The sequence below is a fragment of the Peromyscus leucopus genome, chromosome 1, assembly GCF_004664715.2.
Source record: "Peromyscus leucopus breed LL Stock chromosome 1, UCI_PerLeu_2.1, whole genome shotgun sequence".
NCBI classification, from domain to species: domain Eukaryota; kingdom Metazoa; phylum Chordata; class Mammalia; order Rodentia; family Cricetidae; genus Peromyscus; species Peromyscus leucopus.
In genome coordinates this window covers 57895278-58037804 of record NC_051063.1, presented here as the reverse complement: position 1 = coordinate 58037804, position 142527 = coordinate 57895278, and the positions used below count along the sequence as shown (strand labels likewise).

General features: G+C 46.4%; 4 protein-coding genes across 9 annotated transcripts in view; all 4 read right to left on the bottom strand.

Moving 5' to 3' along the window:
* Ssh3 (slingshot protein phosphatase 3) overlaps nucleotides 1-7421 on the bottom strand; it is a 7925-nt gene extending 504 nt beyond the window's left edge. The window contains exons 1-14 of one of the 2 annotated variants that reach the window (XM_028860650.2): nucleotides 7140-7421; nucleotides 6682-6722; nucleotides 5906-6137; nucleotides 4310-4425; nucleotides 4164-4235; nucleotides 3896-3961; nucleotides 3593-3781; nucleotides 3419-3512; nucleotides 3145-3273; nucleotides 2981-3027; nucleotides 2204-2350; nucleotides 1773-1973; nucleotides 1419-1683; nucleotides 1-432 (exon numbers count right to left, since the gene is read on the bottom strand). The exon at nucleotides 1-432 is cut by the window's left edge and continues 504 nt beyond it. In XM_028860650.2, the coding sequence (XP_028716483.1) occupies nucleotides 160-432; nucleotides 1419-1683; nucleotides 1773-1973; nucleotides 2204-2350; nucleotides 2981-3027; nucleotides 3145-3273; nucleotides 3419-3512; nucleotides 3593-3781; nucleotides 3896-3961; nucleotides 4164-4235; nucleotides 4310-4425; nucleotides 5906-6137; nucleotides 6682-6722; nucleotides 7140-7205 (1938 nt within the window). In that variant the 5' untranslated portion in view covers nucleotides 7206-7421 and the 3' untranslated portion in view covers nucleotides 1-159. The remainder of the gene's footprint in view (nucleotides 433-1418; nucleotides 1684-1772; nucleotides 1974-2203; nucleotides 2351-2980; nucleotides 3028-3144; nucleotides 3274-3418; nucleotides 3513-3592; nucleotides 3782-3895; nucleotides 3962-4163; nucleotides 4236-4309; nucleotides 4426-5905; nucleotides 6138-6681; nucleotides 6723-7139) is intronic. The other variant, XM_028860651.2, reaches the window with a different exon arrangement.
* Nucleotides 7422-8362: 941 nt separating this feature from the next.
* Nucleotides 8363-17196, bottom strand: Ankrd13d (ankyrin repeat domain 13D). Of its 2 annotated transcripts, XM_028860645.2 has the most exons (15): nucleotides 16945-17196; nucleotides 16283-16418; nucleotides 16070-16194; nucleotides 15318-15363; nucleotides 15093-15236; nucleotides 14681-14870; nucleotides 11722-11788; nucleotides 11239-11320; nucleotides 10966-11027; nucleotides 10739-10869; nucleotides 9602-9759; nucleotides 9391-9507; nucleotides 9138-9301; nucleotides 8966-9057; nucleotides 8363-8732 (listed from the first exon to the last, which is right to left on the bottom strand). In XM_028860645.2, the coding sequence occupies exons 1-15, from the start codon at nucleotides 17032-17034 to the stop codon at nucleotides 8519-8521; spliced, it is 1818 nt and encodes a 605-aa protein (XP_028716478.1). In that variant the 5' UTR covers nucleotides 17035-17196; the 3' UTR covers nucleotides 8363-8518. The 2 variants fall into 2 exon arrangements, with proteins under 2 accessions (XP_028716478.1, XP_037064272.1); XM_037208377.1 differs by lacking the exon at nucleotides 8966-9057.
* Nucleotides 17197-20366: 3170 nt separating this feature from the next.
* Nucleotides 20367-42006, bottom strand: Grk2 (G protein-coupled receptor kinase 2). Its single transcript, XM_028860633.1, has 21 exons — nucleotides 41662-42006; nucleotides 29176-29252; nucleotides 27131-27204; nucleotides 26912-27013; nucleotides 26714-26788; nucleotides 26499-26560; nucleotides 25931-25982; nucleotides 25579-25670; nucleotides 25097-25196; nucleotides 24933-25011; nucleotides 24717-24847; nucleotides 24394-24488; nucleotides 24217-24324; nucleotides 23933-23999; nucleotides 23591-23691; nucleotides 22794-22860; nucleotides 22620-22715; nucleotides 22207-22369; nucleotides 21932-22068; nucleotides 21723-21836; nucleotides 20367-21642 (listed from the first exon to the last, which is right to left on the bottom strand). The coding sequence occupies exons 1-21, from the start codon at nucleotides 41772-41774 to the stop codon at nucleotides 21478-21480; spliced, it is 2070 nt and encodes a 689-aa protein (XP_028716466.1). The 5' UTR covers nucleotides 41775-42006; the 3' UTR covers nucleotides 20367-21477.
* An 11742-nt stretch (nucleotides 42007-53748) lies between these two features.
* Kdm2a (lysine demethylase 2A) lies at nucleotides 53749-142001 on the bottom strand. Of its 4 annotated transcripts, none has more exons than XM_037208367.1 (21): nucleotides 141915-142001; nucleotides 138865-138981; nucleotides 103428-103566; nucleotides 102471-102549; nucleotides 102026-102072; nucleotides 96669-96847; nucleotides 93607-93713; nucleotides 93021-93114; nucleotides 91609-91762; nucleotides 90451-90566; nucleotides 86391-86517; nucleotides 83955-84349; nucleotides 69169-69252; nucleotides 67165-67434; nucleotides 66625-66756; nucleotides 64501-64590; nucleotides 61736-62442; nucleotides 59785-59948; nucleotides 58387-58545; nucleotides 57565-57780; nucleotides 53749-56382 (listed from the first exon to the last, which is right to left on the bottom strand). In XM_037208367.1, the coding sequence occupies exons 2-21, from the start codon at nucleotides 138904-138906 to the stop codon at nucleotides 56201-56203; spliced, it is 3483 nt and encodes a 1160-aa protein (XP_037064262.1). In that variant the 5' UTR covers nucleotides 138907-138981; nucleotides 141915-142001; the 3' UTR covers nucleotides 53749-56200. The 4 variants fall into 4 exon arrangements, with proteins under 4 accessions (XP_037064262.1, XP_037064260.1, XP_028716487.1 ...); XM_037208365.1 differs by lacking the exon at nucleotides 141915-142001 and adding an exon at nucleotides 141099-141147; XM_028860654.2 differs by lacking the exon at nucleotides 141915-142001 and adding an exon at nucleotides 140218-140306.
* Nucleotides 142002-142527: the final 526 nt, after the last annotated feature.

Here is a 142527-nt window from a genome sequence, read left to right as displayed (position 1 = left end):
GTAGACCTGGGTCTGAGACCTAAGGCTGCAGGAAGGGACAAAGGTCTGGGAATCGCTGGGGAGGAGCTATATGGAGTGTTCGGGTCATAGGTGCAAAGGGCGCCCATCTAGGGAGCTGTGACCAGTCTCGTTAGTGTCTAGGGGGACAGAGTCGGAGGCCTAGGCCCCGCCGTCCTCTCTGCTCTCGTCTACACTGGCCTGCCTCACCACTTTCCGGAGCCTCGGTGCGGAGGACACCCCGGCCTCCCCCTGCTCTTGGAAGGCCCGGGTCCTGCTGGCCACCAGGGCAGCACTGTGAAGGGCAACCACAGACTGGCGGGACTTCAGGGCAGGCCAAGGGCCCCTGCGAACTCGTTGGCCACCTTTGGCTGTTGCGAGCTGAGAGATGGGGTGAAGAGGCTCTTCATCTGAAGACTCATGGGAAGAGAAAACCTGGGGGGCGGGGAGGAAGAAGAGCCGCAGGGAGCTCAGAGCCAGGAAAGGGGTGGCCACACTTCCCAGGGGAGACAGCACCCAGCTGGTCCTTGGCCCGCCCCCACCCCTGAGCTTTCTTCTGGTCCCTAGCAGCCTCCTTAGCCCACCGAATCTGACTTCCACCACCTTCTCCTCCCACCCCTCTGCCTGTGTACATTCAATCCAGCGGGCCAGAGCGGAACCCTGACAGGGGCCAGGCCCTGAAAAGAGCTCTGTGGGTACCAGTGTCTTGGTGCCTCCTAGGACAATAACCCAGCATCAGTCCCATGCCTCCCTACTGGTCCATACCCAGCACCTAGACACTGTGCCTGCGGGTTCCTTCTGAGTCAGCCGTGTGACCTCATGTCACACGTGGGGTCTGGCTTCCTCAGGCAAGGGCCAGCTTCCTGTCCCAGCCTGCGCTCAGCAACTCTCGGCACACGACATGCTTGTCCTCCTAACCCACCGGGTGAGTACAAAGGCCCTTCTCTGCACTTGGCTGTGTGGCTCCTCGGCTTTCGGAGGGCATCGGGAATGCTCTTCTTACCTACCCTCTCTAGTGCAGGAAGACCTGCCAGCCAGCAGCTCGCAGTGGAGCTCACGGCTTGAGGAAGATGCCCACTCCAAAGCTAGGAGCCAAGCCCCTTGGGAAATGGGCCAGTTTGTCAGGCTGGGACGGGACTGTTCTTGTTCCCAGTCAGACCTGCAGCTGCTTAGACCCTGGGACCACCGCTCTTCCCTGGCCTGGCATAAAAGGAGGAGCCCAAAGGGGGTCCCCACCGTTAGGTACTCAGGACAGTCCTGAGTTGCCTGGCGCAGGAAGGTGTGAGGCGGTCAGTATGGAGGAGGCGAGGACAACACCCTACTGTGAGGACCTACCGGAGCCTCAAGTCAAACTCTGGACTCTGCTCCCACATTCTCTTTGGCAAGGCCGCTGCAGGCCGAGCTCTCCAGCCCAGACTCACCTCTGGCAGGTCTCCAGCCTCTGGGGTATTCTCTGGCTCTGAGGAGGGCTCCAGGAGACTGATGGAGCGCATGACTCCTCGGAGGTTGATGCGGGGCCTCAGTCCAAGCTCTTCTTTTGGGGTCTCCTCTAAACTCATAACCATTACCTCCCCACTGCCCCCTGGCTCTGGTGGAAGAGGTGGCAATGGTGTAGAAACTTCGGGTGCCAGGGGCTCCTCGGGGGAGACCACACCCACTTTCTGCTCCCAGACATGGCTCTGCCGGCTGTGAGGAGGTGGCTCTGAGTCAGCTTTGAGTGACACAGCAGCCACCCCCCAGTATACACATCACCTCCCTCGTCCCTTCCCCCACACCTGGCAGTCAGAATGCCCTGGTAGGTCTGTAGCTGGCGCAGGAAGCCAGGGTTGGGGCGCACGATGGGCCGGAGCTCCTGCACGTGGATCAGGGCTTGCTCCAGGCCCCAGCCATACTGTTTCATGGCGTAGGCCAGCACCGTGGCGGCAGAGCGGCTGACGCCCATCTTACAGTGGACCAGCACCCGAGTGCCCTGTGCTCTAGGGAGGCGGGACAGGGTCAGTCCACTCTCCCTCAACCCCAGTGGCCTGCAGACTGGGAAGGGGTGGGTAAGGGCCGGGGACCCAGCAGAGAAAGGCAGTGAGGCCAGAGAGAGCAGTGAAGGAATCGAACCAGAGGCAGCAGGGCAGGAGGGCAGGAGGGGGGCAGGAGGAGGGCACCAGTCTCCGCTGGGAGCTGGGGCTGGGCCAGCAGACTGGGAGGAGCCCACCTGGCATCCTCAATGAAGCGGTGCGTCTCCTTCCAGTGCGGCAGCAGCTGGGCCGATTCCTCATCCCAGACACGCACGTTGTGATAGGTGAAGCGCTCAGGGAAGAAGTTGTCGATCTCTCGGGCCATGTTCAGGATGTGGCTCACCCTGTACCAGAGGGTCCAAACCAGACTGACTGGGGCAGAGGAACCAGGCTCACTGGCCATTTCTGTTGGGTTCTTGGTTCTGAGTCAGGGGATGGGAACACTTGGAGTAGGAAGAGAACCGAGCCAGCCATCTGCCACCTGGCCTTGGGTAGGTACACTTTCACTCTGTGGATTGAGTTTCCGTGTTGAGTCAACACTAACCCTCTTCCGTGACTCTGACTGCAGTTAGCTTTCGAGCTTAGCTGGGATGAGGGGGGTCCCAGCAACAGGTGATAAGGGCTTCAGCAGCTCTCCCAGAAGCCCACGGTGGGGATGGCAGGTTCCTTTCCGAAGTGGCAACCACATCCCTACTAGAAGGCATTTTCTTCTGCCGGAAGAGGTGGCCAGGTGGGCAGGAACCTCCTCTGCTGGCACGTGCCCACCAGCACCCCCGGTCTCAGCACAGACAGACCTCATTTCTGCACTGCCCTGTGTGCTTACCGGGGGGCAGATGGCAGGCTGCTGCGGCCTCAGAGCCCACGAGAGTGCAGCCTCCCCACACTGGGTTAAAAGCAAAACCAGCAGTGTGGGGGGTGACCTACCGTTCCAGAAACTGGCCAGGCTACCCCACAGGAAGACCGGGGAAATCTACCTGTTTCTCTGAAGTTCCTCCAGATTGGCAGCATTCCACTCAGAGCCCTGTGGAACGGGAGTGGAAGAAGAGGCCTGGGCTCCTGTGGCTGGCCTCTAGCTCCAGGACCTGTCATGGTAGCTGCAGGGGTGACCTGGTCCCCACCTCCAACAGCCCGCACTCACCAAGTAGAGGTGGGGGAAGATGCGGGAGGCCCGATCTTGCTGGGCCATGAGCAGCAACATCTGGTTGTCGATAAAATCGCGATACTGCTGGAGAGGGCATCCCAGGCGCAGCTCCAGGGCCTGGCGGATCTACGGGGTGGTGCACCGGTGAGGCCTCTGAGGATGGTACCCTGTCCCCTCACACAGCTGAAGTGAGGGACTGGGGCAAGGCCTCAGGACAAGGTGAGAAAGTCCCCAAAGAAAGCTGAGTCGCAGGCCCGGCCACGCTGCCCACCTCTTTGGAAGTGACGCTCTCTAGGTCACTGGTGTCCAGCACCTGCCACAACTCAGCCAGGATCGCCTGCTCCATCTGCTCCTGTTCTGAGGCCCTGGTAGTGATCCTTCAGTAAGAGGCCACCCCTTCATGGTGGCACCGCCCCTCCACCTTTCCCCGCCCCCCAGCACTGACTGTCCAGGCTCAGCAACAGGTGGTCGCAGGGACTCCAGGTCAGACATGGCCATCCACTCGTTGAGGCACCCCTGGTCAGAGTTCAGCTTCTCCTGGTAGTGAGCGGCCCAGACAAGGGCACTGCCACCAGGCACAAGGCCACTGCCTAGAGCCGCCTCACAGGCCTGGTGCAGTACCTGCAGCGTGGCCCTGGGACGAGAAAGCGAGGCTGGGATACACAGTCTTACTTGGTTCCCTCTCCTGGGCCTGGAGGCCATCTCCCAAGAAGAGGCTGGCCTAAGGCTGGGCTACTGCCGCACTTACCACATGGTCTGGATGGAGACTGGCTTGAAGATTCGGCTCTGACCACCAGATGTCACACTGAAGCCCCTGCAGAAGACCCAGGGAGGGTAGAACCAAATACCAGGCCCTCAGAGAACCTGTTCACTTGTCAGGTGGGGGAGGCTGAGGCGCACAGTTAGGTGACTTTCCCATGATCGTACGTAAGATAGAGTGGGTCCCAGCCCTAGTCCCACTGTTCTCAATGCCTGCCTCCCCTTCCTCCTCTTTCCCTCCCGTTACCACCTCTTACCCATCACCGTCCAGGTACACCTGGGTATCACTCCAGAGGGGCAAGACCAGGCCCAGGGTGCAGCTGTGGGAGCTGACAGGAGACAGGAGAGCCATTGTTCCTCAGCACTCACAGCTCTGCCCCAACCCTCCTCTCCCGACTCCTACCTGCTGTCAGGAAAGTCCACCCCCAGAAGAATGGTCTCCTGACTCAGACACTCTCCTGTGGACACTACCAGCAGGTAGCGGAGTCGTGGGGGCCGGGCTGCCTCCAGCTGGGCTGCCTGGGAAAATGGAAGAAGCTGGGAATCGCAGGGGCTCCCGGCTCCTTCACTCCCACACAGACACACCTTGTGCCTTGCTGGCCCCTGTTCCCAACTCCCAGACAGAAGATCAGGGGCTACTTGAGAACACAGTGATACTCAAATTTTGCAATTTACGGCTCAGCAAACTGTCTTTAAAAGCCTTAAATGAGGAGTGTAAGAAAAGGAGGGAAGCCGGGCAGTGGTGGCGCACGACTTTAATCCCAGCACTAGGGAGGCAGAGGCAGGTGGATCTCCATGAGTTTGAGGCCAGTCTGGTCTGTAGAGTGAGTTCCAGGACAGTCAGGACTACACAGAGAAACTGTGTCTTGGAACACCACCTTCCTCATCCCCAAAAGGGGGTGGGCGGGGAGGATAGCGTTGATAGAGACAGCCTCATTCTTGTTTCTGCCTAGCAAAGAGGTTTTATCTCTTTAAAAATTATTTTATTTGTAAGGATGTTTTGTCTGCGTGTATGTCTGCACCACATGCATGCCTGGCACCCAGAGAGATGGACCAGAAGCATGTCAGCTATCTTAGGATTGGAGTTAGAGATGGTTGTGAGTTACCATGTGGGTGCTGGGAATTGAACTGAGGGTCCTCTGGAAGAGCAATCAGAGCTCTTAAGCCCTGTCTGGATCATCTCTCCAGCCCTGCAAGGAGATTTTTTTTTTTTTTAAAAACCCTGACACTCGTCAATATTTTATTTGAGAAATGCCTTCTACTAAAGGAATGATGTAGGGCCTCATACATGCTAGAAGGATTTCATCTTATAATGGATTCCAACAGCACTCCAGGGGCTGGAGAGATGGCTTAGTGGTTAAGAGCACTGGTTGCTCTTCCAGAGGACCCGGGTTCAATTCCTAGCATCCACACGGCAGCTCACACTTGTCTGTAACTCCAGTTCCAGGGCTTCTGACACCCTCACACAGACATACATGCAGGCAAAACACCAAATAACATTAAAAAAAAAAATTAAATTTTAAAAATTCCTGTTGTAAAGCCTGCTTTACCGGAGTCCTACATCTTGTTTTTCCTACTTTGATGCCAACAGCGAATGTCTGCCTCCACACACTTCCAGGAGCTGGCTCTTAGGTTCCAGTAGACCCCAGTCTTCTGTGGGTGCTCTGTTTGCCTGGCTGGCACACCGGCTGCCAAGGCATGCTTCACAAACCCTGGGAGTATGAGTCCATCTCTGGGCAACTCACTAGTACCAACAGGGGCCTCCTGTGGATCAACAGAACCCTCCCTCAAGCAACCCCCACCTCTTGGCTCACACAGGACAAACCTCCCTTGTCTTCACACAGCCCTCTGGAGACAGACATGACCTTGCCCTGCTAAGATGCCTCTGGCTGAAGTGGCAGAGTTCCTGGGGTTTGGGTAATCCTCCCCCCAACTGCCTGGGTGCCCCCTAACTCACAGCATTGCTCCTCAATAGACACCCGCTCTGCACGGCCCCTACCAGGCGGATGTCGTCCTGTGGCCTCAGCAGCCCCACCATGAGGTGTAGATGCTTCCTCTGCACTTGTTTCCAAGGACTCTGGAATTCTTGCCCATTGTCGGTCTGGTCCTCAGTGAGCTGCTTCTCACCCAAGGGTTCCTCTGTTGGCTCAGAGCCAGCCTCGGCTGCATCGTTACTGTCTCCTCCATCCTGAAGTCCCAGGACAGCCCCTCGGAGCACCGCAAAACTCTGCCTGGCAGAGCGATAGGGAAATGGTTCTGGCCATAGGTTTTCAAACTTTAGCAAGGGTGAGTCCCCCTAGGGGATTGCTGAAATGGAGTGCTAGCCTGCTCTCCTGAGTCAGCTCTCCGGGAGTGAGGCACAGTTTGCAGTTTTAACCAGGACCCGGATAGTGGTCAGTACCCAGAGGGCCAGCCTTGAGCTCACATTGGGTCCCTTTCCTGGGTGGGCTCAGATGCTCTAAACTTGTCTGGGCACCTATACATCTTCAGGTCCTATCCTGCCCTCGGGCCTGTGATCACTGGCCTGAGCCAAGGTCCAGGGAATGTGTGAAATCATCCACTGACCAGGGCCAAGGTAGGCCCGCTGGCTGGTTCTTCCACAAGCCAGGAATGTGACGCTTGCCAGTTCCTCCCACAGCACCTGGCTCCCACCTAAGCAGGAGTTTATCGGAATACTTCAGTGAGTCGTTGGTCCAAGCAAGACACCTGGATTCCACAATGGCAGCGGCCAGGGCACAGGCTATAAGGAAGCATATGTCTGGAGAAGGGGCTCACCTGCGTTGGAGCCGGCCTCTGCGCCTGGTCACTCGGTCCTGCTGAGAAAGCAGCCCGGGGACAGAGTGAGAGCAGCCCCCAGGACAGGAAGTACCCAAAACCTCTCCTCTCCCCCAGGGGAATCCTAGGTGCGGGGGATAAATCTCCCTCTGAAGCCGCTCCCCTCCCCAGGCCCCAGGGGAACCCGGCACCGTGGGGCTGCAAGGACAGGGGATTGCAGAATGTGGGGGGGATCTGAGAGGATCTGGGCCCCCGCAGACTGGGCTGGCTCTCAGGACTTCGCAGCTACCTCGGTCGAGCTCTTGGGAGCTTCAGGACCTCCCGAGTGCCCTGGAACCTGAGACTCAAGTCCCTCTCCGCCTACTCCGAGGCGTGAGGCCGTCTGCCAGGGGCAGGACGTGCTCCCTCAGGCCCGGCTGGCAGCCAACTGCGAAAGGGTAAGACCAAGCTCAACTCACCGTGGGTCCCACAGGCGTGGAGTGGCCACTAGCCGGCGGCGAGCGACTCACTGTGACCAGCGCCATAAGGCCAGGCCCGGGTCACCTGGGCGAACCCGGCACGTCCCCTCCCACAGCCCTACGGTCAGTCCCTGCCTTCGCACGACCAGGAAGAAGAGATTGGAGCCACTAGGGCCTGGCACCTCCTCGGGAGCGGCCCTTAAAGGGCCCGACTCATGCCCAGTCCGGCCTCACGGAGCGAGCACCGAGCGGCCGCGGCCCCTCCCCTCCAGTCTCGGCTCAGCTCGCCCCGCCCCGTCCACGCTGGAGGCGGGGCTGAGGGTGGGGTCAAGGGCGGGGCGCAGGTGAGGAGCCTGGACCTCGCTTTCTCCTTGGGCTGGTCCCGCAGGAGGCGCCAGCCCTCCTTGCTACACCTAGGAAAGTCAAGTGAGTAGCTTTGGACCTCCCTCTACTGTGTGGTTTATGCTCTGACTCCGGGGAAGAAAGGAGCAAGGACAATAAGTTTTTGTTTTTTTGAGACGGGGTCTCACGATGTAGCTCTGACCTGCCTGAAACTCACTATGTGGGCCAGGCTGGCCTGGAACTCACAGAGATCCACCTGCCTCTGCCTCCCAAGTGCTGGGATTAAAGACTTCGCCACCATGCCTGGGGGGACTGGGTCTCAAATCTACCATCCCATCCAAACTTGTTCTCCTTTTCACTTCTTCCCTCTACTCTGCGGAAATTTGGAGACCAGCAAGCTTGTGAGGAAATGAGTTTGAGTCTTAGCAATAGTCCACAAAGTCCATGGGCACTTCAGAAGGTCCACTCGAGCGGTGAACAGGACAGGGCTGAGTCCCTTCCCCAGTTCCTGCGTGCAAAGGGTGGGGTGTGCCTGGCTTAAAGTCACTCTGGTAGAAGATATTGAATCTGGGTAGGAACCTGTGCCTAGGCTGCAGGGGTGAGGGAGGGAGCTTTCCCCAGTGGGTACAATCGGAAGCCCCAGCCTTTTTCTCTCCCCCGCAGGAATGTGGGCCATGTTCTGGGGAGACGAGGTCTGGTGGCATTGGGGTAGGCGAGGTAGCACCCAGGGGAACCTCAGACTCCCGTGGAACACCTGTGAGGAGATGGCCTTATTTTACAGCTGTAGAAACAGAGGTTCCAAAGCTCGAGATGAGGTCACCATCCTTCAGTAGTCCCCATCCCGTGTCCCCTTGGTTCCAGCCCATGGAGCACAGCAAGGCTACTGCTGACGGTCTCTTTATTTCCACCTTGGCCTCACTGCCAAGCCTACCTCCGGGACCCCAGACCCCAAGCTCAGCAGCAGACAGTTTATAAATAAATAAATACAAAACAGGCAGAAGGAATGACCCTGGAGAGCCATTCCAGGGCCGGGCAGCTCAGTGCTCTGTGAGCGACAGCTGCAGGATTCGCTGCAAGTCTTCTTCCTCCTGCTGACCTCGTCGTTCCCGCTCTTCCTGTTCCCTTGAAGACAACTCCAGAGCCAGGCGAAGCTGCTCCTCAAAGCTTGGGGGTGCAGGGGATGGAGGTGTCCTCTGAGGAGATTCTGGGCCCCTGGACTCTGTGGACAGCTGTAGGCTTTCCTGGAGGGCCCTTCAGGGCCAGGGTTGGAGGAGAAGAGACCAATGAGAGGGCTTGGGGAGAAGCCAAGAGCATGAAATTGTGAGGGACGCGATGTCAGGGAGAGAGACAAGCAGGACTCTTGTGGCCCTTCCTGCTCCTGGCGGTGAGCAGCGTTTTGTCTTGTGACGGTATGGAGGCCTCGATCAGACCTGCCTTGCTTCCCACCCTCCCCACCAGTCAGGACCAGTTCGTGGGGGACTCACTGCTCCAGCTGAAGCTGCTCTTCAAACACTGTGACTTGGGGAGGAGGGAGAATGCCAGGCCGTGTGTTGGTCAGGGCTTCCCACACAGTCACCTGCAGCAGTCAGAGCCCAGAACTGTCACCCCAGGCCTGTGGCTGGGGAGGTCATGACCCACCTTCCACCGGCACCCCACCTGCTCTGCCTCTGTGCCCGCCTCGAGCAGGCTCTGCTGGATGGCAAACTGAAGCAGGTCATCGTCCTCGTCCCGAAGGGGTTCACTGCGTTCAGCACCCAGCACACTGTACCCCTCCGGCACCTCGAACACAGAGGGGTCCACCTCACATGGAAAAGGGTTTCCTGGGCAGGGTAACAGAGGAGTCGCGTTCAGTTCAGCCCCAAGGCTGATCGGGGAGCCGCACAGCCACCTAGCTCTCCTGCAGCCATACCTGAAGCAGAGTTGGCAGAACCGGGGGCGGGGACCCACACGGAGCTCACAGGCTCATCACAGCCACACAGGTTACTGAAGGTGATTCGGGCATTGAGCACGTGGAAGAGGGGAATCTCTGAGAGGAGAGAGCCAGGTTTGAGCTGCTTGCCCCTTGCAGTAACCCCAAACCTGAGGAGGGTGTCATGCCCGAGTCCTGGCTGCCTTCTCACCAATCTTGACCGGGAAGCCTGGCGGGAGGCGGAGAGTGATGAAGTCCCGCAGCTTGGCAAAGTGAGCATTGCTGATGGCCATCAGGTCGATGATGGGCGTCACCTGGTCACCCAAGGACAGTGGGTGCTCCTCACTCAGCCACAGTGTCGCCTTGAACCTATCCAGCCAACCAGAGAAAGTGGGTCAGGGACCCTGGTGCCTCACCCTTTCTGGTCGCCGGCCCGTGGTGCTGCCCTTTTCCCTGTCCGGCTCCTATGGACGCTGCCCCAGGAACTCAGCACTGGCTCTGAAGCCTGTAGGTCTCAGCTCCTGGCCCATTCTGGTGCTGATGGCTCTTTTGGTCTGCATGCGGAGAGGCAGGAGGCAGCCTGTGGGCTTATCTGGGCCTTATCTACAGCCTGGTCTTTGTCCGAAGCTAGTCAGCACTATACACTTGACTGTGTTGGACACAAACACCAAAGCGCCGTGCTTGGGGGTTGAGCCCAGCCCAGAGGCCAGCACTTTGGGGTTGAAATCTCATCTCCAATCAATGTCTGAGGAGAGACACGTGAGGCTGCGTGACATCTGTGGGACCCGCTCTAAAGCATCTTCACCGTGACTACATCCATGTGACCATGGACATCTGGTTGACTTTTTGTTTTTCTGAAAAAAACAGACTCCCAGAAGGGAAGATTATTTCCTTGTGATATAAGCCACTGGACGGCAGAGCTGTGGGCCCTTCCCACTCTGTCATGCTCTGGTCCTAGGCACATGCTCACTGAGTTGAACAGAAAAACAAGCCAGGAATGGTGGAATCCCGCCACTTGGACTGTTTTGAGTTGGAGGCCAGCCTGAGCTACATAATGAGCTACAAGCCAGGGCTACAAAGTGGGACCCTGTATCATAAAGCCCAAAACAAACAACAAACAAACAAACAAGCAAGCAAATACATCGGTGACGTCACCCAAATATGTCCAGGTGCATGCTGGGTGTCCAAACCACGGCAAAGACAGACATGGCTCCCACCCTCTGGAGCTGGTCAGGGAGAAATCTACTAGGTGAGCAGATCCCTCACTGTGACGCACTCCATGCATGACAGGACCCTGCGGATGCTCACAGTCTTCGGTGGGACTCCCCAACCTGCCCCCAGACCTCACCTCTGTACTTTGCTGGACATCTCAATGGGGCGGCCAATGTTTCTCGATTCCAGGCTGAAGCTGGGGTCAAAGTACTCCTCGGGGGAAATTGCTGAGGGGTTGGTGGGGCTGGCGGCCTGCTGCACGGGAGCCTGAGTGGACCCCAGGGTGGGACTTAGCCCTCAGTAGGACCAGGAACGAGCCCCACCCACCCAGGCTTGGCCCGGCCCTTCCCCAGGCAAGCTCACCCCACTGTGGGAAGAGTGCTGCTGGGCCATCCCCAGGAAGGACTGGAACGGGGTCTTCCCCCCTGAGAAGAGGTAGTCAGTAGTTGGAACCATGAGGGAACTCTGGGCAATTCCCCAGCCTGTGTTCTGCCGTTCTCTGCCTGGGAGCCTCCCGCTGGGTGGGAGAGGGTTCCGGGCCGGAAGAAGGAGTGCCCCCCACCCTGCCTGGGGTTGTGGAGCCCTGGCCCCACACCACTGGATGACTGGGCAGCAGGCAGTCGCACCTGGGTTTACCTTTGTTCCTTAACTTGTCCTGATCGGAGAGGTGCTCTGTTCGTGTGCGCGTCACCAGCTCCACATTGGTGGCGCTGTACACCTGTGGATAGATCGAGGGGAGACACAGGGAACTCAGGGTTCAGAGCCTGTTCTTCATCAGCCCAGGATCCAAGTCCTCTGTTCCCAGAGACACACAAAATTTCCCCGCAGGAGAGCAAGTGGCAGCGTCTGAACCCCAGGAGTCACTAACAGGGACATGTAGTCAGAGAGCCAAGAAAAACAAAAGACAACAAAAAAGCACCCATGACTTCATCTCAGAGCCCAGGGAGGGGTGAGCAGGGGCTGGGTCTCTGGGCCACAGGAAGTCACTTTGGTTGATTAGGCTTCTGGGGTCAAAAAACCTATTCCCCCTCCCCCTCCACAGCATGAGGGGTGAAGCAGCTTAGCCTCCAGGTCCCACAAGGCTATCCCCAAGTCCCCTAGCCCAGCAGCCCCTCCTGCCTTGGCCTCGTAGCCACTAACAGTCTCCATCTTCTCAGACCGCCATCCCCAGATACCACATTTGTTCCTGTAACAGACCAGACAGGAGAGGTGAGGACACGCCCCCTCCCCGGTCCACCCAGCTGGGGGCCCTGAGCACTCAACTGCCGAGGTCCTTGCCCACAGTGACACACGGAGGGGCCTGGACTAGAAGGACTGGACAAGGCCAAGGACTAGAGGCACAAGAGCAGTTCTTTTATTAGGTATGATAATGGTGTTGGGGCTCAGTTAAAAACTCTGCATGAATGCAGAAACATTTATTATTGAGATGACAAGATAGCTGGGATGACTGGTTCTTGTTACTGTTGTTTGAGATCTCACTCTGTAGACCAGGCTGATCTTGAACTCACAGAGAATCATCTGCCTCTAGCTCCTGAGTGTGCACACATACATACAACAATATAATAGTAACCTAGATGAAATGGACGAACTACTGAAGCTGACATAGGAAGAAATCATCTAAACAAGGTCTACAGCAAGTGAGCAGATGGTTCTCTTTCTCTTCACCATCGTCTACCCGGAGAGAAAAGCACAGGACTGAAGGCTTTACCATGGAATTCTATCAACAGTTTAAAGAATTAGTGCCAGGTATTTGCCAACTCTTCTATAAAATGGATGATGAGGTCATACTTTTCAACTCCTGCTATTAAATTTTGCCCACATATCAAAACCAGACAAAGAGCCGGGCGGTGGTGGCGCACGCCTTTAATCCAGCACTCGGGAGCAGAGCCAGGCGGATCTCTGTGAGTTCGAGCCAGCCTGTCTACCAAGTGAGTTCCAGGAAAGGCGCAAAGCTACACAGAGAAACCCTGTCTCGAAAAACCAAAAAAAAAAAAATAAAAAAAAAATAAAAATAAAAAAAAAAAAAAAAGAAAAAAAAAAAAAAAAAAAAGAAAAAAAAAAAAAAAAAAAAAAGACAAAGATATGAAAAGGAAACTGCCAGCTCTGGTATAACTCAGGGTGCTTGCCTGGCACTCATGGACCACCAGCACAGAAAGATAGAGAGAAGAAGTAAGGGAGGCACGTAGATTGGCTACAGACCAATATTTCTTATGAATATATAGACAAAGTCCTTATCAAATCATTAGCCAACAAAATCTAACAAGCCGGGCAGTGGTGGCGCACGTCTTCGATCCCAGCACTCAGGAGGCAGAGGCAGGTGGATCTCCGTGAGTTTGAGGCCATCCTGGTCTACAGAGTGAGTCCCAGGACAGCCAGGGTACACAGAGAAACCTTGGAAGAAAAAAACAAAAAAAGCTGACAAAATGGCTCACTGCCACCAAACGTAATGACCTGAGCTAGGTCCCCAGGACCCAACTGGTAGAAGGACAGAACCAATTCCCTAAGGCTATCCTCTGACTTCCATATGTGCATCTCGGCATGCATGTGTGCATGTGACACACACGCATACACACACACACACACACACACAGAGGCACACACGCAATAAATAAATATTTTAAAAGGTACAAAAAATTATTACAAAGCAACAGTCATTACAATAGCGAAGGTGCACGCCTTTAATCCCTGCACTTGGGAGGCAGAGGCAGGGGGATTCTGTGAGTTTGAGGCCAGCCTGGTGTACAGACTGAGTTCCAGAACGGCCAGGGCTATACAGCGAAAATCTGTCTTGAAAACAAACAAACAAACAAAAATAAAATAAATAAAACAAACTCAATTGGAATAGACATTTGTCAAAAAATAAAAATAAATAAAATGACCCAATTTGCACATAAGAAAATCTTCAGCATCATTAGTCATTAGAGAAAGGCCAATCAAACCCATAGTGAGGTGTCTGTCCTATTCATCAGCCTAGCTGGAATGCCGAAATCAAAGAATGACCAATACGGAACATGGGTGAGAATGTGGAGAACAGACTGTTGGTAGCAATGTAAAATGATTCGGGCCACTTGGTAAAGAGTCTGGCATTTCCTCAAACAAACAAAAAAAAGATTGGGTTGTTATATAACCCAGCAGTTCCACTCCAAGGTTAGTAACATATCTAGGAGAAATGAAAACACACGCACATAAAATTTATATGAAAGTATACAGTTTGATTATTCCTAATAGGCAAACTGCAGGAACAACCCAAATGTGATGGAATTATATAAATAAAGAAATAAAGAATAATTGTCAGGACTGGAGAGATGGTTAGTGCATTTTACCTCTGTTTTTGCAAAGGACTGGTGTCGGTTCCCAGTACTCACATGGTTTACCACCATCTATAACTCCAGTTCCAAGGGCTCTGATGCCCTCTTCTGGTCTCCTTGGGCACTGCATGCACACGGTGCTCAAGATACATGCAGGTAAAACCCTCATACACATAAAATAAAAATAAATCTAAAAAAAAAGTAATTATGGTATGTTCGTACAATGCATTTATCCATAAAAAGGAGTGAAGTGTTACATTCTACAGTTACAGTTTGGATGGACCTTGAAAACATTATAAATTGAAGAAATCAATACACAAAAAGCAACAGATCTTCAGATTCCATTCATGTGCAAATAGCAACAGAGACTAGATCAGCGGTTACTTCGGGCTAGGTAAAAGGAAGACTGGAGCTCAAGAGTTACTTCTTGAGATGATAAAACCTTTAAAAAATTGACCGCAATGATGGCATATATTTGTTAACAAAAACCACAGTAACCCCTGAACCCCAATCTAAGCAGTCTCTAGTGCAGGTGGGCTCAGCCTCCCACAGGTGTCAGGAACCTTAGGGATAGGTCTGCTTTTATTAAGGGTGGTTTACATTGGGTGTGGTGACACACACCTACAATCCCAGTACTCAGGATTTGAGGCAGGAGGGTCTCTAGTTCAAGACCAGCCTGGGCTACACAGTGAGACCCTAACTTTTAAAAACTGTGTGCTTTCCTATCTCTCTTCCATGGCCACCCATGGTGTGCCAGGGCCCCAACCAACCTCTCAAAGGCCACATTGCGAGTGTCCAGGTGGGTGGAGACAATAGGAGACGTGAGGCGACTGGCCACGTGTTCTTCACTGGGCCGCATGGCAGCCAGCAATGCTTCCGGTTCATGCAGAGCTGGACCTAGTGTCTCCGTGTGCACCACCTGCCGGTCATGGTCCACTTCCATCACCAAGGCCCCTGCCTCTGTCAGCCGCAGGGGTGTCACAGGAGGGGAACAGATCAGTGCCAGGCCCACCAATGAGCTATCCTCAGCCACCTGCTGCTAAGTAGGTCCATCCTCAGCCCCTTGGTGCCCCTCCACCCTCAGCTTCCGTCTCCACTCCCAGAAGGGGCAGAGATAGAAGTCACAGGAGAATCTGAGGGTGTCTGCACGCTTGTCCCTGCCACAAGTGCCCCAGAGCTCACCCTGCCCCCTGAAGATGAAGCTCCTCCGGCCACGCTGCCAGGTCATGTGCTCAAAGCCCAAGAGACTAGTGTCCACTCGTAGGCTCTCACCACGCTTCCACACACGGTACACATCGCTCGGGCACATCTTGGACACAAGGGGTACTGCAAGGAGTCTCCGAGTCATCGGGAATCTTCCCCAAATAGCCCGCTCCAAATCTTAGCAGCCCATCGGTCCCCACTCACCCCAGCTGGTGAACTCCCACTTCATTTCCACGTAGAAATCAGGGGCCTAAGAGAGACCAAAGCTACCTGTTAGGGCCTGTGAGTCTGGTGTCATAGCCTAGAAGGCCTTGGGGCTCACAGTCCATCACTGCTCTTTGGGAGCCCACAAATTGTGCTGCAGTGCTGTGGCCCATCTACACTCCCACTCCAAACCAACCCTGCCAAGGAGAGGGCCCAAGCAGGCCCAAAAATGGTCTACAGATAAAGAAGCCATCAGCACTGGATGGCCTGGGGCCAGTCAACATGGCCCACAGGCCACTGTGGGGCCCTCCGAGGGCCTTTGTCTCTTCTGTGTCTCAGAGTCCTGATCTGTAAAGGGGACACAATGACACCTCCAGGAACAACTGTGCTCCTGTCCTCTGCGTGCTTAAGGATGAAGTAGGCATTCCAGGGTCCAGGCCATCTCTACCCAGTCACCCTTCTGGAAATTTACCTTCTCTAGGAGGCTCCAGGCCTACCATTCTGCCCAAGAGATTCCTGGCATCAGGAACCCTTAGTGCTGCTGAACCCTTTCCTTCCAAAGGACCCAGCCCCACGTGCATGGGCCCGGGAGCCTCTATTTCTCACATGACCTTTGGCACAGAGGTAAAGGCGGTGGGAAAGCATACTGCACAGTCCAGGTACTTACTCTTCAAAGGCCAGGCCCAGGGGACCAGGGTGACCCCTTATGATACCCCACTCCCTTACTGACCACATCCTATACCCTACCACACCTGACGGAGTTTGTTGAGCAGTTCTGGAATGCCAGCCAATCTCTGTGTGGCCCTCTGGAAGTCCCGATACTGGAGTACCAACTGCACCATCTCAGGGTCTCCAGTGCTGACTGCCTCCTGCAGGACTGGAGAGAAAGGGCTGCTGGGGAAGTCCTTAGTGACCCCAGGCTTGACCGCTCCCTCCCACCCACCAACCCCTGCCCTGCATAGTACCTGCCCAGCCCTGGTGGCTCTCTTTGCCCACGTTGGCATTATGTCGAAGAAGGACTCTCACAGACTCCAGGTTCCCCAAGGACACAGCCAGCTCCAGAGGGGTCCGCCCTCGGGGATCCTCCTGTTCAATGTCGTGCTGAGGGAGATGGGACACTCAACACAAGGCAAGAGAGAGCCAAAGCAAGGAGGTCACAGGGTTGAAACGGGCTAGAGTTACATGGGAAATAAAGAGAGTAACCGGGTCAGTGGGAAGATAGAGGGTGGCCTATGTGGGCTGGAGGATGTCGGGGTAAGGGAGGCAATGAGAGCCAATGGCAAGGGTCTGCTTATTTCTCCTGCCCGCTGCGACCCATAGAGTTGGGGGGCTAGTGAGGGATGTCAAGAGTCTGGATCAGCTTGAGGACCAAGAGCAAGGTTCTTGTCCTCAATTTAGCTCAGAGGTGGAGGGTGAATCCGAAGCTTAGTGCAATACGAAGTGGGCAGAGAGCAGAGCTAGGCCCAGCGCCCGAAGATGCAGCTAAAGGGCAGGTGACCTGGGCTTCCGACAAGGCTGGAGCTAAGGAGCCAGGATGCGGCTGCGGAGCAGAGCAGGGGCAAGTGGGGTGCAGGATGGATTCCGCACCTCGGCATGGGGACCAGCCGGATCCACCGCAGGGCCTCACCTGGCGGCTGTGCAGCGCGGCCTCCAGTTCGCGGTGCCGGTTCGCCCAGACTAGCCGATGCAGTGGGAAGGTGGGGCCCAAGCCGGCCATAGTGGGCCTCAGCGCCGCATCCCGAGAGGACGGCCCAGCCCTTCTTGGCCTGCGCCTGGCACTGCCCCCGCGCCTCCGCTCCGAGCCGCACCTCAGCTGCGCCGGCCACAGCCCCGCGGACCCCTGGGCTGGAGCCGCGGCAGCAACAGCGAGGGCGGCAGGGAGGGCGGGCCGGGGGGAGCGGGGGCGGGGCCACATGGGGATAGGGCGTGGCTTCGGGCTCCGCGCCCCCTCGCCTCCAGCAGCCATGGCAACCACTGCAGGCCTGCGCGCTGGGGGCGGGCGGGGGGGGGTTTGTCCAGTCTCCAGGGCAACCACACGCGCCCCTGGAACAGCAGGAACCTCGTTTCGAAGCCGCCAGGGTCGGTAGGGGGCGTTCCGGAGGGCGGGGCCTAGCTGCATCTCTACCCGTGCCTGCAGAGGGCGCCCCATGCCCTGCGCAGACCACCTTCCTAGTGGTCTAGAAAGGGAGGGAAGGGCCGGGAGGAGGGCGGAGAGGCTTGGTGGAGCGGGTACTGGGCCCTGAGACCTCCGTGTGCAATAGGCCCTAGTCTGTTGCTCTTACAGACCCTCGCCCACACCGTGTCCTTCCACCCAGCCCACTCCTGGGTTCCACAGACACCGACTGGCCTTTTGTGTGCGGTTGAGATGGAAAATCTTGACCTCATCCCTGCCAGGCAAGGCACTCAGCTTCTGGAGATGAGCACCCAGCAACAGCCCCTAATGCTGACCGATCTAAACCTCTTCCCCAAGGATCTGGCTGGCCCTGATTCCTGGAAGACATCACACCATGAACGGGGAACCCTCCAACAGCACTGGAGTCAGGAATAGGAATACTGGGGTTTGAGAACACAGGCTTTCCTGGTGGGAAATTGGCCGTGGTGCACACTGCCACCACGTGGGTCCCTTTTGCAGAGGCTGCATTTTATTGTCAATAGGGAAGGAAGGAGAGTTTCGAAACAAGGCCGTTACTTCCACCCACACAGGAACTAGGGCGCAGGCAGTCACCTTAGGCCCGGCCCCTGGTTCTCTTCAGCCCTACCATGGGGTCTCTGATCCCGGTCTTGGTGAAGCCGTAAGTAAACCAGACTTTCCAAAACTGATCCACTGGTCTGTTTCTCCATTTTTAAAACTTACATTTGATTAATTATCCATTCATTCTTGTGTGGGGGTGCCCATGAGTGTAGAGGTCAGAAGACAACTTTTGAGTTGGTTCTCTCCCACCCTTGAACTCAGGTTGTCAGGTTTGACAGCATGTGTCTTTATCTGATGAGCCATCTTGCTGGCCCTGTCTCCCTATCTGTAACAGTTAATGGGTGGAGAAAGCCCATTAACTTGAGGCTCCCTTCCTGCCCTAGGATGCCCTCATTTCTGCAGCCTGATTGCCACCTTTACCCCTCTCTCCTTGTGGTCAGGTGGCTGATAGCTCTCCCGCTCCCCACCTTGTGTGGTGCAGTCAGGTCTTCGGTGATAGCTGGACTTAGGAAGGAGTTCAAGGGCTTCTGAATGTCCAGAGCTCCACAGTTAGGGTCTGCTGGCCTCTGCTTTCGTCAGAGACTGTCCTGTCTCCACATCCTCTCCACCCTGAACCTGGAAGGGCTACGAGTTGCTGCAGTCTTGTGATTTCTCCACCAGCTCTTACTTCTCTGCCAGTGAACCTCTTTTCCACACCTGACACTCATGTGAGCCTCTCCTTGCTGAGAGCTTGTCTGCTCCATCCTCCTACCGCCACCCGATGCCACCTCTACAACCATCTCTGGTCTTAGGTACTCCATGTTGCCTCACTAGGGTGTCAAAAGCCATATCCAAACACCCTTACCTTCTTCCTCCCAGGCCAGCTGTGCTCTGGGATGTCTTTCTTACCTCTTTTTGTTGTTATTGGGTTTTTGTGTGTGTGTGTGTTTGTTTGATTGGCTGGATGGTTTTTTAACATAGGGTTTTGAGACAGAGTTTCACTGTTTAGCCTTGGCTGTCCTGGAACTCACTCTGTAGACCAGGCTAGCCTCTAACTCATAGAGTTCCACCTGCCTCTGTGAGCCACTACTGCCCAGCCGTTTGTCTTTTGAGGGTCTCATTATGCATCTTTGGCTGGCCTGTAACTCACTGTATAGACCAGATTGGCGTCAAACTCATACATTCACCTGCCTCTGCCTCCCAAGTACTGGGATTAAAGGTGTGCGCCATGCCCAGCTCTATCTAACCTCTTGAATACTCAGCATCATGGCCTTCCTAATATGCTCCAGGGTTGACCACCTACTTCTCATCCCTAACCTTGGCCTGGCCTACTCCACTGCTCAGCCATTTTCTCCTCTCTGGCCTCTTTCACTTCTTCCTTTACAATTACCATTCCAAGATGGTCTTCCCCAGACAAAAGCAGTGACTCTGTCTTCTTTCTTCTCGCAGTGACCAGCCATTTGTTTTAGAGAACTGAAACTTGAGAACTAAGCCAGACATGGTAGCAAACACTTGTAACCCCAGTACTTGGGAAGTGGAGGCAGGAGGATGAGGAGTTCAAGGCCATCCTTGGCTAGATAATGAGTTCAAGACTAGCCTCTGCTAACCACTCAGAGCCAAGCAAGTTCAACCCCTCAGTCTGTTCATATCTCCAGGCTGCAGTCACTGAGTATTCTGGGCCTGTGCTGAGTTAAGGCTGGCCTTTCAGGGCCCCAATGCCTGGTTCCTTCCTTTGTGTTTTGCTGACTGGGACAACTCATAAGTGCCTGACCCTTCTTGGTCTTAGAAACATCTCCACCAAGGACCACTCCAATGCTGGAGGCCCAGCTCAAATGCCATTTCACCCAAGACCACACAGTATCTGCCTTAGAACTATCTCCTTCTCTGAGCACCCCACCCCTGCACTGGACAGGACGGGCAATGGTGCTTACATGCTCTGTCACCTGTTCCAAAGACCTGGAGCAAGGACACAGGAGAAAGAAGTTCATTCTCAGGAGATAGGCTTGATGTTGGGGCACCCCTTAAGTCCAGTGACCCTGGCAGAGGTTGTACAGTGAGGCCACAAGAGGCCAAGGCCAGCCACAGCCAAAGGGCCAGAAGTTGCAGTGTGGACGAGAAAACTCATGTGCTGAGAGGGAGCGGGGACCAACATATTGCTTGACATGCAGGGGAACGTGATAAGGTCAATATGTCCCCAGCCACTCCAAACATGACATCTGACGTGGACTACAGGCCACTCCTGCTTACTTGGGAGGTGGGCAAAAGAATTCCACTCTTCCAGGGAGGGAAGGATGGGTCACTGAGATCCTCCCCTGTCAGGCCCCAGACGGAAGTGACTGAAAAGTGGTCACCAGGCACAAGAGTGAGGCAGCGAGGAGTCAGGCACCATTTTTTATAAAAACGCATAGTCTCATTTTCCACTCTTTAAAATCACATTCAAAAATCGGCAAAGAGACGCCCCGGGAGTGAGTAGACAGGGGGGGTGCGCTGACCCAGCCCCAGGGGAGAGGGCGCGACACCACACACAGCTGCATGACGGGTACAAGGGGGCATGCGGTGGGCGAGGTGGCCCTGTGGGCGGTGGCACTGACAGGACACGGGCTGGGGGCTGGACAGTGTGGGTGGGGACACACTGACCAGTTAGGACAAGGAGGACTGGCCCAGCCGGGCTCCTGTGCTGTGCCACCCACCTGCCCAGGCTGTCCCACTGTGGTCCTGGGCAGGTGAGCCTCACACAGCCCAGGGTTGGGGACCTGGGTTCAAGCCAGGCCAGTGTGGCCCAATCCACGACTGCCTTTTCTGTGCTCCTGAGTCCGGGCACGCCATGGGAAGAAGAGGGGCTGGCGTGGAGGCCAGCAGCGGCCACTGCCGGCGCCAGCCTTCTGACCCAGCCTTAGCGTCCACGAAGGGGGGGGGGTGACACAGAGGCTTTTCCTGAACAAGGACCTAGGAGCCAGTCACGGGGACCTCCAGGTCTGGGGAGACAGGGCCTTCTCTCACCAGTGGCAAGAGGCCAGAAGAGCAGGGGTCTGTCCCTCTGTGGCACGAGGGCTGTGACAGGAAAGTTCAAGTAGTATCCCTGTGGTGCACGCTCCGTCATGGGGTGCTGGCTGGGCCACAGGCTGAGCACGGCCCACGGAGCCTGACGTGGCCCACCTACCAAGGGTGGCTTCACCCCACGGAGGGGCGAGAGGGCTGCTGAGAGTTGCTCCTCTTCCCTACAGGAAGACACTGGGAGCAGGGACCCTGGGTGGGGGGTGGGGGTCAGGGCAGGGGTCTCAGACAGTGGCTGGGTTGGTGGCAGCAGGAGCCAAGGCAAGCGGGCCCCTCCCTGGGGGCTGGGCCAGGCTGGGGCTACAGGAAATCACAATAATTACAAAATAAAACCTTTTCCGCTTTGCGGGAAAACAAAACAAATAATAAAAATTCGACAAAATAAATTAGAGGTTTATAAAAGGCGGGTGGGCAGGCGGGCAGCGGATGGGCGGGTCAGAGGCCGTTGGCACTGCCACGCTGGATCAGTGGCACTTTACTCAGCTCCACCACAGGTGAACGTGGCTTGTTCTTCATCTTGGGCACTCGCTGCACCAGCTGCTGGGCCTCACGGTAGGCATCCCGCAGCTCTTTCTTCCACTGCACCAGCTCAGGATCACTCTGTACATGGCCAGGCTCTATCAGGCTCTGCTGGCCGGGCTCCCACCCGCCTGCACCCTCACCTCCGGGCCCCCACTTACGTCACACTGAAGGACGAACTGCTTGCCCCCGCGGATCTTAAGCAGGAGACACTTGCGCTCCTTGATCTGCGTCTCTTCCACCGACTGGATCTCTTCCATGGTCAGGAGGCTCTGCTGCAGGGTGGGAAAGGCAGAGCGGGCAGTGGAGGAAGGCCCCGGCCGGGACCCACCCTGCGCCCACACCATGTTCTACCAGCTCCCCTTCTTACCGGAGCCTCGCCTTCGCCCCGCCACTCCAGCCGGTTTGGGAAGAGGTAGAAGTACCGCCGCTGCCACTGGGTCAGGAAGGGGTTGCCCATCTTGGACATGTAGCCGTGCATGATGCAGTCCTTACCCAGGGCGTAGTCTGCACGAGAGAGGGTGTAGGCTCAGCCCCCGCCCCCGCCCCGTCTCTGGCTGTGCTCTTGGTCCGTTTCTTAGCAGAGCCCACTTCTCATCTCTGCGGTGTACAGCAGGCCCGGTGTCCCGAGTCCCGAGTCCTCACCCTCCTCGTGGCCCAGCTGCTTGTTTTTGGCTTTCTTCCTGGCCTCCAGCCGATCTGTCTCAGCGTTGATGGTGTCAAAAACAGTCTCTGCCACCTCCTGCTGCCACCGCTCCGAGATGGTGAGAGGGAAGTTGCGGTACAGTTCCTGGTCGCTGTCCAGTAACTTCACCAGGTGGACATGGCAGGGGACGTGGAGAGACAAAGGATGCCAGGACATGGTCAGCCACAGGCCTGCGTAGGGCCCTAAGTCAGGGACGGTCTCTTGTGACCACCGTCCCCAGGGAGGTTGAGGGATGAGGAAGTAAGGCCCATAGCCCACAGGGCTACCACTGTGTCTCACGGGGTGGAGGAGGGGCAAGGGCCATCCAGAGCAGGCCAGGCTCGGGGTTCAGGGGCCAGGCAAGGTGCAATACCTTGATTCCTTTTGTGTCCTCCTCATCAAAGGAGCCAATGTCAAAAGCATCAGCTGCATTCACCTCCCCACGTGGGGGGATCAGTGGGGGTGGGTACTGCAAAGAGCAGGGGTTGGCATCAGCAGGGGTGAGGGGCCATGGAGTTCCCCGTCCTACCCCTGGACAGACTCTTACCTTCTGTAAGAAGACCATCTGCCAGTCCAGTGAGCGGAAAAAGGGGCTTTCTTTTACCTCCTGAGCTCTGTGGAGAGACACACTCAAGTTGGGCTAGGTCCACACTGTGGGGTCATTAGCTCAGGCTTGCTTCCTGGCTCAGTCACCTTTTGGCTCTATGATCTTAAGTGAGTTCCATACTCTCAGCCTGTTTGTTCATCTCTAAATGGGAGAAGCAGTTCCCACATCCTGGGCTGGTGTGAGTTTTAATACCGCTTTGCTTGGCAATTAACAGATATCCCAGTGGACATAAAAAGCTGCAATTAAGCTGGGTGTGGTGGCATAGACCTCTAATCCCAGCACTTAGGAGGAAGCAGGAAGATGAGTTCAAGGCCAGCCTCAGCTACAGAGTAAGGGTAGTCTAAGCTACGTGAGACCTTGTCTTGAAAAATAACCCCCACCTCATGCAAAATAAATAATAAATAAATAAAAAATAAAACAACAAACCAACCACTGTTATAATTATGGTCATCATCACCTTGCTACAAAGACTCTTCTGGTTCTTTTGAAAGCTGATCCCTAGTTGGTTCCAACAGTGACACATCCAGTCAGCCCTGCCACCTTGAGGACACTGGACAATGTGGGCCATGACTTCTCTTATGAGCCCCTTACAAGGGGGTTGAAACCATGGAAGAGTCCAAATGATGGAAGAGAACCACTGTTCTAACGGGGCACAGGCAGAGGCCCAGGCAGGCTGGCCCAGCGGCCCACAGCAAAGACTGAACATGGCCACATGCTGGAGGGGCTAGGACACTCACCCACGGCCCAGACAGCCTAGCCTCCGATTGACGTCCCTCTGCAGCAAACCTTCCAGCAGGGACCGGAGTTCAGGGGAGAAGGAATCAGGCAGCTCGACAGCCTTTGAGGAAGAGAAGGAGGGAGTCAACGGAACCCCGGAAGAGCCCGTGGCTCTGGGGGAGGGTAGAGGCCAGAGCAGGAGGTGAGGCGCAGCCTCCTGCTGGTCCCCAGCAAATGTAAGCTCTGACAGAGGAGGCAAGAGGCCTGCCTCTCCCTTAGGGCTAGAGAAGGGGTCACTGGCTCAAGAGCTGTGCTGGCTGGAGGGAACCGCTGTGGACCTTACCTTCGACCCTCCCACTCACCATTGTCAAGGTCATGCGATCAATCTCATGCTTGTCTTTGGTCTTGTGCTGCCGAAAGGGGCTGTGTCTGGACAAGAGGTCAAAAAGACCAACGTCAGAGACCAAGAGTGGGAAAACTGAGGCAGACTGCGTGAAGGAGACCTACGAGAAGGGAGGGAGGGAGGGCTCCACCCCTAGTCCCCAGGCCCTGGAGGGCTCCCCCCCTGCTTCCTACTTCCTATCCTGATTGGTGAACAGTGTCTCAGGGACTCACCCCACTTGCCCACCTGGGACAGCCTACTCACCCCCGCAACAACTTGAAGAGCATGCAGCCCAGGGAGAACCAGTCGGCACTGCTGTCATAGGCCACCCCCTTCTGCAGGACTTCGGGGGCCATGTACCCGTGCGTGCCCCTGTGGGAGCACAGATGGTAAGTGAGGTGCAGGAGGTGCGGGAAGGGAAGGGATGGCTTGGGCACTCACACACTGGCATGGGGCTTCTTCTTGGAGAAGTCACAGGCTAGGCCCAGGTCCGAGATTCTCACGTGGCCATGCTCGTCCAGGAGAATGTTGGCTGGCTGTGAAGAAAAGCCCAGTGAGCTGCTGGGCCAGAAGGAGGCCAGCCTGGGCCTTCACTAGAGGAAACTAAGTTTCTGGGACAAGGCCCCAGGTAGGACACCCCTTCCCCCACACCACAGCTGAACTCAGGAAGCGGCTCAGGCAGGGAGGGGAGAAGGGCAAGGCAGGGTGACAAGCTAACCTTGTCTCAGGACTAGAGGGAAGGATGGGTGGCAGCAGCCCCTCACCTTCAGGTCCCTGTAGACTACAAAACGGTTGTGCATGTGTTCAAGACCCAGGATGATCTCGGCTGCGTAGAAGCGCATGTCGGCCTCAGAGAAGACTCCATGCTGAGACAGGTGGTAGTGCAGGTCCCCACCTGAGGGGTGGCCCTCCAGGTGAGACTCAGCTTCCTGCCCAAGTCCAGCCCTGGGTCCACCCCCTAGGGCTGGTCCTGGGCTCACCATTCATGAGATCCAGGATGAAACTGAGCTTGTCTGGTGTGTGGAATGCATATGACATGCACACGATGAAGGGGCAGTCCTAGGAGGGAGGGGAAGGTGAGCAAAGACCAGCTGAGGCTTGGGTCAGAGGTCACTACGGGGGCCCGCTTGGCCTCCCAGCTCACCCCGGTGCTGACAAGGGAAAGCATGATCCGCTCGTTCAGAGCCAGGGTCTCTCCCTGCTTCATCTTGATGCGTTTCTTGTCCAGACACTTCATGGCATACCTGTGATGGAGGAGGAGGTCAGCTGTATCAGCACACCCCTGCAGGGCAGAGCCCCAGGCTGCCTCAGCAGGCTGCTGATGAAGACCAGACGCAGGACAAACACGTGACACAGCCAGGGCTTTAGAGAGGGCAAAAGGTGCTGGCAAGTTAGTCTCTGAGGAGCCTGAAGGAGACAGAACAGCCAAAGCAAGACAGGAAGGAGGGCAGCGGCAGGGACAAGGTATGCTCCTAGGCAGAGACTGAACATTCAGGGACGGCAAGCTTGGGACACCAGTCCCCACAACAGCTCTTCCCTAGAAGGCCCCAGCCCCTCATGATACCTCTAGAGGCCTGACTCCTCCCTCAGGCGCCCCACCCAGTGCCAGCTGATCAGGGTGCTCACATCTTGCCCGTGTCTGCTTTCCGGCACCCGTAGACCTCACCGAAGCCCCCACGCCCGATGATGCGATGCACACTGAAGTCATTCATGGTCAGCTGCGGGGTAACAACAGCTGAGGTCACTGCAGGCCTCCTGGGCCCAGCCCCACAGCACAGGCATTGGGCAGCAGGGACAAGCCCAGGCACCAGGGTCCTCTACGCCTGAGATCTAGCCACACACTTACCTTTCTCAGGCCTCCCCAACTGGGATCCTAGCACCGGCCCCCCTCCCCTCCAGAGCCACCACTGTGAGGCTGCCAGCAGGGCCCTGGCATTTCCCAATGGTCCCCTGGCACGCCAGCGCCCCGCCCACTCACATGGATGTTGAGTTCAACGTTCTTCCACTGGCAAAAGCGTGTGAACTTGTCACTGGGAAAGAGAGAGGGCGCACACTTAGGCAAACTTCAAGCCTACCCCACCCACTGTCCTTCCAGAGTCCTGGCAAGTAGACCCCCGAGCCTGTGGTCAGCTCAGGCCATACACCCTCAGCAGCTGAGCCATGATGTCCTACTGGATCAGAGAGATGGTCTCCAGTCAGACTTCCACCCACCAGGGTATGGCACCTGCTGCGCACACACCTCTAGCCAAGAGTTCATTACCAGGAAGTCATCTTCTCAGCCACCCCACCCCTTCTACGGCTAGGTAGCTAGGACTGAAAATGCTGCTCCTTGCATTCTGCCTAGACTCTGCAGGTTCAAGCCACAGAAGACAGTATGTACTTCAGGCCTAGCCCTGACACTCCACAGCACAGGGAGACCAGCACGGTGACCCCAGAAAGACAGAGTGAGAGAAGAGGACAAAGTCTGTGTGACCTCCCACGAGTAACTTTGATAGGACATGGACAGACCTAGCACCTGCCTACTCAGAATCTCTTTTCCCTCTTACCTCTCAATGAACTTCTGGAACACATCCCCTCGGAGGTTCTGACAAATCTCCTCAATGTATGGCTGTGGGGAGGGAGCTGGGAGTTGGTGACCAAGTCTATTAGCCCCTGGAGACCTGGTCTGCATCCAGCCCCAAGCTCCAGAACTCCAGCTGTCTGAGGCAGGAGGACCTGGTCTGGGGAGGGTGGGCCATGAAGAAAGGAACCCAGCACGCACCTGGAAGAGATCTGGAGGCACCTGCTTCTTCACCAGGTGGCCCTGGACATGCTCGGTAGCATTCTTTGAAAAGGGCTGGAGAAGACAGAAGTGGCTGTGCGTCCCATACAAGGCTCTTTCTTTCTTCCCTTCCAACCCCAGGTTGCTGGGGGCCAGCACATGAGTTGGCACCCAAGGACAGCTGACCGAGACACTCACATGTGAGCAGGCCAGCAGTTCTTTCATGATGTAGGAGTCAAAGATCTCCCGGCTGCGGACCACACGCTCCTCCTCTGTCTCCAGCTTCTCATATTTCTTGATCTGGAAGGCACACCCACAGATGGTCTGTGGCCAGGGCATGGGACTGGATCCCAGGTACCTCACAGACTCAGCACAGGTGCCAAGCACCTTTCTCCCAGTAGACCTTGACCGTCGTACCTCTTCATAGAACTCCACCAAGGGCTTGGCCTCTTCCAGATGGTTCAGGCAGAAGTCTCGGAAAAGCAGGTACCCTGAAAGCAATCAGGCTTGGTCACGCTGAACCATGCACACCCTCCTCTAAGGGGCCTTCCCGTCATCATGGGGAGAGTGAGCTTGGGGGTTCCTAGACAGAACTAGCCAACTCAGCAGGTGTGATGGAAGACTCTAGGCAAGGTGGCCTCTGAGGCTGCCACCAGCTTGGAGTCCCAGATTCCAAGTTAGGGCCTCTGCACTTCTGCCCTGGCCTCAGATCTGCCTCTGCAGATGATGGCTAGAAAACCCTGGTGCTGTGGCCAAGGAGGGAGGGAGTGTGGCTGGCTCTCCGCCAGTGTGCCCTAACCTCCCCTGCACTGGTGATACTGCCTACTGTGTGCTATGGAGACACAGTGAGGCTATTTTTTTTCCCCCAAGACAGAGTTTCTCAGTATAGCCCTGGCTGTCCTATAACTCATTCTGTAGGCTGGCCTCAAACTCAGAGATCCACCTTCTTCTGCCTCCTGAGTGCTGGGATTAAAGGTGTGCACCACCACTGCCCAGCTTATGGTGAGGTTCTTAGTGGAGACATCATGATGTTCTGGTCACCCGGGCCAGGTCAGGCTGTAGCAGGAGGAAGGCGGCAACCAAGAGAGAGTCTCTCTCCCTACCCCTCCCTCACATCTAGACAATTTCTCACATCTCCCTGACCAGAAAGGCAAGACCAAGGCTCAGGGAGACCCGTCATAAGAATTCAGAGCTCCTTAATCCACTGGCAGATCCCTTGGAGAGCCAGGCCACAGGTGGAGATCTCAGAGCAGCTTCTGGACGAGGCACAGGTGAGGGCCGCTCCTTCCCAGCCTCTAGTCTAGCACAGATGCCTGAGCTGCTGGCGTGTTTTGTTTCTCAAGACAGGGTTTCTCTGTGTAGCCCTGGCTAGCCTGGAACTCACTCTGTAGCCCAGGATGGCCTCCAACTCAGAGATCCTCCTGCCTCTGCCTCCTGAGTGCTGGGATTAAAGTCGTGCACCACCACCTCCCAGCTGGGATGCCTGAACTGTGCTTTCCTGTGTGGCTTTCTAGGCATCTTTAAGGCTCATCGTCAGCCTAGTGTTGTTAATGGCCTCTAATCCCAGGTGTCTCTGCTATTGCCCAAAGCCATCATTTCTTCTAAGGATAGCCTGATCTTTCATTGTGGAACCTTCCAGTGACTTGTGCACAAGGCTGTGGGGAAGACGTGTGGGGTGGCAAAGTGCTCTCTTCCTGACGCCACTGGTTCAGGTCCACCCTGTCTACCATGGGCGACTGGGCTCAAGGTCCCATTTCACAGATCTGAACAGCAAGAGGCTCAGAGAAAGGAGAGACAACTTGCCCAAGGCCAAGACAGCACAGACCTGTACCCCGGGCCTACTTCCCAGCCTACTGCTGAGCTGAGGCTGACCCCCAGTGCCTAGTCCTCCCAGCACCCTCAGTTCCATACTGAGGTCCCATTCTCAGGAAACCCAAATCTATGCCCCGTGTGACTACAGTGGCTTCTTGGGACAGGACCCCAAGCTTTCCCTAGGTTGGGACACAGGGTGAGCAACACGAGACTTCCAAGACCCCCACACACACCAGAGGAAGGATGGAGGGCCAGCTCCAAGGCAGGTTGCTCACTTAGGGCCTGGGGGAGTGGGGGTGGGGATGGTTGGGGGGGCGGGGCCAACCACAGCTCTGCAGGCACCACAGGAAGGGCCCCGCCTCTTCCTGTCAGTTCCACCAAAGGCCCAGGGCAGCTGTGGCTGCGCCAAGGGGAAGCTGCAACTCTCAAAAACAAAAACCCCAAAGGAGGAACTTCCCTGGCGCCTGGGGAAGACTGATGGGCCCCCACCCCCACCACAGGGCTCCCTGGGCAGAGGCCAGGGGCTGGGAGGCATAAAGGGTCACCGTTCTTTACTGGGGAGGAGCAGGGGACAAGTAGCTGGGGGAGCAGGGAGCTGACCCTGGAGTCTCCCTGGAGAGACCTCAGGCTGGGAGAGGAGCCGCACTCACCTAACTTCTGTGAGAAGATCTTTTCAAAGGTCACCTCGCCTCGGTCCTCTAGGTACTTCTGCATGACGCTGCGGATGCTGCAGGGGAAGGACACCGTGAGAAGGGCCTCAGAGCTGGGGTTCCAGGCCCTCCCAGGAGCCTGGGTCAAGGAACCGTTTGTTATTTACTGTGTGTGCGAGGGGTGAACGCTCGCCAGCCTGTGCAGGTCAGGGAAGAAGGCATGGGGGTGTCAGGCTTGGCAGCAACACCTTTATCCCCCCCCCAGCCGTCTCCTCTGCGGTCTTTTTTTAAAGACAGGCTCACACTGAAGCCCAGGCTGGCCCGGGGCCCCATGAGGCCCTCTTTCTTCAGTCTCTCTAGTGCTGAAGTACAGGTAAGGCCACCATGTCTCGCTTGGATGGAACCCCCTTCAACTCAGTGTCAGCAAGTCCTCCAGGGAGCTCCCAGACCCCTAGCTAGCCTGCTCGTCCATTCTGTCCACATGGGTCACCTCAGATGAACCCCAGGTTATGGCGGGCAGCCATTCCTCACCTCTGCCTACTGCCTGCAGAAGTGTATGTCACACACACACACACACACACACACACACACACACACACACACACACACCAACACTGACTCTGGTAACTTAGCCCAATGGCAAAGCCAGGACCTGTCCGATGGATAATGGACAAATCTACAAAATGTGTCTGTTATGTCTGGTCATAGGAAGGAACAAAGCACCCACACCCGCTACCACATGGGTGACCCTTGAAGCGCTCACACTCGACCAGCTCAGGAAGAGGACCACGTAAGGGATGGCAGTCACAAGAGGACTCAGATTTGTATGAGCCCATCCCCATGACTCCATGACGGCTTCACTGACAGAAAATCGGATTTGTAGGTGCTAGGGACTTGAGGGGAACTGCCAAAGGGGCCGTGGGTTTTGTTGTTCATTTGGTGTGTGTGTGTGTGGAGATCAGAGGACAGCTTTGGGAGTCAGTTCGCTCCACCCAGCGCGGGTCTCAGGCTGAACTCAGCTTGTTTTAACCAGCCCCGGGGTAACGTTTCCCTCGGAAGAGAGAGGACTGGGATGAAGGCAGTATAATACAGTGAACACATCCAGAAAGCACTGAATTCCGTTTTTACTTTTTGCTTTGTTTTGTGAAACAGTGTCTTGCTGCTGTAGCTGAGGATGGCCTCAAACATGTAGCAATCCTTCTGTGTTGGGCTTATAAGCAGGTGTTACCACACCCAGCTTCCAATTGTATACTTTTTTCTTTAATTTTTTCAGAGACAGATTTCTGTGTCTCTGGCTGTCCTGGAACTCACTCTGTAAACCAGGCTGACCTCAAACTCATAGAAATCTACCTGCCTCTGTCTCCTGAGTGCTGGGATTGAAGGTGTGAGCCGCGACCACACCCACCCAGCCTGAATACTTTAAAGTGATGACTTTATATGGTATCTCATCTTCATCCTAGCATTCAGGCACATCAGGGGTTCAAGCCTCAGTGTGTGTCCCTAACACGTAGATAATAGCATGACCCCTGCCCAGGGCCACAGGGGAAGGACTGTCACCCAAGTTCCTGAGGCAAACTCCACAGTCACCATCTTGCTCTCACTGAACCCCTGCAGCACTGTGCATGGTCCAGGGAGTCTCACTGCGACGCAGTCCATGCTTAGATGCCTTGCTGTCTCCGCCCTCTCCTTCTGGGCCCCTGGCATGCCAGATCTGCCAACCTGCCCTGCAGCCATCTCTGCTCACGCTGGCCTCCACCAGCCTGGCCTCTTCAGAGAACACACAGCTGCCCGACTGAGGGCACCTGAGACGCCAGCGGCTGTGTGAGGCCAAGTCCTGGTGGACATGTGGAGCCCCAGCAGGCAGGTCTCTGCCCAGGAGATTCTGTGTTTGGCACTGGCGCCCATAGAATCCTTGGCAGGTCAAGCATAGGCTGGCCAGGTCACCCAGGCTAGAGTCAAGGCACTGTTCATGGTGTGAGACCTATACTTGCTTCTAGGCAGGTCTGTCCCTGGTACAGACCCCTTCTCTGTGGTATCAGTGGGTGCTGAAGTCTTGGGGGCCTGTGGTCAGATCAGCTCTGGGTGATGGCCAGCTGCTGTGTGGAGATGGTGGACACTTGCTGGCTTCCTGAAGTGCAAACAGGATGTCACCAGGTGGCGATGCTCAGGGCAGGTGGGGGTGGGGTGTTAAGACAGGTGAGGAAAACCCGGCCCAGCACCAAGAGGCCCACAGAGCAGGGAAGAAGGTGCAGCAAAAACTGCAGGAGCTGGGGCGATGGCTCAGCAGTTAAGAGCACTGGCTGCTCTTCCAGAGGTCCTGGGTTCAATTCCCAGCATCCACATGGTGGCTTTCAACCATCTCTAGTGGGAACTGAGGTGTACATGTAAATAGAGCACTCATATACATTAAAAAAAAATAAATCTTGGCGGGGGTGGGGGGTGGGGGGGGGGGTGGGGAGTGGCGCACACCTTTAATCCCAGCCCTTGGGAGGCAGAGGCAGAGGCAGGAGGATCTCTGTGAGTTCCAGGCCAGTCTGGTCTACAAGAGAGAGTTCCAGGAGAGCCAAAGATAACACTGAGAAACCTTGTCTTGAAAACCATTAAACAAACAAACCCACATAAAGGGAGGAGTAGGGTGCTGGGGATTTCAAAGCTAGGGTCCTTAGGAGGCTGGGATCCAGGACAGAGCAGAGCCCTCATTGGGCCACCTTGTAAGGAAGTAAGCACAGGTAGACACTCTGATAAGGTGGGGGGTGGGCTGGGGAGGCACAGGCTCTTGGGCTGTGGGTGTAGGAGGGGTGTCTGCCAGCCCTACCTTGCACTGTGGGTGGGCTTCCAAGTTCTTGGAAAAATGACAGCTCCAGTCAAAAGGAGAACTGGAGGAAGTATTGCCAGGGCACCAGGCTCAAGGCCTAGCCCTCCCAGGACCTAGCTCCATCCGCCTTCCTCAGGAAAGGCCTTTCAAGATAGTGAAGTATGCAGAGCCGCCAGGGCCCAAGCCTGAAACTGTGACACCCTGGCTCCACCAAAAGCTGTCTCTGACCAGAAGCAGGGCTCAGGGGACCAGGTCAGGCCTTGGTGACTTTGGCTTTCCAGTCTGCAACTCCTGCCCAAGCTCAGGGACCCACACTGTCACCTCAATGCTGGTTCCCTCTGGGACAGCAAGACCACTATTCTCTGGTCAGTGGGAGAGGCACCAAGGTTACATATGCCCTTCATCTACACTGGCCCAACCTCTGTTCCTGGGGACCACCCACCACCAACATGCTTCCTCCTCCTTAGAAAACTCAGAGGGACTCAGGGTAGGACAGACTCAAACCTCACAGACATGTACAAACAATAGGAACTTGAAGAAAAGCTGAGCCAGGCGGTGGTGGCGCACGCCTTTAATCCCAGCACTCGGGAGGCAGGCGGATCTCTGTGAGTTCGAGGCCAGCCTGGGCTACAGAGTGAGTTCCAGAAAAGGCGCAAAGCTACACAGAGAAACCCTGTTTCGGAAAAAAAAAAAAAAAAAAAGAAAAGAAAGAAAGAAAGGAAAGAAAAAACCAAACAAGCAAAAAAAAAAAAAAAAAAATCTAAGGAATTTAAGGCTGAAGAGATGGCTTAGTTGGCTTAGTGGTTAATAACACTGACTGCTCTTCCAGAGGACCCAGGTTCAGTTCCCAGCACTCACATGGCAGCTCACTACTGTCTGTAACTCTAGTTCCAAGAGATCTGACACCTTCACACAATACACATAAAATAAATTTAAATAAACTGTTTTAAAAAATGTGAAAAGAAAAGATGTTAGACTCAGATAGACAAGAGTCCAGCTGGGTGGTTCACACCTAAAATCCCAGCACTCAATAGGCAGAGGCAGGAGGTTTGCTGTGAGTTTGAGGCCAGCCTGGGCAACAGAGTGAGCCCCTATCTCAAACAAACAAACCTTAAGTAAGGAAATAAATCAGACACAGCCCATGCTCTGCCTGCAGCTGGCAGCCTGGCCAGGCAGCCCTCCGCACAGCTGAACCCCCAGACCCTGCAGGGCGGTGGCCCTCCTGAAGAACCTGGCAGGAGGGCACAGGAGCATGGGGCTCAGGAACCTGCAGAACCAGGCGCCTGGATCTCACCTGGCAGATGGCCCAGGAGGTGATACTGTCCCCACCCCAAGTCCTGGGAGCTCTGCTCGTCACCTAATCTTTATATTCTGGAACATTCTGGTCCACAGACAGGCCAGGCCGGGAAGCAATAAAGGGAGGAGGAAGATGTGAGCACGTCAATCTTCCGTGCAGCGGAGGGTCAGATGGACATGGTCAGGCAGCCTCCAGTGGGACGTATGGACAGGAGAATGCTGATGACAGGCAGACATCCCAGCTGTTAGGGAGATCTCACCAGGAGCTGGGCAGGGCACTGGGAATGGGGACCCTGGGCATCACTGGGATACCCTCCCAACCTCATACTGGCTTTCTGAGAACTGGTAAAGCAGGTCATCTTGGCGGAAGGCAAGCCCACCCAGGGCCAGGAGGCTGCTGCCACGGTCTCTCACCATGTGGCCCAGAGCAGCCGATACGGGAGTACCAAGGTACCCAGCAGATACAGTGCTTGTAAGAGACCCTGCCTTAGACAGCCAGGGAACCAGGGAACCAACAGGGCAGGGCTTTCTGCCTTTTCACCAGGCCTGGGGCCTGCAGGAAGCAGGACCTCAGGCTGGAGACGGTCCCTCCCATCAAGAGCTACACCTGGGCATGGCCACAGCCTTCTTCCCAGCCCACAGCACTTCATTTTCTTCCTTAAAAAGAAAAAAGGTCTTTTTAAAATAAGATAAATACTATCCCCCGAACCAAACACCCGGCCAGGCCTGAGCAGAGTCCTTGAGTGGAAGGCCCTCTAGGTGGCAAGTTTAGGGTTTCCAGGCTAGCCCCCCAGAGGTGGAGGCTATGGAAGCTGGCAGGTTAGAAAAGGTGCCACCTGGCCAGAAAGCAAGTGCAGGCTTGCCTGGGGAGCAGCAGCAGTCTCCTGGCTGGTCCCCGACGATGACATGTCCCGAGTGGCATCTTTATCCTCGCCCAAGCCAGTAACTCCATCCGTCCAGAGGTACACGGCTCTAAAATTCCCCTCTGGGTCATTAAGAAAATCAAATGTGCCAGGCAGTGGTGGCACATGCCTTTAATCCTAGGGCTTGGGAGGCAGAGGCAGGAGGAGCTCAGTGAGTTTGAGGCCAGCCTGGTCTACAAAGCAATTTCCAGGACAGCCAGGACTACACAGAGAAACCCTGTCAGAGAAAAAAAGAAAAAAGAAAGAAAAAAAAAAAGAAAAAAGAAAAAGAAAGAAAATCAAATGTGCTGGCCATGGTGGCAGATGCTTGTAACTCCAGCACTTGGGAAGCCGAGGCCAGCATGCAGTAAGCTCCAGGTCAGCCTGAGCTACAGAGTGAGGGCAGTAAGTTTACTACTACTACTCTGGGTGGGAGACACTGGAGACCCCTGTACCTTGGCAACTGGAAGGGCACCCTGGCCAGGTTCCAAACAGCTCTCTCCACACTCCCTAGAAGGTCAAGTCATAAGCTGTTTTATTTACTTTTTTTTGGTATATGGACATATGTGTGGTATGTATGCATGTTCACATGAATTTTGACCCAGTGTACACAGAAGCAGGTACCTGTGCTCATGCTTCTAGAAGCCAGAGGTTGCTGTTAGCCGTCTCTCTCAGTAGCTCAGGCAGACTTTTTCAGAAGCCAGAGCTGGCAGTTCATCTGGCCTAGCAGCCACCTTGCCCCAGGGTCCTGCTGTCTCTGCTGTCGCAGTCTGGGATGACAAGTGAGCACAAGCCAGCCCGCCCCTTGTGTAGGTGCCAGGGGTCTAAAGACTGGTCCTGGAGTGTGCTCAGAAGCTCGGTGACCCACTGAGCCGTCCCCCAGGCCTATTTTGGTTTCCTGATATAGGGCCTTGTTATGTAGCCCAGGCTGGCCTTGAACTAGCAATCTTCCTGCCTCGGCCTCCAGAGTGCTAGAGCCACCATGTGCCACCATGCTCACTCAGCCAAATGACAGACTTCACTGCTGGTTTCCTCTTTTGTAAAAAATGTCAAAGCAATGGGATTGTCACTTCTGTACTGCACATCAGAAAGCCTGAAAGATCTAAAAAAAGGGGGGGGGCCTCTCCTGAAGTGTCAGGGTTTCGGTGCCACTGTTGGCCTGTGTCTTCCCTCCTGGACACTAAGACCCGCTGCTTTAAGCCTTATTATCTGGCACTCCACAACCCCTAACTGCCTACACCAGTCCTAGAACACGATCCTATGCCACACTAACTAGTCCACATTTGTCCTGTACTAGAGGAAGGGGCTCTGGCCAGGCAGTCTCCCAGAGGCAGAGCATGGGCCGGGACCAGAGGCCCGTCGGCAGGCAGGAGGTAACCGAACAGTGGCTGTCACCCCTCTGGCCCTGAGAGCAGCTTTAAACACGCCCATGACTCCACCCTAGAGCCCATCGGAGTTCTGCCAGAGGATTGAGGGCACCTAGGCACTGACATGCTTCATGCCAGGGTGGCTTCCGGGTTGTGGAACATCCCTACGCCATCCCCATCCCTAGCACCTCCACCAGCCAGGGTGCCCACATAGTTTGAGGAGCGGGAAGAGGGCACTTCCCTTCTCTGGCAGTGACTAAGGTGAGGGTGCAGCAGGCAGGGAGGGAGCGGCGTCTAAGCACAGCTTCTGCTAAGACAGGCACTGCATGCTTCAGTAGGGGAGCAAGTCCCACACTCTGGCATAGTGGCCTAGCATGGAGACCCCATAGATGGCTCCCACATAGGGCCAGGGAGCTTAGCTGTATGGACTGGGAGGGCCCACAGGAAGGAGTCTGAGCCTAATGTGCCCATTTTGATAGTGAGGAAACTGAGGGTGGGAGAGTCCGCAGGACCACAGAGGGCAACAGTAAGTCTGTGACAAAGGAAATAGCCAAACTGGCTTTGAGGAGTGTGTCTCAATAGGGCCTCCTCCGCCCTCCCTTCAGCCTCCGTGGGGATGCTGGAGGAGGGTCTCCAAGGCCCTGGGCAGTACCCAGCCTCTTCCCTGATGCCCTCCTTCCACCTCTCCAGGGGCTTTAGAATATGGCAGCATAGCCGGGTGGCAGCGGCGCACACCTTTAATCCCAGCGCTCGGGAGGCAGAGCCAGGCGGATCTCTGTGAGTTCAAGGCCAGCCTGGTCTACAGAGCCAGATCCAGGACAGGCACGAAAACTACACAGAGAAACCCTGTCTCAAAAAACCAAAAAGAATATGGCAGCATATATCCCCAAGAGCCTTCCAGAGTGGAAGGAATAGTCTTGGCTGGCACCATGGTTCTGGTATTTGTGTGACAGTGACTGATACTGTGACACCCCAAGAAGCTGGTGCAGAGGCTACAGGCCTCCAGGCTGGCAGGTCTCAGACAGCCACACTGGGAACTGCCACACTCTGGCAGGGGACAGTTAACAAGCCGTGGACACAGCTGAGGCACTCCCTGGCGGCATTTCCAGGAAACCTGGCACAGAGGTGGTAACAGCAGGAGGAAGTCCCCTGGGGCTTCTTATTAATATTTCTTGATGACTCTCCCTGGGGCTTGACAACGTTCTCAGAGCTCACGTATGGGGCCACTACCAAAGAGGAAAGACCAACTGTATGTAGCCAATCATGTCCGTGCAAACCCTTGGCCAATGAAGGACAACAGTGGCTGACCCTGACCCTGGTAGATGTCCAGTGAGCCCCAGACTCCCAGGTTCTCCTGCAGGATGTTCAGGAAGACACTTGAGCCGTCACAAACAAGACATAAACAGACACCCTGCAGCTTACTGCCTACAGTCTACAGGCGTAGACAGATTAGTATGCACTGGAAACACAAATCTAGGGGTCCTTGCCCCACAGTCCTGGAGGGGGGTTTCTCCCCATTCCAGTTCCAAGGCAATTTCCACCCTCAGAGAAGTGACCCCCATTTTACCACCAAACACCCACGTCTGCATCACCAAAACCGCCCTTTTCAGCAAGCAGTGATGCGAGACAAGATGTCGTTACAGAAAAATGCTGCTGCCAAACGCCTTACTTTCAGGATCTCACTTGAAGTGGGCCTGAAATAACCTGAGTGTAACTGTCCAGAAGAGGAAACGGCCTTGGGAGCCAGCGGGGAGTAGGGAAGGGACCCAGGGAGAAACAGCAGGTAGGACGGAGGCTGTGCGTTCCTCAAAACCCGTCACATGCTCTCGGCTTCTGTTGTTTATTCCCTAATATCTTGAGAACAACAGCCATGTGCAGGCAGCTGGAACTCCCTGGGGCTCTCAGCTCCCTACACAGCAGCCTGGGCACAAGAAGCTGCTGCAGAGTGTGTGCCTGCACTTGACGTCACCCAGGATTTACTACTAGCATGGGTTGTACATTAATAGGACACATCATTCCCAGGCTGACAGAGCCCAGATTCCTGTGCTCCGATCCCAACCTCTGACGCTCAAGCTCCCTTCAAACCCATTTACTGAGTGCACGGTGGAGAAGCAAGTAGAGCTGAGCAACTTAATAGCAAATCCATGAGGGCCTTGCTCCAGAGAGGAGGCCAGATGGGAAAAGGCATCTCAGAGAGCCATTCCCAGGGAGCAGCAGCGGCTTCAAAGGCCCGCAGGGATAGACTGCAGAAAAGATAATCTTGTTTTCAGGGGCAGGAGGGGGTGGGTCGCTGCTACTGGAGTGGAATGTTCTGGTAAGGGATAAAGGCTGGCAGCAGCAGGCTTTCTGCTGCTGATGGAGAAGTCGAGGGAGGAAGAAGAGCAAAAGTCTCCTCAGCACTCCTTCCCCCACCAATCCAGGCAGGAAGTCCTGGCTGCAGTGAGTTAAGAGGAGCAAAGACATGGAGAAGGAAGAGTAGCAGGGTCTGAGGAGACCGGGGAAACAAGCAAGGGGCGGGCGGGCGGCAGCGGAGGAAGCTCATGGTGGGGGAGGGACCAGGAAATAGCCCAGAGAACCAGAAGGCTGCAAGAGGCACCCAGCTCCCACATGCTGCTGGGGCTGCCACTGTCACTGGGGAGAGCAGGGACATCTCCTGGGACCGCCCAGGCAGGGCTCCTCACGCAGGAGCCCTGAGATTAATCACACAGGGCCTCAGTGGTCATATTAAGCAAATGATGATAATTACGAGACTGCAGCAGCTGCTGGGAAAGAGGCAACAGCGTCTGCAGGGCGAGGCCCAGACCACACAGTCCCACAGCCCTGGGAGGTCATTGGTGAAGGACCAGCCTCCTGGTTTTACCAAAGCAGATAAACTGAGGCAGACCCAGTCAGGGGTAGTGTGTCCGGGGCCCATGTGAGCCAGTACTGCAGAGGTGAGGAACCAGGACCCCTGTGTTCTAGCCACACAACACTCCCTCCTGGGAGGAGGTCGGGGATGGGTCTGTTTCCCCAGATCCTCTAGGTGACAGAAGGGGAGGTTCCTTTGCCAAGCTACAGTGGCACTATGCCCAACAGTTCCCATTCCCCAGCCCTGGGAAATAAGAGCTGTGATGCCAAGCTCAGCCAAGCCACAACCCTGGGCACCAGGCACAGAGAGGCTGCCAAGATGGCCCACCCTAGAGAAAGAACAAACTCCCACTGGCACAGGAACAAGCCCCCTTGCCTCTCTCCCTAAGCCTGACTCCACAGTGGGGAGGCAGGACCCTGCATGTGATGGCGCCCCCGGCATGAAGCCGTCCTTCCGTACACTAGCTTCGCCAGGGCGCCTGTTTCTGCTTCAGCCAATGGCGAAGGGTTGGGTCTCGTCTGCCATGACAGCTGATGGCCGGACCAGACGCTGCCCTGCTACTTTCCAGCCACCACCTCGGACCCACGGGTACCAAGACAAGCGGTGTCCGCCACCCACAGTCAGTCACATGGGATGGAGACAAGCAATCAGAGAGTGTGCTGTGGCTGGGGCTCCCGATCTGTGACCCAGCCCTAGATCTTTTGTACGACACACCTCAAGACCTCGATCAGTAAGTGAGGCCAACACTACCTGTGAGGCCGGCACAGCAGAGCTGCGAAGACAAGACACTTGGGAAATGGGGACACACTGGGCCAACGGGAGACACAACCATGAACCACCTTCAAGGGCAAGAGGCAGCCGCCCGAGGATGTGCGACACGCACCACAAAGGTGACTGCTTTCCCTCATGGAAGGCTGGCATGCCCACGGCCACTGCGGGGACTCAGGGCCCTTCCCTGGCCCGAGCACCCGAGTGTTCAGAGTCGGAGGCTCCTCACCACTCACAGATGGAACATTGTCTCAGCAGCATGCTACCGAGGGTCCCTCGTACCAACGCCTAGGTGTCGTCATTCCCTAACTCACAGCCTGCCTCAACTCTGCTCACAGATTACCACCCCGTCCTGGTACTGTTGAGCAACTAGTCCATGTAGGCACGGCCTTGCCAACGTCACACGTTGGTTTTTGGACCAACTGAGAGGACAGATGTCAAAACAAATAATGAATTATTAAAATCTCCATTCTTATATCCGTCTCATCACCACTATCACCAAACAAAAGGGACAGGGAAAGAGGGCCGGCTCATGTCACCAGGGTTCTCCAACACCTGCACAGGCGACCCAAGGCGGGGCCCATCAGGAGCAATGCATTCTGGGGGAAGGTTATCCAAATATGGAGAGTTCTAGAGAAGGCACCACTTCAAACTGCAGACCTCACACCTGCGCAGACTCTCATGGCTGTGGCTACCCTGAGAGCTAGAGAGTGCCCTAGATGCTAATTGCACGCCCCACCCTCTTCCCCTGAAGTTTTGTCATTTCTGAACTCATTTCGTCCTAACTGCTGCTGCCCCTAGACAGCCCTGGCTGACACTCAGTCTGGTTCCTGTTTTGAGAAATCTGATTGCAAATGTCTTAGAAAAAAAAAAAGGGGGGGGGGGAGACCAACGGCCTCTTCAAAATGCAGACCAGTTTTTCCTCTACTGGGCTTGATTCTCAGTCAATCCGAAACCCAGTGAGCAGCCACTGGAGGAGAGGCATGGTTGGCTAGGTACGACAGCATCCCTGTAAGCTGCCCACCCCGCTCCAACGACCGGAGCCACCAGAGACCTATTCCACACTGCCCACATTTCACAGATGTAACAATTAGAAAGGAAAAGAACTCGCCCCATGGCCTATGATAAGAGGGTGGCAGTCAAGTCAGGCCCCATTCTTGGCTGCTAAAGAGGCTGGCACGAAACCCTGCTGGGACTGGCCTCACCACCCACCACAAGGCATCCTGATAGGTAGACACATTGGCTCTTCCAGATGCAGGGCATCTAGGCCACCTTTCAGGTCAGGGCAGTGAACAAAACACACAGAGAAGCTGAAAACTCTGCTGTGGAGGCCAGGTCCCATCGTGGATTACCTGGGGGACACTGCACAAGCCATTCAAGTGTGAGCTGTACCCCCTCTCACACACACCCACACCCACACCTTGTTCTATGGGCACAAAACTACACCTGTCTCACTCACTCTCTGGCCTCTGGTGCAGTTCAAACGGGAAGATAAGTCTCTCTGCCACAACATACTGGACAAACCCCGGCGGCACCTCTCACATCCTGCCTGACTCTGCACCCACATCCTGAACAGTTTCAACTTTGATACCAGGTGCGATGTGCGATGACATCAGTTGTCTCGCAGAGAGGTGGCAGCAAGGTCCAGCTGCTGTAGGACGGGTGTCCCTTAGTCAAAAGTACCCACAAGGCACCACACGTGGGGAAAAGGGTGAAGAAGGGACTCCCCTCACCTAAGCGCTGCCCCCGGGGTTGGTACACACATCACTGCACTGTCCCCCCCAAAAAAAACTCTCAAACCCAAGCCAAGGGCAGTGACACACGAGAGGAGAAGGCAAAAAAAGTCTCCAGACTCGTCCCCCCTCTCCACAAACCTCACAAGAGCGTTACCCACTCGGAGGGGAGTGGATAGGGGAGTGAAAGACCGAAGAAGGGGGGGTGCTGGGAGTCGGGGCAACAGACTGGGTAAACGGAGGCAGACGTGGGGAAGGGAACCCCAAGGGGACACAGAGGGTGGAGGGCAGCGCCCAGCACCCAGAGTGGGAAGACGGCTGCAGCCGAACCAGGGGCTGACAGCGACCAGGCCCGGCAGTGAGATACAGGAAGCGGCAGCGCGGCCCGGGGAGCGCGGCTGGGAGCTTGGAGTTGGGGCGCTCTGGGCTCGCGGGCACCGGGCCCTGTGGCGGCCGGGACAGGGCAAGTCCTGGGTCCTGGGGCGGCCCAGAGAGTGAGGTCTCCGGGGCAGAAGGCTCCCGGAGTAGGGGGCTCCCCGGCTCCCGGAGCAGCCGGGATAATGGGGTCCTTGGGGCAGAGGGTCACCGGAGCAACGGGGAGGGGCCCCGGGGTCTGGGGCAACCAGGATGGTGCGGTCCCTGGGGCATAGGGTCCCCGGAGGAGGTGAGTCCCCGGGGCCTGGGGCAGTAGGGAGAGCGGGGTCCCCGGGGCATGGTCCCCGGGGCAGCGCGTGGGGCCCGGCACAGGCGGGCTCACCTGGGCTCTGGAAGCAGGATCTTCTTGCTGGCGCGCGCGGCCGGCGTGGCCTTGCTCTTCTCCATGGCCATCAGGTAGCTCACATCGGCCAGCACCGCCTCCAGGTCGGCCATCTTGGCGGCGGCGGCGCTGTTCCTCCCGCCGCCCGAGGCTCCGCTCCGCTCCCGCTCGCTCGGCCCGGCCTGGCCCGCGCGGCTTGTCGGCCTCGGCGGCGCCGCCGCCGCCCCGTCCGGTCCCCGCTCGTCGCCCGCTCACAGGCGGCGCCGCCCATGGCGCCGGCTCGGGCCCGGCCCGGCTCGCGCTCCGCTCCCGCCGGGACTGCAGTCGGGGCGCCGCCGCCACCACCACCACCCGCCTCCCGCCCGCCCGCGCCCGGAGCTGCCGCCGCCGCCTCCGGCCCCGCCTGCCGCGCACAGCGCCAGCGAGCCGCCGAGGGGCCGAGCCGGGCGGGCGGCGGGCAGGCGGGGCGGCAGCGCCCCCTAGAGGCCGCGCCGCTCGGGTCCGGGACGCGGCCGGCAGTCCGGGGCTGTTACCTGAGTCTTCTTGCCCTCCGGACTCCAGGACCACCCCAGACTCAGATCGCATGTGAGGATGCTAGACTCCACGCTCCCACCAGGGCGATGACCCCAGACCGTGAATCATAACAAGAATCCCGACACCGACCAAGACCCCAGACTCAGATTTCGGAACATTCTCTCAGGATCACACCATCACAACCACTTCTGACCCCAAGACTATCCTGACAACGGAGCCCCAGACTCAAACCTTGGGCCACGCTCCCGAGTATGAACATTTTGTTGTTGTTTTTCTTACTTTAGACAGGGTGTTGCCGTGTAGCCCTGGGTGGCCTGTAACTCACTACGTAGACCAGGCTGGACACTAACTCACAGAGATCTGCCTGCCTCTGCCTCCCAAGTGCTGGGATGGATCAAAGGCGTGCGCCACCGAACCACACTCCGATGAGGGCTGAAATTTTTATTTTATTCCACTATTTACTTATTATGCACACATGGAGATCAGAGGACAGACAATTTGACAATCAGTTCTCTCTTTTTTAACACATGGGTCCCCTGGGATGGAACCCAGGTCCTCAGGCTTGGCCTTCTTCCCTGGCCAATTCCTGCCTACTCTGTCCTCCCAGCACTAAGTGAAAGCATTTTAAACCACATACACCTCTCTAGAGCACCTCTCCAATTTCCAAGCTGCCAGGACACTTCAAACCCAGCCCTGGACACTTAGAAACTGATTCTTGTGCCAGCCCATGGGCCAGCAAAACAGTACCCTATTTATTCCCTTTGCACTTCTTGACCACTTGGGATCAATCAAATCAGACAGAGGGATGGCTCTCAGTGGATGAGATCCCTGGACGTTCAAGTCAAAACCCAGGCTGCTTTTCCCTGACCCCTGCCTCATCCTCCCCTCTCCTCTACTTCATTACTACAGCCTCCTGAGAATCCTTTGACCTGTCCATATCTCAGGATCCCTATAACCACTGCCCTGCTGATGTGGGCTCTGACCACAATGGCTGTTCTCAAATCTAGATGGAATTACTGCCCATTTAATGCCAAACAACAGCGGTCTAGGCCCCCCAGCACTACCAAGAGTGGAAAGTATTGCTTTTGTTTCTGGTAGACCAGAAGACCTTGAACTCAGAGATCTGCCTGCCTCTGCCTCCCTAGAGCTGGGATTAAAGGCACCTGGCTGAGAATGTCGTCTTTTTTTTTTTTTTTAATGTATACATGTTTTGCCTGTATGTAGTCTGTGTACAATGTGTGTGCCTGATGTTCGTGGAGACTAGAAGAGATCATCATCAGATCCCCTGGGACTGGAGTTACAGACAGTTGTGATGTAACATTTGGGTCTGGGAATTGAACCCAGGACCTGGAGAACACTCAGTATTCTAAACTTCTGAGCCATCTCTCCAGCCTGAGTGTCAATCTTAAGGGGGCACTTTGGACCCCAATCTTCTGCTGCCCAAACCAGATTAGGTGCATGAACAGTGTCTTGTTGTTTTTTGTTTGTTTGTTTTGTTTTGTTTTTTGAGACAGAGTTTCTCATGTAACAGCCCTAGCTGTCCTGGAACTCCCTTTGTAGACCAGGCTGGCCTCGAACTCACAGAAATTTGTGTGCCTCTGCCTCCAGAGTGCTGGGATTAAAGGTGTGCACCACCACACCCAGCATATACACACACACACACACACACACACACACACACACACACATACACACACACACTGAAATAAAGTCTCACTAGACGAGGTTGGCATTGAACTCATAGAGATCTGCCTAAGCGAACAGTCTCTTAAACTGCAAGTTGAAGCTTGAATGGTGAAGCCCTGTGACTCTCTCTAGCTCGGTTCCCTCCATCCCCCAGGGAATCCCCTTTCTCATCGTTAGTTCTCTGCTCTGGGCCTCTGCTCTCCCCTGGACTGGAAGCCCTTTTATCTGCCTTCTTCCCTAACCAACTCCCGCTCATCCTTTCAGACTCCCCGCCTTCCCCACCTTCCAGGCCCTAACTGTCCACATGCTCCATTTCACCCTGACCATGACCTCCTTCCTGCAGGAGGCTGCTACCCCGACTTCCAGGCCCTAACTGTAAACATGCTCCATTTCACCCTGATCACTACCAGGCCCTTTTGCTTTAATTTAAAACTATCACCAGTCAAAACATAAATTGCTGTGAGTTTTACGGTGGGGGAGAGCAGACACTATGTTATTACATGTCTGCATTCAAATGTCAGAAATGTTGATCTATGGGGGGGGGAGATACCCACTGTCTTTCACTGTAATTGAAGTTTCATGGTTCATCTCTCTCTTGTGTGTGAACATATATGTTACAAGCATGTGTGCATGTTCATGTGGGTATGAGTGCATGTTATATTCAAGTGTGTGTTTTTGTGGAGGCCAGGTCAAACTTAGATATCATTTTCAGGAGTCATTCATGTATTTATTTTAATTAATTAATTTTAAGACTATTCTTAATTCTTAAAAATTATAAGCCAGGCAGTGGTGGCACATGTCTCTAGTCCCAGCACTAGGAAGGCAGAAGCAGATGGTTCTCTGTGTTCAAGGCCAGCCTGGTCTATAGAGTGAGTTCCAGGACAGCCAGGGCTACACAAAGAAACCCTGCCTTGAAAAAAATAAGCAGTGTGTGTGTGTGTGTGTGTGTGTGTGTGTGTGTGTGTACTACACATGTATATACATGTCTGGGTGTGGGTTTGTGCACATGAGTGTAAGTGCCGGCAGAATTAAGAAGAGGGTGTTGGAGCCCCTGAAGCTGGAGTTACAGGGGGTCGTAAGCTACCTGCTGTGGGTACTGGAAACTGAACTCTGAGTCCTCTGTGAGAGCAGGATATGCTTTAAACCCTTAACCAATGAGCCATCTCTCCAAGCACCTGATTCATTTACTTTGAGACAGGGTCTCTCACATGGGACATGGGCACGCCAATTAGGCTAGTCTGGGTAGCTAGCAAGCCTCATAAATCCACCTGTCTCCACCACCTCAATGCTGGGACCACAAACGTGTGTCACTGTGACAGGCTTTTTATGTGGGTTTGAGGGATTGAAGTAAGCACCTCATCTTTGCATCAAGCACTTTACTGACCAAATCATCTCCCAGTGGCCCTGGTTCATCTCTTGTCCCCCGTGTCCGTCTCAGGACCAGACTGAGACAGGCATCGATGTTTGAAGAATGAGTGAGTGGCTGCAGTCTTGGAGTACAGGAAGGTTGAAGCACACTAGAACTAGATGCTCCAGCAGGACCAGATGCCTGTGACCTTCTCCCAAGCCCTGCCCTGACTCTGTGAGCACAGCCCCACCCTGCCCTGGGTTTTCTGGAACAGCTCCTGTTTAAAAAAAAAAAAAAAAATCGCCTGAAGAACTTGTCAGACCAGAGTCTGAGTGTGGGTTTGGAAATGTCAGCCTTCCCCTCACTACCTGGAAACCCAAATGGGCCATCCCACCCACCAAGCCCCACCCACTGCCCTAGCCAGACCTCCTTCCTGGAGGGGGTCTCCAGATGGGCCATCCCACCCACCAACCCCCACCCACTGCCCTAGCCAGACATCCTTCCTGGAGGGGGTCTCCAGGGCAACCCTCAGGGATTCCTGAGATCTGAGAAAGCAGTTTTAGGAAGCCCCAGGACCCTGAGGACTATGTAAGGAGGCCCGGCCTGGTGAGGCTGGTCTTTGAGATGGTGCTGCCCTCTGGTGGTGTTGGGAAGGTGGATTATCGACTTGACCTTTCAGGCCTGTTTCAATCATTTCCTTCTTCCTACAAACCTTTGTCTGGCATCCAGGGTGTGCTGGACTGAGCCAGGATGCTGGCAGTGCAGAGGGCAGAGGGACATCATTTCTGCTCATCTAGACACAGCGCTGCTTAGATCACCACTGGGTGATCATAAGTGTTGAAAACTCAATCAGCCCACACTGTCCTGCTCCCACATCCCCATGAAGCCTCCATTTCCAAAACCTCATTGAGTCTCCTTCAATTCCTTTCTTCCTTTACCTATCCCTGATCCCCATATACACACCAGCCATCGTCCATGTGACTGGCCTTTTTTCGGGCTCCCTGTGTCTCCATTGCGGCACCACTGGCTGAATCAGACTGTTCTAGGGCCTAGGAAAATGCCCGCCCCCTTCCAGTGGCCTGGAGACCTAACAGCCCTGACCTCTGCATCTCTCAACTTGGCACTCTCCACCCCTCCAGTCTCTAGCCTCTCTGCCCCTTAAACAAATCTGTTATATTGTCCACCCCACCCCTCCCAGCCTAGGCTGGACTGGCCGCTGCTCCTCGCACACAGCGGGCTCTTGCTCAGCCTGCTGTTTCCTGGGCTGAGATGTTGATGCTCAAAGGGCAGAGGACTCGGGCATACTGCTCCTGTGCTTCGTCCCTCAGGGCCAGCATGCAATTCAGACTGGCCTTGAACTTGTGGCCATCTTCCTGGTTCTGCTTCCCCAGAGATGGGAACCAACTACTACCTCCTCCCCTAGTGCAGGGGATAGAATTTAGGACCTTTCGGGGCTGGAGAGATGGCTCAGCGGTTAAGAGCACTGGCTGCTTTTCCAGAGGTCCTGAGTTCAATTCCCAGCAAACACATGGTGGTTCACAACCATCTGTAATGAGATCTGATGCCCTCTTCTGGTGTGCAGGCATACATGCAGGCAGAACACTGTATACATAATAAATAAATAAATTAAAAAAAAAAAAAAAGAATTTAGGACCTTTCAGGGCTGGCTCAGTGGTTAAGAGCACTGGCTGCTGTCTTCTAGAGGACACGAGTTCGATTCCTAGTACCCACATGGCAGTTGATGACAACTTCCTGTAACTCTAGTTCCAGGGAATCCAGTGCCCTCTTCTGACCTCCTCAGGAGCCAGGCACTCACACAGTACACATACATAATGTATCAAGACAAATATTCTCTCTCTCTCTCTCTCTCTCTCTCTCTCTCTCTCTGTGTGTGTGTGTGTGTGTGTGTGTGTGTGTGTGTGTATTTTTTTTAAGAGGGCCTCACTATGTTGCTTCACTGTCTGGCCTGGAACTTACTATGTAGCAGACTAGCCTCATATAGCCTCCTTCTTCTGCCTCCCAAGTAGTACTTGGATAAAAGCCATGCTACCATTGGTGGTGTGCTGGCTGGTCTTATGTTAACTTGACACACATACTAGAGTTATCTGAAAGGAGAGGACCTTACCTGCCTTCATATGATCTGGCTGTGAGGGGGCTGGAGAGACGGCTAAGGGCCATCCATAATGAGATCTGCTGCCCTCTTCTGGCATGCATGCATGTGTGCAGGTGGAACATTGTCTATATAATAAACTAATTAAAAAAAAAATCTGGCCAGGCAGTAGTGGCACATGCCTTTAATCCCAGCACTCAGGAGGCAGAGGCAGGCAGATCTCTGTGAGTTCGAGGCCAGCCTGGGCTACCAAGTGAGTTCCAGGAGAGGCGCAATGCTACACAGAGAAACCCTGTCTCGAAAAACCAAAAAAAAAAAAAAAAAAAAAAAACCAAAAAAAAAACCCCAAAAAACAAAACAAAACAAAAAAAAAAAACCCTAAAGACATGTAGCCTAAAAAATCTGTTTGTTTTTAAGAAGGGGCTTACCATATACCCTTGGCTGTCTTGAAACTTGCTATATAGCCGAGCGGTGGTGGTGCACGCCTTTAATCCCAGCACTCGGGAGGCAGATGCAGATGGATCTCTGTGAGTTTGAGGCCAGCCTGGTCTACAGAGTGAGAACCAGGACAGGCACAAAAACTACACAGAGAAACCCTGTTTGGGGAGGGGGGGGACTTACTATATAGACTAAGGTGATCTTGGATGTTCATTGATTCTCCTGCCTCAGCCTCCGAAGTAACTGAGTTCCAGACATGAGTCACCATACTCTACTCTACCTCCCCCCCCCCTCCCAGGCAGGATTTCTGTGTGTAACAGCCCTAGCTGTCCTGGAACCCACTCTGTAGACCTGGCTGGCCTTGAACTCAGGGATCTGCCTGCCTTGACCTCCCGAGTGCTGGGATTAAAGGTGTGTGCCACAACCACCTGGCTACCATACTCTACTTTTTATATTGTTTTGTTGTTGTTATTGTTATCATTATTATTGTGTATGTGTGCTTGATGTGCATGTGTGTGGGTGCGTGTGCCATAACACAAGTGTGAAGGTGAGCAGACAACTTTGTGAGGTTTGTCCATTCCTGCCACATTTCCATGGGTTCCAGGGACCTAATTTAGCTCCCCAATCTGGCAGGCCCTATTTTTTTTTTTTTTTTTTTTTTTTGAGACAAAGTCAATGTATAGTTCAGGCTGGTCTCAAACTCAAGATTCTCCTGTCTCAGCTATCCAAACGCTGGGATTACAGGTCCCCGCCAACAGGACTGAGGTTCTTGGCTCCGTTGTAGATTCTCACGACTCTCTTCTGAGGAGTAGCACCCTCCCGTGGGACCTTAAAAGTCACGCAGTCCAGTCCTGTCCCGGCCCTAGCCCCAACCTGCTTGAGTTTTTGCAGAGGCCGAGACACCAGCTGCGATCTTCCGGACCTGGGCTATACCCCTAGTTTTGGTTCCGCCCAGCCCCGCCCTTCCAGATCCAACGCGCATGCGTTCCTGCACTCCAAGTCAACCTAGCTGGGTAGTGTTCGTGGCGGTTCCTTCTATGACTGGACACTTGCAACTGGCGTGTGAACGTTCGATTTACCGTCTCTTAGTCCTCTCGCTGGTATTTGCTGTGGTGTGGTGGTGCGGTGGGGGATGGATCCGAGAGCTATCTTCTACTAATTCCGTCCAGTGCTTATCCTTTCTGAGTCAGCATTGGTTAACGGAGATGGTGTGCGAAACTCTGGGGTAGGGGAGCTGACTTGGCCGCCAGTTGGAGTTTTCTGTCTCACTTGTTCTCCAGGCATCCTCTAAAGTCTTTTCTCTCATTTCTCTTCTGCCCTCCACTTCTGTTACTTTTCCTTTTCTGGATCTCTCAGGGTGTGCATTACTGTCTCCCAGCACCCTTCTGACTCATTGGAATCAGCAGCTAGAGATCTCTGCTTTCAACCTCTGGAGAGGGATAGACAGGACAGGGAGAGGCAGGTGACTGGATCAGAACCTGGACAGGGTCAGGCCTAGTGCTGTCTGGCTTTTCCATCTTGATTTGGACTCCTGTATCTGTGGCCTGGAAATATGTACGGGAGAGGTAGGGCCCTGCATCCAGTGGGTATGGAGCGTAAGTTACAGCCAGTACCCAAGCCACACTTAGCAAAGTTGGCCTGGGAGGAATTGGGACCCACCCTCCAACACCAAAGTATTACATCATTTGAAGGGCCCTATGCAAATAAAAATAAGCCTCTAGGCTAGAGAGATAGCTCATTGGTTAAGAGCATTTGCAGCACAAAACAATCATGGGCACTGATTTCAGATTCCAGTGTCTAACAAGCCAAGAGTCTTGCAAATACCTGTAATTCCAGCTCCAAGGGATCTGATGTCCTCTTCTGGCTCCAGAGCACACAGACATATACACCTTCCAGCTGAACATACACATACCCACACACTTTAATACACTCGAATGAACAGATGCATAAACACACATTTTTTCAAATAGCAGGCTCTAGGCTGGAGAGATGGCTCAGTGGTTACGTGTGTATACGACTCACAAACTGCTCTTACAGAGGACTAGCGTTGGATTTCCAGCATCCAAATTCAACAGCTCACAACCTTCCACAACTTCAGCTCCTGGAGATCCAGTGCTTTCTTCTGTCCTCTGAGGGCACTGCACTCGTGAACAAACCCACATTCATCCACACACATATTCACATAAATAAAAAGTAAAAATTGGGTTGGGGATATGGCTCAGCAATTAAGGGCACTGGTTACTCTTCCTGAAGACCTGGGTTTAATTTCTAGCCTCCACATGGTGGCTCACAGTATCTCTAACTCAGTTTCAGGGATCTGATTCTTCTTTGGCCTATACACACACACACACACACACACACACACACACACACACAATTAGAGTGATGCACGACCTTAATCTCAGTGCAGTGCCCTCAGAGGCCAGAGGCATCAGATGCCCTGGAACTGGAGTTACAGATGGCTGTGAGCTGCCTGAAGTGCATATGGGGAACTCAAACGGTTCTCTGGAAGAACAAGTAAGTACTTTTTTTTTTTTTTTTTTTTTTTTTTTTTTTCCGGGACAGGGTTTCTCTGTGTAGCTTTGCACCTTTTCTGGATCTCACTCTGTAGACCAGGCTGGCCTCAAACTCACAGAGATCCGCCTGGCTCTGCCTCCCGAGTGCTGGGATTAAAGGCGTGTGCCACCCGGCCAGAACAAGTACTTTTAACCTCCGTGCTATCTCTGGCCCTCAAATGCATACAACTATGTAATCCCACCTACTCAGGAGGCCAAGACAGGAGGATGACAAGTTCAAGGCCTAACCTGAACTAGTTAAGGCCTGAACAACTTAAGTGAGGCCATCTCAAAATCAACTTAAAAATAGGGGCTGTGGCTAGCCTAGCATGTGCAAAAACCTGAGTTTGACACCCACCTAGTACCATGTAAGTCTAAAAATGCCTACCCACTGAGATATCTTTACATGTTCCAGTCTCTGTTGTACTAACCAAGTCACTTTGGACAAATTTTCTCTTTCTTTTAAAGAAATCTTTTTGAACTTTTTTTTTTATTTCATGTGCATTGTTTTTTTTCCTGCATGTATGTCCATATGAGGGTGGATACCCTAAAACTGGAGTTACAGCTGTGAGCTGCCATGTGGGTGCTGGGAATTGACCCTGAGTCCTCTGGGAGAGCAGCCAGTGCTCTTAACCACTGAGTCATCTTCCCAGCCCATTTTCCATCTTAACTGGGACAGAGTAGGAATATCATAATGTATATAAAGTGCTTGTGGTCTTGGATGTCCATCAATCCTCCTGCCTCAGCCTCTGAAGTTACCGAGTTCCAGACATGAGTCACCATACTTTTTTCCTTCTTCAAGACATGTAGCATGAATCTTAAAAGTTCTTATTAATAAAATCAAACCCGAGGCGAGTTATTGGGGTCCATGCTGGTAGATCAGAGAGACAGAACAAGCCACAGCTATCTCACCTCGCCGGATCCTCAGCTGGTCTTGTCTCCTCAGACTGGAGGCCTCTGAGTACTCATCGGAATGGGCCTCAGCTGAATTACTGCTCAAAAGCCTGAAGCTTAACCAGGCCACAGGTTTAACCAGCCAAAAGCTTCTAGTTTCTGGTCCTCACGCCTTATGTATCTTCCTGCTTTCTACCACCACTCCCTGGGATTAAAGGCTGGCTTTCTGGGATTAAAGGCATATGTCACCATGCTTGGCTATTTCCAATGTGGCCTTGAACTCACAGAGATCCAGAGGGATTTCTATCTCTGGAATGCTAGGATTAAAGGTGAGTGCCACCATTTTCTAGCCTTTGTATCTAGTGGCTGTCTGTTCTCTGACCCCAGATAAATTTATTAGAGTACACAATATTTTGGGGAACACAATACCACCACAAAGACAGGTTTCTGTATAGCCCAGGCTGCTTCTGCTCCCGAGTGCTGGGATTAAAGGGTGGGGCAGCATGCTTAGTCACTTGTTTCTTCAACTTTGTTTTTAATGTGTATTATGTGGGTGTGTACATGGCATAGCCTGTATGTGAAGGTAAAGGACAGCATGCAGGAGTCTCTTCTACAGGGGCTCCAGGGATGGACATCAGGTCAGCTGCAGGGTGCCTCTACCCAGGGAGCCATCTCTCAAACACAAGTTTTAAGTAGAAGTAGTACCTGGGTCAATCACTGAAATGGTCTTGTTACTGAGTTGGACTAGCACAGTGGTTCTCAACCTTTCCAATGCTGTGACCCTTTAATACAGTCTTCATGCTGGTGACCCCCTAACATAACAATTGTTTTTGTTGTTACTTCATAACTGTAATCTTGCTAGTCATGAATCATAATGTAAGTCTCTGTGCTTTCGGATGGTCTTAGGTGACTCCTGTGAAGTTGTCCCAAACCCCAAAGGAATCGCAGCCCATAGGTTGAGAACCTCTGGACTAGGATGAGAACACAAAACAAAGGGTTTGATATAATGGAGGAAAACCCGACAATTCCGTCCTCTGCTAGCGCCCAAACAGCTCATCTTCAGGAAACTTTATTGTCAACTTATCCAATGTCCCATCTGTTTCTGGAGTATACAGCAGACCTAGACAGGCCTTTGCTGTCAGTTTAGGGGAACAGGATTTGTAGGTATCCAACCCTCCTAAGACAGCGATGATTTCTGGCAGCAGGCAGTGCTTGTCTAGAGGTGAGAACTAGCTCTCAACTTACTAAGCAACAGATCTGGTCACATGGTTAAGTTAGAGTGTGGGGGTAAATGCTAATCACAGCCCATCTGGAGGCTTCAGGTTGGCACTAACCTCAAGGAGGTGCCTAGTCTGTGGCGTTAGCAATGTGGAAGTTGGTCTTGGTTATTGGGGCTGAAAGATGAGAAATGTCCAAGCATTATTCCAATACTTTTGGAGATGTTGGATAACCTCAGCACATAAAATACTGATTCATCCATTAAAAAATTTGCTTTGGGTCAGGCGTTGGTGGCGCACACCTTTAATCCCAGCACTCAGGAGGCAGAGGCAGGTGGATCTCTGAGTTTGAGGCCAGCCCGGTCTACAGAGCGAGTTCCAGGACAGCCAGGGAGGTTGAGAAATCCTCAACCCCCCCACACCCACAAAAAGTTTGCTTTTGGCTGGAGAGAGGGCTCAGTGAGTAAAGGCACATGCCACAAAGCCTGACAACCTGAGTTAGAGCCCTGGAACCCACATGGTGACAAGAACAGACTCCTCCAAGCTGTCCTCTGACCTCCACACGCATGCCATGATATATGTACATGTCTGCAATCATACATAAAAAGTTCCAGTTTTCCTTGATGAATGAAGCAAGTGCTGCCTTTTGACATTAAGAAAGCTACTGAGTCCCCTGACCTTACCAGTGTCACAGTGGTTTCTGCCCAGAGTGGTGGGCCAGCAGTCCCTGGTCTTGGCGGAACACATCTTTCTGACCTTCTGACTTATCCTTTCAGACATACACATACACCAAAGGAGAAAAGGGTTAGTTTTTGTTTTTAAAGTCTTTTTATTTAAAAACAAAAACAAAAAAGAAAACCAAATCAAAATATTTCCCATTGGAGGCTATTTCTTTCTTTTTTTGTCTTTTAAAAATTTTATTACACAAATATCTCCCATTCCCAAGTGTCAGAAGAAAGACATCTTTGCTCTTTCTAAAACCAAGTGGGGAACTTTTAGAAAACAAAGTCCAACTAGCTTCCTTCCTTCCCTGACCCAAAATAATGCCAATGTGTCAGCTGGCAGCCTAAGACTCATTCCCTTAATGCTTACATTTAATTTAAAAATCTTAGCACAACATTGGAGATTGACTCTAAATAAGCAACAGAAAAATATATATTTACAATATTTCCCCCCAAAAAACAAACCCTTTAAACATAGTGACTTTAGGAGTTTTATTTATTGAGCAGTTATTTTTTTAATCACCAAGTGATTTTATATTATATATATATAATTATATATATATATATAATTTTCTTCCTTTCCTTTGTGGTTTTTTGCCCCAGTATGTGGAAAGATGAAGGCAGAGGTCTGATCCTACAGTCTGAGGAGGCCAGGCTCTGGCAAGACCACAGCTAAGAGTAGATGCAGGACTATGAACTCACATGTTCTTTGCCCCCAGAGACACTTCTCTCCTTTGCAAGGACCAACCCTCACCTCTAAAAACCATTCTCCCTCACAGTCCTAAGGAAAAGAAAGACCCAGCAAGGGCATCAATCCATCTGCCGCCATCCTGAGCTCCCTTTTCAGCTGACGAATCTGTGTGGTAAAACATTGGCTTTTTCCAAATCCCAGACAAGCCGCCAGCTTAGAAATTTCTGTGGATGAACTGTCCCAAAGGTCAGAGGCACTCTCCCGGCACAATCCCTGCTCTGAAGGGGTCTCTCCACCTCCCCTTTTATAAAAAGACGACAAACAAAACTTAGTAATTTTAGTATTTTCCACAGGAGCAACCAAAAAGAAGAAGAAAAAAAAAAAGGCAGGAAGCTTCTAATTATAGGTCATTAATAATATTAATAAGGTTTTTGCTCAACACCCAGGGTTCTTTACAGAAGTTCCCCTAACTGAGGCACTCTGGAATAAGTCACTGGCATTTCCTCAACATTTCAGCCCCAGAATTCTGGGTCCTGAAGACCAATGGAATGGCAGAGGGTCATGGGAGCAGACTGCTGTTTTTTTAGGTGCAGCCAAGAGAATCAGCAGATTGGAAGAAACAATGCCACCCCTTGCCACAACCCAGTTTTCCTGGAAAAAGTCTGGTTAATGCCAGGGTCAAAGCTGGGCTAGGTGGCAAAGAGGGGACGCTTCTGCCTCTATTGCTTTGGCAGTGGCAAGGGTGCAGTTAGCATCTCTCCTTGGGCTGTTCACACTTCAGACTCATGGTGCCCGGGTTCTGTCCCCTCCTGATGGAGTTTAGGAAAGCCTGAGGCTGGGTCACAGGAAATGGGGTGGGAAGTGGGAAGGGGTACAGCTGGGGAAGAGAAGGCGGGGCAAGGCTGTGCTATCAATCTCCTACAGATGGGGAGCAGAGTGCAAATTTGCATGTATCACTGACAAACTCTGGCCACAGGCCTCTGCTGAGCATCTCCTCACACTCTAAATATTGACCCAGAATAATTCCGACCATTTTTTCTTTCTTTCTTTTAAAGTGCAAAAAGCTCTCTGCTGCCCTAGAGAGAGGATCTTTGGACAGGCCGTTCAATGCAAAGTAAAAGGGGGCAGCTGATGGGGCTTGAAGAAGGGTGGTGGAGCAGGAGGCATCATGCTCCCCTCCTTCCCTGCACACAAGTGCAGCACACTCAGCCAGACACACAGAGGCACATGCACACACACTTCCAAGGCTGCAGGCAGAGGGCAGGTGACTGGCTTCCAATCAGGACTCCCCTTAAAAGGCACCAGGTCAGTGAGCTGCTAGGCTATACACAGGCCTGGGCTCAGAGGGCTACGCTAAACCAGAGGCCTAGAGGAGCCTGGCCTGGAGGCAGGTGGGGACTCAACCAGTCCTCTGTTCCCCCAACCTGAGGAAACAGGCTGCTCCTTCGGAGGACACGCATTCTAGGAAAGCCCTGTTCAGGCAGGAAAGAACACATGGAAAGGGCAGTTGGTGGGAGGCATTGGGGTGGGGAAGGGAGATGATGCCTGTCTTAGAATATGCCTGAGTGGCAATGAAATGGAGCATCTCTGGGGGTACAGTTCCAGCTCCTTGGAAGAGCTTTTAATAACCCCAGTAAGTGCAACAAACAACTCAGAGACTAGTGGAGAGGTTTAGGGGGGGATGGTAGAATGGGGACTGTATTATGTGAATGAGCGTGAGTGTTGGACAGCATCAAGCCCAGGGGAAAGAAAAAGGGCTAGCACAGACATGGAGCAAAGCTTCAGACATCTCACAGCACCATTGAGACCTGCCAGGCCTGGTATTCCTAGGGCTGTTGGCCCCTCCTGCAGAAGCCGGGAGAGTATAACGGAGGAGAGACACGCAACGGACACCATGAGAACCTGGCCAGGAAGGCAAGGCCACCTTCCTCCCTGGAGTTTGCTCAGACCTTCCTCCCTGGAGTTTGCTCAGAACCAGGCACTGCTGGGGGACCATGGATGAGAAGGAAGGGCTCTTGGCCCAGTGCAGGTGAAAGATGCACAAATTCCCCAAAACTGCGAGCCCAGCTTCCCAGCTGGCAGATGAGCAAGCAAGCAGGCACCGGGACAGCACAGCCTGTGCTTTCTCCTTGATCGACCTCTCCTCTCTTTTCCTTGGGAGGGAGAGGAGTAGGCAAGTGACCTTGGTGTCCACCATCCTCTCTGCTCCATCTGTGGGAGAAGGGCTCAGAGAAGAGAGCAGAGAAGGGAGTGTCATTGGCCTCAGAGCCTGCAGCAGGGAGAGACTCTCCTTGGTGGGAAGGCAGGGGAAGATTTTTCCTGTTCAGTCCGGGCTGAGCATGTCTTAGCTAATCTTCTGTATCAGTTTCTCATCAGACAGGCAGTAGAGGCTGTTGATGGACAAGTCTGAGATGAAGTGCTCACAGGCTTTTCTAGTGATCTGTTTGCATCCTCGAAGGTCAATCAAGGTGACATTAGCAATTCGCCTTAGGAAGAACAGGGTCTGGTCTGTCAATTTATTGCAACCTGTGGGCAACATGGCCAAGAGAACAAAGAACATAAACACGCAGCCACAGATGCCCACCTTTGCCTTCAGTTCTATCCTTCTCCAAAATGCTAAATCAAAGCCCATTTTTGTCACACGCTGAGAGACCAGAGGTGCCATATGTACTGTGGCTCTCACTGCCTTCCTCCAAGTACCATGTACAATTCAGCAGCCCGAGGGCCATTGGCAGTCTACAGAAGATGGCAGTCATACATGCAAGCACTTAAGTTTATACCCTGCCTCCTAGATCTTTTTGGTAAAAGAGGAATAGAAATCTCTTGTTCTACTGCAGATGTAAACTTTTTGTTTTTGTCGAGACAGTCTCTCTATGCAGCTCTGGTTGGCCTTGAACTTACAGAGATCTGCCCCCTAAGTGCTCGGATTTAAAAAGGGGTGTGCTGGGGCTGGAGAGATGGCTCAGAGGTTAGGAGCACTGACTGCCCTTCCAGAGGTCCTGAGTTCAATTCCCAGCAACCATATGGTGGCTCACAACCATCTGTGATGAGATCTGGTGCCCTCTTCTGTATACATAATAAATAAATAAATCTTTAAAAAAAAAAGGGGAGGGGGTGTGCCGCCACAACTGGCCAGGCATGTATTTTTGTTTTTTTATTTGTTTTTTGTTTGGAGACAAGGTTTCTCTGTGTAGCCCTGGCTGTCCTGAAGTTCACTCTTTAGACCAGGATGACTTCAAACTCAAGAGATCTGCCTGCCTTTGCCTCCCTTTGCCTCCCAAGTGCTGGGATTAAAGGCATGTGCTATCACGACCTGGCCCATCTGTACATTTTCAAAATTATTCATTTTTTGAGACATGGTCTCACTATGCACACCTTGATGACCTCAAACTCAAGATATCCATCTTCCTCTGCTTCAAAAACACTGGGATTAGATTAAAGGTGTGTGCCACCATGCCTAGCCGTGAATTTTCAAAAAGGATTTATTTTTGTGTGTATGCCAATGTGTGTGTAGGTGCTCAAAGGCTAGAAGATGTCAGATCCCCAGGAGCTAGAGTTACAAGTGGCTGTGAGCTACCAGACTTGGGGGGTGGGGACCACTGAACCAGCTCTCTATCCCCATGCCGATGTGAATCAATAAATAAGCATGGTTTAGTTCAGAAAGCATGGATATCACCTAATATCCCAAGCATAAAGACCGAAGCATACCTGCCATATTGAGCTCTGTGAGGGAGTATCGAGTGGAAGACCCGACAGCAGTGAGTAGGTTGGAGGACTGATCTGTAAGGTGGCTGCAGTGACTGAGGTCGAGTCGAGACAATAGGGGCATATGGCGAATGATGAGTCGGAGAGTGGCATCTGTGATGTCAAGGCCTGCCAGCCGGAAGTCAGTCATGTTCCGGAGCTTGCTTCGATTGTCCTGACCTGCACAGGCAAGAAAAGAACTTACGCCAGGTGGTAGTGGCACATGCCTTTAATCCTAGCACTCGGGAGGCAGAGACAGGTGGATCTCAGTGAGTTCAAGGCCAGCCTGGTTTACATAGTGAATTCCAGGACAGCTAGGCTACATAGTGAAACCCTGTCTTGAAAAGAAAAAAAAAAAAAAAAAAAAAAAAAAAAAAAAAGCTTAGATCAAAACTTTAAATTCTCTACCAAAGCCCCAAGGTGGCAGCAGCTATGTGCTTGCTAGGACGCACTTGGCCCTTCCCATAGGGAGTGCTCATTGTCAGATTGTATGTCCCACTTCCAAGGTGATGTGTGGAGTGAGTCTTCCAAAACTTCTCACAATCCAGTGTGCAAAGAGCCTTTAGAGTCCTGTTCTGACCCAGAAGCCTTCTGAGGTTTATGCTCTCTGGGCCCAAACTAATAGAATGGATTGCCTCCTGTTTGTGGGAGTTATCTGCTTGTACTTTAGCCTTGTACTCTTCTATTCTTCCACAGTTTAATTCTGAGACCTTAGTTTCAAGGTCCATCCAAAAAGAAAGCTACCTCAAAGACAGACACATATAGGCAGGCAGGCCCAGATCATACCTGGTTTATCTGTGGGTGGAGTCAGCAAGTCCCGAATTTGAGGGTCTTTAATTCCTACTGCCCACCGAAGATCAAGTGTCCTGAGAAGGGGGCAGCTGGAGGTGCTGAGGGCAGAGACTGCAGACCAGGAACAGCCTGCTAGGAGGAGGTCTTTTAGTCCTGCAACAAATGAAAACAGACATACAATATTCTCTGCACATACAGAATTCAAAGCTTCTGTTACCAGCTGTTCTGGGCAAATGAAATGAATCTCCAGTCTAGTGAGAGAAGGATTATGTTCTAATCTAGTACCCAAGTCCAAAGATTTGTCATGGTGTCTATGCCTCCAAGTTATAGCTTTTACTTTGGTGTTAAAATCAACTGCTGGAAAACTGGGTGGTGACGGTGCACACTTTAATCCCAGCAGAGGCAGTCAGATCTCTCAGTTCAAGGCCAGTCTGGTCTACAGATTGAGTTCCAGAACAACCAAAGCTAAACAGAGAAACCCTCCCTGTCTTGAAAGAAAAAGCCCTAAAACAAAACAAAACAACTAATTGCTAGAGCTGAGCGTGGTAGCACATGCCTTTAATCCCATCACTTAGAAGGCATAGGCAGGCTGATCTCTGTGAGCTCTGCATAGTTTAAGGGCACCAAGTGAGAGCATCTCAAAATAAAACAAACAAAAAAACCAATTGCTGGGGTGGGATTAGGGAGATGGCTAAGCAGTTAAATGTACTTACCAATGTACTTACTTACTTATGTACTTACTTAACAAGACCAGAATTAATATCCCCAGAAACCACATAAATGCCAGATGGAAATGGCAGCCTGCTAGTAATTACAGCATTGAAGAGATAGGATTTCCACAAACTGAGTATCAAGACTAGCTATATCTTATGCAAGCTCCAGGGTGTGACTGACAGACCCTACCTCAATGTATGAAGTCAAAGAGTGATTCGAGGTTCTTGGTATCAACTTCTAATGCATATGTACACACGAATGTACACTCACCGACATTCATACACATAAAAAAAAAATAAAGACCCAACTGTTTTAGTTCCTACTGGAGCAACAGATGCGGTGTGGCTTCTGTTCTTCTGGGACCTCAAAATGCTGAAGGGTTAATAGGGGGCTGATGGAGGCAAAATCTGACTCAAATTTCCTCTTCTATGCTCAGGAAATGTGCAGAGCTGGCAGCAGCAACCCAATCATTCTCTGCATCTAGTGCAGTCACCAATCTAGCAATGCCTTGGAGACTGGCAGTCACAGTGGCCCTGGATATCTCATTATTTGGAAAGATAGCCACGGTACAAGACTAGTGCCTTAAACCACACTGCATCAGTTCTAAGCAGTGCTGACCATAGTCTAATGTTCCCTGACGGTCCTCTAGGACAGTAGCAGGTCTGGCTGTTCACCTACCTGGCAGCCTATTGACCAGCCACGTCAGCTGCTTTTTGGAGATGTTAGTCCAACTAAGGTCGAGGCTTACTGGCTGCCGCTTGATGATCCCACTGAGCGCTTGGGGTACGATGGCCTTACACCTACTCAAGTCAATTTTTGTCCAAAGTCGTTTATCACAGCACCTGTAAGAGGGAAGAGAATTTAACTAACTTGATATTCCTGTCAAAGGCACTCTGCTAGAAGGCTTCTGGTAAAGGCAGAATACCTGAAGACCATTTCTCTAACTTCTCCTATAGAAAACCAAGGATCACTGTCATTTTGTGTCTCAGAGTTAGGAAAATACTGTGGTATTCTTTACAACAACTAGACATTTTTCAAATCTAGGTTAATCAGGGCATGGTTTTGCCAGTCCACACAACAGTATGCTTATTTTCCCTTCCTTTGCACTAAAACAGTATGGCTTCTGTTGAAAGGTGTACAGGAACATTTAAACAATTAAAAAAATACTTCAATTCTTAACTTGGTGACAAGATAATAAATAAGTTTCCATAGTTTTTGTAATTTTTAAATCCCTTGATTTCTTACTGCCTAGAATTCCTTGGCTTGCTCCTTTCCCTTGTCACTTGCAGCTGAGGAAGATGAAGGATGCTACTGAGTACCACAACACATCTTGCCTTGAGCCTATTACTGTCTCGGGCCAAACAAGGCTCTCTATTAGTCTAGACAGCCCCCTTCCACACTCAGGCATATGCTTCCCTGCTAGCTTGACAACTTCTAGCCAGACCAGTCCAAAATTGAAAGGCAGAGGCCTTTCTACTGCAGTCTACGGATAGCAGCACACCACGCAGCCTTCTATTGAATGTTATAGTCCTTGCCTCTGAGCTCAGCCTGTGTGGCAGGGCACAAGGAGATAGTATGTAACAGGAGCCTTGTGTGCCTTGGCCTGAAAAACCAAGGAGTAGAGCCTGACAGGCCCACTTACTTGACAAAAAGAAATTAAGAGAATTTGAGCAGATCACACATTAATTCTAACTCAAGAAATAGCTTTGTATTGGCAAAGTTATTAGACTGACAAAATCTCATTTATGGCACACCAAATGTCAATGGCAGGTGTTCTAAATAAACAAATACACAACATGCAGCGTACACTGCTAGACCCATCCCGGAGGCTCTGATTCAGCAGGCTTGGGGATCCGCTTTCCTTTCTTCCCCACACCCTCTTTTTGTACTACTGTACTCCAAAAATTTCCCAATATACTGCTGGTCAGAACACCAAATTTTGGGAACAGTAATAGAATGTGACCAAAATAAAAATTATACACCCTTATGGTAAACCTCACAATGCCCCACAGCAATTTCTTCAATCATTAGCTCTAGGGATTGTCCCCACTAAGTCTGTCCAACTGGAGGAGACATGGTCCATTAGGAAGGGTAATTAAGTCTCAGCTTCAGAACTGGGCTGTTGGTTGAAAAAAATGAATGATTCAGGTTTGGGGGATAATTCAAACTGGAAGCAGAACATAGACGATGAGACAAGAGAGTACTAGAACCGGAAGATTTGGAGCACCTTCAAATTCATTTTGGAGAGTCTGCCCATTCCTCCTGGTGCAATCCTGTCATGAACACTGGACCACTACGTAGCTTGTCATACTCTCAAGCAGCACATGGTAAGTTAGGGGAGAGAAGAGAGGCTTACAACCTCTGAAACCCTACATTTCAGAATCATACAAATGCATCCCTTAAATCCCTTTGCCTTTCCCCAGCAAAGAGAGAGGGAAAAAGAGCAGGGAGAGGAGACAAAGGGTCAAATCCTTTGGACTACATCTTCAACAGCACCCACAGACTAGGTCCCTTTACTCTTTAAAAGACCTGACATGCTTACAGATATCAAGGTGCATGCAGCTCTCATACAGAAGACCTGCCACCTATACCCCTGCCCTTATTCCTGACCCCCTGTGTCCCTGCTCACCATTTATACCACGTCTTGCACACTCGCATACATTCACAAAGTTCTCTGCGGCTGAGGTAGCGGAAGACAGACATCCAGACCTCCCGCTGCATCCAGCTCTCGTCTCCATCCTGAGCCCAACTGCCCCGGCCATTCAGCCTGGCCGCACCCCCCTCCTCTGCACTGTCATCTTCCTCCTCCTCCTCTTCCTCCTCCTCTCCTCCCAGCCCCTCCTCATCCCCACGCTGGGGGTTTCGGGCTGGGCAGTGCTGCATCAGTACACGGGGGTTAGGGCGAAGGTTGGCAGAGGAAGCTGTGATGGCCTGCAGCTTGGGCACAATGGAAGTCCCGTGGAGCTCTTTGGTGGGCCTCTGTAGCGTGACAGTGAGGTACGATCCCCGGATCTTGGCTTTCTCAACTTCAGACAGCTCCTTTTTGCCGCTGGGATTGTTCTCCTTTTCCCGTACCATGGTGCGCTCTGTGGCTTGCAGCCGCAGCAACTGCCGCCGTTTGAAGCGCTCATCCCGGCTGGCACTGTGGTGGTCACTGGGGCCAGCCCCAGGGGATGACCGAGTCACCATACCCCGGGGAGAAACCGGGTCGTGGATGAGCTGCAGCATGGAAGTAGGTGAGTGAGGCGGGGGTGTGAGGGGCTCCTCGCAGCTCCTTAGGGGCCGTAGGACTTTGGCTTGCACAGCTTCTTCATCACTCTCTTCTATTTTCCGCTTCTGCAAAATGCCCAGAAAAGAAACAGTAGTGCTTCCCTTTTTCTAAACCTTCTAAAGTAACAAGGGAAACCTGAGAGAAGCCAGGTCACTGCTGCTTAAGGGGGTCATTTTCTCAGAGCCTTGTGATCCAGACTGCCAAGATCAGCAACTGAACTCACACCCAGGCCATAGAATGCTGATTTTAGAACACAAAATCCTTATATTGTCACTTGGGAAACCGGTCTGTGAGAAAAGGTTTGTGTCAAGTATAGAAAAATAAAATCTAGAACATAAGGCTTCTTGATTCTGCACCCTACCTTATTCATTGCACCTCAATTTTTTGAGTATGTCTTTGGGTAAAAATACTATTTTAGCATATACAACTTAACTCTTCATATAACTTATATTTATAAAGTCTCTAATTTAGCTCTTTCACAATCAAGTGATGTATCCATGTTGATGAAAGAAAAGCAGTTCATCTAACCATGGACAAAGAAGCAGGGGAGAGAGTACCAGACTTCATTGCCTCTCAGCTGTCAACTCTACAGTATCTCAATTCAGCTCTCCAGGAGGAAACCTGCCACTTCAGAGATCTGCTTATGATTATGGTGAAGAATCTCACGACTCCTAGGCCTCATACTGTAGTACCTATGCTTTCCACATGCCTGTCCTTTCCTGAGACCACTTCGGCTATGCTGTGACAAAATTCAGTCAATATATGCCACTAAATACACTATTAATAAATCAGATTTCCCATAAGGAGACATTCTATCACCAGCAACAGTCCTGGTGTGTTTTCTTTTGCTCTTTACATTCTTGGTCACTATGGAGGAAATGACCATCTTTGTTCTGGAGCTAGTTTTCATAGCATATTAAAATACAATAGAAACAGCATTTGCCATCCTCATCTGCACCAATGCAGACAAATTCAAAAGCTACTAGTTCAAGAACATGGAACGAGAACTTTGGGAGTAGTCAACCCCACAAACTATCATTCTCAAAAATATTTCAACTAGGCCAGGTGGTGGTAGCGCACACCTTTAATCCCAGCACCCAGGAGGCAGAGCCAGGCGGATCTTTGTGAGTTTGAGGCCAACCTGGTCTACAGCCTGGTCTACAGGACAGACACCAAAACAACACAGAGAAACCCTGTCTCAAACAAACAAAAAACAAACAAAAAAATTAACCAGCCTGGCACGGTGCACACACCTTTAATCTCTGCACTGGGGAGGCAGAAGCAGTTGGATTTCTGTGAGTTCAAAACCAGTCTGATCTACATAGTGAAACCTTGTCTCAAAATACCAAAACAACAACAAAAACAAACAACACTAAAATTTCAACTGCCCCAGAGCGCAAGTGGAAGAAAAAAAAAAAAAAAAGTCAAGCAATTTCCTTCATGCTTCTTCCTCATGCCTGTTTAGGGTTCTTGAAGAACTGACAGAAGGCAGCCATCTCCTGCTGTGTCCTCAGCAGGTCCAGCCTTGCCAGCATGAATAATCATAGTAGTCCTTTTGGCCCTCTGATGTTACTGGTGACCATTAGGGCAACAACCTTAGCTGTCCTGGACTAAGGTCATGAAGCTGGTCCCCATTCTTTCTAGTGGAGTGGCTTTGGAATTGCTTCTGAACTGCCCATTTGGGTGCATGGGGCAGGTAAGGACAAAGAGGTAAAGATGAGAAAAAAAATGTAAACCTGCTTAACCGGAAACTCTAGTGTATAAATCCAGTATGCAACAGCACCACAGGCCAAGCCTGCCTCCCTCAGGACAAAGTTGAATACCTAGTTCTTCCACTCAATAGCCCAGGAATGAATGGTTCCTGCCTTTCTAGTACCCTACAGAATAAAAAGGACATCAGGAAGCCCAAGTGAACCATATAGTATTCAAGTAGTAAAAAAAAGTAAAAACAAAAAAACAAACAACCCCCCCAAACCAAACCCAAACAAGAACCCCCCCAAAAAACAAACAAACAAACAAAACAAAAAAAAAACCCTACAAACAAACTGGGGGGGGGGATCTCGGGTTAGAGGAAGCCAGTGGATACTATTGTAAAGTCCAGTGCACAGCAACATTTCCTTTACCTGGGCTTTCTCCGAGCTGTCTTCCTGGTAACACTTTGGACACTCCCAGCAATTTGGCAATTCCTCGTTAAGTAACCCCTCTCCATCCATCTACAGGCAGATAGGGATATTAAAAAAAAGTTAGTCTTATTCTCTTTTTTTCTGAGACAGGGTCTCTGTGTAAATCAGGCTGTCCTTGAACTCAGAGATCCGCCTGCCTCTGACTCTCAAGTGCTGGGATTAATTAAAGGTGTACCCACAACACCCTCAATCTTCTATTTCTAAACATATTGGTCTATTTGGGAATTAAAGACCCTGAGCTACTAGCTAGAAGGTGGTGGTGCATGTCTTTAATCCCAGCACTTGGGAGGCAGAGGCAGGCGGATCTCTGAGTTCAAGGCCAGCCTGGTCTAGAGTGAGTTCCAGGACAGGCTCCAAAGCTACACAGAAAAACCTTTAAAGAAAAAAAAAAAAAGACTAAGAGCTACTGAGCAATAAACAATACTAATACCCACTCCTAGCTACGAGTAAACAGATTAATCTTACCCACCTTGATTCTAGGTACCCTGCAGAAATTTTCAAGGGTCTGAGACAGTTTAGAGTTGGGTTTCCTCTCCTAAATAATATCTCATGTCAATGCCACCAGACCCAACCTTGCTATATGGGCAAACTGAGATTCAGAGATCAATGGTTTAGTTTCTGTGACTCAGGGTTCTTCACTGTAAAATGTAGATACAATGCATCAACTCAATTGTTTGAGATATAATAACACAAACCCTGGCTTGTGGAAAGAACTAAATTCAAAGTGTTTATGACTGGATATGGTGGCATTTCCCTGTAATTTCAGCACTTGGGAGGCAGGGGCAGGATGATTTTAGTAAATTCAAGGTCAGCCTAATCTACAAAGTGGGTTCTGACCAAATAGAACTATACTGGGATAATATCTCAAAACAAAAAGAAAGGTATGCAGAAAGGTGCTTGGTATTTACTCACATTCTCTATTAACAATTCATCACAGGGAGGTACTACCTTACCATTCTTTTCTTTTTCCCATGCCCTCTTGAGTCAGTCAATAGGAGTAGCTCAGGCTGCCTTAAACTTAGAATACTGCTGCCTGAATCTACGAAATACAGGAATTACAGGCATGTGCCACTTAAGTCTAGCTTTTATCAATTCTAACATACACTTTTTTTAATTTTTTTTGGTTTTGTTTTTCGAGACAGGGTTTTTCTGCGTAGCCCTGGCTCTCCTGGAACTCACAGACATCTGCCTGCTTCTGCCTCCAAAGTGTTGGGATTAAAGGTGTGAGCCATCACCAACCAGCTATTTTTCACATTTTAATCTTTGTGAAATTGTGCAGATTGCCAACACTGACAATGTCTCATAATCACTAGGTGGAAGTCCTTAATTGTTGATATTCTCTGTTAAAGCCCAAGCCCTAGCACCCACTCATCCACCTGCCCACCCACTCATTCACCTGCCCGCCCAACTTTGAGATGGGGGGTCTTACTATGTTACTGATCTCAAATTCACAGGCTAAAGCCATTTTCCCACCTCACAGTAACTGGGACTACAGGTGTATGTCACCACATCAGTCACTCATATACCTGAGATCTAAATTTGACAGATCCAATTTCACAGGCTTGTCATAAAGATTTAAGGGGAAAAAAAAATGTATGTAAAACATGCCTTCTCTTTGGCTACACTTCAGAATCACCTAAGGCCCTCTGGGAATGTAAAATTTAAGCTAGATCACAGAACTCCATCTTGGAGGTTGAGCTCTAAATCTCCACCACCATGAGCTCCCTTAAGAGCTCATATCCAGAGATATAAGGGACATAGTAGAGATGTCTGGGAGCTTGAAGTATCCTCAAACAAGCCTTTAAGTTGCATGACAATGGCCTGGAGACTTCAAACACACTACTCAGATTCCTCACAGTTCACTGGGACATGAACTGGTCTATTTTGTATACTGTTCTATCCTCAAAAACTATCACACAGCCTGATACAAAGTAAACATCTGAACAAAGGGCTAATGTTAGCTCTCCTCTGTGACCAGGGAAGTCAAAGTCCATAGTAGAGATGGTAACAGCCTCTACTGGCAGGTGTCCCAACCTTCTGTCAAGGGCCTTTAGGCATCTCTACCTGGAGGCAGCCAGGATGAACTATCTCGTTGCAGATGCAGCATTCCATGAGTTTCTTTTCAAAGTCTTGTGTCTCTTCATTCTGATCCACTTCTCCACAGAGAGAACATGTAACTGAATGAGGCAGTCTGGGCTACAAGAGGACAAAGAGCAGAAGACTAGAATTAGAACATTTTAATTTCATGTTCCCTTTAAATGAAGATGGAGACTTGGTTCACCTAGGATACACAAGGACAAGGTAGTAAGAAGACTGGCAGAGGCAATTAATTCACTTTGTTGGCTTGCCTTTGGCTTCATAGGTCCTTTCTTACTAAGGAGGGGACAGAAAACAGTGAATTGCTCTTCGAATGCTGGTGCTCTGTTTGAACATTAGCTGAGTACAGCCAAACCATTAGATTATTTTCACTACTAGATACCTTCCTTCTGAACTCAGGGAGAGAGGAACTCCATCTCAGTTGAGTCTCTCTGACTTTACACATTACATAGTTTCTCCAGAACCAGCACCACTCCCGAAAAGTCTTTTACCTAGAAAATCACTTACTGCTAAGCACTGTCGGAGGACACAGGATTGCTTCATGCGTCCAGGTCCACCAAACTTCTTCATGTCCCTGCAGTAGTGGCAGACACCACATTCTCCTTGAACACATGCTTTGCACTTCCTACAGCGCACTCTTCTCCGCCTGGCTCCCGACACAATAGGGGAGGCAGCAGCAGGCCTCACAGGTGTTAAGCGTGGAGCTGGCTTCATAGTGTGAGGCTTTGTGATGGGAATGGTAGGAACCCTTACTTTTGGCCTGGCAGGGAATTTAAGCTAGAAAAAGAAAGCAGTAAGGTCAACAATATCCAGGCAGAATAAAGTCTTGTCTGTAGGTAAATCTGCCCACTGCCTATTTTTATAAATAAATTTTTATTGGAACACAGCCATGTTCATTTATTTATGTATCATCTATGGCTATTTCCAAATGTTACAGAACTATGACATCATGACTGTTTGCTCTATCAACCCACAGAATCTCAACATTGACAAAAGAATCTGTCAACCCCTTTCAATTTAGAGAGCTGTAAGACTTGCCCCTCCCTAAAGCTTTTGGGGTTAAGTACCTTGTACTTAAGTCACCAAAAGGCTCAAACTTCCTATAGTTCTTTCTAACTCAGAATATACTCAAACAGGATGGCAAAGTGCTGGAAGGTGAAATCAATCTTATTAATTTATCACTCAAATGGCAGCACACAACTTGTTATATTGCATCTAATAACATTTAAGTGTTAAACAAATGCCAATGTTTATAATTTTAGCATTTGTGTTTATTTACCTTGCTAGGGACTTTTCTAAGAATAAGAACCATATCTTCTATTTTTTAATTTCTCATCATTTCTTAACAATTTCCTAACATAAAATACTCAGTCATAAGTGACTGAATTGTTTTGAGACAGTCCCTCAAAGCAAGTGGACTTCTACACTGAGAAAGAGGGATGTCTCTTTAAAGACATTATTCAACCCCAGAATTTTAGCACTCTGCCTAAACACCCCTGGAATGTTAGGACTTTGCAACTGCCAACTAGAAAACACTGAAGAGGAGCCTAATGTGGCTCCTGGTCAGACAGAATATACCAACTCTATCACAGACAGTAAGGTAAAAAAGTTATACAGGATGTAAGCTTCAAGGGCATGAAAAAATAAAAATAAAAAGATAACTGACAATTTATTAGCTGATGGAAATTCTTTTTAATCTTAGCTGGGTATAATGGTAATCTACCTGCAATCCCAGAACACAGGCAGGCCATGAGTTCAAGGACAGCTTTGTATACTCATTTCAAAAAGAGGAGGGTGGTAAATTCTTGGGATCATGTTCTTACCATTAAAAAAAAAAAAAAAAAAAAACCCTTCTAGTCTGCCTGGAGGTGGTGGCACATGGATCTGTGAGTTCAAGGCCAGCCTGGTCTACAGAGAAACCCTGTCTGGAAAAAACAAAACAAACAAACAACCTTCTAGTCTTAGATATATATGTACTGATTTAAATTAGCAAATCATATTTAGCTGAGTTTCTGGGTCAGAAAAAAGATATCTACTATGGTCAACCAATGTACATCAAAGCCTCTAAACCTGAAGAGAGAGCCAATTACCCTGAACAGAACCAAGTAATGATTGACTGATTGACTATCAGTATTTTATTTACTTACTCATTTACTGAGACAGGGTCTTGCTATGTAACTCTGACTGACCTGGAACTTACTGAAATCTTCTCCCTCTATTTTCTGAATGTTGGGATCAAAGTAAGGCCTGCACGTACCATGCATGCCTACCAGTGTTTTGTTTTTTGTGAGACAGGGTCTCACTACGTAGCTCTGGCTGTCCTAACGGCACAATGTAGACAGGTTGGCCTCAAACTCACAGAGATCCACCAGCCTCTGTGCTACCTTGCCCGACTTTTATCAAGTCACCAAACCCCATCTACCTCTAGTTGTCTTTTCTTTCCAGAATGGATGGTAATGATCAAGAGGTAATAGACTTGAGTGGCTTGAAGATCAAGCAGAAGTCTCTTACCTTATCCCTTTTTGGCCACTGCACTATAGGGACTCCAGTGAGGGCTAACTTGGGATCGCTACTGGCAAGTTCCTCCAGCAAAATCTAAGGGTAAAAGAGAAGGAGAAAAAAGCTGAGTATGCTGAACACAAAAGCATTTAGATCCAGCCTTACCTCTGCCCTCTTCAGCACCATTGAGAAGAGAAGCAGGTTGGCTGCATTTCCTTCATACAGGCTTATTGCAAATCAAGTCAACAACAATGAAAGAGAAACCTTGGACTGCTGCTATCAAGACTTTAACCTTGGCTGGGTGTACTGCCGCATGACATTAATTCTGGGACTCAGGAAGCAGATCTACATAGCAAGTTCCAGGCCAGCCTAGGCTAGACAGTGAGGCCTTATCTCAAACAACCACCACAGACAAAGACTTCTAGCTACTATGGTGTTACAGTATTACTTGTCAAGCAGTTCTATACTTACACACTTTTCTATAGCAGCAATTATTATCAGTTTTGTCTTTAATTTGTAGGTTTGGGGAAAGGAGCATCAAAAGGCTAATACTGAATTAGCCAGACAACATAACCTTAATGTCCTGGTTCAAAAGACAACTTACTTTTTGGGTAGAAGAGGGAGCCGTACTGGTGACTGAATCCACAATCTCACACATGCACATTCTAGGCTAATGCTCAACCACTGAGCTATATCCTCAGACACAGACTTGTTCTAAGACTGATTACAGCTACATGCCCTCTGTTCACAGTACACACACACACACACACACACACACACACACACACACACACCACGCAAGCTGAATCTGCTTTACATTTATTACTATTAAGGGGAAAGGAACAGTCTTAGATCAACGGTTCTTATGACTTTAATAAAGTTTGGATAGCTTAGGAATAACGTGACAGTAAGAAACTGCCACTTAAGTGAATCACACTGGTTGACTTTGAGACAAATCATTTCATGTCTTTGAAAGAGACTCTGAATCACAAACCCCCTAGTAGAATAAATCTCCCCTTTTGATGGCATGAACCACAAAGCAACGCTACAGCTAAAGAATGCAAGTCTAGGTTACCCTTGCCTTAAGTGCACACACAGACTGTTTCAGCAAAAACTAAACTTTGACCTAGAAGGTTCAGCATACTTGGGTCATCTTTAACAAGCATTTTCATAATCAGAACTTTTAATTGTTCTGTTTTTAATTAACTTTTAATTTCATCCTTAACCTAAAGATCATGCTCCAAATTCCAGAATTAGGGCTCAAAAAACCTGCTTATGTTCTGAAAGCTTCCTCTATTAAGATCTCTCTTTGCCAAATCTCCAGATGCCTTACACCTTCCCCCAAACCGATCTCATTTTCAGACATTTTATTTACTTCAAGTTGCTATGGCACCCTATTCTAGAGCCTCATGTTAACGCCATACTGTGTGGGGGTGAAGAGGCAGGGTGTGGTACCACGTGGGACAAGGTTCTAGTCCCAGCTCCTAATCTCCCTAGGGTGAAAAATTCAGGTCCATTCAAAATGTGCACTGAGGAGTGCATGGCTCCCCTCCCCCACTTTGCATAGGGGAGGAGTAGGACTCTGCCCATTTCCTCTGCGGGAGAGAACTGAGCTGTCCACAAACAGGGACTTTCCACTTTCAGCAAAGCAGACTGCACAGAAAGACCTATGATTAAGAGAGTAGAAAAAGGAACTTAAGTTCACTGGAACAGCCGAATTCTACCTGCAAGACTTTTGTGGGGGGCATTGGGAAAGCTAGAGAGAGAAACTGTGTGGGCTGCACTGGGTGGGGGCAGTTAACATACACACCACTCAATTACTGGGGTATGTGTGGGTGTGGAGGGAAATGCAGATTTCCTTCCCAGCTTACATTTGCTGGGGCCAAGTCCGCAATGCTTTCATTAAAAAAAAAAAAAAAAAAGAAAAAAAAGACTCTAGCTGAAGCTCTATGAGAAACCATAAAAAAGCCACCACCCCTCGCCAGTGGGGATTTAGGATCAAGGATCGGGGGTGGGGGGTGGGTGGAGTGTGGAAAGACTGTTGCCTATCTAGGTTCCAAGCATTTGGGAAAAGATTCAAACACAGGCCCACACCCCACAGAACACAGGAAGAGAAAGAAAACTGAAAGCTTCTGGTCAAGAAGTAAGTATCCCCCAAACCCAAGCAACCCAGTTCCAAAGCACATCCCACCAGCTAGAGAACAAGTGTTAACAACGGTTCAAGAAACACAAGTAACACAAGCATTGTCCTGGACTCGCCCAGCAGGCAGTTCTGCCTCTTCCAAGAGACAAAGTCTCTACAGTTACACACCCGAACCAGAAAGGGCTTGCCAACCGACCGCCTGACCTTGCATTTCTTGTTGCTCTGGAGCTGCAGAGGCTCTTGGGTGAAGTTTCCCCAGCGCCTTTGTTTTGTTTTCTGTGTTGGAAGTTGTGCGGAAGGAGTTAGCTTTTCTGCTTCTAGGAAAATCCTGATTTAGTTGAAAATCCTCAATCTCCCAGAACATGTAAGGCAGGGCAGTCCTGCTGTAACCCTTCAGGCTACACAGAGCAGCGTGCAGCACTCTGAGATCCTTCTAAAGCCCTTCAGCTCAGCCGCGGCTTCCTGTGCCTGTGAACAATGCTGCTGCGTCACCCACATGCAGCTCCCAGAAATGCTTTGCAACGGAAGATGGCAGGAGGGGGAGCTCAGCTCGAGTGAGCCAGCCAGGCAGAGGGCCTGGCCGTTCTGCTGCAGCACCCGGAGGGGGTGTGTTTGGCAGCCACTCGCTTCCTCGTGATTGGAGGAAGCACAACCGGGGAGGGAGCTTGGCCAGCCCCCGCCCCAGCTCCTTCCCTCCAACACCGCAAGAGGAGAACTCAGGGCCAGCCCCTAGAGGGCTCTTCCTAGCTGACTTCAGGAGGCTCCAGTGGACCGGAAAGCTTAAACTAATGCCTGTGTACCAAGGCCCCTATCTGTTCTTACAGGGGCCCAACACCATTCCCCTCAGGGTCACTTATTGTTATAACTAGAGCTCTCACTGATGGTACACAGATTTCTCTCCTCAGTGGGATCCCATCAAGAGTCCAGCCTCTGAGGAATCTGGCAGCAGCTTACGATATTCCCCAGCTCTTCCTGAGTCACCTCTCTGCTTCACACTTGCCCACACTCACATAGCTCCACCCCACCAGCAAGTATTTCTATCGACACCTCAGAAATACCACATTACAGGCAATACTGAGATTAAATACGTCTGTTCCCATCAACCATACACGCAGTACACACCCACTTCTAGTATACTTGAACTGTATATGCAACAATCTTTTAGCACTTCCACTGTGGCCAAATCAAGGTACTCAGGTGCAACTTAAGATCAGAACACTTTATCCTCTTGCATCTATACAAGGTACAGTGTCAGGAAACAGGCTTTTCCCCCAGTTGCAAGAGTTTCCTCTGTCCATCAGAATGCCTCACCCTCAAGATATCACTCCCAGGTTTCTCTTTTCTTTCAGCGCAGTCTGCCTCGTTCCCAATCCTACTGCCTCAGCTTCCCCAGTGCTGGAATTATAGCTACCTTCTTCTTGATATTTTCTATGAAGCAAAAGGCCCTGCATCCTATTTACACTTCAATGACACCTTCTACACTGTCTAGAGGTCCTGGAGCCAGGGTGAAGCTCAACATTTGTTCATAGACTCTCACTGGGCTACAGCAGAAAGGGAAGGTTCACAGACCTACACACACACTGTATATCAGCACGGGAGGATAAGCTAGGCAGGAAAAGAAGGCTAAGGAGCAGCGAGTTTGGATTCAAATTTCTATGTTATTCTGATATAAACAGAACAACATGTAGCTCTCACTACCATTCTTCTTTCCCCTTTAATTATATTTATTTATGTGTGCATATGGAGGTCAGAGGACAACTTCTATCATGTGGGTCCCTGAAGGGAGGCTGTTAGGCAGGAAAGCACCATCACCATGGAGCTACCTTGTTGTCCCCTCCTCAAGAACAGTTATTTCAATCCATTTCTGGAATAGGCTTCCTAGGATCTGGGCTAGTGTCAAGAGCTGTTGTGTTTGCAAATACACTCCCCCCACCCCAAGAGTTTCTTTTTTTTCTTATTTATTTATTTATTTATTATGTATACAGTTGTTCTGCCTACATGCCAGAAAAGGGTGTCAGATCTCATTACAGATGGTTGTGAGCCACCATGTGGTTGCTAGGAATTGATCTCAGGACCTTTAGAAGGTCAGTCAGTGCTCTTAGCCTCTGAGCCATCTCTCCAGCCCCTCCCTGAGACAGTTTCATTGTGTAGGCCTGGCTGTCCTGGAACTCCCTCTGTAGACCAGGCTGGCCTTGAACTCAGAGATCTGCCTGTCTATGCCTCCCAAGTGCTGGGATTTAAGGCATGCACCATCACCGCCCGGCTGTGAATATACTTTTTACTAGACAGTTTTCCTCCCTGTGTTGCCTGCTCAGGATCAGCTCCAATCCCTGGGGGCTCAAATGATCCTCCTAGATTTCACCAGTAGCTGGGATTCTGCACATGCTGCATGTGCTTATTTTCACAGCAGCATACAGAATGAAAGAGGCACTTCTGTGCTCTTCATTGAGTTCTTCCAAGAAATGCTTATATGGTCATCCTGACCTCGCACCTCACTTTTGAACTTCCATTTTAAGACTTACAGACCACGTACATTCAGTTTATTTCATATGAAAAGTTTTTGTAACAATAATCTAGGTATTAAGATGTTTCTTAGAAAATGCTTATCTATCTATCATAAAGTAATGATAAAGTATTTTAGAAAAACATATTACTTCAAGGAAAACTGGTTATAGCAACGTCTACGAAAAAGAGAAATGCCACTAGGAAACTCACTCCAAGTAAGTTTTCAAATTACATATAGATGGATTTAATTTCCCCCTCTCCTGTAATTAACAATAAAGAATGACCAACAGAGAATGCTTAAACTGGGCATGGTGGTTTTTACTTGTAACCCCAGCACTTTGGAAGGTGAAGCAAGAAGATGTAGCTTCAGGACCAACTGAGGCTGCACAGGGAGTCCCTATCTCAAGGGGCCAAGGAGGAAGAACATGGCCTTTTTTTTATGATACAAGAAACTTGAAAAAACTTAAGACTTAAATGCAACCATATTTGACTTAAAACTGAGTTACTGAAAACTTTCTATTATGCAGTAATGTGTGAAGTATTAAATTTGGAGAAATGGCTGAGCAATTGAGAGCACTTTTCAGAGGACTAAGTTTAATTAGCAGCACCACACCAGGTGGCTCACGACTATCTGTAACTCCTACTCCAGAATATATAGTGCCCTTTTCTGGCCTTAGAGGGCACCCTCAGACATATGGGTGATACATACATAAACACAAACACACAAGCATAAGTAAAAACAAAAGAGACAGGCACGGGGGTGCACACCTTTGATTTCAGCATTCAGAAAGCAAAGACAGGTGGATCTTTATGATCTACCTGGACAGCCTGGTCTACATAGCATGTTTCAGGACAGCCAAGGTTACATAGTGAGACCCTGTCTCAACAATCAAACAAAATAAGTAATAAAATAATCTTTAAGAATATTAGGGACTGGGCAGGCAGTAAAGTACCTGCTTTGCAAATATAAAGATTCAATTTCAGGTTCTAGTACCCATTTGGGGTGGCTTACTCCAGCTTCAGAGGATCTGATGCCTCTGGTTACCAAGGGCACCTGGCTTTCCTATACACATAGTCACACACATACACATACTTTAAAAAATAATCTTTGCTGGGCAGTAGTAGTGCTCACCTTTAATCCCAGCACTCAGGAGGCAGAGGCAGGCAGATCTCTGTGAATTTGAGGCCAGCCTGGTCTACAGAGTGAGTTCCAGGTCAGCCAGGGCTACACAGAGAAACCCTGTCTCGAAAACCCAAAACAAACGAAAACTAAGGTAGGGGGCATCTGAGGGAAAATATCTGAGGGTTGTCCTCTGGGTTTTACATGCACACACACCCTTGGCACATACATATATCTTGTTAGTGAAAACTGCAAATAAAATTTTACTATATGGTGTTTAATTTTTAAATTTTCTTTATTTTCATTTTGTGTGTATGTACACTTTCCCTGCATGTATATATGCGTACCACTTGCATGCTTAGTAACTGAGAAAGACAGAAGCCAGTAATGGATTCCCTAGAACTAGAGTTACAGATGGTTGTAAGCTGCCCTATAGGTGCTGGTACTGGAACCAATGTTCTCTGATAGAGCTGTCAGTGATCTTAACCACTGACTGAGCCATCTCTCAGCCCCCATAACTATTATTTCTATAGTTATTTGCCACTATAACTCTGCTTTAGTACTATCATACTCCTCAGGTGGATCCTAGTGTAAATTTTTAGATAAAAGATAAAATATTAGAATCATAAATCAGAGTAGCATGAGTCTATTGCACCACAAAGAACGTTTTTCCAATTTATAAATCAAAAGCTGTTACCATTTACAGAATGCTACTGTAATCAATTTGTTTCATCTACCAGGACAGTTTTAGCTAGGGAAATAGGAAGATTGGTACCTCCTTACTTAGGATAAACTCTCCCATCTTCCCTCGGTGTTTGCTTTGGAGACAGGGTCTGCAAATGCAGACTGTATGTACTTCATAGCCTAACTTCGATGCTCACTCTACGAGTGGACTTGAAGGCCCCGGAGGCCAAAACCAGCACTGGAATAAATGAAATCCATAGATTTATAACTAGCTACCACAATGTTACCACTTATAAATTACTAACATTGAGATTTAAATATTTTGGTGCTGATACAGAAATACATTCTCTGACACTGAGCTTCACTTCCAGTCTCTATCATTAATTTTAACAATTCCATAGAGATAGTTTATAGAGAAAATAATTAGTTTTCATGTCTCTTCTAACTTAATGTCACAAAGTATGATTGGCAAGTTGCTCAAAAAGCTTCGTTCATATGTGCATATGCACTGGGAATTCTTTATCAGTAAAATAGATCAAAACAGACAGAAACACAGCAATAAAATCCAATTAAATTCTTCCAGTTGACTGTCATCACTCTTGGATTTTCCTCTTTAAAACAGTTTAGGATGTACTTCTCAAGAACCCTTTGCAGTGAGCAAACTTTGCTTCTAGGAATGGGCCTGTACTATACCACTGCATCATGTTCTGCCTTTTATTCAATATACATTAAGTTGCAACTCCCCTACTTTAGAAACTAAGAATATCTTACAGTAGGAGAGCTGCTTTCTATCTTTAATACATTTTCTCAAGCAGTCAAGGTAACTCACACATTTTCCAGTCTTATCAATGCTGATTCACTTTATCAGTAAGTCAATATTCTTTAATTGCTCAATTTTTCCCATGTAATCCCATTCTCATTCTATATTCTATGATCTTCTTCAACACTTTAAAACATTTTAGAACGCTCAAAGTTCTTTATCACAGCACTAAAATGGACTTTTCCTCAAGGAAAATATTTAATTATGGCAATCTCATCTCATCATTTTTCCTTTCATCTCTCCTACTCACTGTATTTATGAGAAGCAGGTAGATTATAATATGATATAATTCCTTTCTGAAGAGAGTAAACTGCTTCCTTTTGTCCCCTCACTGCAACATAGCCACCAGCATAAGCGCTAAATTCTCCAGTGTCACAGAGTCTCCATCTGTGCAGTAATTTGACACCTACCCAACCTAATTGTTCTAAATGTTTTTTGTTTGCTTGTTTGTTTTTGAGACAAGGTCTCACTCCATAGCCCAGGCTGGCCTCAAAGTCAGTCCTGTTTCAGCCCTTTCTGTGAGCTTGGTATTTATAGGCACAAGCTACCACCAGGCCTTTTTTTAAAGGTACTTTTTTAAATTATGTGTAGGGTATATGCATGAGAGCAGGTACCTACAGAGTCCAGGCCAGAAGAGGGCACCAGATCTGCTGGAGCCAGAGTTAGAATGATCTGGAGCGAGCCAATCAACATGAGTGCTAACAACCCACTATCTGTATCCTCTTGCAGGAATGGCAAAGTGGCAAGTGCTCTTAACTGCTGGGCCACCACTCCAGTCCCTTAAAATGTCTTTAAACAACAACAACAAAGTCAGATTCTTTACTATGTAGCTCTGGCTGGACTAGAACTCTGCTATGTAGAACGGGCTAGGCTTGAACTCATAGAAATTGACCTGTCTCAATGCTTTTTTAGGTGATGCTCAGAGCTCCGAACTTAGTAAATTTCTCATTACACATAACTGATAGAATACAGGATCAAGCCATTTTCTTCTCTTAAATGAAACCACCAGTTTCTAAGGTCTAAATTTGCTATTTTCTGACACTGATTTGAAGTATTTTCTATTTACTTTTTTTTTTTTTTTTTTTTTTTTTGGTGTTTTCGAGACAGGGTTTCTCTGTCTTTTTACTTTTGAAAGGGGTCCTACTGTGTTGTTGTCGAGGCTGGCCTGAAACACCTAAGGCTCAACCAATCCTTTTACTCTATCTCTTGAGAACAATCATGTCTAGCTCTGGAGGCTATGTTCTGACATCTCTAGTTAGAGGTAAACAAAAGACAGTGTGGATGAAGTCCTGAAAGAAGAATCCAAACACTGTCAGTCTACTCAGTCATCTCATGGGCCACTAGGTTCCTCATGTTCCAACGTGTGCCATAAGGTCTTAGCCAGTGTTCACAGCTGTATTTCCCAGTGATCCTTGATAAATATAAAGAAGGTCTGTGCGTTTGTTCACATGGTTGGAGACCTTCGGGTGCCACTCCTTAACTCATTCACTTGCCTTTCTGCTGCTTCCTTTTAATTTTCTACATTCTCACCTGGCATACTACTGGACCACTATTTCCTTCATTCTCTGTACTTAAGCCAGGGGTATGTAGGAAGATTCCCAAGACTCTGTCTACAAACCAAACCAATTTTTCTTTATTTAGCTACTTTATTTTGTTTATTTGTTTATTTATTTATCTGTACGTATGCCTACATGCCACCAGAGGGCATGACATCACATTATGGATGGTTCTGAGCCACCACGTGGTTGCTGAGAATTGAACTCAGAACCTCTGGAAGAGCATCCAGGGCTCTTAACCACTGAGCCATCTCTCCAGCCCCATTTAGCTACTTTAAATGCTTGCTTAAGTGACCTTGAACAATAGAATGCTAGAGTATAGTAGCTTTCTACAACTGGATTTAGTAAAATTAGATCTATAGACATTATCGTAGAACCAAAAAGACAGTCACTTTTTTGTTTTGTTTTTTTTGAGACAGGGTTTTTCTGTGTAGCCTTGAAACCTATCCTAGAACTCGCTCTATAGACCAGGCTGGCCTTGACCTCTCAGAGATTCAATTAACTCTACCTCCCAGTGGTAGGATTAAAGACCTGTGCCACCACCTCCAGGCCTAAGATACTCACTTTTATGAACTAGAAATACACAGGCCAAAACAATGTTATAAGACAAGCTTAGGAATTTTTTCTTTTATAAAATTTCTAAAGACAGTTATCTAAGTTAAACAAATCTCAAAAGCCACAATTTACTGTTTCCCACATGTACTTGTGATGGAAAAGTTGTATAAAATGAGGATGTTGTAGAAAACAAGGATGTTATAATCAATCACCATAAAGGAAAACAAAGCTGGACTTGGTAGAACACACTTTTAATCCCAGGGCTTGTAAGTAGAGACAGGCTCTTTACGAGTTCCATGCTAACCTGGTCTGTATAGTGAGTTCTTGATCAGCTAGGGCTACACAGACCCTGACTAAAAATATAGACAGGTAGATAAACAAATTCACCACAATGGAAAATAAAAAATCCAAATAGCCTTTGCTTACTCAAAGGTGTAAAGTGAATTGCAATCTAACTTGAGGGCCAAGAAAAGTACGGCTAAATTTCTTTTGCTATACACAAGCAATTTCAGAACTAGGACCACACCAACCTGAAAGCCCTGTCATTTTACTTCCTTATATATGAGCCACAATAGCACCTGCTTTTTCTACAACAACAACAACAAAATTTTTTCCTTCCTATTTGAAAGACAGTTTTATTCTATAGTCCAGGCCTGAAATGCATCTTGTAGCCTGAACTAGCACTAAACTTGCAGTACTCCTCTGACCTTAGCCTCCTGAATGCTTGGATTACAGGCATGTACTGGCATATCTAGCTTAAGAACAAATCTCCCCCACCTCACCTTTGGCTTTTCAAGACAGGGTTTCTCTATGTAGCCCTGGCTGTCATCGAACTCACAGAGACCTGCCTGCTTCTGCCTCCCCAGTACTGGTATTAAAGGCACGAGACACCACCATCAGCTAGCAAATCTTTTAAAATCAAACTGTCACCACCCCTATAATTCCAACACCCTGGAGGCTTAGGTAAGAGGACTGAGATATTAAGACAAACCTGGGAGATATATATATATATATCAAGACCCTTGAAGCACATTTTAGCCTCTGTAATTTTTTTCCCTTTTAACTAACACATTAAATGTAAGATGTAATTAAAATGTCATCTACAAAAAGAAAACATAAAACATGAGCCTCATCACAGTCTTAGGATTCTTTTCTGAAGTGGCAGAAGTTGGGGGGTACCCTAGTTAGGTGACATAGTGGTCAAGGAAAATATGAATCAAAAATCAGGGGTAGGGGGCTGGAGAGAAGGCTTAGCAGCTAAGAGCACTGACTGCTCTTCCAGAGGACCTGGGTTCAATTCCCAGTACTAGTGTGACAGCTACAGCTGTCTGTAACTCCAGTTCCAGGGTATCTGGCACCCTCATGCATATATGTAGGCAAAACCACCAATGCACATACAATTTAAAAAAAAAAAAGAACTGGGGATGGAGCGCCAGACTTAGTGGTGCACACCTTTAATCCTAGTACTTGGGATGCAGAGACCTGCAGGACAGCCAGGGCTATGTAGAGAGACAATGTAGAGAGAGGGAGGGAGGGAGGGAGGGAGGGAGGGAGGGAGGAAAGAAAAGATACATGGGGATGGAAAGAGATTTAATATCTATAGTAACAAAAACTGCATGATCCTGGCACAAAAACACACCCACAGACCAATGATAAAAATCTATACAGGTACAATCACCTAATTTTTGATAAAGATATCGAAAATATAAATTGTAAAAAAGTTTTACCAAATGATGACTGGAAAACTAGCTTAGACTCTACAGATGAATGGAACTAGGTCAGACTTTTTTACCCTGCACAAAAATCAATTCAAAATGACTCAAAGATCTGTAACATCAAAATAGATAGAAGAAAATATTGGTAAGGGCCAATAAGACGGCTCAGTGGAACAAGAGCACCTGTTGCTAAGCCTGGAGACCTGAATTTAATGCCCGGAATTCACAAGGTGGAAAGGGAGAAGTGATTCCCACTAGTTGTCTTTAGATCTCCACATGTGTGCTGTGACACATGTGACCACATCCACAGCCACCTACCCACCCACCCACCAAATAGTATCCTTTAAAAAAAAAAAAAAAAAAAAAAAAAGAACTTGGGGCTGGAGAGATGGCTCAGAGGTTAAGAGCACTGACTGCTCTTCCAGAGGTCCTGAGTTCAATTCCCAGCAACCATACGGTGGCTCACAACCATCCGTAAATCAGATCTGGTGCCCTCTTCTGGCCTGCAGTCATACATGCTATATACATAATAAATAAATAAATAAATCTTAAAAAAAAAAAAAAGAATTTGTGAGTCTGGAGAGATGGCACGGAGGTTAAGAGTACTGGCTGCTCTTCCAGAGGTTCTGAGTTCAATTTCCAGCAACCACATGGTGGCTCACAACCATCTATAATGAGATCTGGTGCCTTCTTCTGGCATATAGGCATACATGTGGGTAGAACACTGCATGCATAATAAACCAACAAATAAACAGAGCTTAGAAGCTGAGCGTAGTGTCAAATACCTTTAATTCCAGCACTTAGGAAAATGCAGAGGAAGGTGGTTATCTGTGAGTTTGAGGCCAGCCTGGTTTACATAATGAGTTCCAGGACAGAGCTACATAGAGAGCCTGCCTCAAAGAAAAAAAAAAAAAAAGTCAGCAGTGGTAGGGCGAGGTGTGGCGGGGGCAGCTGGAGCTGGTTAAATGGCTCAGTGGTTAGGACCACCTGCTGCTCTTCCAGAGGACTGCAGCATACTGGACAACTCAGAAGCACCTGTAACTCCAGCTCCCTTTCCTCTGGCCTCAAAAGGCACACACACACACGCAAACATGCAAGCAAACACACACACACACACAAGTTAAAAAAAATTTTTTAGTTAAAAAAAAAATATAACACTTCAAGATATATTCACATGCCATTTTCTAGCCTACCTGGCATATGAATACCTTTAATCCCAACCACTCAGGAGGCAAAGGCAGGAAGGTATTTGTGAGTTTGAGGCCAGCCTAGTTTATGTAGAGAGTTCCAGGACAGCCAGGGCTACATATAAAGACCCTGTCTCAAAAAACAAAGTAAGAGCTAGAGAGACAACTCGGTGGTTAAGAGCATGTACTGCTCTTCAGAGGACCAGAGTTTAATTCTAAGCACCTTTATCAGGCAGCTCATAAACACAAAAACTCTAAGACAATCTGACACCTCTGGCCACTTCGAGCACCTGCACTCATGTGCACATAACTACACACAAATACATAGTTATTTATTTAAAAAAAATAAAACAAAGCCAAGCAGTGGTGGCACACGCCTTTAATCCCAGAACTAAGGAGACAAAGGGAAGTGATTATAAATTCGAGGCCAGTCTGGCATACAAAGCAAGTTCCAGTACAGCCAGGGCTACACAGAGAAATCTTCAAAACAAACAAACAAACAAACAAGAAATTCAAAAGAGAAACAAACCCAAAATAACAAACAAAACAAACCCACCAAAACAAAAAGATACATTTATAGGCAAGGACTTTTTGAAGGACTCAAATAGCAAAGGAAATAATCCCACCAATTAACAAATTAGAGTTTACAAAGAAATTTAAAAAGCTTCTATACACTAAAGGCAACAAGCACCTAGAATAAAAAGGCAGCTTACAAAATGGGAAATTCACACATCAAACAGGGGATTAATACAGAAATTAAACCCCCAAAGAATAAATCTCCTAATTGATAAATAAATGGGTTAAAGAACTGAATAGTTTTCAAAAGAAATACAAATGGCCGGGTATGGTGATGCACGTCTTTAATCCCAACATTTGGGAAGCAGAGGCAGGAAGATTTCTGTGAGTTGAGGCCAGTCTGGTCTACATAGAGAGTTCCAGGAAGCGTTAACTACATAAAGAGACCCAGTCACAAAAAACAAAGAACAAAACAAAACAAAAAGATATACAAATGTTCAATGAAAATCTGAAAAGGTATCCAAATTCTTAGTCATCAATACAAAGTAAATTAAAGCTGCTGTGAGATTTTTATCTCACTCTAGTCAAAATAGCTTTAATAAAACAAACAAACAAAAAATCCCAAGAGAACAACAACAAAAAACACCCAATGACTGGAGCTGAGAGCAGAAAAGTGCCTATCATGAATTCAATCCCCATTTCACAGCCACACATGTGCACCCTCCTACAATAATCATCATCCAAAAAACAAAAACAAAACCAACAAAACAAAACAAAAAACCAATGACAATAAATGCTAGTGAGGACCTGTGGAAAAAGAAAATCTTATGTTTTTGGTGGGACTGTAAATTGGCACAGCTACTGTGGAAGTCAGTATGGGAGTTCCTTTAAAACTAAAAATAAAGGTACTATATAACCCAGCTATATCACTGGGTATATACCTGAAAGACTCCAAGTCACCATATCACAGATACCTGGATATACATTTTTATTATGGGACTATTCACAATAGCTAAGAAATGGAACCAGCTTAGAGGCCTATCAAGAGATAAATGGATAATGAAAATGTGGTACACAATTACACAACGAAGTTTTATCCAGCTGTAATGAAAAATAAAATCATGGCATTTCAGGAAAATGGATGGAACTGTAGAATATCATGTGGAATCTATATGTGTGTGTGGGAAGATGGAGTAGAAAGGGAACCATGAGAGGGGAGGAAAAGAGAAGGGGAAAAACACAGGGTAATGAAACATATGTGACAAGAGAGCAGAAAGCAGGTCTATCTGGGGCAGGAAGGAAAACACAGGGTATGGTTTAGAAAGAGGCATCAGCTTCTGGCCAGTTCTCCTGTCTGCCTGCCATTTCACCATAGCAATGTACGAGTACAGACAGGCTCAGGGATTGAACCAAGGACCTCATGCTTGTGCTGCAGCAAGAGAATTTACCTGCTGTACCATCTCCTCAGGTCCCTAAGACCTCAAGTTCATTATTGTGGGAGCTGGAATCCCTTTACCATGCAGGTCCCAGGAATTATACTCAAGTTGTCAGGTCTACTCACTAAGCCATATCACCTGGCCCTCCACACTTTCTCTATTTTGGTGGTAAGCTCCAAGATTTTTTTTTTTTTTTTTTTGAGACAGGGTTTCTCCGTGTAGTTTTGGTGCTGTCCTGGATCTCACTCTGTAGACCAGGCTGGCCTTGAACTCACAGAGATCCGCCTGGCTCTGCCTCCCAAGTGCTGGGATTAAAGGTGTGCACCACCACCGCCGCAGGGCTAAACTTCAAGTTTGTATCACTAAGTTTAAGTCAACACTGAAGACACAAAGGTTTCCATTTTCAAAACGATGACCTAATGTTACTCTAGAAATTAAAACTTTGAGCAGCACTAACACAGGCACATATTAACTTCCCTGTTCTTGAGGTATCTTTAAGCCTAGCACTTTCTCCCTCCAAATCTAGAAACATCTCTCCTAGACAGGTCAACAGCTGCTTACCTTTACGTCAGCAATCAGAGCATCTTCGTCTTCTATCCCTGTGGGGACACACTTCTTGTGCAGTGGCAGTGACTCTAACTTATCTACAAGACAGCGAAGACCTTCAAGCTCAAAGTGGGTCAGATGCACTTGCCTATCCTTTCTAGGGCTACACTGGGGATCCCAAACTTGGCCATTGTGGGATCCCCGGCTAGAGTCTGAGGATGAGTCTCCAGACAAAGTTTTCTTCAGACTTGGAAGACTTCGGCAGGTTTTGCCTAGTCCATCATAATCCAGGTTGACTCCATTAGCAACAGGACTGGTAAGCACAGATCGCTTACTGTTCAAGCGTCGGGCTTCTCTGTCCACCCCTTCCTCGTCACCATTTCCAGACTCCAACTCATTTAATTCCATATCTACCAATGCAAAGGAAATAAATGCCAGTTGGCTAGTTGATTAACAAGAGAAATAATACAGTATACCCAAAGTTATAAAGGACAAGGCCAATGCTAAAAACCATAATTACAAATAGAAAAGACCCTGTAGTAGCTGAGTGGTAATGCATGCCTTTATTCCCAGCATACTAGGGAGCAGAGGCAGGAGGATCTCTGTGAGTTCCAGGCTACCCTGGTCTACATAGTGAATCCCAGGGCAGTTAGAGAGAGACCCTGCCTCAAATATACAAAACAAAATGAAAATAAAAATGGATATTGAAACTACCATATCATGGCTGGAGAGATGACTCAGTGATGAAGAGAATTTGCTGCTATTGTAAAAGATCCAGGTGGATTCTCAGTACCCACACGATGGTTTGTAACTATCTAGAATGCTAGTTCCATGGGCTCTGATACCCTCTTCTGACCACTGCAAGCACCAATCACATATGTGGTACAAATACATACATATGCTCACACAATAAAACAAATCTAATAATTTTTTTTTAAAAGAGAAAAAGGTAAAGCACAGAGGTTAAAAACAAAGATACTAGAGTCTGATTAGTCTAGTCCAAGGTATGGCTATGCCATTTAATAACTATAGGATCATAAAAAGTATAAAAATCTTGAGAGTTAAAATTCTCATTTATGCTGGGGGGTGGTACACACATTTAGTCCCAGCACTTGGGAGGCAGAGACAGGCTTTGAGTTTGAGGTCAGCCTGATCTACAGAGTTCCATGACAGCCAGGCCTACACAGGGAAACCAATGTCTCAAAATAAAACAAAATCAAAACAAATCCCAAAACAAACAACACTCTCCAAATTCTTATTTGTAAAATCAGGCTAATTATACCTGCCACACAGGCATATAGTTATATTACACACATATATACCATATATAATAAGAATTTAAACTATATAAATGACTTAAGAATAGACTGTGACCATCTGTATATAATAAAACATATTTATCTGGTCAAAAGGTTGAATTTTCAACCCTAAATGGGACATTTCTATATCACCTCTCCAAAAGAATACAATGGCTTGAGGAAGGGACGGTGTGTTGTTCAATGCTATATTCTAGGAATGACATGGAATCTTGAGCTGTCAGTGGCTGTGATTATTTATAATGCACAATAACCATACAAGATTGAGCCATCAACTTCCATCATGGACAGGAGGGGATCACAAAGCCCCAACCCTTCCACAAGATCTACACAGTCAAGTATTGCTAAGGGCTCATAAGCCCCTCTCCTCCCTGAAGATCTTTTGGCAGTTCACAGTTGTGAGGGGAAGGAGAAAAATTTTCTTTACTAGTGTAGCCATTGATTGCCCATGTATCTGTAAATATCCTTCACACAGGCTTCTACAGTAAATCTAATTATATTTATTAGTTGATAACCACCCCCTAGAGAGGCTGGAGAGACAGCTCAGCTGTTAAAAGCACTGGTAGTTCTTCCAGAGGACCTGGGCTCAATATCCACATGGCAGCTCACAGATGTCTGAAACTCCAGTTCTAAGGTTCCAACACTTACGTAGACATACATGCAGGCAAAACACCAGTGCACATAAAATAAAAATTATATTCTCTTAAAAAGAAAGAGAACCACCCCTTTAAACAATTCGAGTAGAAGGAGACTAGCTAGAAAGAGGAAAGAGTCCTGTAGGTAGGGGAGATGAGACATGAGGGTAATGGGAGACAAAACATGCATGGAAATATCATAATAAAACCCGTATGTATAACTAATATATGCTAACAAAAAACAAAAACAGATAATGTATCACTTATCTTGAGGAAATGAATATACCAACCCAGTCAGAGTATTTCATTCAGTAATATCATTTCATTCAGCCTGGTAATTCATATTTAGTTGTGTATTGAGTGTTCAGGTGCAGTAAACCAATTTGGAGTTTTCACATACACAAGTACAAAAGGCAAAAACCTCCAAACTTAACTACTAAGTGACAATGTACTCTTCAGCTCAAGTATGTCTTGAAAGTTCATGGAGTCAGAACACTTACCCATGCTAAGGGATTCTTTTTGAAATTCCTTAGTTAGGTGGGATCGGTTGGTTATGCAGTATACGTATCGCTCCAACACATACCAACACATTTCGTAGTAAAATGGGTAACGGAATTTATTTGGAACCTATACAGGAAAAGAATCATGAGAAAACAAGGCAAAGACAATTTACAAGGTAAGACAATAAGAAAAACAATCTCAATGACTGCAATAATTATTAACCCAGGAAAAATTGTCATTCAATCTATAAATTTAAGCTGTCATCTGAAGCAAGAACTTAATTTGTCATTTTTGAGAATGTTGACCTTAGAAATAGGCAAGATAGTTTGTATCTGCAACCCCAGTCCTCAAAAGGCTGATTTCAAGGCAGGCCAGAACTACACAGTGAGACTCTGTCAAAAAGGAAAAAGAGATAGGAGATAGGGTGTGTGTGTGTGTGTGTGTGTGTGTGTGTGTGTGTGTGTGTGTGTGTGTGTGTGTGTGAACAAAAGCAATGACTGAGGATATAGATCAGTTAGCAGATTGTTTGCCTAGCATACATAAAGGCCTGGGTGGGAATTATAGGACTGCAAAAAAAAACTAGGTACCATGATATATACTTGTATTCTCACCACTTTGGAGGTAGAGGCAGGAGGATCAGAAATTAAAAGCCAGCCTGGGCTACATAAAACCCTATCTCAAAACCTGACATCAAACAAAAACAAAAACACAATAAAAAAAAAAGAGGAAGAAAACGTTGTTTTTCAGTTTAAGGTTTGATTACAGGGATGTTGCAATAAGACACAATAACTAGGTGTAGGGCACACACATCTGTGATTTCTGCCCTCAGGAGGTAAGAGGCAAATGAAAAAGGAGAAAGGTGGAGGAGAATGAAGAGAGAGTAAAAGGTCCTATATATTTGCAAAATTAGAGATCCATGCCTTTAATCCTAGCACTCACTAGACACAGGCAGGCCAGCCTGATCCACACAGTGAGTTCCAGGGCTACATATAGAGATCTTGTCTCAAAAAACAAAATGCAACCGGGTGGTGTTGGTGCACACCTTTAATCCCAGCACTCAGGAGGCAGAGGCAGGCGGATCTCTGTGAGTTCGAGGCCAGCCTGGTCTACAGAACGAGTTCAGGACAGGCTCCAAAGCTACACAGAGAAACCCTGTCTCGAAAAACAATACAAAACAAACAAAAAAACTGCCTTAGAGTATAAAGGCATCCAAGCATTCTTGCTTGGCTCTGTTTTGTTTTTGTTTTTGTTTTCTGAATCTGAAGAACACAGGACAAAGAATCTAATGAAAGCTAGATAGGAGATAAAGTTACACGCTTATAGTAAGACATTCATTATATGCACGAAAGTATAATTTTAAACTTATTCTCAAGCTGTATGCTCTTTAGAAGACAAGATTGAGGGCTGGAGAGATGGCACAGCAATTAAGAGCACTGGCTGCTCTTCCAGGGGACCCAGGTTCTATACCCAGCACCCACATGACATCTCACAGCTGTCTGTAACTCTAGTTCCAGGGGATCTACCATCCTCACACACACATATATATATGTAGGACAAACATCAATGCACATTAAAAAATAAATAAACTTAAGGGGGAGCAGGAAAGTAGACTGAGACTGTTCAACATCCACTCTCAGTTTCCCTGTCTTGTGCTTTGTAGTACACTCACCTCTCAGACTAATAATTTGTGTGGTTTTATCAGTCATTTTTTATAGCATTAACCTTCTTTTCATTCAGAGCATTTTAAAAATTATTTCAGAAATATAAAGAATGCCCCTTAGGTATAGGATTGCCAAGGGAAAGGTGAATTAAAATAACCATAAATCAAGAACAGGGAAGATGAGTGCCAGGTACCATTCTAAATATATCTGGTACCTTCTGGTGCATGTTTAATCCCAGTACTCAGGAGGCAGAGGCAGACAGTCTCTGTGAATTTGAGCCAGCCTGCTCTACACAGTGAGTTCCAGAACAGCCAGAGCTACATAGTGAGACCCAAAGCAAGTTCCAGGATAGCCAGGGATACAGAGAGAAGTCCTGCCTCTAAATAAATAAATAAGTAAGTTAGTTAGTTAGTTAGTTCCAGGACAGCCAAGGATACAGAGAGAAGTCCTGCCTCAAAATAAATAAGTAAGTAAGTTAGTTAGTTCCAGGACAGCCAGGGATACAGAGAGAAGTCCTGCCTCTAAATAAATAAAATAAAATAAGCCAGATGTGGTGGCCATGCCTTTAACTCCAGCATTTGGGAGGTAGAAACAGGCAGATCTCTGTGAGTTCAAGACCAGTCTGGTTTACAGAGCTAGTTCTAGGACAGCTAGAACTGGGTTTTTTGTTTATTTGGTGTTGGTTTTGTTTTTTGTTTTGTTTTTTTCAAGACAGGGTTTCTCTGTGTAGCCTTGGCTGTCTTGGAACTAGATTTGTAGACCAGACTGGATATACAGAGAAACCCTGTCTCGAAAAACAAACAAAAAATTAAATTAAAATATCAATATATATCAAACAACCTTTTTATATAGAGGCTGTAATTCAAGGCCAAATAGCCCGCCCCTGACCGCCCTCATGTCCTGCTGTCTTCAATTGAAAATGAAAAGGGAATCCTTTTCTTTCTCTTTTGTTTTTTCTTTTTTCGAGACAGGGTTTCTCTGTGTAGCTCTGCGCCTTTCCTGGAACTCGCTTTGAAGACCAGGCTGGCCTCGAACTCACAAAGATCCGCCTGCCTCTGCCTCCCAAGTGCTGGGATTAAAGGTGTGTGCTACCACCGCCTGGCAAAGGGAACCCTTTTCAAAACCTTTCATCAGATCACGGGTATTACTATCAAATAAGGAAATCACTTTATGACCATTAGACAAGAGGCATACAACCAATGAAACATATAACTAGACCCAAACCTGGATCTCTTATGTGATTATGGCTTTCACCAGAAGATTCTTCTCTCTCACTTAAAAACCAATTTGTTTCTGGCAAAACAGAGTAGGGAGCTAAGAACTAACAGGTATTGGGTCTCCTTAAACTAAATATAACATGCTATGCTTCTCTGCTAGCCTTTGAAGCATATTAATACTTTTTGGGAAAGGTCTTGAGTATATAAGTATAAATATTATACACACACACACACACACACACACACACACAAGTATAAATTCTAAAATTCTCAATAAATTTGATGACAGCTGACTAATTACTGACACTTATGATGGAGAGGGAAGGGCCCAATAAGATGACCTTTACCAGCGTGTGTGTGTGTGTGTGTGGGGGGGGGGTTGAGATAAGGTTTCTCTGTAGCTTTGGAGCCTGTCCTAAAACTCATTTTGTAGACCAGGTTGGCCTCAAACTCACAGAGATCCACTGTCTCATTCTCCCGAGTGCTGGGATTAAAGGTGTATGCCACCACTGCCTGGCTTAAAATTTAATTTTTAAAAGATGTTTACACTTTCAAAACTGGGAAAGGGAAAGCAGGGAGAACTGGTAATAAGAATAAAGATAGAAAAATTCAAAGTTGTGAAATTAGAAGGAATTATTTCCATTCCACAAACTATTCATGACACGAAAATGAAAAACATGGCTCAAAAGATTATACAAATATCCATATGAAGAACTTCAGACTTAAAAGTCCCCGAAAATAAGAGTCTAGTAAATTTTTTTGTTATGACCTCAAAATATGTGGAAACTGCTTTTTAACGCAAAGAAAATCTGAAAAGTTGACAAATTATCTATGAATCCCTTTCTGATTCATTTACTGTATTGGGAAAGAAGATGGCAGTATATGCAAATGAAGTTTAGAAGGCAACATGCAGGTGTTGGTTCTGTCCTTACACCAGGTGTGTTCTGGGCTTGAATTTTTGTTATCAAGCTTAGTAGTGAGTATCTTTACCTGAATCTCTTTAAACTTGTCTTTTTCTTTGATAACATGGTCTTGCTACATAGTTCAAGCTGGCCTCAAACTCACAATCTTCCTGTCCCTGAGTGCTACAAAGATTAGAGGCATGTGTTACCAAGCTCACCTAATATCTGTCTTAAATGGGGAAACTTCTTCACATATTATTGTTACAGAAAATTACTCACCCGTGTCCGGTCTTCAATGCTATATATCTTTAATTGCATGGGGATGTTGAAGCTGTGCAAAAAATTGCCTCCAAACACTAATGTGTCTGTAGGAGTATACACAGCGTGAATCCAACCTGGAAGACAGACAGGAAATGGAAGCAGGACTGAATGCACATACTGCAATATATATCTAAGGAAAAGGTTTTATTTACTTATTTTAAAGTCAGGGTCTTAAATGCTGCTCATGCTAGTCTCAAACACATACAAATAGCTAGGCCTAAGGTGTGTGACCCCACACTCAGCATAAGATGTGTACGCTTTTTTTTTTTTTTTTTGCTAGAGATACAACACAGGGTATTATGCATGCTAAGCAAGTACTCTACCATCAAGTTACTTCCTCAGTGCAATAACCTTTTAATAAATGCTGCTACCAATTATTAAAGCATCAACTATGCACCAGCTCTGTCTAAGACAGTCTATTACTATTCTCATGTAGTCTTCTCAACAAAAAAACAGACTTAAGTATTTGGTAGAAATAGTATTGAGCAGACAACTAGATAGCCAGAAGTCTCAGACCAGGAACACCAAAATTTGTACTCTTTATATGCATTTATTTTAGAATTAATGATTCAATATCACTGATTCAACACTCCCCATGCAGGTAGGGAAAGGTGGCTCTTCACTAGAGAGGATACATCACATATAAAGATTATGAATTACTGGGCTTAATGTGTAGTCCAAACATGTTTATCTTTTGAGAAGCTACCACTGGCAATACTAATACATTGTGTCAGAATTAAAGCAGTGCTATGTTTAATTTTTTTTGTTTTAAAATACACATTCTCTGCATTGTACTCCATAAAAACAGAAAAACACACCATTGCTTGCTGCATGCACATGTATGTGTTGCTGGGGCTTGAATTCAGAACCTTGTGCATACTCAATTTTCTTTTCTTTTTTGTTTTTCGAGACAGGGTTTCTCTGTGTAGCTTTGCGCCTTTCCTGGAACTCGCTTTGGAGACCAGGCTGGCTTCAAACTCACAGAGATCCGCCTGCCTCTGCCTCCCAAGTGCTGGGATTAAAAGCGTGCGCCACCAGCGCCCGGCACTCAATTTTCTTTAAGAGAACAAAGGAGCTAAGTGCTAGAAAGCAACATACTTTCCCCACTTTGCTTACCTGAGGGAATGACGAAGGTATAGCCCTGCTTGAGCTCAATTCGTTGGCAATCTGACACCCGGTCACCCAGAAAGATGTCTCCCTGTTTCCCTGACAGCAGCCAATTCTCGTACAGCTCCAGGTTGTGGGCTGTAGGGGGGATGAGCCAGAAGACCTGTGAGTTAAAAAACTTCAGTCTGTTAACAGCCATTGACATGATCCAGTCGTCTCCCTCAACTGATACAGGTACAAAGATGACTGGAAAGTAGAAGACTAGAGACTTGACTATCTAATAAGTCAGGACCTAAACAAACAGATCTGGTCTGACAGCATTTGGATTTCCTGGGACTATGGCTATAGAAGAACCCAGAACCCATTTAGAACACTAAGAGAAAAGGGGCCTTGTGATTATTACCTGGGCAGTTTCTTAAAAACTTTGAATAGAGGCTTAAGCAGACCCATTATTTAGGTTAATAAATAAAATTAATAACCCTAAGAGACTGGCCCGAGGCTGCCCTGTCCCAAGGTAGTAACTAAGATCAATAGGACAAAACTTACAATCCTTCTATATAGATGTAAATAAACAAAGAGACCCAGATATCCTAGGTTAAGTTTTTTTTTTTTGGTTTTTCGAGACAGGGTTTCTCTGTGTAGCTTTGCGCCTTTCCTGGAACTCACTTGGTAGCCCAGGCTGGCCTCGAACTCACAGAGATCCGCCTGGCTCTGCCTCCCGAGTGCTGGGATTAAAGGCGTGCACCACCACCGCCGCCCGGCCTAGGTTAAGTTCTTATGTAATTGTTATCATCCCAGTTCTGCTTCTGCTAATAGATGTAGTCACTCCAAGTAGAAGAAAGACTAATATTACAAACCTCTGCTATTAACTCTAGATTTCAATTCTGAAATAATGCTTAGAAAAACTTGTGAGAAGATGGAATAAATTTTATCATTATTGAGATATAACTATTTATGACTGAAAGTGACCTTTTCAAACCCACAAAAAAAGGCTTAATGTATGCTTTGGTCACATTTCAGACCAATATCTCTAGACAGGGAGAGCTGGCTGAATCCTAATTTGCTGGATTTTTTTGTCAATACATCTAAAATTTATGTTCCCTTCTTCTACATTACTTTTCTTCTAGGTACAAAAATGATATTGTCCTCCAAGAATTACCTTTTCAATTTCACATGGAGAATTCTGATTTGCAGTCTAGAAATAGCATTACTGAGATTTCCCAAGTACTCGGCAAATATTGGTGGAATGACACTCGCCCACATAAATAAAACTCCAATGGACTAGCCACCAAAAGCAACTGAATCTACAATTCTCTTCAAATATGAATGGGGGATGTTTCCTAATAGACCAGTTTCAAGATTATATTAAGCATGTAAGTCATATAATCTGCTTTTAATTCCAATCCCAACCATGACAGTACCTTTCCACCTTGGTGGATATGATACCAAACAGAAGTACCACCAAAGTCCACGTGGAAGTCAGTATAGCAGCCTCGAACACTCATTAGACAGTACCTGACCCAAAGAGAAGCAGCAGCATTACTATTCTGATAAAGAGAAACTACCCACCAAAATGACATTCTCCTCCCTACTGAACTCTCTCTACTTTGCATCTCATAAACTCCTAGTAGGTTTTCTTTCTTTTCTTTTTTAAGGTCTCACTATGCTTCTTGGCTGTCCTGGAACTTGCTAATTAGACCAGGCTGGCCTTGAAACTCAGGAGACCTAGCTGCCTCTGACTCAAGGCATAGGCCACCATATCCTGTTAAAGAAATGCAGTTCTAAGTCACATTTCTAGGACATACAGCTTTTTCCCCCCTCACTTGTGAGATCATGTGCTATGTAATTTCTCACATACTTTTGATACTATAAAGTCCACTGTTTAAACAATCTATTGATTTGATGATTTAGCACAGAGCAAAGCTTGAAAGGGACAGACTATTTCCTTGCAACCACTTTTAAACCCCACAGAACACTTAGGAAAGTATACAAGAATGAACAACTTACTTTTGCACTTTAGGGTACTGCATCTCTAAAATGGCATTTGTTGATTCAGTCTGACTTTCTTTCAAGTGCCTTGGCCACATGTTATCTACCCAGTCAATGAAATCCACCTTTAAAAAGGAAGAGACATTTAAGAGGTGCAGTTACAGAGAATTTTAAAGTCAAGAAAAAACAACTCCTTTAAATATACACAGCACAAAAGAAAATTTTAAAATCTGTGAGCCTTAGAGACAAAAGCCAAACGTTCTGGAAATAAATAAAAATGAGAACAAAGACTAATAGTTCCATTAACATAACTAAAGCAAGCACTGGACAAAATGGATTAAAAACAGTAGTTTAGAACTAGGAACTTCCTTCTGTCAATACTGGTTTGGTAGGTTGAAACTGTGTGAAGGTATAAAATTTTTAAAGGGTAGTTTTTAATGGTAACTGTAAACTCACTGTTAGAGTTAGCTAAAATATAAAAAGATCTGAGCTGGAAAGATGGTGTAGAAATAAAGGCACATAACACCAGGCCCAACAACGTCAGTTTGACACTGCATCTCACATACTGAAAAGAGACAACCAAGCCCCTTACATGTGTACCATGATGTTCACATGCACACAAACATAAAAATAAATGTTTTGTTTGTTTGTTTTTTCAAGACAAGGTTTCTCTGTATAGCCTTGGCTGTCCTGGAACTCACTCTGTAGAACCAAGTGGCCTTTTTTCTTTTTCTTTTTTTTCTTTTTTTTTTTAAAGATTTATTTATTTATTATGTATAGTGTCCTGTTTGCACATATCCCTGCAAGCCAGAAGAGGGCATCAGATCTCATTACAGGTGGTTGTGAGCCACCATGTGGTTGCTGGGAATTGAACTCAGGACCTTTGGAAGAGCAAGCAAGTGCTCTTAACCTCTGAGCCATCTCTCCAGCCCCCTTCTTCTTTTTTTTTTTTTTTTAAAGAGTATCACTGAGCAGTGGTGACACATGCCTTTAATCCCAGCACTCAGGAGGCAGAGGCAGGTGGATTTCTGAGTTCAAGGCCAGCCTAGTCTACAGAAGGAGGTCCAGACAGCCTAGGCTACAGAGAAAACCTGTCTCAAACAAACAAACAAAAAAACCTTACTACTACTACCACCACTACCACTACCACCACCACCACCACCACCACCACCACCACCACCACCACCACCACGAAAACAGAATAATTAAAAGAAAAAATTCAGTATGTGACATAAAAACTACTGGCTTAGCAATCATAAGCTCCTGATTTATCGATGATGGTGTGATGGTTAACTCTAGACAAATATTAAAATCTTTGAAATGGCTAGGCATCTTAGTACACCCCACCACCACCACCACCAACAGGGTTTCTGTGTTGTTTTGGAGCCTGTCCTGGAACTCACTCTGTAGACCAGGCTGGCCTCGAACTCACAGAGATCCGCCTGGCTCTGGCTCCTGAGTGCTGGGATTAAAGGTGTGCAGCACCACCACCCAGCTTTTTTTTTTTTCCTTAATAATCTTATGTTTACTTCCTGTCAACTAGTTCCTTGCTCACCTCTTGACCTATGGTTCACTTTACTTAATCCTGTTTACAATATTCAAGTAGAAAACTCTTGGATTAAAGGTGTGTGCTAGGGCTGAGCAACACCACAACTAGAAACAGGTTTTTTCCAGTAAGTAACATAATCTCAGTATTCACAGTGTGATCAAATATCCTGCAACAATTATAAGCAATTAACATGTAATAATTTTCAAAATCAAAGGATATAATTAGAATTTCAATGGAAATAGGATAAAACACTGAGATACTGGCTTAGACTAGAACAGTCCAAGTTCTGCTATACTAGGTCGAAAACATACGTGAATTTTTTTGTGTTTGGTGTTTTGAAACAGTCTCTCTATGTAGACCTGGCTGGCCTAGAATTCAGCGATCCACCTGCCTCTGTCTCCTCATATGCCACTAGGCCTGGCAAGATTTTATTGTTTTTTGAGAAGAGGTCTCACTCAGCTGAAGATGACCTTGAACCCCTGATCCTCTTGCCTCCAGCTCATATATGCTGGGATTGGATTACAAGCTTGTACCCCTCTGCCCAGCTCTTTTTGTTTCTTAGGAAGGCGTATATACAGATCAATTCCAAAAGTGAAGCCAATTCCTCTTCCTGAAGAGTTTTCTCAATACTGAGTAGATAAACCACTACTTTCCCAAAAGACAGGAAAATAAAAATTAACTTCAGGAGAGTAGAATATCAAAAACAAATGAAACCAACTCATTTATGACTACTAATTACATACTTGAACAAACTGTTACATAAAATGCTCACCTGGAGAAGTGGATGGGTTGGGGGTGCAAAATTTACCTTGCTCTTGATATAAACCTTCCCTTAGTTTCTCTCTCTTTTTTTTTAAGATTTATTTATTTATTATGTATACAGTGTTCTGTATCTATGTATGTCTGCACACCAGAAGAGGGTACCAGATCTCATTATGGATGGTTATGAGCTACCATGTGGTTGCTGGGAATTGAACTCAGGACCTCTGGAAGAGCAGTCAGTGCTCTTAACCTCTGAGCCATCTCTCCAGCCCCCCTTAGTTTCTCTTTTTTATTTGCTTTGATTAATTTATTTTTTTGAGACAGATTCTATCTTATGCATCCCATGCTATCCTAGAACTTTCTAGGCAGACCAGACTGGCCTCAAACTCATAGAGATTTGCCTGCCTCTGTCTTTTGTGTGCCAGGATTGAAGGCCTATGCCACCACACATGGCATAACCCCCATCCCAATAATTCCCTTAAGTTTCTTAGCAAACATGAACCTACAGGACAGAAATTCCTTAAGCGAATTTGCCAGTAACATTTTAAGATTCTTATCTATCACGGGAAAGGTCAAGTTCCCAAATTAAGTTCTTGGAGATTTAGATCAGAATAATTCTAATAAAATTTATTTTGGAAAATGAAGTCTTTTAAAAATGAGTTACTATTATCCAATATTCTTTTCAACATTTAACTTAATCTTGGCATGTGCAAAGCTATAAAAATTCTCCCAGTATAAAGACCTTCTGGTGAAAATGATAATGACTAACCGTGGAAGGTCGCTGCACCATGTTCTCAAGCCTGGTGTGGCTAAACTCTAGGCTGATGACATTATAGAGTTTCTCTCGTTCCTCCTCTGGGGTCTCATAGTATCGTGTCCATTGAGCCATGGTCATTTCAATGCCCTTCTGTGTGTTCACATCCATGACATCCACCATCCGACGACTCCCTACATGAAAGAAGCTCTATTAAGACGCAATTACTCTTAAGTATATTAAGCATACAAAACACAATTCAAAATAAACTAACCTTTCTTACTTAAGGTAATTAGTAACACACAAGGAAATTATTTGAGGATGATCATAACCACATCGGAGAATGAAAAGGACAATGGGCAAAGTTAAAAATACTCATCACCCCCTAGGCCACGTTTACTACACTGTCAAGTACTGAATCTTTTTTTAATACCTCACATAATCTCACAATTATACACGATAAATGTCAATATTTATTTCATAAATGATAAAACAGGGATCGGGTAACTTGCAAGACAAAAGACTTACTAAAATATACTGTTTCAGTGAAGGTTTACAGACTGACCTAATCTGTCTCAAGAATGTCAGTTAAGAGTCACTTGTAGTGGCGCATCCCTTTAATCCCAGCACTCAGAAGGCAGAGGCAGGAAGATTTCTGTGAGCTCGAGGCCATCCTGGTCTACTGATTTAGGACAGTCTGGGCTGTTACAAGAGAAAAAACCCTGTCCTTAAAAATAATAAATAATTTTTAAAAAGTGTGAGTTAAGGTTCCTCTAGTTAGTGAATATCAATTTAAATTTCTACCCTTCAGTTTAACAGAGTTTGTTTCTCCAATCCTGTCATAATTTTTTCTAATATAAACCCTCTTCACATTTCTTCATATTTACAATCTGATCAAGTTACTATGCAGACACAAAGCTCCATCAGTCTCCCTCAACCATAACAACAACAAAACATAGCATGTTGCTGAGTGCTGGAGAACACCTTTAATCCCCACGCTCAGTAGGGTAGAGGCGGGCAAATCTATAAATTTGAGGTCACCTAATCTACACATTTCCAAGCCAGTGATACATAGTGAGATCTTGACAAAAAGACAGAGAACGAGTGAGTTACCCAATTTATAAGACTAAACCATACTACACCAGGTAGAAAAGAGGCTGTACACTAAAAGGTTAAATAATTCCAAGATCAGTAGATGAATGACTAAACAAAAAATGGTCAATTATATAATGAAGGGACATAAAAGACAGAAGTACTGCCAGGCAGTGTTGGTGCATGTCTTTAATCCCAGCATTCAGGAGGCAGGCCTAAGTTCGAGGCTAGCCTGGTCTACAGGACAGGTCCAGGACTGCCAGGGCTACACAGAGAAATCCTGCCTCAAATAAATAAATAATAAAAGTAATAATAATAAGTACTAATCCACACTATTACAATCACAATCACAAACCTGGCAAGTATGCTATGTGAGAGTCATAGATGAAAGGCTACATATCATATAATTCCATTTATATGAAATACACATATTAGATAAATCCAGATCTAAAAAGCATCAGATCAGTGGTTGTCAGGGGAACTCCAAGAAAGAGAATGAAAAATGACTGCTTAACAGGCTTTTGTTTTGAGTGATAACGAAGTTCTGCAAGTAGATAGTGATAATGGCTGCACATTGAATAGATGTAATGCCACTGAACTGTAAACTTTCGTTACCCCCCCTCGTGTCTCTCTCCCCTCTTAAATTAAAGATAAAAGCAAATGTTTTCCTTCTAGAACTCTGGGCACAACAAAAGCAATTTTATTCTCTGTGTTATCAGAGCATTCAGAACTCTGTATCAATTAGATGAAGAATATTAACCATCATAGGAATAGTGAACAAAGTCTTAGAATGCAGTGTTTTGACAGATACTGCTTCTGTTTCTTTTTCTTTCTTCCTCCCACCCCAAGATTTATATATTTTATTTTATGTGTTTGAGCATTTTGCCTGCATGTATACCTATGTACCACAGTGTCTGATGCTTGTGGAGGGCAGAAGAGGGTGTCAGATGCCCTGGTACTGGAGTTACAGACAGTTATGTACTGCCGTGTGGGTGCTGGGAACCAAACCCAAGCCCTCTGCAAGAGCAGCAAGTAAGCGCCTGGGCAGTGGTGGTGGTGCACACCTTTAATCCCAGAACTCAGGAGGCAGAGGTAGGCGGATCTCTGTGGTGTACAGAGTGAGTTCCAGGATAGGCTCCAAAGCTACACAGAGAAACCCTGTCTCGAAAAATAAAAAACAAACAAACAAAGAGCAGCAAGTGCTATTAACCAATGAGATATCACTTCCAGCCCCATACACTATTTCTGTGTACTTCACATATAAGAGACATGAACCACCACATCTAGTTTTTAACTTACTTGTATTTGTGGAAATTCAATGAGTTTCTTAAAAGCATATAGCAGAACTGTTTTGTTTTTTTAATCTACTCTGCTAGTATTTGCCTTCTAATTGAAGATTTTGATTTATTTAAACTTCAAAGAGCCCCTTTTTGTGAAGAGTAACTTCTCCCTTGATTCATTCAAGAGTTCTATCTTTAGCTTTTGCAATGTTTCATTTTAATATGCTTTGGTGAGGGTCTCTGAGATCATTGTGCATTCTGGATATTTTTATTCATGGAATAAATATGGAAAATTTTCAGCAATTATTTCTTCAAGTATTTTCTCTGCCTCTCTCTCTTTTAATATTCCCACAATGTACAACTGTCTGCTTGACACTGTCAAACATGCTTCATCTTTTGTCTGTTTTATGCTGCTGTAACAGAATACCTGATAGTCTGGAGCTCATGTTCATCTTGCCTCTCAAATGCTGGGATTATAAGAGAGCAAACTACAATTGGTTTGCAAATTCAGGACAGTTGTTTTATGTGTTTTATCTTATTGTTTTCTGGGTATGAGTGTTGCTTACATGTATGTCGGTATGCCACTGTATACTATTTTAGTCTCTATTTTAATTCTTGTAAGAGCTTTACAAAATCTAAACTTATGTCTTATGTTTTTTGAGCCTGCATTTAATCCTGAACATGTATGCTCAACATGTAACTTTCTCCGTGAATACAACTGCTTTTGAATATTCTAGTCTTGAATGTATGTTTAGGGGAAGGAGTCTATCAGCCTTTTTGGTTTGTTTGTTTGAGACAAGGTTTCTCTGTATAGCCCTGGCTGACTTGGAACTCCCTTTGTAGACCAGGTTTGTCCTGAACTCAGAGATCTGCCTGCCTCTGCCTCCCAAGTGCTGGGATTAAGGGGGGGGGACACACCACCACCACCACCACCACCACCACCACCACCACCACCACCACCACCACCACCACCACCACCACCACCACCACCGGTGTCTTTTGAGACAAGGTCTTTCTATTATATCTTCCTTGTACCATCACACTTGACCTTCTACCAGCCTTTTAAATCCTAGAGAAGTCACTGAGGTCAAACATAAGGGCACTCTAACAGCTTAGAGGTAGAGAAACAGCAATCTGTGGCAACAGCACAAGCCCCAATATTTTTACAAGACCTTTCTTACCCACCTCTGGCTCCAGTAAAGCTGTGTGTTGTGCTTTTGGAAAAAATATGTACAACTGCTTCATGGGTTCTGGTTGGTGAGAATTTGGGGATGTGGAAATCTGGTCATTACTATGCTAAAACCTGAAATTAACTTTATTGTCTAAATCTTTCCCTGGCCATTGCAAATCTCCAACAAAATTCCACAATAGTTGTAACAGATGGACGCATTCTATCAAGGAAATAATCACATAAATGGAGAAGAATCTTGCCATATACCCAGAAATTTCACTGAGTCTCTATTTTAAGTTATAGGAGACGATTCTTGTGGAGGTCATTTGTGAAGTGCAGTCATAAGAATATCTAAGCAAGGGGATACAAAGAGGCTCAGCAGTAAGAGCAGGGGCTACTCTTTCAGAAGTATTCTCAGTACCCATGTTAGGTGGCTCACAACTACCTGTAACTCCAAAGGTTCCAATCCCTCTTACCTCTGAGAGCACCTGCATATGACTAAAAAATAAAAATCTGCCAGGTTGGTGGCAAACACCTTTAATTCTATCACTTGGGAGGCAGAGACAGGCGGATCTGAGTTAGAGGCCAGTCTACCAAGACAACAAGAGCTACATTTGAGAGACCCTGACTCATAAGTAAATAAAAAGGAATTTTAAAAGCCAACACAGGAAAGCTATGGCTGTCTACTGCCTTACTTTCCTAAAGGTTACTAAGAAAGAAATGAGAGGGGTTGGAGAGACATGGCTCAGCGGTTAAGAGCACTGGCTGTTTTTCCAGAGGACCAGGGTTCAATTCCCAGTACCCACATGGCAGCTCATGTAACTCCAGTTACAGGGTACCTGACACCCTCACGCAGGCAAAACACCAATGTACATAAATTTAAAAAAGAAAAAAGAAAGAAATGAGAAACTGAAGATATAACTCAGTTGCTGAAAGAATGCTCACCTAGCATGGACAAAGCCCTGGATTTGATCCCCAGCTCCAAATAATCTGGGTATGGTAGCAAATGTCTGTTAACTGCAGCACTCAAAAAGGGACAGGTAGGTAATTAGTTTAAGGTCATCCTTGGCTACATGGTGAGTTTCAGACTAGGCTAGTTCACATGAACCTCTGTCTAGTAATCATCATAAAAATAAAGGATAAGAAGTAAACTTCTACAATGTTGAGTACTTAGAGTAGCTAGGCCTCCTAAAAGAGCTGTGCTTAAAAGGAATGGTAAGGATATTGATCACTCAACAGATTATTAAGCACTTGGTCCACAGTTGTCCTAGGTACCAGTAAATACACGGGTGACAGGTGCTTAGAATAACACAGAGCATTAGGGCATGAATAATACAGGCATCAGAGAATTTAGGCTGTCTGTGACTTTCACCTCTCAGATCAAGCAAGTTTACCCAGCAGTCAAACAAGGATCTAAGTGGCAAGAGTTGGTGCTACAATATTTAATTTCCAAACTAAGGAACAGTACTATCATATACTACAAATAGCAAGAATCAGAATTCCTTTTTTCCTTTCTGTATTTGTTGGAAATACAAAATGCTTTATATCATTTTACCGCCTGATCACAGAATATAACAGTTATCACCCATGTTAGGATTTTAATGAACTAAATTTAAAAACTTTTTTGTCTTTGAGAAAAATTTCCCCTGAATATGCATAGTTTCCAACTTCCTCCATATATAGTTGTTCAATTTTTTTTTGTTTTTAAATAGACTCTGGTGTTCCTTTGAGAGAATTCTGAGTTGCTCATCAAATAGTTCTTTTTAAGGAAATATATACTTTGATGTTCCTAAACCTCAAAGATGAAGAGGCAAAAGTTTATTACTTACCCACACACATTTTGACATCATTCACTGTGAAGTCTGGATCCGGCATCCTATGAAATAGATAACAGTAAATGGGAAGCACTACTTTTCTAATCAGTATGGATCTTTTCTTAAAAGTATGGAGAACTCTACAAAAATATCACAATCTTCATGTTTAGCTTTAAATGCTTTTAAATATAAATATATTTATATAGGTATAAAAAACAAAATGTTAGTAGCAATTATTTAAGAGTGATAGATTCAAGAGACTTAAGCTTTTTTAAGCTCATCTACACTTTTCATTTCTGGGTATATGAACCACTTTTGAAACAAGACACACACTTCACAAAGTAACTGGGAAGATATTTTCGATTATCTACTGCTCTGAATTCTCAACACTGCCATTTTCTGAATCCCTGAGTGTAACAGCCACTTTATAACCATCTCAGGCCAGCCACAGAGCACTTACTTTATTCCAAGTCCATCAGAATTCTTGAAAATCAGAGGGTCTCTCAAGCCACCCCGCTGGATATACTCTACATTAAAATCTGAAACCATAGGGAAAAAAAATATTAGAGCGGAATCACTGAAAAAAGATAAAAAGATTATAAAATAATTTTTTTGTTGTATGGTTTTTTGAGATAGGGTTTCTCTGTGTAACAGTCCTGGCTGTCCTGGAACTTGCTTTGTAGACAGGCTGTCTCTGACTCCCAAGTGTTGGGATTAAAGGCATGTGCCCTCACACCCAGTTTATAAGAGGAAATTTAAGTACACATGTATTGATAGTGTTTGTAACTCTGTGCTTAAGGTTGTGATCATACAACTTTTGTGTGTTACTAAGAAGCATCTCTTAGGAAATATGGAAAACACACTGAAAATCAGGGTTTGAGGGTAGTAGTCACTTAAGCAAGTGAATGAGTCCTTCACACATCCTAATTAGAAATTATCAACGTGTCTCTTAACAGACAAAATAGTCTGAACATTATACATCTCAATATCTTTTTGCTAAGGATCAAAACTACATGACACATGAGGAATCCCACCTCATAAAAGAGATTTCATTGTACCTTTTTCTCCCTTTCCCTCTCACTAAGGTTTCTTATAGCCCAGGCTGGCCTTTAACCATTCCTGATCCTCTTGTCTCTATCTCCCAAGTGTTAGGATTACAGGCACATGCCACCATACCTGTGCTTTTTTTAGTTAAACCCAAGCCAAGAAATGAGAAAAAAAGGCCTTATCCCCAGTAACATTCTTATTCTAGTAAAAGACTACTTAAAATTTAGCAGAGAATGAGCATTGAAACAAAATAAACAAATATCATCAACAGGCAATATTTTAAAGTTGTACAGATGCTAAACTCATAGTTCTCAGAGTCAATGACTTCTTAAATCAAGGGGCTCAGGATCTAAACCAAAATGATACTGACCTTTTCCCTCCATAAAAGTAACAAAATTGGCATTATATTTGTTGGTGTGAAGCTTCTCTTCCAAGTCAAAAGTTCTTTTCCCTTCAATTTCATCATCTGAAATACCATCGTCTTCATAGCGACGTCGCATGGTACCACGCTGTAAAAGGATACAAAGATGAAATCATGCACTCTGCTTCCTCTCTACTGCAAGTCAATGCTCCCTAGATGTAGACTATGAGTTCCAGTTTTAGTTGCTAGTTTAAATCATCCACTTTTTCTTTTCTCTAGGCTCAAGATTAACTGATATTCTCAGAATGCACAAAATAGAACAAAGTTTTAATAAGCTACTGGACTTCCAACCTATGAGTTTACACTTTGTTTTGTTTCTGTTTTTGCTTTGTTTTTGAGACAGGGTTTCTTTGTGTAGTCCTGTATATCCTGAAACTCACTCTGTAGACCGGGGAGACTCAAACTAAAGAAATAATTCTGCCTCTGCCTCTGGGATTAAAGGCATGCACCACCATGCCAGCTGAATTTTATTTTTGCTACCTCTTTAAGCCTAGAGATATAAATTCACAATAAAAATATAACCAATTCAGATCTATTAAATATCTATCATGGCTTCTCGGAATGTGGACATTTAAAGACATTCAAATAAAGGCTGGAGAGATGGCTCAGTGCTTAACTGCATACTACTCTTTCAGACGTTAATTCGGTTCCCACTACCCATGTCTGACAGTTCAATTGATTTTAACTTCAGCTCCTCCAGAGATCTAAGGCCTGTGTCTGTCCTCATATACCAGCACTCACATGCACAAATTCATACATAGATACACACCTCCATATAATTAAAAATAAATGAATACACAATTTAAAAAAACATTAATATATATATTAACATAAATATATAGACAAAATTTTTCACTGAGAAGAAATTTATCTAAAATTAAATTTGTAAAACAATCTCAACAGCAGCCTAAATTAGGGGTGGGAGATGGCTCAGAAGTTAAGACCAAACACTGTTTGTTTGTTTGTTTCTTTTTTTTTTTTTTTTTCTTTTTCTTTTTCTTTTTTTCCAGACAGGGTTTCTCTGTGTAGTTTTGGTGCCTGCCCTGGATCTCCATCTGTAGACCAGGCTGGACTCAAACTCACAGAGATCCACCTGGCTTTGCCTCCTGAGTGTTGGAATTAAAGGTGTGCGTCACCACTGCCCAGCCCAAGCACTGTTTCTTGCAGCAAATACAAGTTCAGTTCCCAGCACCCATATCAGGTATCTAACAACTACTTGTAACTCCAGTTCCAGGGTATTCTAAGGGCACATGCCGAAACCCATGAACCCACCTAATTAAAAATAAAATCTCTGAATTCATGAGACAAAATAAATCTTTCCTCTTTAAAAAAAATAAAAATAAAATCTTTTGCCTGGTGGTGTTGGTGCACACCTTTAATCCCAACACTCGACAGGCAGATCGCTGTGAGTTTGTGAGTTTGAGGCCAGCCTGGTCTACCAAGCAAATTCTAGAACAGCCAAACCTATGATACAGAGAAAGCCTGTCAAGAAAAAAACAAACAAACAAACAAAGAAAAAAAACCCTTGAGATTTGTGAAATTTCATGTCTAGAAGTAAAAACCTTAGAAGGAAATGACATGATCTGCATTTAAAATTACACCTCCAGGACTGGAGAGATGGCTCAGCGGTTAAGAGCACTGACTGCTCTTCCAGAGGTCCTGCGTTCAGTTCCCAGCACCCACATGGTGGCTCACAGCCATCTGTAATGAGATCTGGTGCCCTCTTCTGGTCATACATGCTGTATACAAAATAAATAAAAATATCTTTAAAAAAAAAATTACACCTCCAAACACATACACTCCTGCCCCTCTCACCTCTACACTGGGGTTCCAGCCAAGTTCAGTTTCCTTCTAAGCATCTGCGTCACCCCATTTATACTAAGAGAAAAATTATGTCTTTGTTTCTGAATGCACTTAAGAACTTTTAAAATTTCTGTTTTGTCTTTGAAATAAGGTTTCATCTGGCTAGCCTACAACTCCTGGATCCTGAAATCCTAGATTCTGTCTCTTACTGTCAATAAGCTACTTAATGATAATAAAAAGAGACCATGAAATGGGGTTTTATTAGGATTATTTATAAGGGAAACAATGTAAGAAAAACATATAGGGGCTGGAGATGTGGGTCAGTTAGGAGAGTACTTGCCTAGCATGCATGAAACATGGGTTCCATCTCCAGCACCACATAAAACCAATCCAGAACTTGGGAGGTAAAAGCAGGATTCAGGGTCATCCTTGGCTACAGAGTTCAAGGCTAGTCTGGGCAATAAAAAAAAAAAACCCTATCTAAACAACGAATTCCCAACATTCAAATATATTACCAAGTGTCATTCTGAACATGAACCAATACTGTACTACACTTCTATTTTGCAAAAAAAAAAGGGGGGGGGGGCTTAAGTGTCTAGAGACAAGTCCTACATCATCTTCTCTTCAAGTAGGAGGCAAGAAGTTTCTCGTTTTCCCAGTAGGTCTCTAATATTTCTAAGTTGAGGCCTTATTTTTTGTGAAGAGCTTTTAAAATTATTTTTATTTTATGTGCATTGTTGTTTTTGCCTGTATGTATGTCTGTGTGATGGTGTCAGATCTTAGAGTTACAGACAGTTGTGAGCTGCCCTGTGGGTACTGGGAATTGAACCTGGGTCCTCTGGAAGAGCAGCCAGTGCTCTTAACTGCTGAGCCATCTCTCCAGCCCATGGAGAGCTTTTATGAAGCTGCTTTTTAAAAATTTATTTATTTTTATTTTATGTGCATTGGTGTTTTACCAGCATGTATGTCTGTGTGAAGGTGTTGGAACCCCTGGAACTACAGTTACTGACAGTTTTGAGCTGCCATGTGGGGGTACTGGGAACTGCATCTGGGTCCTCTAGAAAAGCAGCCAGTGTTCTGAACTGTTGAACCATCTCTCCAGCCCCTTGAAGCTGCATCTTAAAGCATCATTACACCATGTCTAATCAAATATAAAAATCTACCAACTGCAATTTAATATGAAGTGGTCATCCTGATAAGATGTTAAAGAACCCCTGGCTTTATGTGGCAGAGGTATGTATACCTAACAAAAATGAAAAGGTTCAAACATTTTTAAACCCCACTTTCAAAGATATCTGACATGCTTGCACATGCTGCTGTGACTCTCAGAAACTATTTCAGAAGTGATCAGAAATGAATGCTATACATTTATGTGGCACTTTTAACGAGAATGTCCCCCACAGGCTCTTAAATACTTGATCTCCAGCTGGTAGTGGGATTTGGGCAGGTTTAGGAGGCGTGGCCTTACTTCAGTTTTATTTGTTCGAGACAGGGTTTCCCTGTGTAGCCATGGCCATCCCGGAACTTCTCTGTAGACCAGGCTGGCCTTGATCTCAGAGCCAAGTACAATATTAGTCTTTTAAACCCTGGCTGTGTGGTGGTAGCACAAACCTTTAAATCCCAGCACTTGGAAGGCAGGGGCAGGCAAATCACTGTGTCTCAAGATCAGTCTGGTAGTATACAGAGCCAAAAAAACGAAGACTGGTATCATTTCTAGTTTGCTCTGTCTGCTTCCTGGTTGGGGTTTAAGATTCGAGCACTCCCCAAACCCAGAAAGACAGTCATGGTATGTACTCACTCATAAGTGGATTCTAGATATAAAATAAAGAACAATCAGACCACAACCCATAGAACCATGGAGGCTATATATATAGCACGGAGATCCCTAGGATGACTGTGGCTTATAATAAATTTCGGTTTTACTCAATTATTGAAAAAAAAAAAATAGCTAAATGAATGGAAACACATGAACTATGAACCAAAGGCTAAGGGGCCCCCAGCTGGATCAGGCCCTCTGAATAGGTGAGACAGTTGATTGGCTTGATCAGTTTGGGAGGCAACTAGGCAGTGGGACCAAGTACTGTACTCATTGCATGAGTTGGCTGTTTGAAACCTGGAGCTTATGCAGGGACTCTTGGCTCAGTCTGGGATATGGTGATATTTTATTTGTACTGAAATGTAATTTTAATTTTATGTTAATAAATAAAGTTGTCCTGGGGTCAGAGCTATTAGAACCATAGCAAGAGCGTGGTGGTTAGAAGAGCTAGGTAGATTTCTGTGTATTCAGGAATACAGCCAGTATTGGAGACATACGGCTTTTTTTTTTTTTTTTTTTTTTTTTTGGTTTTTCGAGACAGGGTTTCTCTGCGTAGCTTTGCGCCTTTCCTGGAGCTCACTTGGTAGCCCAGGCTGGCCTCGAACTCACAGAGATCCGCCTGGCTCTGCCTCCCAAGTGCTGGGATTAAAGGCGTGCGCCACCACCGCCCGGCTGACATACGGCTTTAAGACCTGGAGGGCGGTACTTACAGGCAGTGATGAGGCAGTCATGTGGTTGGGTTTACAACCAATGAGAAGGCAGAACAGAAAGACTATTTAAAGACAGACAAACAGGAAGAAGCTCTCTCTTGCGGGGAAGTTAGGAGCACTGCAGGAGGTAAGATTTTATCTGAGCTCTGACCTCTCAGCTTTCTCTTTTACATTGGCTCTGTGTTTCTTATTTTAATAAGACGATTGGTTACATCTACACTGGGAGGAAGGGACTGGACCTGCCTTGACTGAGTCTACCAGGTTGATGGCAGTCCTCGGGGGAGGATTTGCCCTGGAGGAGGTGGGGATGGGGGGGGGTAAGGGGAGGGGTGGGAGGGGGGAGAATAGGGGAACCCGTGGCTGATATGTAGAACTGAATGGTATTATAAAATAAAATTAAAAAAAAAAAAAAAGATTCGAGCACTCATCTTGATGCCCTAGTCCCCAAGCCTACCTGTTGCAACATTTTCCTGACATGATAATGATAGATTCTTATCTCTCTGAAACCATAAACCCAAATAAACTCTTCAATAAATTGCCTTGGTCATCAAGCTTTATCATAACTATTTCTATTGTTGTACTGATTACAATTTGCAACAGTAAAAATTTAATTAGAAGATATGGAGAGATAGCTGAGTTACTCTCGCAAAGGACCTGGGTTTGATTCTCAGCATCCACACAGCAACTCAAGTTTCAGTAGATTTTATGGCCTCGCTTCTCGCCTACTTGAGCATCAGGCATACATACACAGTATAGAGACATATATGTAAGCAAAACATATATACACATGAAATAAAATAAACCAGGAAATAGCATAGGTAAACACTATTTCTGGAAACTTTTATTGCAACTAAGTATATCCACGTATTACTATATTAAGTGCATTTCCAGGCTGGGTGTGACTCAATGCTAGAGAGTTTCTCTAACACAGACATGGCCCTGGGTTCCACCCCAAGCACCACTTGGGGGGAAAAAAGCTTTTGCTATTACAAATCAGCAAAAAACACTGTAATATAACATACTAATCTTCCTACTTAATCTATAAACTAAGCAAAATTACATATATACAATCTATAATCTACAGACTGAAAACTAAGCATTAAAGAAGTTAATTCACGCCAGGCAGTGGTGGCGCATGCCAGGTCGGTGGTGGCGCATGCCTTTAATCCCAGCACTCGGGAGGCAGAGCCAGGTGGATCTCTGTGAGTTCGAGGCCAGCCTGGACTACCAAGTGAGTTCCAGGAAAGGCACAAAGCTACACAGAGAAACCCTGTCTCGAAAAAACAAACAAACAAACAAAAAGTTAATTCCCCTTATCATATCATCATGCTGTTATTACAGTGAGCACTGAATATCTTCTGCCACCATCTCATCTACAGCCAATTCAGGCAAAAAAAAAAAAAAGGCAAATGAAGACATCCAAATCATCACAGCTATGGATACCAGCATTCTTTCCTCCCCTCCAAACAGATTTTGCTATTCACCGTAAGGCTCACTCCATAACGTGAAGGGTCTGCCTTGCCAGCAAACTGGTCAACTATTCACTTTGGAGCTGGCATAAAGATTACTGTTCCAATCCTGATCTTACAGAATTTCTTGGGTCAAAGCAACATTTAAGTAAAGGCCAGGCATGGTAGAACATGGATACAATATAATCAATCCCCAACCTTTCATAGACAGAGCATATCAAGTTTGAGGGCAGCCAGTGGCGCCCAAATGTTTGGCCAGAAATTCCACATAAAACCTGAAAACTTAAAAAAACAGAGTCAAACTTGGCTACTTGGTAACCGCTTTTTCTCTGATGGGCTCTGTTTGCTGGCAATTAGCAGAGGCTCGGCTCCTTTAAGAGACAGTTTCCTAACTCAGCATTAGCAGCAAAAACCATGCAGCTCTTTTAAGAGGTCCTACGACCAAACACTTAAATGGAGTTTTATGAGTAGTGGGTGGCACACTACTCGGTGACAGCATTGACCTAAAACCTCCCCAGAGCTGGTGGCAATACACATGGCTCCCCCCAGTACCTCTACCACGAAGCTAGACTCAGAAAGCCAAGAAATGGGGTGGAGCCAGCTGGTTCAGTGTTTAAAAATATACATAGGTTTGGGAGGGTAAAGAGAAGGTATAGACAGTCATAAAAAAAGAAATATACAGGGGCTGGAGAGATGGCTCAGAGGTTAAGAGCACTGACTACTCTCCCAGAGGTCCTGAGTTCAATTCCCAGCAACCACATGGTGGCTCACAAGCATCTGTAATGAGATCTGGTGCCCTCTTCTGGCCTGCAGTCATACATGCTGTATACATAATGAATAAATTAAAAAAGAAATATACAGTTTTAAAAGGAAGTGAATATTTTTTAAAAATATTTTTTAAAAAGTCACGTAAAGATGGAAAATACAGATAGTCTGGATACTGTATGTTACTGTGTTATCTTTGAATTGTTTGACAGCTGAAGAAGGAGCAAGCTGCTAAGAAACATTTTACTATAAATGTTGCTGGATTAATCCAATCTATATATTTTGAAAATGCCTTGACTTTAAAATTTAAGTCAAAAGATATGTCCTTGACTTCAAAATTTAAGTCAAAAGATATGTTACTTTGGAGAAGAGGTTCTGCTTTTACTTCCACAGGAAATAAGAAGCTGTGGATTCATTCTGGGTTAAGAAAAATCAGGTTTGATCCCCTGAAAAATCTCCAACAGGAACAGATGGCTCAGAGGATACAACGTTCCAGAGCGCTTCTGTTGCAGTTTCCTCTGAGTTCTGCATCTAGAAAGGCTTCAAGGCTGCTGGCTGAGATGATCAGCTGCACAGAATACTCCAGTCAGGACTTGACCATAGTCCTAAATTTTCTCAAGGTTACCAATGCCCCCAATCAGCAGGATATAGCCTAAAAAACTACACTCACATTCCCCAAAAAATGGATTATGGATGTTTGTCTTTGTTTAGGGGATTTAGTTACAAATTGTTACTGGTCATAGTCAGTCTCTTTCTAAAAGAAGAAAGAGGGATATGATATAGAAATGACAGGAAAAAAGGGTAGATTATTGAATCTGCTTTAATTCAAAAAACAACTATTTGTTTTTTGTTTTTTTGTTTTTTGTTTTTTGTTTTTTTCGAGACAGGGTTTCTCTGCGTAGCTTTGCGCCTTTCTGGAGCTCATTGTAGCCAGGCTGCTCGAACTCACAGAGATCCGCCTGGCTCTGCCTCCCGAGTGCTAGGATTAAAGGCGTGCGCCACCACTGCCCGGCTCAAAAAACAACTATTAGTCTTACATATTTTACATTGGTATGGATTTTGGTTTATTGATACAAATTTAAAGTTAATTTTATTTAATTTTTTTAAAGATTTATTTATTTATTATGTACACAGAAGAGGGCACCAGATTTCATTATAGATGGTTGTGAGCCACCATGTGGGTGCTGGGAATTGAACTCAGGACCTCTGGAAAGTTAATTTTATTATAATGCATGTTTATCTCTACTCTTGTTTAGGGTATTATGTTTATGTAGCTCATTTAAAAATGTAATATATAATTAAAGAAATACAATTTGAGCCCCGGGCGGCGGTGGTACACGCCTTTAATCCCAGCACTCGGGAGGCAGAGGGAGGCAGAGGTGAGTTCCAGGCCAGCCTGGGCTACCAAGTGAGCTCCAGGAAAGATGCAAAGCTACGAAGAGAAACCCTGTCTCAGAAAAAAAAAAAAAGAAAAAAGATAAAGAAATACAACTTGAGCCGGGCAGTGGTGGTGCACACACTTTTAATCCCAGCACTCAGGAGGTAGAGCCAGGCGGATCTCTCTGAGTTCTAGGCCAGCCGGGTCTACAGAGCGAGATCCAGGAAAGACGCAAAGCTACACAGAGAAACCCTGTCTCAGAAAAAAACAAAAAACAGCTTAATAGTAATCTTAATAATCTAACTTATAGTCATGTTAGTTAAGTTTCCTAGGTATACAGTTATATTTTAGATGATAGGTAATCTTCAAAACACTTCAAAGACCTACAGAATTTTAAAATGTTTTAAAAACTTTTTATGACAATGAGACATGTCTGCTCCTGGCAGCACCATTCTACTTCAAAGATGATGATGGGCATCGAAGAAACTCCATATGGAGTTTGTGGCAAAGGTTAGCCACTGGGCAAAAGTGTCCTTGCCTCGACTGCTTAACAGTATGCTATATAAACTGGACATGCAGGACCCCTAGGAAAGTGACCACTGAACTTTGCAAAGAGAAGGCAAGTTGGTCCTTCTGGTTCCTGCTTTGCAGATGAAACTGCCAGACATTCTGCAGGACAGAGGAAAGTGACTGATGAACTTTGTCATTAGGCAGAACAGTACTTCAAATTTCCTGCTTCACTGAAAAGTCTTCCAGATACTCTAGGCCTATATGCTTAAGATAGATGCCCCAATGTTAAAGAAAAACTTTGGGTGACTGTCCAGGCAGTCAGATGTCACTGTAATGAAAAGTCTGCCAGATACTCTAGGCCTATATGCTTAAGATAGATGCCCCAATGTTAAAGAAAAACTTTGGGTGACTGTCCAGGCAGTCAGATGTCACTGTAATTTCTAGAATTTTGGAAGCTGCTTATAATGTACTTCCTGTTTACTTAGGTAATAATATATTCTTCTGGGGTCTTTGATGGAGTTGAAGACTAGATAGTTATAGTTTTCCTTAGTTATAATAAAAGGTAAATTAGATATAAAACTTTAGATTCTCAAAAATTAGAATATTTTCTTTAATTTTGTCAAACACAAATAGACTAGGTATTGTAACTAATTCTTGCTGGATAATTGTTTTGTTGTATGTAATTTTAGTATGTTAAAATGAAAACCTTCCTTTTTGATTAGACAGAAAAGGGTAAGTGCTGTGGAATGATCTTTCCTATATGCTGTGAATATGTGTTGCTACCACTGGTTAATAAAGAAGCTGCCTTGGCCTATGGCAAGGCAAGTTATACCCAGGTGGCATCTCCAAGCAAAGATACAGGGAGAAGAAAGGTAGACTTGGGGGAGATGCTAAAAGCCTCCCAAGGAGCAAGATGTAATAGAACACAGGTAAAGCCACCAGCCATGTCGTGGTACATAGATCAATAGAAACAGGTTAATTTAAGATGTAATAGCCAGGTGGCAGTGGCGCATGCCTTTAATCTCAGCACTCGGGAGGCAGAGCCAGGTGGATTTCTGTGAGTTGAAGGCCAGCCTGGGCTGCAGAGTGAGATTCAGGACAGGCACCAAAGCTACACAGAGAAAAAAAGTGATAGCTAGGGTAGTGGTGGCTCACGCCTTTAATCCCAGCACTTGGGAGGCTGAGGCAAGCGGATCTCTGTGAGTTTGAGGCCAGCCTGGTCTATAGAGCGAGATCCAGGGAAGGCACCAAAACTACACAGAGAAACCCTGTCTGGATGTGATAGCTAGCTAGTGGGAGGGAGACATTCAACTGTCTACACAATTCAATAAAGAAAGGCCAGTGTCTTCAACAAATACTGCTAGAAAAACTCCAAATTCACATGCAAACAAATAAACTTAAAATACTAACTGTATGTTATCTGGAAGCAATGGCTCATAGACCTAAATGTGTACTACAAAACTATGCAACCTTTCAAAGATAATATAGAAGAAAACCTATGTTTGGCAGTGAGGAGTTTGGGTTTTGATTTTATTTGTGAGACAAGGTATCATGTAACCCAGGCTGTCTCACACCTGCTCTGTAACCATCCAATGGTTCCTTTGACCTCCTGATTCTTCTGTCTCTACCTCCTTCAGTGCTCTAGTTAAAGATGTGTACCACCTGTTTCTTGGTTCTAGAAACACCACCAAAAGCATCACCCATGAAAGAAATAATTGGCAAGTGGAAGTTCATTAAAATTAACTTTTTCCCATTGCCAAAGACACTGTTAAGGTTTGTTTGTTTATTTATTTATTTATTTATTTATCCATCCATTGGTTTTTCGATACAGAGTTTCTCTGCATAACAGCTCTGGATGTCTTGGAACTCACAGAAATCTATCTGCCTCTGCCTCCCCAGTGCTCAAATTAAAGGCATGAGCCACTACACAGAGAAACCCAATAAAATAAACAAAAACAAAAACAAAAACAAAAAAACTGGAGAGGGCAAACTATTCAAGAGAAAAGAATTATCAAAGCAGAAAACAGAAAAGAACTAGACTAAAGTAGGAACTATTTCAACAGAATAGGAATCATGGGTTAGAAGAACAAGAGAGATTCCACCCACTATGAAGCTAAGACAAACTATTAATTTAAGAAAACTTTTTTTAACACCATTACTGAGAAATGAAGAACCTGCAAATTTACACACTTATACAAAGAAATGGGGGGGGGTCATAAAAAATGATAAACTCAGTAAAGAGATGAGCAAATGATTTAAAAAAAAAAAAGATTTATTTATTTATTATATATACAGTGTTATGCCTGCATGCCAGAAGAGGGCACCAGATCTCAATATAGATGGTTGTAAGCCACCATGTGATTGCTGGGAATTGAACTCAAGACCTCTGGAAGTACAGCCAGCACTCTTAACCTCTGAGCCATCTCTCCAGCCCTGAGCAAAGAATTCTTGCCTTCACCTGTCCCAACCCAAATTACAAGTGGTACCCCTACTCCTTACTCTGAACAAACCTTCAGTAGCTCCCACCAGTACAGGTAAAATTTTTCAGACAAGATCCTTGAGGCCACAAGATGGCAAAAAAAAAAATAAATAAAAAATAAAAAAATCAACTGAACACACTACAATATAATCAATTCATATGTATGGCTATGATTAACAAATTTAAAAAAGGTTCAAAGAATAGAGAAAAAGACAGATTGATTCTGATTTTTTGGGTTTTTTGTTTGTTTTTGAAACAGGGTTTCTCTGAGTAGCTCTGGCTGTCCTTGAACTCAGAGATCTACCTGCCTCTGCCCAGCTCTGACTATATTTTTGTTAAAAGGTAAGACCTGTTTGACAAGAACTTTAAGTCTCTAAAGAAAGAAATTGAAGCTGGGCGGTGGTAGCACACGCCTTTAATCCCAGCACTCAGGAGGCAGAGGCAGGCGGATCTCTGTGAGTTCGAGGCCAACCTGGTCTACAAAGCGAGTTCCAGGAAAGGCGCAAAGCTACACAGAGAAACCCTGTCTCGAAAAAAAAAAAAGAAAGAAAGAAAGAAAGAAATTGAAGATATCAGAAAATGGAAGGATATCCCATGCTCATTGATAGGTACGATTAACATAGTAAAAATGGCAATATTACCAAAAGCAATCTACAAATGCAATGCAATGCCCTTCAAAATCCCAACACAATTCTTCACAGACTTGGAAAGAAAAATACTCAACTTCATTTGGAAAAACGAAAGAGCCAGGATAGCTAAAAGAATCCTGTATAATAAAGCAACCTCTGGAGGCATCACCATCCCTGACCTCAAGCTCTACTATAGAACTATAGTAATAAAAACAGCTTGGTACTGGCATAAAAACTGACATACAGACCAATGGAATCCAACTGAAGACCCTGACATTAATCCATGCACATATGAACACCTGATTTTTGACAAAGAAGCCAAAACTATACAATGGAAAAAAGAAAGTATCTTCAACAAATGGTGCTGGCATAACTGGATGTCAATATGTGAAAGATTACAAATAGATCCATATCTGTCACCATATACAAAACTCAAGTCCAAGTGGATCAAAGACCTCAACATAAATCCAGCTACACTGAACTTGATAAAATAGAAAGTAGAAGTACTCTTGAAGACATTGGCACAGGAGACCACTTCCTAAATATAACACCAGTAGCACAGACACTGAGAACAACAATTAATAAATGGGACCTCTTGAAACTGAGTGTTTTTTTGTAAGGCAAAAGACACGGTCAATAAGAGAAAAAGACAGCCTACAGAATGGGAAAAGACCTTCACCAACCCCACATCTGACAGAGGACTGATCTCCAAAGTATATAAAGAACTAAAAAATGGGCTAAAGAGCTAAACAGAGAATTCACAAAAGGCTGAAAGACATTTAAAGAAATGCTCAATATCCTTAGTCATCAGAGAAATGCAAATCAAAACAACTCTGAAATACCACCTTACACCTGTCAGAATGGCTAAGATCAAAAACACTAAAGACGGGGGCTGGAGAGATGGCTCAGAGGTTAAGAGCACTAACTGCTCTTCCAGAGGTCCTGAGTTCAATTCCCAGCAACCACATGGTGGCTCACAACCATCTGTAATGAGATCTGGTGCCCTCTTCTGGCCTGAAGTCATACATGCTGTATACATAATAAATAAAATAAATCTTAAAAAAAAAAAAAAAAAAAAAACACTAAAGACGGTCAATGTTGGAGAGGATGTGGAGCAAAGGGAACACTCCTCCACTGTTGGTGGGAGTGCAAACTTGTACAACCACTGTGGAAATCAGTATGGCGGTTTCTCAGAAAATTGGGAATCGATCTACCTCAAGACCCAGCCATACCACTCTTGGGCACATACTCAAGGAATGCTCAGTCACCACAAAGATACATGCTCAGCTATGTTCATAGCAGCACTATTCGTAATAGCCAGAACCTGGAAACAACCTAGATGCCCATCAACTGAAGAATGGATTAAAAAAATGTGGTACATATACACAATGGAGTAAGTACTACACAGCAGAGAAAAACAATGACATTATGAGGTTTGCAGGCAAATGGATGGATCTAGAAAAAAAATCATCCTGAGTGAGGTAAGCCAAACCCAAAAGGACAAACACGGGATGTACTCACTCATAAGTGGATTCTAGATATAAAGCAAAGAACAATCAGACTGCAACCCACAGAACCAGGGAGGCTACACAGCAGGGGGAACCCTAGGATGACTGTGGCTTATAATAAATTTTGGTTTTACTCCATCACTGGGCAAGCCTCATTGAAACATTTCACTATTAGGATAAGAATTTGTTCTGTATCAAGCTGGTAATAGAAAAACAAACAAATAAAAAAAAAGGTAAAACTATGCCAGATGTGGTGGCACATGCCTTTAATCCCATCCTGTTTGTTTGTTTGCTTCTGAGACAGTTTCTCTGTGTAGTTTTGGTGCCTGTCCTGGATCTCGCTCTGTAGACCAGGCTGACCTTGAACTCACAGAGATCTGCCTGCCTCTGCCTCCCACGTGCTGGGATTAGAGCTGTACCACCACCACCACCACCACCACCACCACCACCACCACCACCACCACCACCACCACCACCACCACCACCACCACCACCTGGCTAATCCCATCCTTTAATCTACAGAAGTAGTTCCAGAATAGTCAGGACTATATAGAAACTTTCTTTAAAAACCAAAGAGGAGGGAGGAGAGTAAGAATAGTGGGGTCATGGTGGTATGACCCATTAATTTCAACACTTGGAAAGCAGAGGGAAGTGGATTTTTATCAGTTATAGGTCGCCCTGGTCTCCAGAGGAAGCTCAAGGTCATTTAGAACTACATAAATAAACCCTGTCTTTGTCTAAAAAAAGAAAAAAGAAAAAAAAAAAAAACAAAAAAACAAGCAAACAAGACTATAGATTTCAAAAGACCAATAGTTGCTGGTGGATACAGGAAGGGGAATACACAGCAGATTTTTTGGGAGTAATACTACTCTGTACTGTACTCTAGTAATACATTTGTCAAAAGCCACAGAACTGTTTACAAGAGAATAAATACTTACTGTGAACTTGAGTTAATAACTTGTTAACAGGGCTGGTGAGATAGTCCAGCTGGTGAAATGTGTGCTGTGCAAACACCAGGACTGATGTCAAGAATCCACAGAAAGATAGGCATAGTGGTATAAACTTGTGATTCCAGCATCATGGAAGCCAGTGACAGGTGGATGGATCCCTGGAGCTACTCGCCTAACCAGTGAGTTTCAGGCCAGTGAGGGACTCTTGTCTCAAATAACAAAATGGATGGCCCCCTGAAGAGTAATAACCAAGGGAAATTTCTGACCTCTACACATAAGCATATACAAACCTACATAAATGGGAACACACACGCACAAAAGTTATCCTTATTGGCCCATCAATTCTAATAAATGTACCACACTAATGCAAGAAATTGTACTTCCCGCTCCATTATTCAACATACCTGTAAACCCAGCATTTAGAAGGTTAGAGCAGAAAGATTAAGAGCTCAAAGCCTGGCTGGGTGATGGTAGCCTTTAATCCCAGCACCCGGGAGGCAGAGCCAGGCGGATCTCTGTGAGTTCGAGGCCAGCCTGATCTACCGAGTGGGTTCCAGGAAAGGTTCCAAAGCTACAGAGAGAAACCCTGTCTCAAAAAACTGAAACAACAACAACAAAAAGGCATTACCAAAAGAAGGAGACACAAGTAGGAAACATTTTAAGCTTCACAACCTGTGTAATATCTACGATAACACTTCAACTCAGTCACTGTACCAAGAAAGCAAAGTAGCACAGACAACATATAAAGAGCATAGCTTTTGTGTGTGTGTGTGTGTGTGTGTGTGTGTTGAAATGTCAATTTCATATAGTTTCCACGCCACAAAATACTTTCAAATACATATACACAAACATTCATGGTAGCAATAAACACAGTAAGGAGAGAAACCATCCAAATGTCCATCAATGGATACATGAATAAACAAGATGTGGTACAAGATGTCATTTAGCTGTACAGCAAGTGTTCAGTGGTGGCGCACGCCTTTAATCTCAGCACTGGGGAGGCAGAGGCAGGCGGATGGAGGCCAGCCTGGGCTACAGAGTGAGTTCCAGGAAAGGCACAAAGCTACACAGAGAAACCCTGTCTCGAAAAGCCAAAATAAATAAATAAATAAAATAAAAAAAGAAATGAAACTTACAAGAGAACCACAAACTCCTGCTGTGTCAAAAAGTCCAGGCACCAAAGATCACGTATGATTCTACTGTTAGGAAGCATCTACATTACATTACTGTAAGGAGTAAGTCCTTGCAGGCACAAGATCCAACTAAAATGGGTTTCAGAGACAGGGGAGTAACGGGGAGTAGTTGTTGAGTGAATATTAAGTTTCTTCTTAGATGCTTAGAAATGGATGTTACGGGTTTTTTGTTTTATTTTATTTTATTTTTTTTTTTTTGTTTTTTTTTTTTTTTTTTTTTTTTTTTTTTTTGAGGCAAGGTTTTTATTTTGTAGAGCTGGCCTGGAACTCACTATGTAGACCATACCATACACTGGCCTCCAACTCAAAGAGGTCAGCCTCCCTCCTGCTAGAATTAAAGACCAGCACAACCATACCTGGCCTACAAAATAGTCTGAATGTACTAAACACTATTGAATTGTACTGCTGAAAATAGTTAATTTAAGTTGTGATTTTTATCTCTATTTTCTTTTTCTTGTTGTTTGTTTTCTTTTCCGGGTGGACAATGAGAAGTTTTCTCTTGTGTAGCCCTGGCTGTCCTGGAATTCTGTTGACCAGGATGGCCTCAGACTCAGAGAGCCCTGAGCACTGAAATTAAAAGCATGAGTAATCAAGACTGTCTAGTTTTACTTGTTTTCAAAAAATGATAAGGACTCTGAGTTCAAGGCCGATCTAGTTTACATAATAAGCCAAGTTATATCGCAAGACAAAAAGATTTTGTAAAAGTACTTTTATTTGATGGACTTCACAAAATCAAATAGCCAGGTTTGTTTTGATGTGATGGTTGAAATGTCCACTGTTCTAGATAATGAGAGCTTACAGTCAATAGTCAAATGTAGTGCATAAGCCTGGACTGAAGGAGGAGAGGAGTTGGGGACAAGAGCTTTACATTTTTATTTAGGCCAGAGATGGTTCATACCTGAGCCTCAGAATTGGAGGCTAGCCTGGTCTACATAGTAAGTACCTGTCTCAAAAAACAACAACAAAGACTTATTTAGGACATTTAGAAACTTCACATCATTGGTTATTATAAAATGACACTTTCCTTAGCTATGACAGTATATTTCTGGTAACATCATATTCATATTCTTTGGAAAGAAATCCTATATAGTAAGTTGGGCACAGTGCTATACACATGTAATGCCAGCACTTGGAAGGCTAAGGGAAGGGATCAAGAGCTACCAGGCGGGGCCAGATGGTGGTGGCACATGCCTTTAATCCCAACAGTCAGGAGGCAGGGACAGATGGATCTCTGTGAGTTCGAGGCCAGACTGCTCTACAAATCCAGTTCCAAAACAGCCAGAGCGGTTTACACAGAGAAACCCTGTCTTGGAAAAAAAAGAAAAAGGAAAAAAAAAAGAAGAGAGTTACCAGGTAGGAACTGGAGCAACGGCTCAGTGGGGTTGCTGCGTTGCTGAGGACCTGAGTTTGGCAGCCCCACACCAACATGGTAGCTTACAGTCATCTTTAACTACAGTTCCAGGTGACCCAAAACATTCTTCTGGCCTCCACTGGCATTAAGTAAGCACAAAGTACACATACAAACATGTAGACAAAACATTCATATTCATATATAAAAACAAAAACAAAGACTTATAGCTTATGTTATGAGACCATCTCAAAAATTTAACAATAAGTAAATACAATCTAGAGAAATTTAATTAAAATTATCTTTCATTTTATGTGTAGGGGTGTTTTGTCTGCATATATATATCTCTGAACAACTTTCGTCCACAGAAGTCACAAGAAGGAACTGGAGTGACAAATGGTTTTGAGAACTGGGAACTGAACCCCAGGTCTTAAACAAAAGCAACAGAAGTGCTCTTAACTGCTGAACTCTCTCTCCAGCCCCAATCCACAGAAATTTTAAGTGCTCAAATAATTAGAGATATTGTACCATGATGCTCAAATTAGTTGCAAATAATTCAATCAAAAGTAATATATAGTTAGGTGTGGTGGTGCATACCTTTAATCATACAACTTGGGAGGCAGAAGAAGGTGAATCTCTGAGTTCAAGACCAGACTGGTCTACAAAGTGAGTTAGTTCAAGGACAGCCAAGAACAGCTAAGGCTACATAGAAAAACCCTGTCTTGGAAAAAAAAGAATCAATGAAATGCAAAGAACAATTTTAACTATTTATCTTCCCCCAAACCCAATGCCTACTTTTCAGTAATGGTTTACTGTGTAGACTATTATATGGCACCTCTGACCTTCCTACTTCTGAATTTAAAATAAACTAAGTGGTAGTGAATTTCTTTGAGTTCTCATCTAATTATTGGGGGATGGAGTGGGAGCAAATGTGTAGCTGGGAGATGTAGTTGGCAGAGTGCCAGTTTAGCATGTACAATGCTTTGTATTTGAACCCATAACTGTAGAAACCAGGAATAGTGACACATTCGTGTAATTCTCACAATCAGAGTTAGAAGCCAGATAGATGATCAGAATACATGAGACTTTGTAACTAAACAAAAGCAAATGTACATACACAGACATTTTAAACTATATGAAGCTATGTTTCTTCTTTCTAGGTTTTTTTCCTTTATTCTATAATTTGGTGTAAAACAAACCACTATATAACAGATTATTGAATTTTGCTATTCTTTGGTTACTAAATATGTAAAATATAGGTTCTAAGACCTGGTAATAACAAAATTCCCATAAAATTATCTTTTAGTTCTGATATGATGTAGGCAGTCTCTGTGTGCATGTAAAAGGCAATGACAGACAGGGAAGAATAGACAAACTGACAGAATGGATGAGGACTAGAGATACCAAGCTCTTTAGCCTTGTCCATATTATATATGTTACCTATTTATATAGTTAAAAATCAACCCAATTTTGTCAGGCATGGTGGCACATGCCTTTAAATGAAGCAAAAGACTATTCAGTTCCCAGCACCCATGTTGGACAGCTTACAACTGCCTAACTCTAGAGAGTCCAATGCTAGTCAATAGGGTACATACATGAACATATACATATAAACAAACAAAACATATGAATATGAACCATAGATAGCTTCTAAGGGATGACACCAAGGTTGGCCTCTGGCCTCATGCCCCACCCCTCCACAGAAACACAAATTTTAAAATTTAAGGTCACATAAATGTGGCCTTAGAAGAATACCAGCTAGATTACATAGCACTGCTAAAGAAATACACAGGAACAGAAATTTTGTTTTATTTTTTGAGACAGGATTTCTCCTGTGCAGCCCTGGCTGTCTTGGAACTAGTTCTGTAGACCAGGCTGGCCTTGAAATTAGAGATCCACCTGCCTCTGCCTCCTGAGTGCTAGAATTAAAGGTGTGCAGCAGCAGCAGCAGCAGCAGCAGCAGCAGCAGCACCACCACCACCACCAGCACCACCACCACCACCACCACCACCACCAGCACCACCACCACCACCACCACCACCTGACTCAGAAAAAGATTTTTAACTTCTGTTGTGAAAAAGCCAAGAAGCACCTCCTCTACCCTAAAAGGGAACAAACCAGGGTCTTGTCTAATCTAGAACTGACAGTAACAGTGTGCATCACCCTGATTGGCTCTTTTTCTATCTTTCAAAACATACTCACTCTGTAGCCCGGGGTGAACTGGAACTCTATGTAGTAAAAGATGGCCTCGACTTATGGCAACCCACCCCAACATACACACTTGTCTGTGCCCTCCAAGTACTGGAATTATAAGTGTGAGCCATCATGCCCAGAAAATAGTATTTTCTTTGTGAAAAGATATACAAAGAAGGATATGAACAAAGTAAAACAGTATATATGTATGTAAAGATTATCTGCATACTAACTTTAAAAAAAAAAATCAATGGAAAAAACATCGAGATCCTTTTTGGGGTCTAGCAAGATGCTGTGGGTAAAAAACACTTGCTATGCAATCATAGCAATCCAAGTTCAATCCCTAGAACACATTATAGGAATATGTATGTGTGTGTGCGTATCTTTTTTTTTTTTTTTTTTTTTTGGTTTTTCGAGACAGGGTTTCTCTGTGTAGCTTTGCACCTTTCCTGGAACTCACTTAGTAGCCCAGGCTGGCCTCGAACTCAGAGATCCACTTGGCTCTGCCTCCCCAGTGCTGGGATTAAAGGTGCCACCACCGTCTGGCACGTATCTTTTTTTTTTCTTTTTCTTTCTTAAAAAAAAAAAATCATTTTATTCTAATTAAGTCACAAATAAAACACAGCTAGTTTAAGGAAGAGACTCAAAAAGTCATCCAGTCCCAAATGTATGCATTGCAGTAAACTTTTTTTTGTTTGTTTGTTTGTTTGTTTTTGTTTTTCGAGACAGGGTTTCTGTGTAGCTTTGCGCCTTTCCTGGAACTCACTTGGTAGCCCAGGCTGGCCTGGAACTCAGAGATCCGCCTGCTCTGCCTCCCGAGTGCTGGGATTAAAGGCGTGCGCCACCAACGCCCAGCGCAGTAAACTTCTATACAGTTAGAATGGCCGTTCTGAAGCCACGGAACGTCACTTATGATTTTTTTCTTCCTCTTTCATTCTTTCTTTCTTTTTTTTTTCTTCAAGACAAGGTTTCTCTGTGTAGCCCTGGCTGTCCTGGAACTTGCTCTGTAGATCAGGCTGGCTTCAAAGTCACGGAGATCCACCTGGCTCTGCCTATCTTTTTTTAAATTAATTTATTATATGTATATTAGTGTTTTGCCTGCATGCATGTATGTGTATTATGTGCACGCCTAAAGAGGGCATTAGATCCTCAAGGGTTCGAGTTAAAGACAGTTGTGAGCTGCCATATGGGTGCTGGTAATTGAATCTGGGTCCTTAGTGCTCTTAACCACTAAGCCATCTTTCCAGCCCATGTATATTTCTTTTTTAAACAAAATATTGTCAGGGCTGGGTAGATATAGCCTGATATGCAAGACAATCCCTAGAACTGCATAAAGTAAGGCACCATGGTTCAAGTCTGTATGTAATTTGAGCACTAAGGAAGTGAAGGCAAGAAGATTAGATTATTCCTGGTCATCCTTTGCTACCTAACAAGTTCAAAGCCAACATGAACTACATGTGATTCTGTCTCAAAGATGAAACAACAAAACAAAAACTACCACAAACAGAACATATGGTGCTACACAGAAATTATAAAGTTAAATACACTATGAGACCAAAGTATACAACACCAAAAATGTCTATCACAAGCAGGTAGGGGGCAACCTGTGCAGGTTTCCCAGCTCTGGAAATAGTTAGAGATAGTTGTTGGCTGCCATGTGGGTGCTGGGAATTGAACCTGGGTCCTCTGGAAGAGCAGTCAGTGCTCTTATCCACTGAGCCATCTCTCCAGCCCCTTCTCTCTTTCTTTTTTGCAAGGTCTCCCCAATGTAGACCAGGCTGGCTGAAATTACAAGCATATAGTGTGGTTGCCCAGTCTGGGTCTCCTTCTCTCTTGACTTTTTTCAATTTTTTGACAGTGGTTTTACTGGTACTAATTTGACTATTCACATGGTTGTGGCATGAATAAAATTAAATAAACACACATTGAAAAGCGTTTAAGTACTACAAAAATTCAAGGTAGTTCATTCTGATCTTGCTTATAATTCAGATGTCAAATCTTTTTTCATAAATTATGGTGATATTTTATTTGTACTGAAATGTAATTTTAATTTTATGTTAATAAATAAAGTTGCCCTGGGGTCAGAGCTATTAGAGCCATAGCAAGAGCATGATGGTTAGAAGAGCTAGATAGATTTCTGTGTGTTCAGGGATACAGCCAGTATTGGAGACATATGCCTTTAAGACCTGGAGGGCGGTACTTACAGGCAGTGACGAGGCAGTCATGTGGCTGGGTTTACAACCAATGAGAAGGCAGAACAGACTATTTAAAGACAGACAAACAGGAAGAAGCTCTCTCTTGCGGGGAAGTTAGGAGCACTGCAGGAGGTAAGATTTTATCTCTGAGCTCTGACCTCTCGGCTTTCTCTTTTACATTGGCTCTGTGTTTCTTATTTTAATAAGACGATTGGTTATATCTACAATAAATGATTACCCCACATGGCGAAACGTGAAAAAAAAAATAAAACACAAGTAGGGACAGAATTACACACAACTGTTTTTGTTTGTTTTTTAATATCCAACATGTACCAGGCACTGTTACTACTCATAGCTCCTGTCTTCAAAATATAGAGCAAGTGGAAAGACAATAGTGGGATTATTTTTCCTCTGACAACAGAACACCCACATTAAAGTAATAGAAGAGGAACTTTTTTTTTTAAGATTTATTTATTTATTATGTATACAGTGTTCTGCCTGCATGTATGCCTGCAGGCCAGAAGAGGGAACCAGATCTCATTATAGATGGTTGTGAGCCACCACGTGGTTGCTGAGAATTGAACTCAGGACCTCTGGAAGAGCAGCCAGTGCTCTTAACCTCTGAGCCGTATCTCCAGCCCCAGAAGAGGAACTTTTATCTAGTAGGAATGAAGATGTAAGAACCCTCAAGAGGCTACTGTAATATCTTAGCTAAGACCTGATGCATACAGTTAAAAAAAGGAAATATGGTCAATAAAAAGGAATTGCGCCAGGCGGTGGTGGCGCACGCCTTTAATCCCAGCACTCGGGAGGCAGAGCCAGGCGGATCTCTGTGAGTTCGAGGCCAGCCTGGGCTACCAAGTGAGTTCCAGGAAAGGTGCAAAGCTACACAGAGAAACCATGCCTTGAAAAAAACCAAAAAAAAAAAAGAAGACCTAACTTCTCATCTTTGCCATTCAATAGATGTTTAACTTTAGGGCAAGTCATTCTACATCTCTGAGCCATTTTCTGATGAGCAAAATGGGGTATTATCACATTCCCCTCAAAGAGAGAGCTCCAAGATCAAATTTTTTAAAACATACGACAAAACCATAACAGGAAAGTGTGGTTTAAAAATTGTTTAGCACAATGATGGCACACACCTATAAGGCTAAGGCAGGAGGATCACCATGAGTTCAATACCAACACAGTGATACTGAGACGCTGTGTCAAAATTAAAAAATGAAAGAAAATAAACCACGATGGATATGTAGTCAATGAAATCCAGAAAAGATTAAATTCTACAGAAAGGTGACCATTTACCCAGACATACAAGAAAAAAGAGAGGAGCACTGGGGAGGCAGAGGCAGGCGGATCTCTGAGTTCAAGACCAACCTAGTCTACAGAGCAAGCTCCAGGACAGCCAGGGCTACACACTGAAACACAGAGAAATCCTGTCTCGAGAAGAGAGAGACAGGCAGACAGACTGAGTTAGGCACTTATCAACAACACAGGATAAGTAGATAGACCCTGACCCCTGATTTGAACCAACCAACCACTGCAAAAGCGGCAATTGGAGAGATTTGAGCAATGGAAATATTTTAAACTGTTCTGTTTACCAGTGATAATAGAATTGTTTTAAATAAATTTTTAATTTTATTTTATGTGTATGAGTGTTTCACTGCATGTATGTTTGTACACTATGCGTGGTACCCTCAGAGGCCAGAAGGCAGCTCCAGATGCCCTCGAACTGTAGTTACAGATGGTTGTGAGCCACTGTGTGGGTTCTGGGAATAGAACCCAGGTCCTCGGCAAGAACAGCTAGGGCTCTTAACTGCTGAGCCATCCTTGCACCCCCCTAGAATTACACTTTTTGTTTTATTTCGCTTTTTGTTTTTCAAGACAGGGTTTCTCTGTCTTGTAGCCCTGACTGTCCTAGAACTCCATCTGTAGATGAGACCTGCCTCTGCCTCCTGAGTGTTGGGACTAAAAGTATACACTGCCACACTGGCTGAATTGTGTTTGTTGTTGTTTTTCAATGAAACAGAGAGGGGTTTATTTGAAAGAGCTTAAAAAAAAATTTAAGCACAGAAATTAACACAGAGTGCTCAGTGTGTGTATAAGCATCTCAGGATAGTTGCTTGACTATGCTAATACACATTACCTCCCCCACCCCAACACACAAACCGTTTTGTTTTGTTTTGTTTTGATTTGTTTAAAATCCAGAAATGGAGATAGCTCAATGGCTAAGGGCTTGCTGTGAGGACCAGTCTGGAGAGCAGTAATGACCTAACAGACTGGGTATCCCATGGTACATTCAAGTAGACATTAAGGGGTAGGTAGGCACAGGACAGAAAGATCCCTGAGATTTTGCAGTCTAGCCTAGAAAATGCAAAGCTCAGGTTCAGGGAGAAACTCTACCTCAAAGGAATACATGGACAATGGTAAGAAAAGGACACCCCAGGCCAGGCAGTGGTGGCGCACACCTTTATTCCCAGCACTTGGGAAGCAGAGGCCAACCTGGACTACAGAGTGGCTTCCAGGACAGCCAAAGCTACACAGAGAAACCCTTTCTTGGGGAAGAAAAAAAAAAGTTAAAGAAAAAAGAGAAGGACATCTCTTCTGGCCTCCATACATCCCTACATACATGTGCATACTCATGAAGACCCTCTCCCTCTTGGGTGTGCATGCACATACACACACAAATAAATCTTAAAAGAAATCCACTGAGTCATTAGGAAGCTTTTATGGTGGGCACTATTCCAGTATTTGGGTGGGATTTAAGACAAGGTCTCACTATGTAGCCCTGGCTTGCGTAGCACTGACTATGTAGCCAAGGATGATCTTGAATTCCTGATCCTCTTCCTTTAGCTACTTGAGTGCTGGCTGGAGTTACAGGCCCATGCTCATGCCCAGACTACAATGCCAAATCTTGACTGAGTGGCAGTTACACAGGTATTGATTTTTTTTTGTATTTTTTACTGAACTATATGACATTTCATGTCCTTTTTCTATGTATGACACTTCATCCAATGTATACTTCTGTTCAGAAGCTGAACAGACTATTTCACACCTAAGCCAGTGCTAATAAAGTCCTTCAGCAAACAGCCCCAGCAATGCCAAAAGATACTTATGAAAGAATAGATTGATAAACATATGCAAAGTATTCAGTGCTACCTATGAAATAAAAGTACTAGAACTGATTTCAAAATATTTTAAATGGGCAGAGCGGTGGTGGCGCACGCCTTTAATCCCAGCACTCAGGAGGCAGAGGCAGGCGGATCTCTGTGAGTTCGAGGCCAGCCTGGTCTCCAAAGCGAGTTCCAAGAAAGGCACAAAGCTACAGAGAAACCTTGTCTCAAAAAAACAAAAAACAAAACAAACAAACAAAAAATTTAAATGAAATGGAAAATGTAAATGAAAAAAGTTTTTCATACGATGGCATCTGAGCTAGTGACTTTTGGAGTATCTTTGAAATTTCCATAGTTTTTTCAGAACATTCACAACTTTAGAATACTTATTCCTATAAGTATTCTATCCTATAATGATACGGATATAAGATAAAACAAATACATAAAAAAACTCACTGCCACTGAATTTTTTCTTTCTTTCTTTTTTTTCCCAAACAGCTTCTTACTATGTATCCTATACTGACCTAGAATGCTCCAGCTTCCTGCCTAGGCCAACTAGGTACTGGAATTATTAAGTGTGTGTCACCATGCCCACTTATGTTTTGTTTTCAATGTCCTAATATTTATTAACAGAGAAATAAGCTTTAGGAAATGGCAGTATAACTTTTAATACTTTTTCACATGTGCTTTTAATGATATGGAAAATTACTATAAACTGCAAGACAGCATATAAAACTCCAAACTCCTCTGAATGTATGGAAAACAATTGGAAGGAAACAGGCTAAAATAGTAAGGATGACTGTATTTTGGATTTATTTTCTTTAACCTGGAGTGGTAGCACACACTTATAACCCAGCTTTCAGGAGGCTGAGACAGATAGGGTCCAAAGTTCCAACCTGATCTACACAGAAGTTTCATTAGGACAGCCAAGGCTACACAGAGAGATCCTGTCTCCCCACCACACATATATATATATATATATACACACATACACCAAAAGAAATCCCAGGTCAGCCTGAGCTACCCATCAAGACCCTCTCCCGAAAATCAAAACAACAAACTTTCTAGTATTTATACAACCAGTGTATCTAATTATCTAACTTTCATACCGGGGATACAGGAAATGGGAAATCCTTTTTAATCTTCTTCCAATTAAGTTGTCATAAAGTTATATGTTTATTTTTTTATGTCTTACCAAACTGATAGAAGGAAGCAAGACAGACGAGTGCTGGGCACAGTGGCACACACCTTTAATCCCAGGTGAAGGGATTAAATGCTGAAGGACCACTGAACTCAATGTTGTATTTACATATCTATATCTGTATCTGTATAAAATAATGATTATAAAAGTTTGTTTAAAAAGATGAAGTGCAAATGTGAATTTAACAAGAAGTTGTAGATTTTCAACACTATACAAACTCCTTTGTTACAAATAAATATTGATGCTTCTTAAAAAAAACATAACTAGTAAAATAATAAAACCAACCCCCCAAAAAAAAGCATAACTAGTAAAATAATAAACCACCACCACCAAAAACTGACATAAAATGTTTTGAGTCAGGGTTTCATATAGCCCAGGCTAGCCTTGAAATCACTACTTAGCCAAGGATACCCTTGAACTCCTGTTCCTCTGGTTTTCATCTCCCAAGTACTGAGATTATAAGGTGTATAACATGCCCTGTTCCAAAACTTCTGTTTTGAGACTTGTATAACTATGAACATCAGGTGGCCTCCCAAGAGATCAGATGGAACTCAGTTCACGAGGCTTGGTGGCCAAGTACCTGTTGAAACATCTAACTAACTGGCTCTGTTTTGTTTTTTAAAATTCCCCCTTCTTTTTCTCTCCCTCCTCACAATGTCCCCACATACTCATATGGCCTAGACAGGTCTCAAATCTTGTCCTTTGGCCTCCACCTCGTCCCAGGAGCTAGAACTACAAACATATGACATTACATCCAGTTACTTTCAATATGTGGTCCCTGACCCCATTATCTGGGAAATAGGTGGAAACAGAATGCTCAGATCTTTTGCCAGACTTAATCAGAAATTCTGGGAATGGGGAGCCAGCAATCTGGCTAAGGTTGCTTTCAGGTGGTTGTTTTTTGTAATTATAAGTAAGTTATATCCCCTAATATTTCCTTTTATGGAATCCATGTGGTCATTCTAATAATATATTCAAAAAAATCCCTACTTATGTCTTTGCTATCCTGAGTCAAACTGGAACTTGCAAGGGCATTAATGAACCAAGAACTCCACACTGTGGCTCACAGCTAGCTGTTAACTACAGTTCCTCTTCTTGCCTCTGCAAGCATAAGGAAAAAACACTATGCACATTAAACATTTTTTAAAATGTTCATGAAGTAGAATTTAGGCAGGCATGGTGGTTCATGTCTATAATCCTATCACCAGCGGAGATAGGAAGATTACCATGAGTTTTAGGCCAGCTTGGGCTACTGAGAGAGCTCTTATCTTAAAATGGAAGAAAGAAGGCAGCTAGGTGTGGTGGTACTGCATGGCTTTAATCCCAGAACTCCTGGGAGCTGGAGAGAAGGCAGTGGTTGAGAGCACTGTTCTGATAGATGACCTGAGTTTGTTTATTAGCACCCATGTTGAGTGGCTCACAAGCACCTCTAACTTCAGCTCCAGAGGGATTTGACGCCTCTGGATGACAGCCTCATCTGTGGGCTCCTGAACTCACATGCACATACACATAATTAAAAATACATTCTCTAAAAAGCCAGGTGGCTGGTTTGAGATAGGTCTCACTATATAGCTTGGCTATCCTGGAACTCTATGTAGATTAAGGTGGCCTCAAACTCATAGAAATCTACCTGCTTCTGCCTCCCCAGTGCTAAGACTAAAGGCATGTGCTACCACACTTGGTTTAAAATGTCAATTCTTCTGAATTTACCAATCACCACATGACACTTCATTATGTTCTTTTGTTATCTGTTAAAAAAATAAAAATAAGGGAGCTGAAGTGATGGTTCAGATGTTAAGATTACTTGTTGCTATTGCAGAGGACCCAGTTCAGTTCCTGGGATCTATAAGGCACTTACAGAGGTCCTTAACTCCAATTATAGGGGATCCAGTGCCCTCTTCTGGCCTCTGAGGACACCAGGCATGCATGCAGTACACTTAAATACATGCAGGCAAAACACTTATACACATAAAATTTAAAAAACAAACAAAAAAAACCCAAAATGCAGATTCTGGTAAGTACCAAGCATAAAAGGTATAAGTTCTATGCTATAAGAACTTAATAGGAAACTCTGACCTGGGGGAAGACACTGTCATAGCGCCGGAGTGGAGGAAACCCTGAGTGAATGTGTAGGAACAGGTAAGTCCTGAGTTAATGTGTATTCTTGACATGGCATTGCCATGTCAAGGACACAATGCCTCAGATCCATAGGAAAGCAAAGCTTCTCCCCACGCCCCAGTAAGGCTCAGAGGGATGACAAAGCCTTCCTCTGGTCACGTTTGAATGTTGCAATAACTAAAAAGCTCAGCTCCTTCCTCCAATTTTATTTATTTATTTAATTTATTTTATTTTTTTCGAGACAGGGTTTTTCTGTGTAGTTTTGGAACCTGTCCTGGAACTCACTCTGTAGCCAAGGCTGGCCTCGAACTCACAGAGATCCTCCTGCCTCTGCCTCCCAAGTGCTGGGATTAAAGGCATGCGCCGCCACTGCTGGCTCCTTCCGCCAATGTTTACAGTCTGAGACTGCTCACCTATAGACATCTCCTACCCAGACTTGCTAACTCATCTTGCTCTGTACATAATAAAGGTGCTAAGGTTCTGGGCTGCTGCATAGGTGGTGCCACTTCATCATAGCCCACCTGACTCCAGCTTTTGTGTACATGTGTCTGTCCTTTCTTTATTAGCTAGTAGTCCCAGCCAGTGTTCCAAGGACACAAGGCATACTGATATTATTGGCGGTCAAGAGTGCTTGGAGACCTGAATGTTTAGCAGATAGACCTCAGTTTAGTTCCTAGTGCACATGTCAAGCAGCTCACAAGCATCTTTAATCCAGTGCCAGTGTATCTGATACCTACCCTTTTCTGGCCTCTGAAAGCATACTCCCATACACACACACAAAAAGTAACTCAATGGTTCAAGGAACATGAAGTCTGTCTTTCTCTAACGACCCGAAGTGAAGCAAAAAGTCATAACAAATTATCATTCCTTGGCACCCCCTTCCCTTTGGCTCTCTCCTGAATACCACTCTCTTGATCATTATAGCACTGCCACCAGCACTTTACCACAGAACATTAAATTAACTGTGCTACATTCTCGTTTGTCCTTGCTGTATGCAGTTAACCATCCAGTAATATGAGAGTTTCAATGATATAAATGGTACCATGCTATGTATATGCCATGAAAAAGAATCATGCTTGGCTGCAGTAACATACTACACAGACAAAACTGAATTTTCTATCTTGTTTTCAGTTAGATATCATGAGGCACAGGCAAAACAAGGATCCAAGAGGTTTCCTTCAATATATAATTACTGAAAATTGACTTTTAGAGAATAAAATTGGGCCTGGTGTTAGTGGCACACATCTTTAATCCCAGCACTTAGGAGACAGAGGCAGGCATGGATCTCTGTAAGATAAGGTCAGCCTGGTCTACAAAGTGAGTTCCAGGACAGCCAGGGCTATTACAGAGAAAGGGGGGGTGGGGGTGGGAGTAAAAACTGTGCCTTATCTTAATGAATGCACTACACTCTAAGCCATAAAGGAGGAAACCTGGGAATCACATCCACACCTCCTTTACATTCATTCTGAAAATATCTAATAAATGGAAAAACCTATGATGCTTTCTGTAAGTATTTTTCAAATCATTCCTTTGAATTCTCCTATCAGCTCTCAACAATCCCATACCAACATACTGTTTGAACCACTGCAGTGTCCTAACTGGTCACAAAACCATTTCTGCACTCTCCCTTGGTTTGTCTAAGTTTAGCAATTCCAATTCTTTCTGCAATTCAGTCACAGATATTATAATCTAAACATACTATACCCTGTTGAGTCTCTGTCTTCCCACAACATTCATAATATTTTGTCAATATTTTAACTCCTTCACTTACATCTCTACAGTTAAACTGACCTTTTTAGTGTTTTAACTGCTTGAAAGGTCTCTCAAAAAATGTCAAATCCTTTCCAGTTTTGGGATTTTTGTGTATAATAATCACTCATCCATTTTGCCTAGTTATCTTTTTCTCACCTCATTCAGGTCTCAACTCTAAACACTCTTAGCAAAAGTATCTTCTGATACTTCAGCCCCATTACTTAGTGTAGACTAGATTGGGTTATTATACAGACTGCATGCTGTATTTCTCTGCAGCCCTCTGCATAACCATAACTAAGATGACTAGTACAAGTATTTGTTTAATGTTTGACTCACCAAAGTAGAGATCCCACGGCAAACAGACTACGTCTACTTTGCATATTACTCTATCCTAAGAGCCTTTCCATACGGTCTGATACATGGTTAAATGTTACTGATACTTTCTCATTCCTATTTAAGACTTTCAATTAGCTCGCTCCACAAGAGTAGCTTCAGGTCTCAATATAAAATGCCATCTTCTCAGAGAACCTTTCAGTGACTACCGAATCTAAAAGTGTTCCTGACTCTACAAGCATCTCATTACCCTCATAATTTCCTCAAAGTATTCAGCAGTACCTGACACTACAGTATTTGAAAATTTAAGTGTCTGGCTCAGCATAAGCACTCAACAAATATTTAATTGAATGAATCTCCTGAATGAGAAAGATAATTTGGTAAATACTTGAAATTCATTCATCAGCAAAACATGAAAAAGTACCACCAACAAAGTTGAACAGTTTAGTAAAGCTTAACCAGACTGCCAACTTTGAATTCTAGTGCTAGTCGTGCTTAGCTAGATAACCCAGGACCAATTTCTTTTTTTTTTTTTTTTTTTTTTTTTTTTGGTTTTTCGAGACAGGGTTTCTCTGTGTAGCTTTGCGCCTTTCCTGGAACTCACTTGGTAGCCCAGGATGGCCTCGAACTCACAGAGATCCGCCTGCCTCTGCCTCCCGAGTGCTGGGATTAAAGGCGTGCGCCACCACCGCCCGGCTTTTTTTTGGTTTTTCGAGACAGGGTTTCTCTGTGTAGCTTTGCGCCTTTCCTGGGACTCACTTGGTAGCCCAGGCTGGCCTCGAACTCACAGAGATCCGCCTGGCTCTGCCTCCCGAGTGCTGGGATTAAAGGCGTGCGACACCACCGCCCGGCAAAATTTTATCAGCTTTTGTGTGTGGTACAAATATATATATATTTTTCTTTTTTTTGGTTTTTCGAGACAGGGTTTCTATGTGTAGCTTTGCGCCTTTCCTGGAACTCACTTGGTAGCCCAGGCTGGCCTCGAACTCACAGAGATCTGCCTGCCTCTGCCTCCCGAGTGCTGGGATTAAAGGCGTGCACCACCACCGCCCGGCCCAATTTCTTAAGGCATTATGCCTGTTTCCAAATTTGTAAAAGGCAATCATAAAATCTACCTTATTAGCTGAGCAGTAGTGGTGCCAGCCTTCAAGGGGTAGAGAGGTGGGAGAGGGCACAGGCAGGTCTCTGAGTTTGAGGCCAGACTGGCCTACAGAGTGGCAGCCAAGACAACACGGAGAAATCCTGTCTTAAAAAACCAAAAAGCAAACAAAGAATCCACCTTAAAGGATGCTGAAAAATAAATTAGCAAATCATTTTGCATCACTTAAAGACAGAGACACACTCTTAAAAAAAAAGATACAATGAGAATGCACTCTTAAGTGGGTAATTTCACTATCCTGCTAACATCACAGAGCACACTTGTACAGACATAACCTACATGACTAACTCATAAGATAAGTATACAATCGACATGGTATGTTTGTCCTCAATGTTATTATGACACATCACTGTATGGGACTAATAACAAAGATGTCTGTACATGGTCAACACACACACATTCTCTTTTCAAGTGTTGGTGGACCATGGCTGTTTGAATTAGGAACTCATAAAGGACCACTGCACATTCAACTAAAGTGTGCTACTTTGCAGTAATAATGAGCTATTTTTCCTATCACACTGTGATACTTCTTTTTATTTTTATTTATAACTCTTTAAGGACAAGAAAGAATAGAATCAGTATTTTTACTTTTTTACATTTATTTATTGTGTGTATGTATATGTGTGTAACATGTACATACAAGAGCCCATACAGATCTTAAGAGGGCATCAAAACCCCTGGAACCAGAGTTACAAGCGGTTGTGAGTCACTACAGGGGGGAAATCGGGCTGCTAGGAACTGAACCTTCACGTAAGTCTTAAAACTCAATGAAAAATATAGTATCTTGCTGGGCGACGGTGGCACATGCCTTTAATCCCAGCACTCAGGAGGAAGAGCCATCTCTGTGAGACCAGCCTGGTCTATGGAGCCAGATCCAGGACAGGCACCAAAACTACAGAGAAACCTTGTCTCAAAAAACAAAACAAACAAACAAACAAACAAAAAAGTATCTTACTTAAAACCCGTGTAATAGTGCCTACAATCCCAACACTCATGATGGAGGGAGAAGCAGGATTACTACAAACTTGAGGCCAGCCTTATCTATATAGTAAACCCAATTTTTTTAAGACAAATGTTAAATATATATGTGTGTATATATATATATACACATATATATATATACTAATATATATATTAATTTTTACAAGTTATGTTATAAGGGCCTGGAGAGATGGCTCCGTCGGTAAACTGTCCTGCAAGCACAAAGACCTCAGTTTGATCTTCTGCACTCTGGTAAAAAGCTGAGTGAGCATGGTGGATCATGTCTATAATCCCAGGATTCAGAGGTAGAAGAAGAAACATCAGTTCAATGTCACATGGTCATCCTCATCTATATACAAAAATATAAAAGGTCTTCGACCAACCTGGGCTACATGAGACCCTATCTCAAAAAAAAAAAAAAAAAAAAAAAAAGGGGGGGGGGGCTGGAAGATGGCTCCAATGTGAAAGCTGAATAGCTGAATGTGGTCATAAACATCTGTAAACCCAAGGCTAAGGGAGGCACAAAAAGGCAGAATCTGGGAACTTGCTGGCCAGTCAGTTTAGCTAAAACCCCTTTACCAAAAAAATAAAAATAATACAGTGAGGGCAGTAGAGGAAGACATTTAAATGTCAACATCTGGCCTCCACACTTACATTCCAGGTGAGCACAACAGCAAAGATATGGGTATGGGAACACACAAAATAGACAAAGCAAAGTGATCAAGGCCTCCACATGCAAGCATGTACATATACACAAGCATAAATGTACACACATACAAAAAAAGTTCTTTATGGAAGGCATTTATAACTGAGATATAATTTTGACATTGACTTAGAAAGGAAGAGATATCAGTCACTCTAAGCCTCAAAATTATTATGTAAAATCCTAAGAAAGATGCTCGCAAAACATACAGTGTATTATTTTACACGACACTGTGCAATAGTTCATAGTATAGTCTAAGAAGAAATATACTAGTAAGGGTGGCATACCACAGGTAGAAATCACCTTACATAATTTAAAAAAAAAAAAAAAAACTCTTACCAGGACAAAAGTCACAGAATCTCTAGTTAGCCTTACCACAAAACTTATCTACTTTGGCCAGGCGGCGGTGGTGGCACATGCCTTTAATCCCAGCACTCGGGAGGCAGAGCCAGGTGGATCTCTGTGAGTTTGAGGCCAGTCTGGGCTACCAAATGAGTTCCAGGAAAGGCTCAAAGCTACACAGAGAAACCCTGTCTCAAAAAAAAAAAAAAAAAAAAAAAAAAAAAAAAAAAAAAAAAAAAAAACCCAAAACAAAAAACTTATCTACTTTGCTAAAAATGTGAGAAGTTTTGTTTGCTGAAAAGGCTTTTCCTTTTAAACAGTAGACTCTAAGATCTTTTAGGTATCTATCAAAACAATTCAACAGCTGGCGGTGGTGGCGCACGCGTTTAATCCCAGCACTCGGGAGGCAGAACCAGGCAGATCTCTGTGAGTTCAAGGCCAGCCTGGGCTACAGAGTGAGTTCCAGGACAGGCTCCAAAGCTACACAGAGAAACCCTGGGGGGGGAGGGGGACAGACAGTTCAACAATTCTATAAACTTTAAAAGCTAATTCCACAGACTAGAGAGATGGCTCAGCAGTTAAGAGCACTTGCTGTTCTTGAAGGAGACCCAGGATTAGTACACTGCACCTACATAGTGGCTCACAAAAGTCTGTACTCCAATTCCAAGGGATCCAGTGTCCTTTTCTGGCCTCTGTGGTATTTGCACGCATGTGGTACACATACATACATGTAGGTGGACACTTGTACACCTAAATAAAGCAAATCTTTAAATTTATTTTAACTATATGTATTTATGTTTATAAATAAATATTTGATCAGGTGTGGTAGCACATGCCTTTAATCTCAGCACCCAGGAGGCAGAGGCCAGGTGGATCTCTAAATTCAAGGCCAGCCTGGTCTAGAGTTGTCCAGGACAGCCAGGACTACAGAGAAATCCTGTCTCGGGGAAGAAAAAAAAAAAGAGAGAGAGAGACATACACATACACATATACACACACACACACAAAATAAATAAAAATAAAAAAAGATTTTATCTATGCATTACACAATTATTTATTTATATAGGTACGTACAGGGATTTAAGGCATGTGCCACCACCACCCAGCATAAAATCTTACAAATGGATATGGACTTACAGATATAAAACAAATCCCTGAAATACAGCTGACCAGAACATATGCATATTAGATACACTTGCCAATACATATCAAACCATTAAAAACTAATTAGATATTTTATTTTGTGTAAATGTTTTGCCTGCATGTGTGTTTGTGAATGTGTGTGCTTGCTACCAAGATGGTCAGAAGAGGGTATCAGGTCCTCTGGAACTGAAGTTACACTTAGTTGTGAGCTCCATGTGGGAATTAAACCAAGTCCTCTGCAAGAGCAGCTAGTGCTCTTAACCACTGAGCCATCTCTCTAGCCTTCCACATCAAATTTTTTTAACAAGCATACTAAAGAAAAAGCCAAAAGAAAGCAGGCAAAGCAGTTCACAACTGAAATCCAAGTATTCATGAGGTTGAGGCAGAAGGGACTGCCACAAATTGCAGGCCACCCTAGGCTATAGTGTGAGAATGTATCTCAAAAAAGCAAATAAAAGAAACCTATAGCCTTTTCTCTAAGAGTGAAGATCACCAGATAATGAATTAGGGAACTATTTACTCACTTTTCTTCCAAACAGTCTAAACCCAGAGCCAAATAAAACCACATAAATTCTTCAGTAATATTTTAAGCCTTTCAGTTCAGCAGATTTCACATACAATTTTGTGGCTCTCCTCCTATCCCACTCTACAAACACAAATTCAAATGATCAAAATAAATACATGGTGAATAATACTAATAATGGTCTCTATGACAAAGGAGAAAAAATAAAGACAAATTCTTAAACTCTAATAGAGAAACCCTGAGAGGAAAGCAGGACTAAAAATATTCAAATGCACATACAAGCTAATCCCTCAAAACTTTGACAAAATTTTCTTTCAGTAACATATCTCATAAATTCCTTCCAAAATATTAAGACAGAACTTTATCAGCATCCAATATTGTCCTCAATCAATCCCCTCAACAACCCTCCAAACTTATCAAACTGTTAACTTATTAAAATAACCACTGTCGTGCCGGGCAGTGGTGGCGCGCACCTTTAATTCCAGCACTCGGGAGGCAGAGGCAGGCGTATCTCTGTGAGTTCGAGGCCAGCCTGGCCTCCAAAGCAAGTTCCAGGAAAGGCACAAAGCTACACAGAGAAATCCTGTCTCGAAAAACCAAAAACCAAAAAAAAAAAAAAAAAAAAAAAAAAAAAAAAAAAAAACCACTGTTAACTTACCAAAAAAAAAAAAAAAAAAAATCCATAGCTTATTAACTCAACACCTCAAAATCTACAAATTTTAAATAGTCAAATAATACTAATACTAATATATTGAATAAAACTATCCTTCTTTGGTTTGTTCCTAAAATTTAATCTTAATATAATACATTCAATTAGATTTACTACAATATCAGTATTATCAAGTTAAGAATCTTACTTGGGTTGCAATCCACAAAAAAACTTTGATTTGTAGATTTGCAATGATTTCTATAAAAGTTTAGGTTGTAACTCCATTTCAAAACAGGATGAATTAAGGTTCTAACTACTTGACAAAAAAAACACACAAGGTATTATTATACCTTCACCCGTCCTGTGGTACACTGCAATGTCACCTAAAATAATTACTTTCAAAAGAAGGGAGTTGAAAATACTAACCAATCTCTGGCTGTAGCGAATCCTTTCTTCTTCAGGTTCCATCTCTCACTCTTCTGATGAAAGGACTGTAAAGAAACCGCTCTGGGGCTGCCTTCCTCTTCCTTCTTAGGAACCAAACTGTAAAGGAAATGAACAGAAATAAGAACTCATTCTCAAATTTACACTTTATTCTCATTAAGTTACAGGCTGAGAATCCTTTTCATGTATTTGGAACCTTTACTCTCTTGGGCAAATGGTGCCATATCTTCTCAACATTAATCACATCACAACTATAGAAGGCCTAAGCAAAAGAAGACTTAGTTTCAGTTCCTTAGGACCTGGTCACATCTTTGTTTCTGCCCATAGGATTACAGTTAGAAAAACTCTCCTTCCTGGCAACGTTAGCAATAAAGAAATAAGTAAATAAATAGAAAGAAAAAAAAGGCTCAGAACTTTTTTTTCCCCTTCTGTTTTTCTGAGACAGGGTCTCTACATAGCCCTGGCTGTCCTGGAACTCACCATGTAAACCAGGCTCACTTCAAAGTCACAAGAGATCTGACTGCCTCTGCTGAGTGCTGGGATCAAAGGCGAAGGCCACCAAACCCAGCAAGGGCTTTTATTTCTAAAGCCTGAATGACCAATCGGAAGTACGTACAAAACTAATCCAGATGCTAATCAAATGAGTTCTCAAACAAGTAATGACAAACTATGAGCAAAAAGGGGAGGTTAATTTCATAAAAAGAGGGCAAGAAAAATTAGGTTTTATAGAGAGACTCCAAACCAATGTCCCATATCCTTCTAGTAAGGCAGTTCACAATTGTTGCCTTCCCCGAACTACCCTCCACCTCAACTCAAGGTGTACAACTCGGAAACAAATTTGAGAGTTGCAATACGGAGAGGCAAAAAACACCATCTGATCTAGATGGGTAAATAATAAATGAAACGACTGAAACCTCTATTAAATAAAGACAGGCTGGCACGTCAATCAATCCATAATACCAAGCAAGAGTTTTCATTTTTCTAAATATTCTTTCTCCTGGATAATGGCTTCCATTGGGAATGCAAATGTTTTCCTCTCATAAATATATTTCGGCCACGTTAACGGAATCCTTTCGGAGGACCCGATGACATAGTTTGCGAGAGCAGTCCGTGGCACTGCCCTCCTCTGCCTCGGTCGCGAGGGACACAGTCTGACCCCCTGGACGAGTGCCGCCAGGGCTGGACAGCAAAGCGGCAAACCTCGACTGCTCCCCCAGGGAAAAGCCGTTTCTATGGTTCACCCCTTGCAAAGAAATAAAAACTTTACATCAAGTCTTTAGATAAGACAGGGAACCAAACTTCCCAGGGCGGGGGAGGGGGGAGGGGAAATCTCACCGGGGATTTTGTTCTTGAGTTCTTGTCCAAGAGAGAAGATTCCAAAAACAGAAAAAATTAAATCTCTAACGTCGTCTTCGGTTTTTCTGTGTATTAACCCAGAATCCAGAAAAGGGTCAGGGCGACCCGGAAAAGAGGAAACAGTTACTGAATCAAGCCTCCCCTTCTGGCTTTACAGACTCGGCGTCCGAGGCGTTAGGAGAGGAGAGCAAGACCACTCGGCGACTCCCCCGGGCCGGCGGTCAGCAGCCCCAAGCCCGAGACCCGGGCCAAGCCGGCCGCGAGGAGCACCTCCGCTCGGCACCCTCGGCCGACCACAGGCGTCCCGAAGCCCAGGAGCCGCGGCCGATCAGCTGAGATCCACCCGGCCGACGCTCGCCGCGCCGCCCGGCCCCCCGGAACGCGGGCCCCGGCCCCGGGGGGCGGAGGGGGCGGGAACAGCCAAGCGCTCTGCCTGGGGGGCCCCGCTGCCTTTGCGTCGTCCCCTAAGCCGGGGCTCCGCGCTGCGGGACGATCCCCCCACCCCCGGCTACTCCCCAGTCGCAGAGGAGGGACTCCGGGGGATGGGCCCCCTGTCGTTGTCCTTCCACCAGAAGAGCCCCCTGCCCGGCAGAGAAACAGCCGCGACAGGCCCGGGAGCTGGAAAGGTGCTCTGCGACCCGCCGCTGCCGCCGCCGCTGCTAGGGAGGGGTGTTGTTTCCCTCACACAGGAGGATCCGCTGAAGCAGCCGCCGCCATTTTGAACCCGTCAGATTCTCACATACACACAGCTCCTCCGGGCTGACTGCGCAGGCGCCGTCTCCTCACCGCCCCCCCCCCCTCCCGCGTCGTCTCTCCACTCCCCCCCCCCCACCTCCTTCAAGCCTCCCAGCGCCTCTTACCGCTCTCCGGGACACACGTGAACGCGCACGCGTCACTCTCCGCCCCCCCCCGCCCCCCTCCCTCCCTCCCTCGAACGCGGACACACACGGGCCGGCGCGCGCACGCGCGGACGCGTCGGCCTCGAATCGCCCGCGCCCCGCGACGCCGACGCGGTTCCCCGCCCTCCCCACCTCGCGTCGTCAGCCCGCAAGCCCTCGGGCCGGCCCCTACCGCCCCCGCTCCCCGGCCCGCCTCCTTCCAGGTCTCCAGCACGGCGGAGCGCCTGCGCCTGCGCGCGAGCGGCCAGCCTCCTCCGCGAGCTCCCTCCCCCACGCCCGCACTCCGGGCACACACAGACAGACACGCACGCACACACACACACACACGCGCACACAGACACGCGCGCGCGCGCGCGCACACAACACACCACTTCGCCTGTGACCCCGCCCACCGGCGGCCAGCTGCGCCAGCCGCCCTCCCCCACCACTCCAGCGAGGGCTGTGACCCCCGACCCCCACAAAACACAACATCCCCCCGACACACACACACACACACACACACACACACCAGCAGTCGGAAGCATCTCCCCTTCCCCTAGAGGCGCCTCTGCCCTGGGCGGCCGGGCCGTCCGTCCGAGCCCTCGGGGCCGGGCGGCCTGGGCCCGGGCAGCCGTTGGCCGCCCCAACGCGGGGTCCCCCGGGGTCATGCCCCGGGAGTGGGGCCGACGCGGGCGCCGCGCTCGCTCGGGCCTGCTCGGACCCCGGGGGGGTGCAGGGCAGCGGCGTACTCCCGCCGGGCGCCCTCCCTCACGCGCCGGCCGGCGGACCGAGGCCCACCTGCTCGCCATCCCGGAGTAGGCCCCAGCACCCCCGCCGCAGGGCCTGGCCGCCCTCAGCTCGGGGGGCTCCTCGGGGCAGCGACCCGGTTCCGCCTCACCCACTCCGTGCGGCTCCGAGGGGGCAGGAAACGGGAGTAGTAGCATGTCTTGTCCTGGGGCTCGGCTCCCTCAGGGGCGCTCCAGACGCTGGACACGGGTGTCCACAGGTGCTGGGCGCCAGAGTGGGACCCACGACGGCTCGGGGGCGGCGGCGGCCAGCGCACCCGCCTCGGGCCTCGGGCGCCCGGGGAGGTGGCCCAGGAAGCCCCTGCTGTTGGCCACGCTCAGGTTTCCGTAGCGCCGGTGCCCTCGGCGGCCCGGGTGGGACGTGACCCCGCCCCCGGCGAGTCGGGGCGCCCCCCACTGCGAGGGGCGCGGGCCGCCCCTAACCCCAGGGCCGCGGCGTGGACGGGAGGCCCGGCCGGGAAAATGTCTCCAGTCTGTGTGCGCAGCTTCGCGCGGGGGTCAGCGATGGGGCAGCGGCGGCCCAAGCGGCCCGGGCCGGCCCACGGACGGGTTCCCGCGGCTCGACAGCTGCCCGACGGGCTAGCAGGCTCCGGACGTCGACGGAG

Bases quoted from the DNA above. Each gene is read 5' to 3' on its own strand.
- Ankrd13d (XM_028860645.2), bottom strand. From the start codon at position 17,034: ATGGCCGGCTTGGGCCCCACCTTCCCACTGCATCGGCTAGTCTGGGCG. The intron at 11,789-14,680 runs GTTGGTTGGGGC...GGTCTGTTACAG, and splicing joins CGCAATGTGGCCTTTGAGAG to GAACAAATGTGGTATCTGGG. The intron at 9,058-9,137 runs GTGGGGTGCCGG...TGACTGCTGCAG, and splicing joins CGGGCACAGAGGCAGAGCAG to GTGACTGTGTGGGAAGCCCT.
- Grk2 (XM_028860633.1), bottom strand. From the start codon at position 41,774: ATGGCCGACCTGGAGGCGGTGCTGGCCGATGTGAGCTACCTGATGGCC. The intron at 27,205-29,175 runs GTGAGTGCGGCT...GATTGCTTTCAG, and splicing joins GATCTTCTCACAGAAGTTAG to GGTACCTGCTTTTCCGAGAC. The intron at 21,837-21,931 runs GTAAGAAGGGGA...CCCACCCTGCAG, and splicing joins GGGGCGAAGGCGAGGCTCCG to CAGAGCCTCCTGACCATGGA.
- Kdm2a (XM_037208367.1), bottom strand. From the start codon at position 138,906: ATGGAACCTGAAGAAGAAAGGATTCGCTACAGCCAGAGATTG. The intron at 102,073-102,470 runs GTAAGTGCTCTG...TCTATTTCATAG, and splicing joins TCTGATGGACTTGGAATAAA to GATGCCGGATCCAGACTTCA. The intron at 69,253-83,954 runs GTAAGCAGCTGT...TTTTACCCTTAG, and splicing joins CTCTGATTGCTGACGTAAAG to ATTTTGCTGGAGGAACTTGC.